Source organism: Glandiceps talaboti, chromosome 12 (assembly GCF_964340395.1).
Source record: "Glandiceps talaboti chromosome 12, keGlaTala1.1, whole genome shotgun sequence".
Classification (NCBI taxonomy): domain Eukaryota; kingdom Metazoa; phylum Hemichordata; class Enteropneusta; family Spengelidae; genus Glandiceps; species Glandiceps talaboti.
In genome coordinates, this window is record NC_135560.1 from 12,390,014 (window position 1) to 12,534,192 (window position 144,179).

The window sequence follows — 144,179 nt, forward strand, 5'->3', positions numbered from 1 at the left end:
CCATTAACAGCACCAAATACATCAATCACTTAGTTCAACTTTTATGGTCTCTTAAAAATGACATTTCATAAATAACTTTTACCATATACTGACAGCATACTCCATTTCTAATAGTATCACTTTTTGGACATGTTGGAAGGCTTGCACCTATTGCGAAGTAACTTTGCCAAATCTGCATATTTTCTTCAAACATAGAATTGCAAACATTTGGAAAATATATTCAATATTTTGACTACAGATTTCAGCATGCATTGGATACGCCAAAACAATAGTTGCTGACATATATTTTCATGTCGCGTCAAAACAGTGACAATATGTCACTAGTAGTACAGTCAAATGAAAAAGAAAACAGGAGACCTGAATGATTTTTCTTTTGTAAGCTTAAAAAAAGTACATATGATCTTTACACAAAAATAATGGTTGCTACATTGTAGCTAATATCTACTATCATCACAGGTTCTGAGACAATGAAAATCTGCATAGGCTAGGATAAAAAACAAAAGTTTTATATTATTGACAATGGGGGCGCTGTTCACAACTATACTCGGTCTGCCATGACAGTCAGATTGACAGCCTCACTATTAAATATAAATTCGTTTGTCCGTTTCCATAGCAATGGTCCATATATCCAGTCATTAAATTTATTCTTAATCTTTTTTACCCCTTGACTATTGTGGGGTCTGTAAATAAGTTAGGTTCTTTTTTTTTTTACACATTTTAATGTGTTTGGTAATGCAATTTCTGCTGAGATATCAAACCATGAAAATACATATTTCAAGTCCATAACATTATTATCACATTTGCAATATTAAGATTCCCCCCATGGAAAATCAAATCTTGGACACCCACTAATTTATGTTTACAATGTTCATTTCGTATTCAGTTCTAACCTGATATGTTTTTTTTTTTTAATTTTGTGTGCCAGTTTCAGGAACTGCACACCCACTGAAGTGCCACAAAACCCCCCCAAAAATCTCAGCCTGTCTGACTTATTTATTATGGTGCATGTGTGTAAATACATAATTGTAATTCAAAAATATTAACATGTGAAAACCACATAACTCAATGGCAACTTTTACAAAATAACCAAAAAAAAAAAAAAAAAAAAAAAAATTGAAAGAAAAATTATTTTTTGGCAAGTACTTTAGTTTCTTGGTCAAAGTAACTTCCTAACAAGCAGCCATGACAACAAACAACATGTCTTTTTACTGGGATTTGTCAACAATACATCCAATTTGAACTAAAATGGGGGAAAAAAATAGTGAAATTTTGACATATTTTTCCTAAAAGATAACGCCAACTTAATATGCAGTTATAATACTGAAACGAATCATTCTATTCACAGTGTACCCGAAATGTTTTTGGTTTTTTTGTATGTGAGCTAAAATCTTTTCTGCTGATTTCTTTGCTACAAGTAGAGGGGATTAATTATCTCAATTGTTTAGGTATCCCAAAGTGTGTGAAAACATCTTACTTCACCCTGTTTTAAATGAGATTAAACAAAATACAAGACAAACGAATGTCTGGTTGTTAAGTTTGCCCTCTAAATTTGTAACCAATGATCGTAATTGTGAAAAAATATTACAGTGCTTTTTGGCATAAATTGTGCAGCAAAATTACCTGATAGAATTAATATTAACTTGAAAAACTGTTGGCTGTTGAAATATCATGTGACAGTCATGTGACATGACATGATATTAAAGGGGCAAGTCAGAAGTCGTGGGATAAAGTTTATTTTAAGGAGTCATGGATATTAGACGGAATTAAAAGCATGTTGACTGAATAGCTCTGCCAGCCAAGTATTTATTGCAACTCAAAATAGTCCCTTGTCTGACTTGCCCCTTGAACTGGAAAAGTATTGGCTGTTGCACTATTGCTTGACAGTCACATGTTGACCATGTGACTTGTACAGCAGTGGACATTGACTTAAAACACACAACTGAAAACTGTCGTATTACCACGAGTCACATGTTGGTCATGTGATATGACTTGTACAGCAGTGACAGAGATTTAAATACACAGCTGAAAACTGTTGGCTGTTGCGTTGTCATGTGTCATGTGACTTGTACAGCAGTGACACTGACTTAAATACACAGCTGAAAACTGTTGGCTGTTGCGTTGTCATGTGACAGTGTGACTGTGTCAGCCATGTAGAACATAGTCAAACAAAATCAAGGTAAACCTCTCTTGTGAAACTTATGATTTCATATTTTGCAAGAAAAACTTATCTGTTTGTAAAATTTACAGCATATGGAGTATAGACATCAAAAAAAAGATCCTACATGTATAATGGTATTGATTTGAAAGGGCTAAGGGAAATCTACAACAAAATTATCCCTAAGCCCTTGGCACATGCGTGTACAATTCTTGAAAACAGCCCCCTCTGGAGTCCAAAAATGAAACTGTGTTCAAGTCAATGATTACTTTCGTAATGAAATATTGGACATTTTGCTGTACGATTTGTAAAAATGTAAGTCAAATCATTTCAAGACTTCCTGCTGCAAACAAGCTTACTTTCAGGTAAATATATCATTCACAATTCTAAATTGTCAGATTTTTCATGTATTGAAATGATAAGAATAGAAGAAAATGGAGGCAAGAGTTTTTTCCCCTTATTTTTGAGACTGTCAAAGCATTTTCTGAGGTCAAAGTTCAAATATTGATGACAAGAAAAACAGCCACACAACACAGTTGATTTCAAAGTGTCACTTACATGGAGATTGGAAGACTTGCTAATAACAATATCTCTTAAGAATAGATTACTATTTACAAAAAAAAAAGTTGCTGTTCATAAACCGCAACGACTAATTTTTTTTTTATAGATAAACCATACATTTCAAGAAATTTAATGAGCAGAGTAAATACATAATTTTTTTTTTACATTTTAAGTATTTAAGATGTTTGACACTGAGATGAAAAAAAATTGGTAGCAAATCTGCACAGTATGATACAATTGCAGATAATTTAAATACATATTAGCCTGGATGAACAGAAGATAACTAATTTGTAGTCTACAGTTGATGTTGCCATCATATCATAATATACAAATATTACTATGTCCCTGTAATGGACATGGTATCACCAAATAACCCCATTTCCAGCGCATCAACACTCCTAAGTACTGTTGAATCAGTGGCAGCCATATTGGATTTCTACTTGTACCTGTAAACAAGATGGCGGCATTCACCCATGTCTTACTATATATGGTAGTGTACACAAAACACAACACTTCCCCCCCCCCCCCCCCATAAATTTGGACTTACTGTTATCAGAGATGGTGGGTGAACTATACTAAATATAGTTGATATGGTTGCCACTGAGTAGAGGTAGGAGTGTCTAGTGTAGGATGCCTATGTCCCAACAGAGCTAGTGTTCCTGGACAATATACACTCCAAGGTAGACATTTCATTAGTCTAGTTTCTACACCTGTGGGAAGCCTACTCACTTTAAAAGCAGCCATGGGTCAAGGGCTTGCTGGAGCTACACATAAGAGGACAGTACTGATCTTCCTTTAGTTTTTGTTTGGTAATCTTCCATGCGCAGAATTGAGGTTTTATTACGAGACTAACATTACAGTTACAGGATTTCAAAACGTTTCTGGTATACAAAACTACCAGGCAACGTCAACTGTAGACAACAAACCAGACGCTACTGCTGACTGATATTGCATGATTAAAAAAAAAAGAACAAAAACAAAATATTTGCACCACAAAAATGGGGAGCTGACATGCATAAATCTTTTTTCGTAATACTTTGAATTTGATCCAGGATATCTAATTGCACTTGTATGTGATAACAACCAATACCAACTATGAGGTGTCCATAAGTTGTCTCTGGTCGTATTCCATGATCAGTTTCTTGATATGGGCTAGTTTGGCATGTAGGGTCTGACAACGTTTCTTCTCTTCTTGAAAGTCAGGGTGTTTCTGTGGGAATAAAAAACAGTGAAAAATCAATGACTGTAAACAGAATATACATTTTTTGTATAAAAACGATGTGAAGTGTTAGAATGAATAAAATGTACTTTTATATTTTATGTCAGATGCATAATGGTAGTGTTCTTTCAACATCTACAGGAGGATCGAGGTGAATGATTTTTTTCTAAGGGCAGGATCATCCTGTTTGAGTTCTATCATTAAAGTGGCCATATGGATGAGAATTTGGTATTTATTTTGGATTTTTATTTGATAAAACAGCTTCACTATGTTTTTCTACTTGAAAAAATAATGCAAAATAACATATACCAAGTCCATGTTCACATCTCAAAAAACGGCAAAACATTAAACGATGTGTAAAATGTTTGTTATTGTACGTACAATAACAAACTTTTTACACTTTGTGCATCTTTTTGCAATGTTTTGAGTTATGAACATGGACTTAGTATATGTTCTTTCGCATTATTTTTTCATGTAGAAAAACATAGTGAAGCTGTTTTATCAAATAAAAATCCAAAATAAATACCAAATTCTCATCCATATGGCCACTTTAACCTCGATTGACAGTCTATATGTTCCTATAGCAAATGAAGATTTCATTCTTTGTCTGTAAAAGCTACACATCATACAAAGTGTTCTCCATAACAAATTTGTAAGGGTGCTAAGCCCTTGTCATTTCCAACACCTTCTTGATAAAGTGAAATTTTTTGCTGCGTTTTCACATTAAACCAATACATACGATGAAAGACACGCCTGTTTGAAAAAAGGTACTGAACTGCTTACCTTTTGAATAATTTGATATTCTTCAATGACTTTAGTCTTAATATTTTCATAGTTGTCACTGCCTTCAGGCGTTTCTTCCAGCATGTTCTGTAACGCTATAAACTTCTTTGTTATTGTGTCAACTTTGTTGTGTAGTTCCCGGTATTCGTTGTATTCTGCGTTGAAGTCGTCCTTGTATCTTTGTCGCGCATCTCTTGACATTATTTGACTGTATTTTCTGAAATAGATGTACAAGAAATGTAGATTTCAAAGAAATGGAATTAAGAAATGTACATGTGCCTCAACTCTGTCACTGTATTTCCTGAAATTGATGTAAAAGAAATGTATATTTCTATGATATGAAATTAATGAATGTACATATGCCACAACTGTGTGATTTAATTGTATGTGTTTGTATGTACATTTTAAAGTATATTAGTGGCACTAATAATGAACTGATAAACATACATGTGCCTCAACTTCCATACTCATAAAAATCACTATTTGTATTTCTTATAATGTATTCACTTCTCTTGCAACATGTTGCGATCATTCTAGAAAAATCTCTCATGCTGTGAAAGAATTCCTGCTGGTTAGGTTTACTTGCCATTCTGGTTGTCTTGGTCTATTTTGAGATAATTAAACTTACTTTTTATGACAGTGTAGGATGAATGGTGAACCATATGTTAAAATGTAGCATATTCAGTCAGTTTTTATTAGTGTTGTTTATCAGCAGGCAGCAATGAAATGTGCGCTATACCGTCAGCACATTTTAGAGGTAAAATTTTACTGTTCAAAAGTCGGTAGCAATGAAATAGGAGTGAAACTGACAACTTCAAGTGGCTATGTTTGTATTGTTAAATATTCTGTATCTATGGTTCATCAAAACACGGCTGAATGATAGCCAAGTGTCTATTTATGCTATAGTACATCAAAATTTGGGATGGAACCCTGATGAAAAGACTGATACAGATTGTGTGTGGTGGGTAATGAATCGGTGGACAAATCAAAATATTAGCTAGCACTACTTCAAGCTAAATGAAAACACTTTGAATACACAAAAGTTGCTGATACACCTGTAAATGCTGGAGGGGAACTGGGATGCAAGTTTTACCAATCAAAAACAAAGCATACATTTTTATGAAGATACTTAAAATTTGAGAAGATTGTGTAATTTCAGGAAAAATATATATAACAATACTGTGTTCCTGCAATATCATGTCCATGAACTATGTTCAGCTTGTCTGTGACTCGACATACAACTTGTGTTTTATTACATATTTCATTCTTGGTAAACAGCGCCATCAAGTGGCTAAATTTACAAATGTACTTCACAGAAAATTATTACATGCTCTCATAGACCCTATAGGCTGGAGGGTCTATGATGTTCTCCAAGACACAGCTGTCATGGTAACATCAATTTTAATGATCAACTTTGCTTTGACTGGCAATGCAACACATTTCTGAGGTGATACATCTTTTGTTGGACAATGTTAGGAGCTTATCCTTTGTTCTCACAGCTAGCCTAAGTGTTCTGTGGCCAATGTTCAAGAGGTGTATCGCTCTTAACATTGTTAATTTCCCATAATACCTCACTCTCAATTTACTCTTCTGAGTCCCCTAAGCGTAAGGAAATGCAGCTAAGATCAAATCGATGACCCAGAACAAGACAGCCTTATATAACTCCTATCCCTGAACACAGGATTTACTGTAAACCTGGACATTTTCGCTCACAACTTATTTTCACTTATTTCACGAGACAACAAAAACGCAAAAATAAGTAGTGACTAAAATGCCTTCCTGTACCTTTAACACAATGTACAAGCCAGGTAAATTGGTTAAAATTTAGTCATTGAGAACTCAAGCTAAAGACTGTGAAAATGCAAAATTTTCTGGTAGCAAAAATATCTAGGTTTAGAGTATGTGGTTGGTTTTAGTTCTGGGTTATTCTCATTTTAATCCTAATATGACAGTGGTCTTAAATAGTGACATAGGTGTAATTGTATACTTACATCATATACTCTGGAATGGTGGAAGTCGAGGAAGCCACTTGACTCGTTCCATTGTGTAACCTATTCTCTTGACTTCTAACTATATCAGGGCTAGTTTTCCTATGTACGCTATCTAGACTAACTTTGCTACTTTTAGTCCTAGGGGGACTACTTTTCCTTTTGTCTTTGTTCTTGTCTTTATCTACCATATGTTTTTTCTTCTCTTGATTTTTGTGCTTGTGGTCAGAATTGGAAGTGGACACTTTGTCCAAGGTGGGTGATAACCGCGTTGACGTGACAGCATCTGTTTTGATATTGAGCAAAGTACTATTGACAGCAGTGCCGTTTGAGATGTTATTGTTGTTATTGTTATATGTTGGTGGTGGTGGTCTCGCCGAGTGTGCAATACGTGGTTTCTTATACTTTGGGTCAATGATGTCAGGTTCAGCTGGTCTTTTCTGAAACAAAGTGAAAGGAAAGTACATCAAGAGAGTGGATTAAAATTGCCCCTAGAGTATACTGCAAAACTTGGTGACAGCTGTGATAAGTATCAATTTCATTTTGGACATATCAATATGTAGGGTGTACAAGTAAATATGAATTTTGACAAATGGGAACAAAATGGTCTGTAATAGCTGAAACTCAGGCATGTTTAGGGGCACTTTTGTAACATACCGTGAGTTTATCTAAATATTAAACCTCATTAAGTTATACATGTAACGAACAAGCTATAAAAAATCTTGTGCAGTAGCTGTTTCGGCAAAATTAACAAATATTGTGTGATTCCGATTTCCAATTTTAGAATAGGTGGCGTAGGTAGATTTTTTATTTTATTTGAGGTTACTGGAATAACTGAACATAAAGCTATCACACTTTCAAATTTGTACATACTGTATCTATTTAATGGACATTATACAGAATTATGATCCAGCTCAGTGTGGGATTGTATCTGAAGAGAGGATTCTTACATGCTGTTTGGCCAGAGATGAGGATTAGGCAATGTATTTATAGCCTGTAATATTATGCTAGCTGTCCCTCTATCAATAGCTTGTTGCGTCTGTGCTGGTATCAGGTGTGTATCATTTTTAAAAAAACACTGCTGAAACCAGTCAGCAAAATTTACCAAGCACAAGAAATGGAAGGGTTAATAGCCAGTTTTGTGTCACCTTCGAGTATGTCAGGTGCCATTTTTAAATAAGTTTACACCAGATTGTAAACATACTGTGAAATTGCCGTGTTCCCCATTCTCACATGATCTCTTCCAAGAACGCAGATTTATATTTTTGTTGTCTTCCATAGTGAGCCGACACATTGAAGAGTTTCACAATTCTCATTCAATTTAATATATATTTTTTTGTGAGCCTCCACAAACACTTAGATTTTGGTCACACAAAGGCTGTGCAAGTTGCAAATTGTGGAATATTCAAGCCAACGAAAGTAGTTCACACTCTGGAAAAAGTGTAATCAGCATCTGAGCATTACCAAAATCATTTCTACAGTTATGGTATGGTAGTGGGACTACCTGTTAAAACGCACCAGAGCTGGGAAATGAACCAAGTCAGATTGCGAAAACTGTGTGTGTGTTTGTTTTATGATAAAACCAACTTACCTGAGGACTGCTTGGGTTACTACCAGTTGATGAAGGACTTAAACTATGAGTACTATTCTGTGGAGGTGATGGCTCACTGCCACCACTTCTAAATTGAGCTAGTTTCCTGCAAGATAGTGTGAAAATAGGACATGATAAGTACCTCATCTCAGGCCAAATTATCTAACATGCAACTCTATACCTGGACTTATAAAAGATTCATCGTTTTTCCACCTCCATACTTCTATCACCGACAGCGATGAATCATTTAGTCTATGTCATACCTGCCTTCATGTTCTATAAAAAGTATTGACACAATGTGATTTATTTGCTGGGTTTTTCATTTCACTTTAATAACCTGTTGAATTGAAATCCTGTCGATAGACTGAAGTTAGCAGATATCATTTTTCAATATATGAATTTAGAACCATGTGTTGGTGAAAGTGACAAGGCCCCTCAAGTCATTGATATTTCCCTTGTCTCAGTGGGATGTCTCAGTGACAAGACCCCTCAAGTCAATTACAACCCATAACACCGAAGTAAAGCAGTTTCTGTATGTTCCACAATCGTTTATAGCATTCATATGAAGTGTAAAAGTATATTATTTCAGTTGCTAAGTGACCACATTAGAAAGGCCACATGCTAGGCTTGTAAATAAACCAATTGAAACATATGATATGAATGCTATAAATGAGTGTAGCACATAGAGAAAGTGCTTCACTTCAGTGTTACTTGTTGTATACAAATGTCTTGAATAAGCAGGAAGGGGCGTTGATATAAACTTGATGATGTTATCACGTCATGTCACCTACTTTCAAACTAGAGGTTGAATTTGTAGTAAACTGAGCAAAATAACTAATTACAACCACCTGTCAGTGTGTGTGTGTGAGAGATAAGATTACTACTAACATTTGGTGTTCACACTTTCCCCAGCAGGAGATTTTAACTAGATTTTCAATGGGGGAATTTGTCCATTTGACTAGACATGGAGAGAGAGAGAGATCATAGAGAACGACTACATGTGTAGTAACTAGACTAGCACAGAGTAGACATTCCTAAGTTCTAAACTTATATGTTGTACTAATGATAACTAGAAGTAAGACAAAAAATCTGCACAAAGTGATTTTTACATTCCTATCATAAAACTGACTATTCGTGTAAAATCCAGCAAAGTTTACATCATGCTAAGTATGTCATATATTCCACTGGTCAAACAAAAGTAATCCTTCAACCTGCTGCAGAGTGTTAATATTGAAATCCAGTCTTACAAATTTACAGCGGAAAATAAAAACAATACAGCATATTAACACGGTACATCAACTTACATCAAATGTGTATAATCTTGTTTTGATTAATTGAAGCAAACATATGGAGATCCATGCTGTGATATTATTTGCACACGAGTTGTTATATATATAAACTGACACCACCATCTGACGATATTCATCATGCACATATTGAACATTTGCAATTTCATAGCAGACTCCTTTATTCCTTTATTCTCAACTATGTCCAATATAATTCCACACCTGAGGAAAGCTGTCAGTTTGTTTGTCTAAATCTACAGCTGTGTGAAATCACTACTTTGAATACATCAATTCATTGAGGATCTAATGTTAAATTTATCTAGTCCTCCAGTTATCAAATAATGGATCTATTTGTTAAAAATAAACACGTCACCATGTAACAAACAGCATTCTCACAAAGGCAGGTTATTTTTTCTGCTTTTTCACGAGTCAAGGCATTTTTTTTCATGCTTGCATATTAAAAGGTCTCAGCATGAGTATTTTTTCTGCTCTTGCCAAAAGTGTGAGCTGGAGTATTTTTTTTCCAAATTTTTTCTTCTACTAGTACTTAAAATTTGAGCTAGAAAATGTGCTTTTGGCATAAAAAAAAACTGACCCAGGGTATTTGTTCTGTCCTTGTGTTAAAAACCTTTAAGCAACATAATCTTTTTCACGCTCACAAAAAAAAGTTGGGAGGACACATTCTATCAATGACACAAGAAGTCTAGCATGTTTAACAAACAAACAAACAAACAAACAAACAAACATTACAATCTTCATCTACTATTTCATACACTTTGCTGGCAAAATGTAAAATTATGATGGACTAATATATTTACCTTCATTAGTCAATCTATTCTCACAACGACTTGTGTTAACTAACTAACTATGACAAAGCCTCCGATACCCAGGTCATTTCTTGGCTGGACCCCCCAAAAAATGTAGGGGAAAAGTAACAAACTATCTGGGTATTGAGCAGATTAATTGCACTCTTAGTATAGTGTATATTATGTACATACCTTCTGATGAGTTGTTTATCGTCTTCACTATACAATGGCCAGTCCTCCTTCACCTCATTATATAAATGTTTATTTAGAGTAAATGCATTGTCTTTCATTGTTGCTACCTGAAAATCAGACCAAAAATCAAAATCAGATCAGAATTATATTGTCTTCAGTTCGGTACTCTTTTCTTGTTGTCTATGATGTTGGTATTTTTTGCTACCATGGCAGGGAGGAATGCCAACATCTGGGATCTGTAATGGTTCTTTTGAGAGGGATGTGTGTGTGTGTGTGTGTGTGTGTGTGTGTGTGTGTGTGTGTGTGTGTGTGTGTGTGTGTGTGTGTGTGTATATATGCATGTATATGTCTGTATGTATGTATGTATGTATGTATGTATGTGTGTGTATGCGTGTGTGTGTATGTATGTATGTATGTGTGTGTGTATGTATGTATGTATGTATGTATGTATGTATGTATGTATGTATGTATGTATGTATGTATGTATGTATGTATGTGTGTATGTATGTTTTATGTGTGTACGTACGTACGTACATACGTACGTACGTATGATACGTACGTACGTACGTACGTACGTACGTATGTATGTATGTATGTATGTGTGTATGTATGTATGTATGTATGTATGTGTGTGTGTACATACGTACGTATGTATGTATGTATGTGTGCGTGTGTGTGTGTGTGTGTAAAACTGAAACTCAAGGTTTCTATACATTTTGCCTAGATATCAGAGAGTATCATCACTTCAGCCTCAAAAGTGAGATCTGCTAACATACGTTTTTTTTTTCCACATACCAACAGGTCAATCATGGAAGCTTATTTTACATTCTCTACACTCTATTCATAGCTACTTTCAATTTTAAGTACTTTCATACTATTAAAAGCCTTGTACAATTGTGACCATGGAGAAAGCCATATGGCAAATACACAAATGTATATCACATTGTCTATGCTTTATTTTATCTATCTTATGATGACACATTTCTGACATGAAAACTTAAAAACAGGCAAATACAGGTGAAAATAGCATTTTATTTTCTCAAAACAGTTGGGAAAAAAATCTCAATATATGTGACATTATTTCAAAGACATTCTGTGGGAGAGGATTGCACTATTTAGAAAGGCGGCTGACATCCTCAGACCATTAAAATCCTAAGTTCATATTCTATATATATTTTACTCTAACATATTCATCAAGCCTATATAGTTGATACTACCAGATGTTAGCCTTCAGCAGAAAAAATCCTTTATCATTATACTTCTCACTGTAAACCATCTTTTTAAAGGGCACTAAATGAATTATTAGCCTGCCTCTGTCTACTTTTAATGTGGAATAATTCCTGAGGCACATGGTGCACAGCTGACGAAGGTACTCCTAATTACTGAGAATGGAAATAAACTGGTTTTGTGATACGGTCTAACTGAAATTTCAGCGATTTGTTAAGCCAAGATTTTTTATGTCCTCGCTGTTGTTAGTCTGGGGGGGAAAAAAAACAGGTTCCCTGACAAGACCTGCGTCAATTTCCTGGAATTCTGAGTTTACTGAACTACTTTGTGTATATGCTGTCTAAGATGTGACGAGTCTAGGAAGGAGGAAGCCATGCTGGTCTCTCTGCACAACAACAATACAATGTTGACAGCACTGATTCTAGACTATGTGACAATAATGTGTGCATACTAAGGGATGATCGCACAGTGTCACACAAATTCGAAAAGCAAACTTTGTTTGTTTCGGACACCCCCCCCCCCCTGAACATTTACAAGTGCAACAACGACACATTTATATATGATGTAAACCATGATGAAACTTGTGGCATTTACACCACTACGTTCAATGTAATGGAAAAACATGATCATGTAAAATACTAACGGAAACTCAGCACTGTATGTCATATTAGAAGTAAATTTTAATCAACTTATGAACATCTCCGTAGTAAATACAGAACCTGTTATCATTGGAAGAATGAAAGTTTTTGAAATTTGGTTAGAAGTGCGAAAATGAAGTTCAGCAATGATATTGATGCCAGACCCCCTCCCCCCTTAACCAACGAAGTTCGTTTATTGAGTTTGTGTGACATTGTGCGATAGTCCCTAAATTACTAGTTAAGGAGTCTATACACAATTATTTTACAGCTAACCTACTAGTCTCCACATCGACACATCAAGAAACTCATTCAGAAACACCTTGAAAAACACATCATTCCTGAAGTATGAACACTCTATTTGTTGTATCTCTTTACCTATTGCTACCCTAAAATTGCATAATTTTCATATCATGCATTATGTATTGTAAATGTCCAAGAAAACAGACTTGATTAACTTAAAAAGGATTATTCTGGCTCTTTTGACCCCCTGCCTTGCAATATTGTTGTTGTATATATAGCATATTGTAAATTGGATTCAATTTATTTGGGTAATAAAGAACTATTACTTGGAAAAATTATTACTATTATTTGGGTAATAAAGCACTCAGCTCCTTGTAGCGGTGTCTTAAATATTATCTGAATGTATACATGATTTACAATTCTAACTTAAACCTTACTTTTTCTAGAATACACAGCCACTTCTCAAACAACCAAATCCACGTTTTCATTTAATGACCATGACCACATTTCAAGTGACCGTGACGGTAGTATCGTGACAGCAATCGTACGTTTCAATTTTGCACATATTGCATTTTTGTCAGAAATATAGTTCACAATAGAAACAACTCCACTTGAATGAATGGTGTGATAGAACCTACAATGAAATACTAATAAAAGTTTCTCCTTCAAAAAAGGAACTTAATAACTTCCATAACCATGGTTACAAAATTCTTCAGTTTCTCAACAACATAAATGATATGAAATTGGCTCTGTATTTCAAATTGAGACATCTGAAAATATGACTTAATGATTTAATATCCTGTTACATGTATTAAATTTTTGTTATTTAAGTGTAATACACGACTGCAAATGCATCTAACATTTCTTCATTTGTGTATTATGTAAATCTTAAAAATTGTGATCAGCACATCATACAGGACTATGCCATGCTGCTGTTCAGTTGTTGTATTAATAGCACACAGTATAAAGTGGTTGAGGTAAAGGTAATGAAACATGTTCAAAAGTAGATATAATATATTTGACTTTCATGTTTAAGTTTATGACAATCCTCATTACGAATTCATTAAAGTGTGTCCTCAAAGCCAATCTGACAAGCTACTGATGTGAAGTTCTGACATGCAAAAATTTGGGTGTTCTCCTATCCCTTTCTATGCGTTGACTCGCAAGAAAACACATTCTTATAATTCCAAGTCACAAAATAATATTTTTCTTCATTCGACAGCACACTGATTCATACAGTCCTGTTCTACATGATACTACAATGGCTTATAATACAGCCCAGGGTACATGTACATTGCAGTCAGCAGGTGGACCATTCTAACCAAGTCAAGGACAAGGTACAAATTTTGTTCATAGTAGAGAATCTAGCCTTATCTCAACTCTAACCTTGATGTATGCTTGGTTCACCAAACTACAGCTTTGTACACATATTGTGGTTTACAGTACTACAAACATCCATCAAGAAAGGAAGTACTTCATCAGAGTGTATGTCCACAAAAACATGATTTAAGTGCACAAAGTCAGCTATTATTACACTAACTGACCCGATGTAAGAGAAACAACCTTACTACAATCCTATGACCCCCAAAAGTACAGGGAATAATTACATTTTAACTTTTATGCTTCACAATTTGGCCAAATAAAAAAAATTAGTGTTTTTACGGTAACCTGACTGACCCTAGTGTTTAAGCCGCCGACCATAAACATTTGTTTACATGGTAAAATAGTGAGACTTTACTGCTATTTCTGTGTAAATTTCATTGCCAAAGTATATTTGGTCATTTTTTTTTTTTAAATCCCATTTTTTTAAATTCCAGTCTCTCAAAACTTAAGTTGAATTTATTAAGTACAGGCTGCATTATTGTGTTTGTCTACTTCACTCATAACTGTCTTCATTTACTTCTTTTACACCTCATCAAAATATCACACAAGTATTGTGAAAAATGAGTATCTTGTCTATGAGTCGAATCAATTTCCCAACAATTTTTTTTTTTTAAATTTAAAAGAAACCTCCAACCTACCTACCTAATTCACTTTTTTAAAGTCATTTTGTCAGAAGCAATTTTTAAAAAATATTTTTGCCTGATCTCAATTTTGTTCCTTTTGGTTAGCAATTAGACACAGTAACCTTGTAACATAAACATCAAAATATTACTTGTTGTGCAAATACACCAAACACTCCAAAACTAATATAAAACATTTTACATGCTTTTATTTGTACTAAATATTTACTTCACAGGTGTGTTTATTTAAAGGAGAGTTTTTCAGACTCTCTAGGAAAGTAGATCAAATATCCAGTATAGCAATTATCTACAGCAAACAGACATGACCTGTGCCTATACATGTAAAATTTATTTGTGTATACAGAACCAATCTCTCTAAACTGTCTGCAAAACTGATATATATTAGACTAAAAACTGAAATATTTGTAAAATTCGCCTGTGACTGTCTGTCTATTACGTTGAGCAAATTTGAACAAGTTTCTACTTTTTGCTGTATTAACTTACTTTATCCATTGTGTATTCTGGACATATATATCTCCCAACTGTCTGGAATTCTGACTTATGGACTAAAAGTTTGAAAAATTTTGAAATTCGTATTTCTCTATTTTGTAGAGGAAATATACAAAATTTGAACTAGTTTCTACTTTTTGCTGTATAATTTACTTTATACACATGTACTAGACATGTATCTCCCAACTGTCTGGAATTCTGACTATGGAGTAAAACTATAATTTATTTTGTCTCTAGTTATTTTACAGCAAATATACAACTTGTTGAATAAAAATGTATTTTTAGAGTATCATCTATCGTTTGGAAAATGACTACCTGTAAATACTAATTTTTGAATGGCCTGTGTCTGTGTATTATCTGGAACAAATGGACATGACTGATTTCTATCCTCTAGTAGCATTGTACTTATAAAATCTACTTTACAGCTGTGTATTGAAAATGTGGATGGTCTGGAAAACTGATGAACAGATTAATAGTGTGACGATTTTGTGAATTTATTTCTTGCATGTATACCTAAAACATAAATACTAGTACACTGTGTCCGAGAGATAGACAGGTAGTTAGACAGACAGAGAGAGACAGAGGCATACAGAGAGAGAGAGAGAGAGAGAGAGAGAGAGAGAGAGAGAGAGAGAGAGACACACACACACAGACAGACAGAGAGACAAAGAGAGAGAGAGCGAGCGAGAGAGAGAGAGAGAGAGAGAGGGAGAGAGAGAGAGAGAGAGAGAGAGACACACACACACAGAGACAGAGAGAAGACAAAGAGAGAGAGAGAGAGAGAGAGAGAGAGAGAGAGAGAGAGAGGGAGAGAGAGACAGAGAGAGAGACAGAGAGAGAGAGAGAGACAGAGAGAGACAGAGAGAGAGAGAGAGACAGAGAGAGAGAGAGACAGACAGACAGAGAGACAGAGAGAGACAGAGAGACAGACACAATCACATAAACATTACTTCACCTTACAGGAAGGAAGGGGATGGCTGTAAAAAAACAGAGGGTACCACTGATGGAAAGTACACTGACCAAAGACATACTTTCTTCAGAGCATGGTAGAGACTTTGAGTGTTAGAAATTGAAATGAACTTTGGTTCCATAATCAAAGGATATACTTTATTTACTCACCTGTTGCAGAATAGAACCGAGCTGTGTCTTGTCCTTCTGGTTAACATGGTCTCTCTGTAACCTCAGTACAAGTTCAGGTTTCTTGTAAGGTTTCAAAGCAAGTAAATGAATTATTCTGTCCCTGTACATCAAAGAATAACATCAAATTACTACCTATGTACTATTGATTACTTGTACTGGTGTGCCTGCACACTCATGCTTACAGTGTTTTCTGCTGCACTTTCCACACACAACTCCGCAAGCACTTACGAGCAAATACGACCAAACCAAACTGGCACGCACATGTCATGAGGGGTCTGTCATATTTAGAGAAATTACACAGAGCTTCTGAGAATGAGACAAAAGCAACATCATGCATCATCAAAACTTATAGGTGTAAGATATTAAAATCTCGTCAGTGAGCCATTTTTGATAAAAAAACCAGCAAGTTTCTCAAGTTGTCCTTCTAATAGTGGTAATGAAATGACTACCTACCTATAGGATAGTTTATGTAATTTCGAATTGGCCTGCATCATTCCAGGTTTACTGGCTGGGTGCTTGACTGGTCTAATTCCGTTACTCCTACTTATACCATGGTTTTGACTTTTCTTTACCTTGACTTTATTACCAATGTATTTACCAGTAGCCTTGTCAATATAGTTAGTCCTGTAAGATTCACAACATGTCACACAGATCAGTATACAAGTGTGTTCTGAATCACACTGTATTAAGCCACTCGGTCCTCATACGATAAAACACAGCAGTACATACACCGTATATACAGTAACACTGCAGCATACACGGCGAGACAAAATCTGCAAGAAATTGTGTTGGTGCAGTTACTCAATCTGTATTCATACTGGACACTTCTTCAGTGCTTGTTTCTCAGGAAGTCAAACTAAATGAGGGGCCATCCCTCATGGGTTCAGTCAGTGTTAGTGCATGAGGGAACTGGAGTCACCAGGGAAAATCTACATTGTTCAATAGCGTCAAACTGAACTACAGTCTTCTTAAATAAATTTAATCAAACCCAGACTTGGGTTCGCATCAAGTGGTTCAAACTACTCAGCCAACGACAACACAGTAGATGATGCGCCTCAGCCACGGACAACACAGTACATGATACGCCTCACCACCGACAACACAGTACATGATACGACTCAACCACTGCACTGACAACACAGTACATGTTGAGCAAGTACACGTACTGCATTAGGATTGTGAAAAGTGAACACTTATCAATACTGTTTACTTTCAAACAAAGAAATATGTTTCAGTTTATAACAAATCAAAGTTGATCTTGTTTTATCCTTCTGTGTATCTGTCATGTTAAAGAGTTGTCACATGGACGAGGATTTGGTATTTATTTTGGATTTGTACTTTATAAAACACTTTTATCATGACTTTCTTCATGATAACTCAATGTGAAACAACATACACCAAGTCTGAGTTTGTAACTCAATAAATCATCTTAATAATTGGATTTAATATCAATTGATAAACACTTCTAATTTGATGTGGTCTGATGTTTGTCTATTTCAAACTACTTCCATGTATGAGCTGACTTCATTTCTTCGACTAAATGGTTGGCTGCCTCACGGACATTGTAATTCTGCCAATCTTTTCCAAGATGCTATCTCTCTGCCTTTATCTACTATATTTGTATGTACTAGCTCACTGAATTCAAGGATTGATTCTTTGTCTCGGAGTAATTACCAACTTATCAGTCTGTCTATATCTATCATTATCTATGATTCAATCAGTCTATCTGTCTGTGATTAAATTCATAATTCACTCAGTCTCCTTAGATCAATTTCTATTAATTGGCTGAGTTTGTCTGCATGTTCTTTACCATAACTTTCCCTTATTGTGGCTATCTAGTGAAATATAGGTTGCAGTCTGGTCTGTCTAAGTATCCATCTGTCTGTTTGCCTCTCTGTCTGTCTGTCTGTCTGTCTGTCTTCATCTGTACATCTGTCTGTCTGTCTTCATCTTTTCTTTCATCTGTCTATCTGTATCCATGTTTCTTTTCATTTGTTTGTTTGTTTGTTGCAGTCTGGTCTCTCTTCATCTATCTTTATGTTCATGTGTCCTTTCTCAATCAAACAATCAATCAATCAATCAATCTGTCTGTGTCTGTCTGTCTGTCTGTATGTCTGCCTATCTCTCTGTCTTCATCATCTTTCCTTCCATCTCTTTGTTTGTTTGTTTGTTTGTCTGTCTGTCTATCTGTGCCTGCCTGCCTGTCAGTATGTCTGTCTGCATATAATGGGTTTGTTTGTCCTTTCTGCAGCTATATAGGTTGCAGTCTGGTTGCTCTTCATTGATCTGTATGTTCATCTGTCCCTCGTTCTGTCTGTTTGTCTGTCTGTCTATCTGTCCATCTGTCTGTCTGCTTGACTGTCAGTCTATCTGTCTGTCTGTCTGCACTGTTAGGTTTGTTTGTCCTTGCTATGTCTATATCAGTACATGTATCTCTGTAGAGTGATGACTTCAGTATGATAAAGTCAATTTGAAATCCACTTTAATATCAAAGCAATCAGACTCTTGTCACCATATTTCCTTTCCATCAATTCCTAGACCTGCACACAAAAAATTGATAAAGATTCAATGTCCATATAAGGTAAATGACTAATCCTTTAGGGTCAACGACTTACTGGCCAATACATCTCAGTCTATTCAAGGTAAAATCAAAATCAGCAGAGTATCAAAATATTTGTCTTCATTTACATATATTTCAATGTGAAACTATGGTAACATGCATTCATTTGCATAAATTATTGGTAACCGAGTCCAAAGTTGAGAAAATCTGACATTCTCTTCAGGTTAGTAAATTTCCTAGTTACAACAACAGGTGAAAAGTATGAAGTGTATACATCATTTTTGAAATTGTGAATGAAATAGTGAATTAAAAAGCAACTAAATAGCACTTTATTGATATATTTTTTTAATTGTTAGTGGAATACGACATTACAGTGATTTCTGCATTTGAACTTGAAGGCATCTATTATAAAGTTTAATCCCAATGGTTGATCAATTTTAATAACAGGTAATGAAATCCTTCTTCTCACAGCCAAAGACTACTTTCACTCAGCAATGCAACGATTCAATTCCCTTTCTCAGAACAGCAAAGCCTCTCATCTCATATTCAATGAACATCCACATGACCGGAATGCTTGCTTATGTTTAAAACTTCTCATCGCAGTGAATTGCATGTTGTATTCAAAATCATTACATGATGGTAATAAAGTTAGAAACATTGTTAGCATTGAAAACATAATTTGATATTTTTAGACTACACTAAACAGGATTCCATAGATGGTAAAGTACTAGATGATGTAACCTAAAGTGTCTTTGAATCATCTTGACGTAATTCAGCTGTGACTAGTTGTTTAAGTAGATGTAACAAATGGGTATAATATAACTAACCATTGCAGGATAAACCAAGGACACAGTAAAACTAAGATATAAACTACGATTGATGATGTCTGTGAGGCAAAGGCCTTCACTTGTTAACATCTATCGATGTAACACTCTGACTGCAGTGTTTCTTTTCAGGAGATTAACTGTACTAGGCAACTTGGATGAGACTCCCAGAGAGCCGCTATACAACATTGTTGGGATAGTCAATGATGAGAGCCACTATGCAACATTGTTGGGATAGTCAATGTGGAACAATACTAAGAGGAACTGATACATGACCATGCGGAGGATAGCTGAGAAGTGATAACATGATCATGTAAAGTCCAACTATGTGGATGACAGCGCTATCCTACAATGAAGGGATGGTTAATGCGAGACGTTAAGCGTTAAGGATAAGAGATACATGACCATATGGAGGATAGCTGATAAGTGATAACATGGATGACAGCCACTATCCTACAATGAAGGGATGGTTACTACGGGACGTTATGGATAACTAAAAACATAACCATGTGGAGGATGGCCGATAAAAAAACAATGTTGAGGTCGCTGATATGTGACAATGTGAAGGAAACATGTAGCTGATAAATGACATGGGAGATAGCTGCTATGTGAAAATGTTGGGAAGTTGATATGAGAATCAGATAATGTAGGGATAGCTGTGTTATGCAACATGGGAGATAGCTGATAAGTGGCAATGTGGGGAAGTTGATACACGATAATGTAGGAGTAGTTGATATGAGATGTGGGTGAAAGCTGATAAGTGGCAATGTTAGGCTTTGGTTTGAAAAAAGGTCTTCTTTGTCGAACTTCATAAAATGTTATATGACAACACTTTGGGTTTACAGGCTTGCATTGTGCCTCCCTGTATGATGATTACCCATTGAATTTAGACTCATATTTCAAGTACCACAAAACCAATGACGAAGATGCCTGTTGTCATGGGATAGAAAACCCCAGGCTATAAATCCTGTATTTTCTGATCAAATATGTACACCTTGGCTTGTGCATGACATAATTCTCTTTTTCGAGAGCATCCCCAGGACAACTACAGCTGATAGCAACATTACCATATGGATATAAATCCTATATTTTCTGATCAAATATGTACACCTTGGCTTGTGCATGATATAATTCTCTTTTATATATATCTAGAGCATCCCCAGGGCAACTACAGCTGATAGCAACATCACCATATGGATATAAATCCTATATTTTCTGATCAAATATGTACACCTTGGCTTGTGCATGACATAATTCTCTTTTATATATATCGAGAGCATCCCCAGGACAACTACAGCTGATAGCAACATTACCATATGGATATAAATCCTGTATTTTCTGATCAAATATGTACAACTTGGCTTGTGCATGATATAATTCTCTTTTATATATAATATCTAGAGCATCCCCAGGGCAACTACAGCTGATAGTAACATTACCATATGGATTTTAATCCTGTATTTTCTGATCAAATATGTACAACTTGGCTTGTGCATGACATAATTCTCTTTTATATATAATATCTAGAGCATCCCCAGGGCAACTACAGCTGATAGTAACATTACCATATGGATTTTAATCCTGTATTTTCTGATCAAATATGTACAACTTGGCTTGTGCATGATATCATTCTTTTTTATATATAATATCTAGAGCATCCCCCGGGCAACTACAGCTAATAGCAACATCACCATATGGATAACAACTATGATGATATTAATCATCGTAATGGTCCTCCATCATTAATAAATTGTACTTACAAACTTATATGATAAACATTTGGAACATGATACCTACTCGTACCAGCTTGTATAAATCTAATAATCTGATGCACTGACAAAAAATGTTTCAAAATAAAGATATATACTTTGATTCTGCTCCCATATATACTACTACTAACAATGGAGGTAGTTTGTCACCATTTCTAGACTATCTTGCTACTGTTAGTTTTATCATGTCATTCTCATTGCTGAATTCTTATCTTAACTATTTTCATCTTGTACAAGTTATTTTTATCCCATTTGTTTGTGCAAAAATTTCACATTCATTATTCGTAAAATGCATCTGCTCTATTCATGAGATCATTCTACTGGCTATAAGCATTGGGCAAAAATGTACAGGTAATACCTGGATGTCCATGTATGTTTATGAAGGCCACCTACGTATTGCAATATATGTATTATGCATACAACTTAATTCTCTGTCTGCCTCTCTCATAGTCCTTGATGTGTGTGTGTGTGTGTGTGTGTGTGTGTGTGTGTGTGTGTGTGTGTGTGTGTGTGTGTATGTATCTATGTATGTGTATACATGTACATATGTACATGTGTGTGTATGTATGTATGTATGTATGTATGTATGTATGTATGTATGTATGTATGTATGTATGTATGTATGTATGTATGTATGTATGTATGTATGTATGTATGTATGTATGTATGTATGTATGTATGTATGTATGTATGTATGTATGTATGTGGGTGTGTGTGTGTATGTGTGTACATACATGTAGGTACGGTATATGTACATATGTATGACAGTGTGTATGTGTGAGTGTGTAATGATGTGGAAATCACTATCAGCTCAGAATTAAAAGAATGCATCCTTAGTTCACAGGTAAAGGTGACACGTCACCTGATTCATGGCAATTAAGTTACATGCATTACCAGCTTACAATCCAAAGCATGTTTAGTGGTATTTTCATTTGAGTGTCTGTGGTCTGTGGCATAGCATGGTATAGTCATATCCACTGTACTTAACTTAAAGTACAGTAAGCATTGTGCCATGGCAATCAATAAAGTCATACATCAACACATTCAAATACCAGTACTGTTCTACTTGACCTTTCGCTTTCACTGGTTTAACCTGACATGATTTGAAAAGAATAGAACCACAGCAAAATGGCCAATAGAGCCAAAATCAACATTATACTGGACTGGGTTGATTAATTTTTCAAGAGCTGTAAACGAAGGCTGTCACTCAGTTTAACTCAACTGAACAATACCCCAGTTATCCAGACACTCACGTTCTGGCCAGCAGATTACCTACCTCCTTTAGTTTACTGTTGAGTGTCTGAAATGATCATTTGGTGTGAATAACAAACACATAAAATACATTTTTAAAGCTTCAATAGCAGTAATATTTTGCTATTTTCTCATTACTTTTAACGCTGTTGAAAATTATTCAAACCTTTACTGAAAATGATTCAATCTTTCTAATCAGCTGAAGTTATTAGTCTACTACCAGTACTAGTTCTTGCAGTTACTGTTTACACAGATTTGCTGTCCATGTGTAAATAGACCTTTCGATTGTTTGTTAACAAATTTGTTGTTTCTGGTAGTATTTGATTACTACCGGGTAGGCAAACATACATACTTATAAGCAATTACAAGACTATAGATACTAATAAGAAGCAGAAAGTGAGATAAAATATGATGAAAAATACAGTTACAGTTACAGAAGGCTTTACATTTCAGCTATGACACTTACGTTGACTTCTTCATTTCTTCCTGCGCCAGCGCCATCTTATCCTTAGTATCCTGGTAGACTTCATCCGTAGCCAAAATCTTTAACTTGGTCTGGATAGTTCCCTGCACCTCCATGTGAGTTTTATAATTCCTACGAAAGAAATAGTCTCATTTTATACAGACTGATTCAACATTATTGTATGAATAGTCAATCCTGAGAGAAAATTTCATCCCCAATGTATCTGAATATGATAAAGATGATTTTAGAGTAAATTTTCACATGATAAGCCTGCTGAGGTATATGGAACTAGTCGAAGATTCAAGCCATATTCAAGCCATGATTGCGTATAAGTTAATGTGGCATTTGAAGTGCAACTAATGATATGATTTTTATTCACACAAATCAGGCCAGTGACTTGTTTTTTAACCTATTATGCCCAAATCACTCACACCAACAATATAAATTTTTGTTTCAGTTTTCAAAGTAGAGTATTTTTGTTGGGAGAAAGGTACACTATGGTGGAGAGAAATGACTACTAGCAGGGTAACACTATCCATCCTGACTAATCTGGTCAATCACTTTACTCTTTTCATATCCGGAGTACAAATATAACTCTTACAAGTCTGACACGGACATATTACTCTAAATACGTCACACAAAAGTTAAACTGGTGATACAATAATACTCAGTAAAACCAAACATTTTTCTATTTATAGAATTCAATATTTGGTATTAACAAATACAGATTTCGACAAAGTAGTCTGAAACCGATACTGACAATGAATCTTTTCATTTCTTTATTAACAGTAAGTCAAAATATAAAAAAAAAATGTGTGTTTCCGATAACCCGACTTTAAGCTGCCCAAACCCTAAACATTTTTTAAACATTTCAATAAAAAGATTAGAAATTCTTTGTCTTCTTGACCTTCATGCATGTCTGTTTTCTTTCCCCAGCGATGTCTGTACATATTTCTTCAAACTATCACCGAAGGGGCATTCTGACCAACATTTCATTTGTGTTTGGGTCGAAGCAATATTTTTCAAAAATAAAAACAATTAAAAAGATAAAATAAAATACAATCCCAACCTATCTACCTATTCTCTGAGGCCATGTTATCGGAAACACAGTTATTTTTTGTCGCTTAACACAGTAAAATCCATGGGAGACATTTATTTCACTTTCATTTCAACATCGATACTATTTATGGAATGCTTAAAATAACTGATATTACTATGAATGGATTGGATTACTCTTCCATGCTTATATACAGAAACATTCTAACATATATATATCAAAGGGACATCATTAGATATGAATGATTTCCTGTGCTATTTTTGTTTCATACGAAGACTACATTCTACAAATTAATTATCTAATCATCACCAGTAAACTATGAATCATTCATAACTCTCATCTACAACTAAATATATTATGACACATTAAATGTACAATAAACTGTGTTTTAATCTATCAAACCTGAATTCATCACTTTTCCCATAAAAAGTTTCAGAATATACGTCTTTGCTGACAGTAAAACAATCAAGTCGTAAAAATTTGATAGTAAACCTTCATCTTTTCCCCTAATACAAATTGTATATAATTGGTCATTGCAATTTAAACAGCTCCCTCTAGGGATAGACTGGCAAAATGTTAATTATTCATATTAAAGACATTAGATTTGTTTACAAAGGTTTGTCACTGAAATGTTACCATAACAAACACTGAATATGGTGAATCATTTCACATCAGGTTCAAAATCATTGCAGTGGCGTTTTTTCATGTTCAATAAAATTGGCATGGTGGTTTTTCGAGTCTAAAAACATGGCAGTGGTGGTTTTGCCTGGGGTTGAAACTTGGTAATATACATCCAAGTCAAGATTTTTTTCTCTCAAATTTACTGTATAACTCAAAGGAAGCTATTGTAGTAAGCAATTTCATCATCAACCTAGGTTCTAAATCTTCGTAAAAACAGACATGAGTAATTTCTAAGAATGTTTTTTAATTGTTGTTGAGTGGAAGGACTATGAAAGAGACCAAGTGACAACAACAAAGTTTACAGCCTCTTTAGTTATCTATCGTACCCACCCAAAGTTCATGGCTATGAACATGGACATGCATGTATACACACGTATATTAAAAGGCATTGTCAACACACACCACATGAGCTCATCTCTCCAAACAAACTCATTTCAAATCTTCCTTAGTTCACTAAATCACACTATTTGTTGATAATATTCTCATCAATCATGAAATACAAAATCATGTCTAGTCATCCATGCATGTACCAGAGATGATGAAAATCAAACATGAATTAATCATATTTGGCATATAAGTGACTTTAAATTGTCAGTTTCTTACCTATTTCTACATTGATGCACACATTCTAGGCTTCCCGGCGCATCGTACGATGCCATATTGAAATTGAACGTATTTCTTCTCATTTTGCCATCCGAAGACGTTCGTCCTGGCAAAGATATGACCTAAAACGAAAGGAAAAAAAAAAAATCAATATTATTTTTATTATTATTCACTTTCCTTCAGGAGCAGTTTTGATTCTTCTTCACTGCTTATTTATCTTTTCGATCTCAACCAGAGGCTGCAAACATTCCATTAACAATGAAGCATACTGACTAGTTTATTCTACAATCATAAAAAAACCTTCTGTACAGCATAATTTTCATATTGTATATCACAGACCAAATATGGGAATTTTGCATTGTAATTCACCTGAGATGGACCGATAACCTTGTGATTGAAAACACCAGACATTCTGGCATGCCAGAGTATAATTTTTCAACTGACGCTATGAAGATAAGTACCACCGCAAAGAGGCTCATGTTTTTTTTTTACGATGATATCAGGATATAATATTTTATCACATCTCAAGAGAATATTTTTATGATTGAAAATGAAAATTGATTTTAGTTATATAATTTTTTTTCATCAAGTTAAATTTCCAAAATATAAGAGTATAAAAATGGACAATCTGGTGAGTTCAGTACATGTACTACTTTCGTTGGACTTTACTTGCCAAGATGTTCCATCTGGAATGATGACATGGTAGTCTGTGTATACTGTGACATGTTATATTGATATAATTAGATATTATTCCCCTATATTTTTCTTCGTTCAGACAAGGAAAACATGAGTGACCTAAGTCTCTAGACCCTTTAGGTCACAAGTATTTTCCGGCTGAATGAGAAAAAATATTGGGGAATAATATAATGATATCATCGCCAGTAATATAAAGTAATGGCACTTTTAAGCATTTTGACTCATAATGTCGAACACAGCTGAACGAATGATGTAGAACAACCTGAGTAAATATTCAATATTTTGTGTTGAACCTGGCTCATGCATGGTATCTCATACTTTACTGTAATCATATTGGGAAGCTTGGTTTAGTTTGGAGAGTTGACACCATGCTGACACAACATGACGCAATGGCTGAAGAGGTGTAACAAATATGACAGCAAGTAGACTCTCTCACAGTCCTTGGAGTATCGCATTGCTAAATGGGGCTGTTTTGTATGCACTGATGATATCCACTGCATAATTGTACTGTGGACCCTCATCGACCACATACATGTAAGGTTAATCATTTGTTGACATGTTACTGCAATGCTCGGGCATCACAATAACACAGAGTTGCAGTAACATGTCAACAAATGATCAGTCCTATGTAGTCGATGAGGGATATTCTAGTACAATTATTCGGTAGATATTGGTACATACAAAACAGCTAATAGCGATGCTCCCATGGACTGGTGAGAGAGTCCAGCCGGCAAGATGTGTACATCAAAGTGGTTACATATGAAACAGGTCATGCAGTTTGTCTTATTTCAACTACATAAACTACACTGAAGCTGGGTGCCCACCGTAATAGAATTTTACCTCACGCTAGAGGGTCAAAATGGGGTTAGATCAACTTATTGTCATACGTGCCTGTATGAATGCATGTGTTACAGTGTAATGAATGTCGTGGTGTCAACCAAGAAATCAAATGTTCATTATTTCAAGATGCACTTGGTAAAATAATGTATTGTGATAAAATTCTGTTTCAGGTATTAAACAAAGAACCTGTAGTATACTATAAACATATTTATTTTGCCACGTGAAAACTTTGGCGAAATAGCAATTTAGGACATGTCAGGTAGACTTCAATATGGCAGAGAATGCAAGGGGAAAGTATACACTACTTGTACTTGGAAATATCTTATCCAGTTACATGTAGTCCACAGTATTCAGTGCACCTGTTGTTGTCACTTTTCACTACAGCTAAATATAGAAATATGAGAACTCATAAAGTGTGGCAGCGGGACTTATTTCCACAGAAAAAAGCTTTTTCGCCTATTCAGCTAAAATATATCCCTGTGCCGAAAAACATATGGCTACAGTATTCTGTTCAAACATTGTACACAGTATGTTACAAATTAGTATCACTCTGAAAACATGTATGAACACAATACATGTACGTGTATTTTAAGATATGCGAAAAATGACGGCGGTTGCTTAAGTTATACATTGTAATTCAATTCTACACAATCCATTTTTGATTGAAAATGGGAAACAAAAGAATGGACACAAATACTGCAAAGTAATATTGTCATGACTACAGTATGGCAGTGTCTTTTTATACCTACACTCCACTGATTAAATTATGTAATAATCTAATGTCTTTTTTTGACATGGCATACTTACCCCCTGGTTTCCTTTGAACTGGATACTTGGTTTCACACATGTTTTAGCCTACAACATAAAAAGAAGGTCAACAATTTAGATTACCTAAATGGGATTATCAATTTAGATTACACATCAGAATTTGTTAACATGCTTGCTTGCATGCGTACCTACACATGCACCCATGAGCACACACAAAATACAGAGTTTGACTTGCACACTTACACATACATGTGTACATACAGATGTACACCACCAGTCACATACAGACAAAAAAAATTTTGTTGAAAAAATTCCAATCTTTGTAAAAAAAAAAAAAAAAAATCTAACTTTGGATTTGTGCAGGCATGTCACTCGTTAGATCAGGAGAATTACTAGTAATCTTATAGATTTGAAATGCACACGATTACATTTTTCGACCTGTCAATTGACCTCAGTCCTACTACCACAGTTAGCCAAGAGCTGTTGAGCCTACCAACCAAATAACTCAACTAAAAAAGCTATGAAAAACAACAAAAACATCTACAGGGTAATTCTGCTGACAAAAGAAACTGTTTTAATTTATAGTGTTAATTTAGAGCAGTAATTTAATCTAAGCTATACCTTCAGGACTTCAAAGAGACATGCATGTAGTAAAGCAAGCTTCACTCTTTATCAAACTTGGTGATAAATCACACCCATGGTAACACTCTCTGACATTTAAGAAAGCCGTCTGATTTAGCTTATTAGAATTATAAAGCTAGTTTTACTCTGTGGTATTACCAAAAGTCCACATCTTGTTAATGATGTTCCTGTGACGTCATTCTTATCAATTGTTCATAGTTTATTGTATAAATAAAACTCGAAACATTTGTATGAGCACAAATGTCAACATTACATCTACACATAGCTTGCTGGCATTCTCAAGCATTTGTCTTGTCTGTCTGTCTGTCTGTCTTTCTTGACTTAAGTCTTGTCTTGTCTGTCTGTCATAAGTCTTGTCTGTCTGTCATAACAGTCTTGTCTGTGTCATAATTCTTGTCTGTTCGTCTGTCATAACAGTCATCTTGTCTGTGTCTGTGTCTGTCTGTCTGTCGTAAGTCTTGTCTTGTCTGTGTCATAAATCTTGTCTGTCCGTTTGTCTGTCAGAAGTCTTGTATGTCTGTCTGCCTGCCTGTCATAACAGTCTTGTCTTGTCTGTCTGTCTGTCTGTCTGTCATAACTCTTGTCTTGTCTGTGTGCCTATCTGTCATAAGTGACAAGTCTTGTCTGTCTGTCTGTCAAAGGTCTTGTCTGTCTGTCTGTCTGTCTGTGTCTGTCTGTCATAAGTTTTGTCTGTCTGTCTGTCTGTCATAAGTCTTGTCTTGTCTGTCTAATAAGATAACTAACATACAAGACCACACAAGTGATCAATACAATAACATGTACGAACGATGGCCCTAAACTGTAAGAATATGTATACAAAGCTACATATATACAAGTATTTTTAACCATCGTTACCAATATAGTATGGTTTCTAAATTATATTAGTATGGTTTGATTTCTAAATATTCTTAGGGTTCAGAATCTCAATAATAGAACGAAATCCTGATATGATAATGACCTTCAAATCTACAGTTTCAATAACACGAAGCACCTACAGACATGTACAAAAGACCAAATATATTACTTCTGTTAATGACTTCAATAAAAATGTGGTTCACTCAAGGTAGCATAAACATTCATAGCTGGCATGACGAAAAAGAAAGAGCAAAAAAAGGAATTTTTTTATCTTGTTTTCACTTCCCCTAATGTGGTTTAACCATTCTGCTGACATTCAGGAGACACATGTGGGTGTACTTTACTACAGATAGTGTGGGTGTACAAACTATAGATGGATCATTTCCTGTCATATCCACAAAATTGGTTTTCTCAATCCAACTAACTAATAAATTGTCTTCTTTTTCAAATCCTGATATTCTGAATTATTTGGGTCAGGGTGTATCCTTCTATATTTAATATTCTGCTGACTTTTTTTCCACATTCTTTAACCTTTGTTTCAACATTGGACAGTTTCTGTCTGGCTTTTTTATAGCTTCCCAATCCATATTTTATTACATATATTACAGGGAAAGCTATTACTCTACGTTTATTATCCATAAAAATGTTTAGTTTCATTTTCTTTTTTTTTAACAGATTATTATTTTCGAGTGGTTGCATGTCTCCCAAAGCTATTACTTTCTTTATTGTTAAAGTACACTGAATACCTCAATGTCTTAGAAATAGTACATGTACATGTATGTATGTATGTATGTATGTATGTATGTATGTATGTATGTATGTATGTATGTATGTATGTATGTATGTATGTATGTATGTATGTATGTATGTATGTATGTACGTACGTACGTACGTACGTACGTACGTACATACATACATACATACGTACGTATGATATATGTATGTATGTATGTATGTATGTATGTATGTATGTATGTATGTATGTATGTATGTACATGTATGTATGTATGTATGTATGTATGTATGTATGTATGTATGTATGTATGTATGTATGTATGTATGTATGTATGACAAGAATGTATGTATGTATGACAAGAATGTATGTATGTTTTCTTTTCTACAGATATAAAATTTAGTCTATTTAAAAATTTTATGTCCTTGTTCATCTTTACATACCATTTTTGGGGGTTAAAATGAAAGGAGTTTTCTTATATTAATTTATACATGCAATTTATGTATATGACAAGAGTCTTGGATCTAAACTAAAGATGACAATGTACAGGTTGACTTTGAACTTCACAGTTTTACATACATGATCACCCACACATCATTTACACAATATACAGTGTATATCTCAATGAACACATGGTACATTTGTAAGTCTCGAGTCTGGATGTTGATGGATTTTTTTACTTGGTACACACGTAGATATAGATTTACGCAGTGCTATCAATTCTCAGTACCTGCAATAACATTTTACCTCATGCTATCTAGAGTCAAAATAGAACAAGGTTGACTTATTCTCATGCATTTCATAGTAATTATGCATGTGTAGTGCTTGGAGCAGAAAACATGGTGTCAACCAAGAAATTACATGAATATGATGTGCTAAGGTTGAAATTTCAATTTTATTTCAGATTAAGCAGATGTTAACTAGTAGGAGAAAAATGCATGTTATTAACCAAGGGATTTTACATTTTATTCTGTCTGTAAATTACTAAAATGTAGTAATCTCATACAACACTTTGATTATATTGTTAGAATTTGTATGCTACTTTGGGCTACTTTATTTTCATCTTTTATCCAGCGTACAAAAAGTCTATGAAAGGGCCATGTGTCGCTACGTTTTGCTCACAATTAGAAGTGAAAACATGAAAGGTAGGGGTGTTCCTAATCAAGATTTCTCTCTGTATTTTGCGCCACTATTCCATCTTTGGGTTGGGTTAGGGTTAGGGTTGAGTTTGTTGAAGTAACTAGAGCACCTCTGTACTGGTACATGTACCTTGTCAGCTAAAACCTGACATTGAGGCCAGCAAATTCAAAATTAGAAATAAAACGTAAAAAGAAAGACTAGAATTTCAAACAGAAAGTCAAAAGTCCTCTGAAGCTATCCTTGACAGCAGAGACACCCATGATACTTGAGGAAATATCAATTATGCAGTATTTACATATATATATTGACATACAAAAATTACCATTTTTAAAAATATTTAATATTTACATACAGCTGTACATAAAACTAAGTGCAAATCCAGCTGTGGCCAAACTTAAAACCACTCAGAGCCAGTAATACAAGTATGTACACTGTAATAAATGTTCTAATAAATCTATTGATTTTCATTTTGAAATTCCTACTCTTTGGCATTTGAAATCTCATAAAATGTGATGAAGGTTTAATGGCATAATTAGAGAGTCACCGGTAATTATAAAATAAGACGTGCTACAAAGCAGACTTTGTGTCTATTCATATCAGACACATACATTGTTGGTGGTGTACCTGACCGTACAACGTACATGACTTGTATGTAAATATCAAGGTTCACTGGGCAAATAACCCAATTATATCACCAACTGTACTTTTTGTGGTCAAGCTCAGTAAAAATGTATATATATATATAATGTATAGGTTTTGTAGGCATTTCATCTTAAATGTTGGAAGGCAACTTTTGAAAATTACAGAAATTTGAATCCTAATACCATATTTGTAACTGCAATACCTTGTAGCTGTACATGTGCAGTATTTGGGTACACGTATATATCATAACAACAGCTAAGGCCTAAAAAAAATTGTGTGGTTCCAATTACACTCAATTTTAGAATAGGTGGGTTAGGTAGTTTTTTAATTAATTTTTTTCATCTGTCAGTGTCTAGTTCAGGTAGTTATATTTTCCATTGTTTTCTATATGGTCCTCTGTGTTATTGGTTTCTTCTCATCAGATGTACATGTACAGTTATAACAGATTGGAAGAACACTTTTATATCGTCTTTTTAAGCTGATGTCAGTTTCAGTGATTTTGGATTTTGCTGAAGCCTATAAGAATGCCAAGGGATCAAATAATCAGCATCCCACAACAGATCTACAATTTGTTGACAATAAATTAAGTAATGTTTACACATGGATATCAATTCAGTATACACAGTACCATTAACATAATCTATGAGTATGACTAATACATAGACAGATACAGATACATGTAGTTCAGGTAATCAGAAGAATTGAACTGTTTCTGAAAAAAGTTTTGTGTATTTTTAACATGAAACGTTAGTTACTGTCTACATGACCAAAAATGTTCATCAGCTTAGTAGATGGTACATGGTTGTACATGTACATAGACTGAGAAAACACTTGTAACACCACCTGTTGTCTTTGTACATGTAGCAACTCAAAATACATTAAATTATACCCCTTTTCGACCAGAGTTGTGAAAATCACTTGACACATTCGAAAGGTTGATAAACTAACGGTTGAGTTGCTAACCAACAGTGTTTTTTGTAAAAGGGTGGCAAATTAGGTACACGCTAACATGGTTCCAAACCAAAATGACAGTACATTTGCATTACTACATGTATATTAATAGGAAATTATGCCAGTTTTAAGAGATTTCTCCCTTTCTATTACTCACTGGGGTTCCAAAATCTCAACAAAAACACTGGACACACAGCTTAGACTCTTTCTTCCAATGAAATTCTAATCTGGTATGGGCTAATAGTGCTAGTGGCTACTGTGCTAAAATTAATCAAGGTCTGGGAAGGCAACCGACAGAAATCATCATTTTATCCATTATACCATTGTTTCATTTATCTTAATAATCTACATGAAAAATACACACACAAAATTTGATTTATGTGTCTAAATATTGTATTAATTCTGAAATCAGATAAAATGAAAAGCCTCAGTGCATGATAAATATTCCTATTAAATTTGCACGCTTAGTAAAATTTAAAGTAATGGAGAAGAAGTAATACACAGTAAACAAAACATTATTTTTCATCCAGGAACTGTCTTGAATTGATTCATGTCCTTCCACTAATTAACATTGGTAACTCTTGTTTAAAATTAAAGTCAACGAAAAGTTTGTTTTTTTGGGTGAAAGATAGTATGCAAGTCAGGAGGCAAGTTGATAATAATATTCCTGTCTCCACTTTACAAATCAAAATAAGCCATAAATTAAGGTTCAGTAAACCTGGAAAACATCAACAAGACCCTTTGAGCTCGAGCGCATATTGTAAATGAACAGGTTCATACATGTATATGCAGACTTTAATATGGTGTAGAGGTCAAAGGTCATGGTCAAAGGTTACACTGCTTGACTGTAGTTTAGATCAAATTGTAAATAAAACATTCCCATGCAGCAGTCATTAATTACAGAAAACAAATACAAGATGCTACTTATCTGTGCAATTCACCTTCAAAGTGGTTTGTGTTTTTGTCATACAATCTGATTTTTCCCCCATAGATTTACTGCTGATTAAACCCCCCCCCCCCCCCCCCCCACCCTTTCCCTGTTTTGGCCACCTACATGATTTTCACTAACGATAAAATCTGAAGTAAAATGCTTTATATTTTGATGTATTTCTATTCAGATTTCAGGAGAAAGCATTTAAAGCAATACAATATAACCAACCACTGATTTCTCGGAAAACATGAAAAGAACACATGTAGTGTATTCCACAAACTTACAATCGTGACTAAAGTATGTGATTTGTTGTTTTTACACTTGTACATACAATGTATCAAAACACATTCCAATATCACTGCAAAACAACTGATGTTTGTGTTTCTTCCTACCAACGCTGTGTTGCCAAGGAAACATACAATAATATTCCATTTCAATGAAATATTGATGTCATGATACACTTTATGAGAGAGAAACCACAACAAGAAACAATAATAGGGAAACGAGATGAGATATTGCTTTTTGCTCAATACATATATTAGGGTTCTTTCAATACCATACTATACATGATTAAATTTTAATAAATCATAAATGCATTTGAGCAAATAATTTGGGGCATATTAATAGTACCCATAATTTCAATATCTATTAGGCATGGCCTTGACCTACACTTGGTAAGACAATAACTTATTAACAAATTGATAAATATAGAATTTCATGTGTATATTAGAGTATATGTTATTTGCCAAATATCGTTCCATATCTTGCTGCGAGAGGTCATTTTTCCGGTAATAATGACAAGCTGAAAAATTACCTCGAGTAGCAAAATCTGGAACAGTATTTAGCAAATAGCATATACTTATATGCCACCTGCGACTAGGAATTCAATTTTTGAATGTCTTATAAAAATGCTGTTTCATTTTTTTTTAAATCACTTCCATGTTATTATCATGCACCCTCTGATGACTGCAATGTGGTTGTTTATATCTCAGCCTTAACTTTTATCATCTAATCAGAGTGCGCGTTTGCTCTGTAGTATGACGTAATGTTCACCATTTGCATATCACTCAGTGACATATTCAAACTAATAACCTTCTGCTGAAAATGAGTGCGTCCTTGTTTTGCATACTGTATTCTATTAAATGTACAGGAATGTTTGTGATATGCTTTGTTGTTCTAGTTAAGCAAAAAACTGCACTCTCTGTAGCGGTAATTTTGATATCGTTTATACATTTAGGAATTCATGTTTACGATCGTGTGACAATCATGCGTTTGCTGTCACTGGAGTTTCGCCATTCTGTGTGGAATTTTTGACGATTTCCGTGTGACACAAAATGTATAGTTCAAAGACTTGTTACAAAATATACAATGATGATATTTTGTATGGATGACAATAAATTTGGCATTTGGAAATGTTGGCTATAGCTGAATTTCTAGTTGTCTGTTACATGCAGGTTTGTGTACAAGGGGGACATGCAATGACCACTTGATACAACAAGCAAAAGTACAGCTGTTGATGAAAAATACAGCTGCATATCTGTAGGGGTCTCGACCAATCAGAATGCGAGATTGGTGACAGGTGACATATAATTAAGATTCTATTATTATTAAAGTACAGTTCAAGAACCCCTTTCTTACTGGGTTACTAATATCAGGCTAAGACTACATCTTACCAACAGGTGTTAGCAACAGGAAGCGTTACAATACATTATATAGACCTGACACTAGTGTTGAGGCTATCCATTGGGTTTGCATCTGAAAATCTCTTTACCAAACACCTTAGCATTTAGACTAATCTGATACCTTGCACCTGCCCTATGGTAACTTGAGGCTACCCCACTGCAAACAGTGGGCTGGTATTATTACATGCACATTTGTAACTGGCCAAATGGCACTAGCACAATGTCAACATATTGCCAGCTCACTAAACATACGATATTAAACCTTGGCCTGCACTAATAATCTCACCAATGTATTTCAGGAATTGGAAGAGTTAAATGCATATCCCAACCATATGCTGTGTTACTGGACTAGTAGTAGACCCTTATATACCTCTGAGACCCTCAAAACTACCACTCTTTTTTGTTTATATCCAAAATTACCCCCCCCCCCCCCTACACACACACACACACACACACACCAGACTTTACGTGCGGCAAACATATTTTGAATGCATACATTATCACAAACAGAACCATGATAAATACAGTATGAACTTTCTATGAACTGCGGAGAAATGATTGTATATACGGAACATCCAGGGTATCTTTTGTCTTTGCCAACTCATCATACTGTACACGGTCGTCGTACACAACAAAAGTCAGTGGTGTGTAAAAATGTAACCATCATGATAATCACATGTTTTTTAGAGCATATCTTAGAAAGTGATAACATTGGATGACTGACTACTCCTAGTTCCCAATCCCTTATGAAATTAATCTTTATGTTGGAACACGTCCAATGGAAGTAAGTGTACCGTGGAAAATAACAAAGAAATTGTGTATCTGCTTCAATAAACTTTGAATGAAAAGGGTGCCACGATCGAATTAAAACTTGTTAAGTTCACACATCACCCCTGGAACTTCTAGTACCTTGTATCAATACAGGAACAACACACGTTGGGAAAACCACCCAAAGTATTGTAAAGAACTACAAAGATAACGACTTCTTGAAAAAGTCCTGCGCAGGTGCAAAACTAGTTCAATATTCAAGCCATTTTTGTATTGAATCACTACTTATACAAAAGACAGCGATAAATATATATGATCAACATTGTACACACATTCCTGAATGTACTTTGTATTGAAGTCTATACTATAGTAATATATTAACTTTTCCATCACCATTCACTATTGTATTTCGTTATCAAAACAGAAGTGACAATGTGAGGAGAAGATCATCAAAAAAAAATTCAATTGTGAAATACTGGTTTACTGGACAAACAACAGCACTTCAGACTGTCTTTTTTAATTTCATTTACTGAATTGGAAACCCTTCTATCAACTTCCCCATCATGTCAGTTAACAATGAAGTTCCCAGAAGATATAACACTTAGATTAAGGAGACATACATGTAAATGTTCTGCTTTGTTTCCTGTTTTTCACACAACACTTGAAATGTTTTTTTTGTCTGCCTTTTCAACAACAGGACATATACTACTATGGAAAGCAAGCTATCTGCAAACTGATATTGACACAAACTATTGTTGATTACATGCGATAACTTTATACACAAATGTAGCTGTGCATGCCATGGTTAGTGGATATAATCACCATGTAATAAACACTAAATGAAGATGATCAGCCTACCCTACTGCAACTGTACCATTTGTAATATTCATTATAATATTCAAATTAATTGAAATGAAATTTGCATTGTATTTATATTGTTATAAGTACATTCTATAACATTCCATTTTACATAATTCATATATAATGATGAATGAATGTTCATCTTTTTTTTTTGAAGATTTAATATTAAATCATTAAAAATACCGCCAATGGCGTTGTAGCACAACTGTAGTTTTTAAAAATGTTTATCCATATGCTAGTCTATGTTGCTATGGGCGTGGTCTTGTTGCTAGGAAAATTTACATACATTTTTTGAATGTTTATTCAATTGTCTATTAAACCCTGTTATCTTTGTGAAATACACCACCGTTTGGCTGTTGCTATGGGCGTGGTCATGGTTGCTAGGGTATTTGCATACATTTTTTGAATGTTTACTCACTTGCTTACCAGATGATGTTGTTATTTGACCAAAATATACTGCCATTTGGTTGTTGCTAAAGGGTGTGGTCATGGTTGCTAGGGCCAATTTTGTCAAAATGTTTTTAAGAAAATCTGCAGAATAACAGTTTCAGAAACATCTTGCCAAGTTTCAGACTAATTGACCAAGTACTTTTTGAGATATAAGTTTTTGACCAAAAATGAACATTTTTACACCTAATTTGCATATCACTCATGGAATCATGGTATGCTTAATATTTCTTCGTCCATACATCCCTAGATACATTCCCATTAAATTTCAGCCCAATCTGCTCAGTAGTTTTAGAATTAAAGATTTTTAACCAAAAAGACACATTTTTAGCCCTAATTTGCATATCACTGATGGAATCATCCCGTCATGAACAAATCTTACTTTACACCCCCTTAAGAATGTTCCCACCAAATTTCGCACCAATCTGCCCAGTAGTTTCTGAGTTTAAGTTTTTTGACCAAAAATCACATTTTTTGACCCAAATCACACACCTGTGATGCGATCATTTTGATTTGAACAATTTCCCAACTAGACACCCAAAGTAATGGACCCACCAAATATCGTGGCAATCGGTTCAGCGGTTTTTGACTTTAAGTTGTTTACACACACACACACACACACACACACATCCACACACACAGACAGACAGACGCCGGGCGATCCCTATAGCACTACTGAACAAGTTCAGTTGTGCTAAAAAATCTACTTATAATTATATATAAATGAATCTAAAATATTTGTAATGACAATCAATATTTCATATTTCAAAAGTGGGAAATAATAATTTCTATATGGCCGCTTCATCCAAATAATTGACGCCACATCACGTATACCAAATATTGATAGTTATTAAGTACATACAATGGGAGAGAAGCAAAGAATGACAGGAGTGATTACATTTGATGTGTTGTTTCATCTGTTGCTCCATCTGTTGCATACACATATAATATATGATAAAATTGCCAGGCCTGAATGTTATTAACAGTATTGAAGCATCGATATGCTAAAAATACACAAAACTTTTTTTGGATTTCTGGCAACACAGGCTAGTTGCACCCCCATGGCTTGATTATCCAGAGACTTGATTAGCTGACTTGACAAAATTGTTGTTGTCCGAATAAAGCCAGTTGTCAAGCCAGCTAGCCAAGTCTCTGGGCTAACATACATGTATTGATTGATGCATAGCTCCGGCAATCACTGTTACCCATATTGTAGTACCCATGGTATCACGTGATGAGATCTGTTGTCTATGTATCCCAGTCCTTAGTATGTGCTAATTTACACAATATTTTTTCAGTTATTGGGTACAATCTAGATATTACATTCCTTTATCATGTCATCTCAAGTCACACAAACATACATGTACATATACAACCACATCATGATCAGAACCCCCACCCCACTTTTTATACCAGTGTTATACCTTTGCAAAATCATCCTATATTGTATATATTCATAATTTTTAAGTACATGTGTATCATATTGCTTCTGTTCATATCACCACAATAGGACCCACTAGTACCAGCTCAACTAAGAAAATAGTTTGGCTGACAAGCAGGATCTGTTTATAGTCCATTTTACTTGCAAGGGGTGAAAAGGTGATATCTAAATGACAACACGTTTTGTAGCATACTTACTTTTATACATCTGTGTATTATACTTTTTAACAGTTTTCTGCCAAATAACAATTGAGGCATGTTTTATATACATGTATGACAATCAAGTCATTAAAGATGTACATTAATTTATGCAAAAGGCATACATGTACATAAAGGAGCTATTTCACACACAGTAACCTGCTCGTGCATAAAACATAGCCGCATCAGGTGAGAATTTCTGGCAATACTAAACACATCTAGTTTATCTGGATTATTTTGTTAAGGAACACCATGAGGTGAACCAAACATGTATTTACATGAATATTTGACTGTGGTGATAGGGTAAAGGGGAAATATATTACACTTAGATGCAAACCTAGCAATTATCATTGCATAGTTTGATAATTACCTGTAATATTTCATTAATGCATGTACTTGTTGATACTCTGTCTAGACAACACTGTTATTGTATGAACACATTTTTTTTAACAGCTCGCAGAATGTTTACTCTGGTCTAATAACCCATATGCAGAGTTACATGTATTATGCATTGTGGAGAGGCAGAATAGTTACCCTTCTTCATTTCATTAATAACCTACTTGCAGAATTAATTATGCATTGTGGAGAGGCAGAATAGTTACCCTTCTTCATTTATCTAATAGCCCACATCGAACAACAATAGTTTTACTTTATGCATATCATGGTATTAAAACCGAGACCTCAATAACCAGAGGTATATCAAGACTAATGGGGAGAAGTATTATATAAATTCCATTGTACTTGAAAACACACATAAATTATGTCCCTATCCTGGTATCACGACTGATGAAGGGAAATATTTTATCAATTCTATTAATACTTAGAAACACCACATGTCCAAATAATACAATACAAACTGTAGTCTGGATGTAAATGTAGTTTCTACCATGTCTGGTCAAAGTCCCTCAATCAGCACAAAAAGTTGTTCATCCAATCAGTGAACCCCCAACTGTTATAGTGATGTAGCATCCTGAGCTGACAAATATACCATATTTGGACATTACATAACTGCCCCAATAAACACTAACTTTATGAGGGACTGTGTTATTGGTTAGAATTGTGTGATTGGTTAACAAAGACATGATGTGTGGGTGGCTGTGGAAAAATTTGAAATTGCACCTCATGCAACTCAGGACTTCCAGAGTAACGACTTTGACTATACTGTGAGTGGAGGTGTAAATGTTAACAATACTGTATAAGAACTAGACTTAGTGTCTAATTATAGAAACTGTTCACCATTATCCTCTTCAAACTTTCATTTATAGCCATATCTACCCCCCATCAACCCCCAATGTCACTTTTTTTCATTTATTTCATTACTGACATACTACATTTTGTATTTCATTGAGATATGTTGACCAATTATAGCAAATTATTGTCCAAGACAGTCATTCAGTCAGACAATCCACTACGATACCACAAGACTAATTCATTTTTTACAAGCTTTTTGCTATTAATTTGAGTACCTGATAAAATCAAATGTCCAATTTTATACTAAATGGGTCATGCTAATGTAATACCACAGTTGGCACTCACTTTTATTATACTGTATTACTAAATCTAACCTTGCTGGACAGGTATTAAAAAAAGAATCTAAAGTATTTAAGTGATGTTTCTTAATTCACTTTCAGTTATTCTACTTTCTTCATTCATTCCTTCTATAATCATGTGAATGTATTTAGTGACGAAGGTACCCAGAGACTTGGCAATATGGTTTTACAATTATAATGTACATGTAGTTCGCGAAAACAGTCTCTGCCGAGCAACTACATGTACAGTATGTCAAGTAATGTCGCTATGCTATTTGGAGACCAACTCTGATAAATAAACATTTCCATTCACCCTTGAGATGAATTATCAATTTCTATTATCACTTTGGTATGGTGATTTGTATTATGAATAAAATATCAACAACACAAAAATCACTTACACTAAGTTACAGTATGTGCTAGCTTTTTTCGAAATAATGATAATAAAAATGTTGGTTTTTATATAATGTTTCCCTACTAAGCGCTTTACAATTATTAATATTATCCCTGGCAGGGCTCTGTAGCGGCAGTGGCCCTTTACTTCCTCAACTCCCTGGGGTGCATACAATCCATTGCAGCCTTTATAAGCACATGGGATTAAAGCATTCACATTGCAACCTCTATCCTACCAGGTCCCCAATTATACATGTACTGCTGGGTTGACAGGCACAATCATGGTTCATATCTTGCGCAAGGATTTTAACCATTCAGAAACAAATGGCAGCGCTGGGACTCGAACCTGCAACCTGCAGATTCCAAGTCAGCCACTCAATCCATTTGCCCATCATGACCCCAAATACAATCCATCATTTATTCAATACAAATGAAAGAGTTCAATCACAGCTGAGTTTCAAACCTCACTAATGAATGAATTCTAAAGTCTGATCCATATGGTAATGCATGTACATGTAATTTCTTATCTCGAAAGTGACCTTTCAACTCTGACCTCATATGGTAATATACAGTATTGTCTAATCTCATGAGTAACCTTCGACCCCCATATAGTTCCATCCACCATGTCTTGATTATAAGTTGATATGTCTTGATCAGGCTTCCTATACTTGACCACGTTGTGATCAATCACTACATCAATATACATTTACATCCTTCGCATTTTCACCGGTAATTCATTTCTGGGGGTGTTGATGAAAGGATCTAAGATGAGTCATTAGAGCAATTATTGAAATTGTTTTTAAATTGACATGCAATTTTCCCATTTGTCAAATTGGGCATGTAATGTTGTATGGTTTAACACACTTTATGCCATTATGTAATGAATATGACAACATCAATGAGTTAATAATGTGTCTATGAGCACTAATAAAACTATTGGAAAATGATATTGAAAAATTCATCAGTGTTTTTGACATTGTTTCAGTAGGACAGGGAGAACCTAGTAAGTTGTACATAAAATGAAGAGTGAATTACATTTTGCATGTTTCAGGATGACGTGTACATTTTACAGAAGCTTATCGACATTTGCTGGTTCATTTGAAATCAACCTGCCAAGGTTCAGTACAGTACAGTACAGCCATGTTCAATGTACAATACATGTAGTTCAGCTGAACTGTACTGGTGATTTGTACACTGAATGATACATCAGGGTTCGTACACTTAAAGCAAAACAAAATTCCAGGACTTTCCAGGGTTTTTTCGTCAGTTTTCCAGGGGTATTCATATTGATTTTGGCCATTTTCCAGGGGTGTTGACACTAAAGTATATGTTTTGAATGACATCTAATTGTCTGATGTGGACGAGAAAAATCAACAACAGTTCCCATATGTCACAAAACATTTTAAAGACAATCGACACTATGCAAGATATTGGTTTCAAAACCACGTTTACACGCTAAGATTAACGGAGAAACCTCTGTCCTAACCCCCTAAGTAGCCGCTTCGTCAAGCTGGTGCATTGATCGTGTAAGATTGAGTCGCAGCATTCGTCAGTCTAATTCAGACATATCCAGAAAAATAAATCAAAAACTAAAGTTTGTCCTCGTTATTGTATGGTTTGATGTTACTAGATTTATAGGCCACCTAAAATATTTTTTTCTTCAAAATTTTGAATAAAAATGTCATTTACGTAACGAAATTTCGAGCTATGAATAACTGAATACATTCATCGCTTGCGTCGCGATGTTTATGTACGGATGCCATGAGTTGCGGAACATCGCGATTTCAACTCAACTTGGCCATTGACGAACGTTACTGTACCGACAACATAAAACAGTAGTTTATTCTTTTAGAACATGTAACACAAATACCCATTTATCGACGAAATAAAAGTCACACACGTACTTCCACAACCCGGAAATTCAACTGCACTTCCCTAGGCCCTAGCCCTAGCTTGTACTAGTCGACGCTCGTGCGCCGAACTTGTAACAATTTCTAATCGAGGTTGATACTCGCTACAGTGTTACGATCGCGATAATCTTGTTAACAGACCTACTGTACATGTTACCCCGGCCGGGACTGTTACAATATCATGTCCCTGAAATGACGACTGGGAGATGTATGGAGTACAACTTGATATATGCAAGATCGAAAGAAACACTGCGGCACCCATTCAACTAATAGGCACGGTCTGTGGGGCAAAGTGTCTCGTGGAACGATCGCTTGACTGTCTGGGTTCAATCGGCGTGAATTTTGATTCATCACCCAGCGTGGCGAAAGACATTGAAAATATTTTCGCGATTTCACATTTACGAGATTCAGAATCATATGAATGAGTGGCTCGAGCACAGACATGACGATCGTCAATATTAATCGATCGATTGAACATGATCATTTTCCAGGGTTTTCCAGGGGTAGGGCGCATTTTTCCAGGGTTTTCCAGGGCTTTCCAGGGAGGGTTTGAAATTCCAGGGTTTTCCAGGGTTTTCCAGGACCGTGCGAACCCTGTACATGTACACTGTATATGTTCATGTAAATTTCCTACAGTACTGTACAGCCATATACATGTACAATACACAGCCATGTACATGTATATGTAGTTCAGCTGTATGATACTGTTCAGTGTTACTGTACTGGTGACTTGTAGTTGTACAGTGATGTGTTCCTTGTATATGTATATTTCATGCAGTACAGTACAGTACAGTACATCACAGTGCAATGCAGTGCAGTACAGTACAGTACAGTACAGTACAGTACAGTACAGTACAGTACAGTACAGTACAGTACGATATACATGTACAATGTACAAATGTAGGTACAATGAATGGTATATTTCATACAAAGATGTGCACTGTTGTTTAGTGAATTGTACATTGAGTGATGTATTTTTTGTTCATGTAGTATTTCATACAATGATGTAGTTCAGCTGTACATGTACATGTATTACTACTGGTGATTTGTAAATATAACGACATACATTTCTCGTTTCATGTCTGTGTAGTTCAGCTGTACCTTCCTGGTGATTGTACATTGAGTGATACATTTCTTGTTCAGCTACATTGAATGATGTACATTTCTTGTACATATATGTGACAGGAACTTGCTATTCAATAAAATGGTAATTCCCACTTCCTGTTGTTTGTAGTCACCCTAATTCATCACACATAAGTATATATGACATACTGTTACTTCCATGTCAACATGTGGTTTTCCAAATAAAATAAAGTCTGCTAAGTACATGTATAGTTCTTGGAAAGCAGACAAACCACCACACAGTAGTTGTTGTAGGAAATGGGTCACACACAAAAAAATGAACAAACTGCTGAACATGATAAAAAGAGAATTTCATCTACATTAATAGTTCTCACCAAAAAACAAATACTATTAAGATTTACTTGTACTGTGTGAAATGACACAATCTTTACTGCAAGAATTTACAACACGCCCACCCCCTCCCCTCACCCCCCTAAGACCTGATCGATAGATACATGTAGTTAAATCACCAATTAGGAATTACTTAGATTTCTTGTATTGTGCCAACAGAAACATTTCTACACCTTTGTACTGTCTTTCTCTCCCACCCATTATCTGGTAAAATAGCCCATTTATAGTTTGATTTCTTGCATTTTGAGCACAGACATTCTCATTTTAGTTGAGGTGTACCATGTCCTTCCTCCCCTTGTTATCTAACCACCTAATTGGTTGAGAACTTACACAAGTGCCCCCCCCCCCCCACCTAATGAAATAGCCAATTATTGTTACATCTTCTTGCATTGCGTGGCCATGCAGACATCATTATTTTGGTTGACATCGACTGTCCCCACCCCAATTATCTTGGAAACAAAACAAAATAATTCATATCAATAGTCTGACACTTGTAACTTCCTTCATTCTAATTCCATTCAAACTATCTAAAGACTATATCATGTCATGCTAACAACGTAGGTGAAAACAATGACAAGCAGCTTGAATAATCTACTTCTTGTGCAAAAAAAAACATGAAGAAAGCTCACGAAGATCTCTACTTCAAATTTCATTTTTTTTTATAAGGATATGGGTTCAATGACATAAACCAATACGTGTATAAAATACATGTCTATTACTTTCCAATATATTTCTCCACACAGCCAGAAAATACTTCTCACCTTTTAGCATTTTGTCATTACCTTTGTACATGTACTCATCTTTGACTAGAAGTGGCAAGGCCCCCTTATCTTACTTGTAATTTACTCTCAGTTGAGCCATACATATAGACACTACACGTAGGGTCTATGGTTGTGTGAAGTAAAATATTGGAGGACAATATCTATTCTAAGTACGTCAGACACAAAACCGCAGCATGTTCACATGCTCATTCCAAATACTTTTGCACATATGCTACACTGAATATATATCTTTCCACAACCATCTCAATTTTTCTGTTAAAATCTGACAAAAACAGGCTCTTTAAATTCGTTATATGATAACTTAGTGTTAACATCAACAAAACGAAAACATTCCCTGAAAACTTGAAAGAAAAGGTAAACTTCGCCATGTATCCTAAAAACTTGGAAAGCAGATTTCCTGTTGACCTCAATATACTAAAGGATATTTATGCTAGGATATCTTTCAATTTTAGAAACAGTTCCCTATGGTATGTAATGTAGTTACACACAAGTTGACGTAATTTGTTCAACTGACAAACTCTTTCTACTGACTCAAATTGATGCATAAATAAAACATGTTTGATAAAGTTTCACATCAAAAATTTCATGTCTGTATTAAACCGCACTTCTTATTACAGAGGAAATGGAATTCACAGGAACATTCTTGGTTGTCATATGTCACTGCCCCATCATATTTCAATTCGATAAATAAACATGTAGGTTGTTAGGAATGGGTAGGTAAGTTGGTAATGTTGTTTTTAGATATAATTAGTTAATATATATAATATAGTTTTACTATAATAAACAGTTATTATAAATGTTTACATAATGCAATGTACTGTAATTACTAATATCTTTATGCATATCATTAATACTAATATGATTATCAGTATATACATGTGATGTATGTGTATATTTAATTTACACACACACACACACACACACACGACAAGATGGGTTATTGAATACTGGAATACTGGTATGGTCTAGAGTTTAGGAATTTCATTATCAAAAATAAACACTTTTTTTTTGTTGCACCCAGATACAACAAATGTCTAAGAAGAACTGTTTTATTAAGGAAAAAGAAAATGAAAGAATGTCGGCGAAAATTAAAGTTTTCCACTATATACATAAATCAAGGCTTCTAACGTGTACATTATACTGCATTAGTTTTCATCAGGTAAACCACTACAGTGAAGTATTTCATCAACACTAGTCTCTTGATTTTTAAAATTTGAAGTACCTTGCATACTTGATTCACATTTCTCACAAATCTAGAAAAATCACTTCAACAAAATATTGAAAGGTATATTCTTTACATCACTTCATTATTGAAATGTCATGTATACTTTATATTGTATTATTACCATTCATGATGATAATCTCTCTGAAAGGTCTGAAAATCATAATTTTTCATGACGCAAGTTCATCCAGGTGGCAATTGACTACGCCAATTTAACTATATAAAATTCGACAATTATAAGGTCTTTCATTTCCTGAAAATTATTAGACGTCTGAGGTGACTACAGTTCAACCTAATGCAATACGTCATTTCCAGACTGCAAACAGGAAATTGAGAATACAGCGCCCTGGCTAAAATTGGGGGTATCATCACCTCGAAGTACCGTTTCTTAAGAGCTTTTATTTGTCCCTCTGTATTCTGTAGAAGTGTAAATGAGGGATGTTTTTTGTATTTTTGTATCAAGGAAATGTTCTATGATTAACTGAGTAATCTATATCATGTATACCCCCAAGGTATACACAGGCAGGAAATAGAGTGCCACCATGGCAAATTTTGGAAAGGCTTGTTTATTTATTGTAATACTGTGTGGTTTTATAACCATACTGTACTGATGTCAATATACAGAGAGATAAGACATGCAGTACTAGTAGTACTTAGTGGGTTATCCATATTTTTTCTTGTTTTTGCATACATGTATGTACCGGGTAGAATGTATGAATTGCCAAGTATAAATCAAACTCTATCAGCATGCTGAAAATTTCTACCTTGTTGACAAATGATTGTCTATTTGTATTGTTTACACATTAACATCAAGCCACAATACACAGTATACATGTACATTTTGTACACTGTAAGTGTACTACATGTATCAACGGCTAGTAAACAGGTAATTCACATACATGTAAGTAGGATGATTGAACTGCTGCCATAAAGATTCTGCTTTTTTTGGCAGTAGGCAAAACTAAATGAAAAATGATGACAAATTACAGGTACTATAAATGGAAATATCATTAAGTTTTTTCCTAATGTTGGCAGATAGATATTTCATAGTAGTTACCATGGTACATGTAACTGACTTAAACTCTAGATCAAGTTTTGGATGTATATCCTTGTGTGTGTGTTGAATTTAAAGCTCAAAGCCACCTTTATTTGCACCGTACATATGTTATTATGCACATACATTGTATGGAAATACATGTAGTTAACACAAATCTGTTGTAACATTACATACAGGTACAATGTACCTACTCCTATACATATAGCAACAAATCATCCCATCAGATCTCATAAATACTATCTTACAAATACTTCAACATGGAACTTGTAATTCAAACTGGGCATGCTCAGAGCCAAAGGTCCAAGGGATTAGCAGCAATAATCGTAATACCTAATATGGGGCAATCAACAGAATAGCCTTCCCCCCAAGGGTCAGGCTAACCTTGATTAGATTATTTGTGGTTATAGAGAATGTGACAAGATTCTTCATAACAATGGTTGATTTATGTTTATCATCAAATTTCCCATAATGCACCATCAGGATATTCAAGATGGCAGGTTTGCATGTTTCCCATTGGCTTATGGGAATTTTGAATATGAGAAGTTTCCTCCTGTTTACCAGACTACGAGAATACAATTAATTGTTACTAATAAATTACTTGTAATAAACTTGCTATCAGAGATACTACCCAACTGTGAGTGTAATTACAAGATGTCTATTGACAGCTTACATATCAACATGTTGCAATACATGTACTGCATGTAGTTGTAGTTTACAGTGTCTGTCTTAGTTTGCCTATAGCTTGATTTCTATAATAGTACAACTATAACCTACATCAACTCCACACACACTAGACAGATTAGAACACTTTTACTACACTGTAAAGAGGAAGTGTGCCCTCTAATGATAGCCAAATTTTGTTGTTGTGAGTCAAAATGAGAAAAACTAGCATTTCTTGTGAGTCACCACATAGTAAGAGATAGGGGAACACCAAATTTTGGTGTGTCACTAGAAATTGTGTGCATCACATCAGTGGCACCTCAAATTGGCTTTATATGGCACACTGGTAAAGACTGCTTTTGTCATCGCTTCATCACCATAGGTGTGATGCATCTAATTACAACAGGATACTACATGTACTTACATGTAAGTGCTAACATTCATTTTTAGGTGTGAAATCAACTGTTATATAAAGAACTATAGACCCTCCATCCCCGAGATTTCACTTTATCAGATATTTTGCCTAGACCTAATTTTAACTGATTCAAGAATCATGGCAGTGTTTTATTTAAGGGCGGTAAGTAGGTAAAATCTACCGGGGTTCCCACATCATTTTACCGGGGTTCCCCACCTAAATTATTATATATTGCATGGGAAGCACTACCAGTTTTACCTCTTTCCCCCTTTCTGTTACCGGGGTTCCCAAACCTTAGCAAAAACACTGCATGGGTAAATAATTAGTAATACAATCAATGTATGCACTTCAATGGGATTCAAAAAAGAAAGAAAACAGTGTTTTGCCTAGATGTAATTTTTAGTAATAGTGAGGCAAATATATTTTCAATTAGATATCATATTTTTTTTGGGGGGGGGGTGGGGGGGGTGGAAGACACACTTTAAAGCAAAAATAGTGAAATTATAAAGAAAATGAGAATTTAGTATATTATTAATGTAGTTCACTTCAGGAAATACATAGCACATGCACATGTAGCATGACAGCGAACTGAAACGGAAGTCCATTCACACTAACATCTGTAAGGGATGATCCCACAATGTCACACAAGCTTCATACACGAACTGCCTTCTTTTAAGGGGAAGGGGTTCTGGCGTCAATGTGATTGCTGAACTTCATTTTCGCACTTCAAGCCAAATTTGAAAACTTTCATACCTTCAATGATAACAAGTTCTGTATATACTTCTGTCTGTGAGATACAATACTGGGTTTCCAATAGTTACCATCATCTTTTTACATTGCATTACTCGTAGTAGTGTGACCACTACAATTTTCATCATGGTTAAATACATCGTATATAAACATGTCAATGTCACATTTGTGACTGTTCGTTTACGAGGAGGTTTTTTTTGTTCTAGATGAACAAAATTCGCTTATCGAACTTGTGCGACATTGTGCGATCGTCCCTAATGCCCTCAGGATAACTAATCATTACAGTAGACTTGCCAAGTCCCCTATGGCTACCCTGCGAATACTATGCATACCGAATGTAAATATTCCACTGTATATAATTGATAGGACATGAAGAAGGGTCATGGCTCAAAGGTGACATACATGGTGAAAACGACAACATTTTTGTTTTACTTTTAGTCAGCCACATGCAGGTAGACAAGCTACTATATTTATTAAAATGAGTACATTATCTGTACACATGGTACACATTATTATAATCATTATTAACTGTTTTTAAAAATAGATATTTTGAATTGTCTGAACAAGCCCTGAATGTGTAATTTAACATCCGATGAGAATAGTAACGTTTCCCTGTGGATGCTTTTAACAAAACATGGAAATATTTCATCTGATGTTATCAATGTAGAGGACATGTACCTTGTGGCCTTCATCTTTATATGCTTGTTTGAAATACATGTGTTGCTTGGGTCTATCAATACGTTAAATAACTATTCTTGTACATGAGACACCCATCTTGCAATGTCTAATTGTTGCAGGGTTTGTGATAGATAGTCTATTATAATTCACCCAAAATATGTGAAAGTTTATGAAGTTCTAATATGCAAGCACATGATCTGGCAGATATAATAGGATGTATGTTTGATGAAAAGTCATGAACTGAGTAAAAAAATGTATGCTGTTCTTAGCGATCTCTTTTGGTTACTTATTTTTGTTGTTCTACATATTGTACAAATTACAATGTTGCAACAACTGTGTACACCAAGGAACTAGTATCATGTGAATTCCTGATGACTACTGACAATGAGGACTGTTCATCATCCACATGGATTAAGACACCCCCCCACCCCCACCCCCACCCCCACCCCAAGTTACATATACAACAAGTTGTACGTTTCTAGCCATACTTGTGACTTTGAAATTCTATATGGTATGATCTGATATAAACATAACACAGTCCATTATAACGCAAGAACCCCTTTCTGATTTGCTAGCCCAATGTCAGCCTGACGTTAACACTAGGCTAGGCTGTAAGGGCTGGTGCAGGCATTATATAACCCTTCAAATTGCTAACATAACAGATGCTGGTCAGGTGTTAGCACTGCAGTTGCCTGATCATGTGATGGTACATTGCAGTTTAATGCATGATGTAGGTGGAAAGCAAGTAGCAGAACTGCATTGGCAGTGTTTATTAAAAATATCATCTCATTACTTTTTTGGTATAATTACAGGCTGTGTTTCTATTGTTACACGAAATTACCACATAAATCAAGACTGTAAGTCTATCAGATGGCATGAAACAATAGACCTCTGATTACTACTATGGTAATTGTTCTGGGTAATTAATATCATGGGATAATCTCATTCAAATTTGATTCAATTTTTAACAATACCACCAGTTGCCAACGTACAATCTTCCATGGCATCCTCATAAATTATGCACAATAACTTTATTCAAAATTTGAGAACTAAACTCTGGACATTATGTTCCTCTCAATTAATTTCACACATAACTCAATTAACTTTCAACTAACTGCATGATCCAATCACTGATTTCAGATATCATAAAATTTGCACTCCTATGCAAATGTCCTCTTAGAAATCTTACATACAACCTGTTTGACTACTAGTATTCTCCTATAACAATACTTCACATATCATATCCTACAAATTTCTTTTCGGAAATTGTTCAAAACATTGGAAAGATCTTGAAATATACATTTTGTATGATTCCTAGGCTAGTACTGTCACTTCAGAAATTCTAAAGGCCATTCCCATCTGGAATTGTTGAAGATCAACTTCAGATAAGGAAGGAAATTTAGGTGTGAAAAACCGTACACATGTAGGGTGTATGGAAAAACATGACAATAGTCTGATACTACAGTAGTAAGGATACAGTACAGTAACTGTAGTCTAGATGTTATCCGTGGCTTCAAGTGAAAAGTGATTCAAATCCACAGATAGCCTCTAGACTCGGGCTACAGATAAAGTTGGTCTAGAACAAAACAATAACTTACATGCATATACATGTATCTAATCCTTATACTTATAGGCAGTGTGCCCTCTAATGATAGCCAAATTTTGTTGATGTGAGTCGAAATGAGAAAAACTGGCATTTCTTGTAAGTCACAGTAAGAGATAGGGGAACACCAAATTTTGGTGCGTCATGTAGAAATTGTGTGCGCCAGTGGCACGTCAAATTGGCTTAGAGGGCAGAGCTTATAGCTCAACTGATAAGATAGCACTAATGCAACGGGTCAAATTATGGGTCTTTAAGAGTTTTTGTGTGATTTTAGTTACTGCGAGGTCAATTCCAGATACATGACTTGGTAACTTGGCTATCTGACTCTATATAAGTGGCTCAATGGCATGACACAGTCAAACCAGATTGCCAAGTGTCTGGGATAATGTACTATGTATGAATGACATCAACATCTGTTATCAGTGTTAGATAAGTTGTGATACTACCTAGTGTCAAGAGTTACGAATGAGATTTTGAATTTACTGCCTTAATGTTAGACTATCATCTACAGATAAATTTCCTTAAAAATTGTAAAAATTGTATATTCCAAGGTGTGTTAACATGTCTGGTAACAGTACATGCAAATGTATGTAGGTGTGGATATGCCGAGTAACTACCAGTACATATGACCAGTTCATTCCAATACCAAATGTTCTAGATGGCATTCATAACCGTATAATAGAGTGACTTGAATATTTTCTCTACCATTGTGTTGTGCAGTTATGAATGCTGACACCATGTGGCACAGCTTATTGGTACACCATTGCAATATGGTACCGAATTCAATGCAACAATATTAGTCAATAACACTTCAGTTTTGTCTTTGTTTCAAAACAAAGTACTTTTAAAGTAATATAATATTATAGCGTAACATAATCCATACACATATTGTGAACTGCTATCATTCTAAAAAAAAGTTCATTTAGAGAAATTTGTGTCAAATGTGTTTTTATAATGATGAATGCTGTTGACAATTCGCACAACAAACATACAATGTACTACCTGTCATACACACCTGGACAAATCAATAAAATGCCATTTTCCAAAATTTCTACACTGCTATTGAGTGAAAATAAGATCATGTGTACAGAGTTAATAACTTAGAGATGCGTTCATGCTAATCTACAAAAGTTGAACTGTTTAGTGACATTCCAATTTTCGGAAGTACCATTGGACAATAACATGGCGGGTTGCAATAACACGTCAAGGAATGGTTGGTCGTATATAGTCAATGAGGGCCCTAGGTGTACAGTATATAGTCTAGTTCCTGACAGGCCGTATTTCGTACTACGTTATCTTCATACTATTATGTCTAGTCAATCCCGTTACTCAAGGCATTAATTGTAGTTGAAGCCCATGGTGGACGAAGCGCAAATGGCACATGTCAATAGTAATCCATCACAAATTGACAGGCTGTCATCATCACTCATTAATATTCATTTGGTACAGCTGTTTCGGTTTTTACTATGATATGCAAATGTCCAACCAGGACTCCACCTCAAGGGGACGCGATGACGTGATCATGTTTATATGAACACTGTAGGGGGGAGCACAGAATTCTGTGCAAGAGTAACGGGATTGACTAGACAGAATAGTATGAAGATAACGTAGTATGGAATACAGTCCGTCAGGAAAAAGACTACACAGTACAAGAATATTAGATAGAGTCCAAGAATTTGATAGATATCAGTACATATATTATACAAAATAGCCGTGTAATGTGTGTTTTAACCAATCAGCTCCTACATTGTACATATACTTAGATGTCCTTTGAATATTTCATTTCAATGAAGCATCAACAAGAAAATGGGCAAAAATTCTTATTGGAGCTTAAATCTACATGCTGTGTCAGATAACATCAGTGGTGTCTCCGAATGACCTGAAGTACATGTAATGATGAGTCCACATCAGTAGACTGGATCAGCTGGTGATGACTGAGCTACATACATGTATGATGTAGTAAATATTTCATGATGGACTTAGAGTAGATGTATCTAAGTGGTATAATCTAAAATCATATTCTAATTTTAGATTTGAATACAGACGTATTGGGCAAATGGCTAGGCATGCGTTGAAATGACATACATGTACATGTCTATATATCATGTAATTCTAATCAACAAGCAAAGGTGAGAAGCTAAGTTAATGCTGCCAAGTACTCTTGTAAGACCCTGATCTGTGCTTGAAAGGTTACCAAACAAACATCGAGGATGACAGTACATGTACAGTATATGTACCTCTGGTGCGCAGCGCAAGTCCTTGACAGCGCCTTTGGTGCTATGGGACCTCTGGTAGCTTTTAAAGTTAGCACAAAATGCCCAAGGTTCTAGAAAGCTAACCTAATGCCAACTCTAACACATGCCTACACTAGCTACAGTCTATCACAGATAGTCATATTTATTCTTGTCATTGTTTCTCCTCATTTATTCTGCACTGTCATCCTATATAAGTACTTAATCTTCATTAAAAAAAGTGTGAAAATGAGTGGCTTTTCAAGTACAGGTACACCTGTATGTATTTTCTTTCCTGATAATCTACCTGCTTACAAGCAGCTATCTGGAATTCATACTGCTGTGTTTTGAAATACTTGAATGGACAGTGGCTTCCACACCATTTAATTTGAAAATAACACCAGTGAACTTTTGTATTCTTTTCATTAGGTTGATTTCGACTATGTCTGTTTAGTACAAATACAAAAGACAAATGACTTAGAACCTTCGCCAGGTTGATATTGACTATGTCTGTTTAGTACATACTACAATACAGAAGACAAATGACTTAGAACCTTCGCCAGGTTGATTTTGACTATGTCTGTTTAGTACAATACACAAGACAAATGACTTAGAACTTTTGCTGAGATTATTTTGCCTCTGTCCGTTTAGCATAAAACAGATAATACAGATGACTGAAGACAAATGACTTAGAAATTCACTGGGTTGATTTGACTACATGTATGCCCATTTAGTATAACACAGAAGACAAATGACCAATAGTAATAGAACCTTTGCTGGGTTGATTTTGACTATGTTGCAGCACATATCAACAGTGTGCCGAGATGACATCCATCCATGTAGTCAAGATCAATCCTGCTCAAGTTCTACGCTAAAAAAGCAAATGGAGAACACCTTTTCTCTTTCAATCGTGGTATGACGTAACAAAGTTTTGTATCTCTATCATGGTTATCATATTACATAATACAATCTTTAAAAACATACTAACTCCCACCAGCAACAATGCCCTTTCTTTCACCACAATGAATGAAAGATGAAATATTAACATGGCCATGTGTAAACCACATGCCTGGATCAGCCAACTGAACCATATGGGTACTTCACTGCTAAATGACATTTAAACTAATACATTGTCAACAAATTAATGAGGTGTTTACTTTTAAATCAATGTTATTTCTCAATAGTATATTAGCATACATGATATATTTGTACACAGTATTTCAAGTGTCAATATCACGCACTCTTAGACACACCGGGTATAGACAACCTCAACCTAGACCTAGGGATATAGACCTGTAAACAATTGATTTGCAAGGCTTCAACATTCTGAAAACATGCCAAAGATTGTCATACATTTCTGAAGTACCTCAAGACAAGTCAAAAGTTAAAGGACCGATGAGCAATTATTTTTAGTTCAACATCTTCATTTAGTGATTCCCATGGATTACACAGTGACCACAGTATGTCATATTTACATAGAATGGCATTCACATGATAAGGCTACTTTCGTGAAATACTTTCATGATTACAAGATCGGCACAGTGCCAAGGAAGCATTTGATTACCACAATTATCTGATTTGTGATTTTTTAGGCAAGTAGTTGCATGTCACATGTGTATAGCCCAGACACTTGCTGTCTAAACCATGTTGGTTTGGATACCGTAAACAAAGCTTAGGGCCTACCTCATACACGTATGTTACAATATCATATGGATAGTCTAGTTACTATACATGTAGTCGTTTTCATTTTCTACAATTTCTCTCTCTCCCCACGTATAGTCAAATGGACAAATTTTACCAAAACCCTAGCTATAATTATCACCTGCTGTGGAAAGTTTGGACATCACACGTCAGTAGTAATCCATCACACACTGACAGCTGGTTTTTCACAATTCTAAAATAATCTCTGTTGAACAAAATACAATACGATTGTCTGCAAATTTCTATTGTATTGACTCATCCCAGGGAAGGTAAATAATTGTATTGTTTACTTTTAGGCACATCATCCTGCAGTGGGCTGAATGAATGGTGGCACGCTATTGTTTATTTTGAATATATACAGAACTGTGTTCAGTCCCTGCACAAAGTGTGAGGAACAAGTAATTTAATCAAACATAGACAAGTCAGGACAGGTTGATTGTAAGTCAGTAACATCAACCAGCATTTTACTAAGGCTACCTCTATAATTACTATCTGTACTACTACATGTATAGAATAAATTTTACAATAAACGGTACAATTTGAGATGTCATCTGGAAACAAATACCTGAATGTGACCGTAAGTTGGTTAATATTACACATGTAGTGTTACAGGAAGTGTAATGGAGTTCTTTTTTTTGCAACGTCTTTTTTACATTATGCATAATACGTGTAATTATGTGTACAAGGTTGACGTTTTGATGCAAGAGCCAAGGTACAGGCACACTCAGTATTTAAATTTCCTCCATCAGACAATGAATCCTTAATGACGTACCTGTAATATTACAGGCTTATTCTATTACCATTTATATGCCATTTGTAATAAATGAACACTTCTTTCAGGAGTATACCAATTACTTTCCTGTCAGTTAATGTTCAATTTCCTTCACTATTGTCTGAGAAGGGTCACCATGTCAGTAGTGAGGGCAATGAAAGGTGAACTACATGATGAATGTGCAAACAATTTTCATTTGTCATTACCTTGGACTAATGTAAAGAGAGCATTTTGCCTTTTCGCTACAAAATATTGCACAAAGACTGAATTAAGACGTTGCTACTACACAACTAATGGGCTGGTCAAACCAGTTTGTTTGTTTGTATATACTTGCATGATAGCTAAGGACAGAGTTCAAATCAAACATACCATTACCAAAATTCCTTTTCCAAGTGCACTTCCAAAATGGTTGAAATGGCATGCCACATTCACTAAATACTGTTCCTGGCTTATAGGGCATATACCTTACAAGGTCAAATGTATGGTTAAGCTGATAAAGAACTTGACACCCCCCCCCCCCCCTCCTGCTCCTAACATTCATATTGCAATAAAGCCATTAGATCAAGTTTAGGGATGTATCTTATAAGATTAAATGTAAACATATTAAGGTAAGTTCTTTCAAGAGAGACTTGGCCTTTGGCATACTACAAACATGCAACTAACTGTTCCAAGCTTAACAATTCTACACACAACTAATCCTTGCCTGTATAAGATAGTTTGGTTTGAGATAATTGTCCTAAGGGTACAGTTTTAATTAATTAGACTTGTATAAAGTTGTATGTGTTACCTTAACATACAATGTACAAAATGTATGTACATTTATGTATATGTATGTGTGTATGTGTGCGTGCGTGCGTGTGTGTATGTGTGTGTGTGTGTGTGTGTGTGTGTGTGTGTGTGTGTATGTATGTATGTATGTATGTATGTATGTATGTATGTATGTATGTATGTATGTATGTATGTATGTATGTATGTATGTATGTATGTATGTATGTATGTATGTATGTAGGTAGGTAGGTATGTATGTATGTACAATTTGTATGTACCTGTACATACACATGTATACACATGGTATGTATGCAAGAGGTCAATTTAGAAGTCACTAAGGTCCCAGCATTCTTTATATTACAAAGTTAAAACTTTATATTACATTTTGTGTACTCACTCAATATATTTGTTCCCTTCAATAATATGATTAACGTGTTTTTTCTTAGATATGAAAAAAAATAATGTTGAGTTTTGTCATGAAAATAAAACAAATAGTTACATACTATGACCCAAGTCTGCAGGTATGCTTGTTGACCATGAATCAAAATTGGGACACAGTTTGTTTGGTATAATTTACATCTACATCTATCACGTCAACATTTCTAATTTTGAATTATACACCTCTGACAGTTTTTTTTTCTGAACTATCTTTCCTCATGTTTGATTTACACCTTGTGGCAAGAATTTATTAAATTTGATCTAAGCAATCTAAAGTAAAGTCTGTATTCTTATGTAATAGGAATATTTAGACAGTCGGTCCGAGTGATTGATATACCATACAGTGCTTCGAACAGTGTCTGCACAATCCCATATAATATGTAGGGAATTTGGAAATAATTCTAATATGTAATGATTATTTCATGTCCATGTCACATTTTATAGTCTATTTCGGGTTGGGTAAGAGAGTACACATAAATTTAGAACGACATCTGTCAAAAGCTTCATTCATCACCGAGATACGAATAGCCTCATTTCAAACACATCACCTCATGCAATACTATCCTTCTGACCAACAGTTTGCACCTAGCAGTAGTAATGTATATTTCCTATCTCTCACAGCCTGTACAATTTCCCTGTTTGAATTATTTATGTGGGGTTATTAGAACAAAAATTTTCCGGCAGCCAGTATTGATTACATTATACCTTTAGTTTGGCTGCAGTAATTTGATGGAAAATTGGTCTGAGCAGAAGCGTTTATATATCTTGAGAGGCGACTTCTCAATAATATATGGAAGGAGAGTGAGAGTGAACACCAAATATGGACAGCAGGATCAAGAATTTCACATATGTCCATATAAATGCAGATTGGAAATACATAACACATTGACAGCAATCTACGTCTGCAATGATAATTCACCCAGATAAACTTGTCCATTCCTGAAGATCAATCTGTCTAGAATGTTTGGCCGAAACACGCATGAACAACCGACCGTGTAAGTCTCCATAAAACTCACTCACAGCACAGATGTTAAATTATGTTCTTGTTCAACAAGAATTGACAGTTAAACACATGCCTCTGTTTATTTTCTTTGCAACCATACAAGCATTGCTTTTTTTTCACTTTAGATCCTGTCTCCATATGCATACAAATCTGTTACTGTCAATACCATCAGCAGTTCTTGAGATCACTATGTATTCTCAATTTATTTCTAATTAATGAAGATATCAATTAATACGAAACGACAATGTATCTGTAATACTGTATCTGAAAATATATTTTGTTCGTAAATAATAAATCCACAGTACAGTGAATTTTTCATGTACCTTTTAAGAAAGCACTATTTTTCTGTATTCAAACCCACTATTTTATTCTATTTATACCATGCAACAGAGGAAGAACACTCACGCCATGTGGTATCTTGGATACCATAGGGTGAATCTGTGGGGTCAATGTTTTCCATTGTGAATCTGTGACCATTTGTAGATCACATGTACATACATGTAAATGATGTATAATGTACAAATGCATATTGACTGCAGCAACATCACCCCAAACAGATGTTAACTTCAAACCTAGTATAAGTAGAAATTTGCATGTACATCATGTATTGCCTGATCACAACATGCAGCATGATAGAATATTTCATTTGTTTTCCTACAGGCGTACATACATTGTATTTCAGCTTAGATTGTATGCTATAACAAATCATGTACATTACATTGTAATTCAGGTCTTAGACCGAGTTTTACAAGAAACATATTGTACACATGTGATCATCCTATGTAATCCACACATCTTTCTCTGACTCAACTCCAGGCAGTCAACTGATTTAACTTGCCTACCCTATACATGTACACCATTAGTCAATCTCATGTATCACACTTAAAGCTGCTCTAGCTCCAACTGTAACTATCCTTTTTCTTAATTTTTGTTCGTTGTTTTGACTTTTGACTTTATACTATTCTATTTACTATCACTCACTAAGTCATCAAACCCTCCCTTTCAGCATCATGATCCAAAACTCTAGAATTTGTTGACAAATGATTATTCATTTAAATATTATTTACACACAGGTGTCAAGTCAGTGTACAACCAACCGGTCAACAAATAATTCTGCTAATGAGAGAAAGATTGGAATGTTTCCCAATAATGGTTTGATAGATTGTCAAGAAAAAAATTAATGAAAATTCGGGAAAAGTTTAGTAATTAAAAGAAAAGTCAACGAAAATGCATTCTTCCACATTACGTCATGAATTATTAGTACATGTACATATCATACATTTACAAAATATTCATGATTATGATATATAATATGATATATGATATGACACGACATAACAAGACATGATATGACATGATGAGATATGACATGATATATGATATGACAAGACATGATATGACATGACATGATGTGATGTGATATGACATGACATGATCTGATATATGACATGACATGACATGATATGATATATGATATGATATGATATATGATATGATATATGATATGATATATGACATGACATGACATGACATGACATTATATGATATGACATGATATGTGATATGATAAAAATATACTGATAAAGCACCAAAGTACAAAATGTATATCAACGTATAATTTGATGAAATCTACATGTAGTCTTGTTTGCGGACAGAGCACAGAGCGAATCTAGACTTGACATGGTCAGAATGAAATCTCAACTCGTACGTTTGTAAACAGGACTAGATGAAATCATCAAACATGATATGTGATATGATAAAAATATACTGATAAAGCACCAAAGCACAAAATGTATATCAACGTATAATTTGATGAAATCTACATGTAGTCTTGTTTGTGGACAGAGCACAGAGCGAATCTAGACTTGACATGGTCAGAATGAAATCTCAACTAGTACGTTTGTAAACAGGACTAGATGAAATCATCAAAAGCTCATTAGATCTGGCAGGATACATCCATGCAATGTATCATTTCTGTCAGATGATAAAGTTTAACATATTTCTCTGGGGTTTCCTTTCATCCTTTCACCTAACACTGAACTATAGAAATGTATTTGTTAGAAGAATAAACAGTTTCGAATGAAAAGGCCAATGGCCTATGTCTTGAGTCAATAAACTCTGCTATGGTTGACTTCACAAGTTTGCATGCCACCACAAAATGTGCATGAATAACATTTCCTGTAATGGTACATGTACATAATTCCTGGAATTGTTGGCCAGATCTAATTTTAACTATAGTTTACATTGCCATCTTAGTGTCTGCTCAGGTGTCAGAACAAGGTACATGTGGACATGTCAATCACTAACATTGCTAATGTCCACTGGGACAAAATAATTTTCTTTTATTCAAAAAATAATTTGAAACTGGACAAACGCCAACTCTTGCATTCCGCTGTTGGTGTGTAAGGCTGTATGGAACAGAAGATTGCTAGACAAAAGAAGTGTAAATTCTCAGTATTTGTTCTTGTGGAACACTTCACTTCAATAGTAGACCTCCATTCTCTCCCCAACCCCTGGAAATGCAAGATAACAATAGCTAATTTACATAGCATTTCAATCAACTGTTATGCAAATACTCTATTGTTTTGGTGACATCAGTATGTACACAATATTGTTTCTTTGTATGCTGCATATACATGATATATACATGTATGCTGTCCTAGATAAAACAAGATTTGGATATCTACAGAAAAGAAGTCTGAAATAACTACAGGTATATGATAAGTTCAGATCTTGCTTCTGATGGGATACATTGTTTTTTTATTTACATTTTTTTAGAAACAAAAAAGAACAAATTTTTTGCTTTAAAAAAAAAGAAAAAAAAAGAAAGGTAGATCAGTTGGGTGAAAAAAACACACTTTATGCATACAGTAGTCTATGGTGTCAACTTACATGTACATGATTGAAGCCATGGCACAATGAAACACAAAACTCACTTTTCACCTTTTCAAAAAAATATTTTATGCATGTTACAATTGATCTAATTGACTGTATCATGTTGAAATAACTCTTGATTGTCAACTGATTGTGGATGGTATGCCACTTGTAAAATCTATCCTTGAGTTGAGTAGGAATTCCTGTTTCTCAGTCTAGTCATAAATATGACATACATGTAAGTCACACATGCAGCATTATGCTCTTGGGTCAATTTAGGGTCATGTTTCAACAGTTGTCAAAAGCTTGTTGGTATTTCATTAATATCAAATGCAAATGGAATATTCTGCTTCTTATGTAAGCCTAAATTGGTTAAAATTCTATGAAATGCAGTGAAGTTTCTGCTTCTTGCCTATAAATTATAATGGTATAATTATAACACCACATGCAAAAACTCTACATGTTGTATATTACAATTTCCGAACTATGAAATGCAGTGAGGAATTTCTGTTTCCTGCCTAACACTTTACATGTATGTTAGAATTTCGGAACAATGAAATGCAGTGAGGAGTTTCTGCTTCTTGCCTCACACCACATGTTAGAATATTGGAACTACATATACAAATAATGCAGTGCAGGAGTTCCAACATGTATATGTCAAAGATGAGATGTTGTAATGGCTTATGTTTGATTTATCAGTAGTTCCTTACAGTATATATTTCTATCTTGTTTCAATAGTTTACATTTGTAATCATGAGTTAAGTGCCATCCTTTATCATCTAATTTCCTGTACCAAGATTTATACTCTAAATCGATTGAATAACAGGCACTGAGCTGAGAGAGTATGGGATAAAGTCAATTTCTGTGAACGTACATGTATCCATATATAATGCATGTGGTGAGACAAGAAATAAAATTTAATGAAAAAGAAATTATTTCCCAATAAAATAATAATAATTAAATTGTTGATCATTGTTAGCTGACTATTACTACACATTTCAAATAATGAATACTTGTTTTTGTACACCTTTTTAACATGTGTTCACACAGATTTGAATGAGATTTTACTTTTAATTCATGCAAGATCACATGAATTGTGCACATGTAAATGTCTTTTCCAAATTGTATTACTTGATTATATATTATCATTGCTATCAACACTACTGTGTCAGTCATTTACACTTATAAATAAAAGTTTTGTTTTGTGTATACATGTACCTGATAACAAAACATGATGTCAGATCGCTGCCAAGTACCCGCACCCACTTTCTATTCTTTACATGTACATACATAGTGTACATGTTTGTATCAGTGTTCTTGTAAAAGGCAGTAAGCACATAAAATCTACCTGAATACATGTACCTCAGTCAGTTTGCCAAGATTCCAACCAAAATTATAGTACAATATATTGGAAACTATGCTACATGTAGTTGTACTATATTCCCCTTTCTGTTACTGAGCTTCCCAACATTTATAGCAAAAATATTGTGTACATTGTGTGCTGTTACTTCATAAACAGGTAATGACAATTAATAGAATCAGGTACAATGTAGCAATTACATGGATTTTCATCATTTACAATGTAGTTGAGGAACCTTGTGGGAACCTGGGGAAGTCAGGTTGATCTTACCATGGATGTCCCATGATCTTACCTACTTCACCATGTATCACTCTAATAAAAACACTGCTAGGTACATTTGCATGCATATATTTGTATGCCTGAAAATGATTTTGTAAAGACATGCTGGCTAATCATATTTGGAACTGCTGACAATAATTTTTCCTGAGTAAATACCGTGTGTTCAGCATCTCTACAATTGGTGGTAGGTAAATTAACAGTGTCACAGCTTGCATCGAATTATTTGATGTATTTTCACAGATTAGAAAATAAACGCAGTATACATTTCATTCAATCCGATTTATGCATCTCACAACTTATTGTAATTTTAGAAGCTGAGCTGACAAATCTTGTCTCAGGATAAGAAATAGTCCAAGCATATCAACCAGACAAATTTGTGAAAGTCTACAACAGACCAAAATCTTATTATCACTGTGTCTCATAACATTGATTAGTTTCATGAATTTTATAGCGAAGTCTATGACAGTATTTGTCACACTTCAGGAAAATCATTATAATTTATTTCCATGGGTCATTTCCATGCCTTTGGCCTTCACCTTTCATGTTTAAATATTCAGCAGTGATACATGTATTTATCATCGGCATAGAAACCAGTATGAAATAAATCAATATTATTGAGATTGTATTTGAATAGTTCTGACCTTCATAGTATCAAGTGAAGTTAGTATTTTTTCTGAATCTACTTCGAATTCTTTTAAAATTTCTTTGAGTATTACTGTCGGTACTATACATGTAAGGTGTTCTTTATAAACATTTTTTCTCTATTCTGACTACAGAAATTGAACAGTGTCAGAACACATGCATATACAGTTCATATCAAAGTCTTGCTGGTCCACGTCAGAATGAAATTCATAATCCTACACACGAGGTATTACATGTATACATAAATTAGGTAAAATACACCTGTCTGAACTCCCCTGGTGTAGACGAGAAGAACCAATTATGTAACTACTCCACGAGTGGTTAAATAAGCAGAAGCAAGCCAATTCTTTCAGTCTTCCTGCCCTGGTACATGTATTATGTAGTGGGGTCCCACAAAATGAAATACGTTATAAAACATGGCAAGAAAATATATGCAGATTTTACCGGATTTCCATCTTCTGTTACTGGGGTTTTCCACACCTTAACGAAAACACTGATACTTGTACATATATAAATACTAATAAATTATAATAATAATAGTAATGCAAATCTATAATGCACCTTTCTTCCCGAGAGCTCTGGGCGCTCACAATTATAGTGACTTTCAGACTGAATGAATACAAAATATTGTGATAAATGTTCACCTTATAAATACAAACTTATATCACAATATTGATGCCTGTAAATTTTGGCACCTTACTGCAATGTACATGCCTCAAGTTCATAAGAATTGACGATATGACTTAATACCTGTTGTAACAACTTAGAAGGCCATACACGTCTGTACAGATAAATAAATCCCTCCAGTTCAAGTATTACTACTTGGTTTTGTACATGATGTGATGTAAATGGTCAGGATTCAAATAAACCATTCTCAATGCAAAACGAGTGAAAACATACATATTAACTCAAATACTGTACCAGGGTCAAAACTAATCTGACTTTCTATGATGAAGTGATCACCTTTCTTTCATCCTTGAAATCAACACGTGCTATCAATCAGAGATGACTTACTAGTTATGATTAAGTAAAAGTGATGATCCAAAGCTGAGCTGATCTGAAACATTCAACCTGCATTTTATTTTTTTTATTTTTAGGGCTACCTAGGCAACGAGGGAGACATGACTAGTATTACCAAGGCAACACGGGAGACTCATCAAGAGGTAGATATTTCTTAGCGTGCGAAATGCGAGTGACAAGAATAAATTCTAACATGCATGTATATTTGTGTATACCTTTCAAGGCAATTACTACCACATCACCATTCCACGAAAGGAAGAAACTCAAACTAAATTACAACAGAGATGTATTTTCTGCCTTGTTCAAGCTGATCTTGTCCTGCTGTTATAAAAAATATGCCCTAGATACTATATAGGACTGTGTAGCTGTGATTATCTAATTAGAGATCTACCATGAATACATCCCTGTTGGCCAATTTAGTTGAAAATAACATGACAGTAACTGTTTTTAATGTTCTTCCTGTGTCATCAAAATTGAACTCATTCTTTCATTCATGTAATTTCCCATGACAATTTTTTCCTGAATCCCAATACAAATTTATATTTCAAAAGTATACTATTTGAAAAATCATGACATCAACAAATGAAGTAAGTTATTGAAATAATTGGTCGAAATTGGTTATTTACCTCATTGACTTGTAATGTTATTGACCTTGTGAGCAACATAACAGATATTCTACTAGAATGTGGGCATACAAACTATTTTGAATGCATGTTTCCAATAATTCTCTGAGGGTCTTTCTCCTTAGGGGCTTTTTGATTGTGTGAGACTTTACATGTCCATAATGAAGCAAAATCTGTATTCTTATAAACCACGATTCAACAGCGCCAAGTAGCTGTAACTGTTTTGCTATTTTATTAGTTTTTTTTACTCTTCAAAAAATACATAAAGCCTTTCCTGGAAACTGGTCAAGTCTTGTCTGTTTTATCGCTGTCAATCATGATACTGTGTAAATTGACTTGATGTCCATGTGTAAACAATCACGAAAATGTATGAACCATGCGAATAAAAAATTTAACAAAGACACACAACATAATCTGATGAGCTGTTAGCTTTCAACCATTTTTTTCTCATTTTTCAACAAAATTGTAACAGTAAAGTCGGATTAAACATTAATGACTACCACCATGGGGAAGAAATCAACTTTAATTAATGATGATGAAAGTCGATGTTGTTAGATCACTTGGTGATCGTATCTGCTTCTTAAAAAAACAACATACATACATGTACATTGTACATCTAGACGCTATCCATGGCTTCGAATCTCTTCTCACATGATGCGATCTTTGAAACTATGGTGAACGTCTAGATACATGTACAATGTTCATGTGAAGATGAGAAAAAAGTGCAAAAAGGAATAGTTTCAGCTACATGTATGAACGCTCCAAGATGGCTCTGTTTTAAATCCAAAATGGTTTTTATGTTTTATGTAAGATACAGTATTGTAAACCTTAAATCACTAACTCTAGGTGATTACAAATTGATAACGAGACAGCACAGCCTTACTGGCTTGACCATGTCAGCTGCAAGTTAACTTAATCTATGCATACAGAAAGTAAAACATGTACTAGCCTATTGGATATGTATACGTGTCTGACGACTTTAAATCGTATATTTCACATTAGTTGAATCTGGTCACGAGACTTTAACTGGATTAATGGTAAACTTAAAGCTGACAAACTTCATCGTAAAACTGGCTTAACGGTATAATCAGTGACACCAGTAGATTTTGGGATGATGTAAGATACCCTATCAATCAGAGATCAGTGTATTACAATAGTGGATATGCAGACATCAGACGACGGCAGGAATCAGCTGATGCAGTGATAGCGTTACATCCTGTGTTACATACATGTACAGACTTTTAGGGTCAGATGGCAATGATGACCTTCTTCTCATCAACACCATGTAATCTGTCCTTGGACAGGTACATGAATTAATGTATTTATCTGACATTTCACCAGCTTGTTTTTAAAAAAAGGGTACTCCTTACAAAGGTTATGTAGCTATGTGACGTGACCGAGTCTGTCATTTTGTGTTTCAATGACGTAAATAATGGGTTACAGTTACCATACCATGGACACAGCAGACCGAGTTCATTGACTTTTGATCAAACTCCTTCCATGTTTGTTATTTTTAAAATAAACATTATCATAACAATTGAGACTAAAACTTATAACTCATAACTTCTGCCAGCAGAATGCTTGCCAGTGATTGATTTTGAGATCAGCTTAACTACATGTATAACACAATGTACATTGTATGCGTACATTTATATCTTATACACTGTGATTTCTAGTAACATACAACAGAGAAATTACATTTGCATACACAAGTATTCAAAAGGAATAAAACTGCGCACATGTATTAAGTGGCTGAAATACTATATGCATGTATTTCTAAAAGTATCAGGTGTAACAATACGGGTACAATTTTCATTCTCATTACAATGACAACAAGGTCCGCCTGTCGACAAAAATCACCATATACATTGTACAGTAAGCACATTTTTATCATTCTATAACAACTTTGATTTGATGAATTTTGATCAAGCATGCACAAAGAAATGAAATGATGGACTGAGGGGTAAAAATCATAAAATAAATAGTCCTGGTTGTACAATGTAAGCAGTGACTTTCCAATACCTGGCATAATAGGAGAGAAGGTCAGTACCATTGTTCAGTGAATCCCAAAAACAAACACTGACTTGAAGTCTGTTATCAAAATAAAGCCTTGTCAAGGCTAATAGGTAAGAGGGCTAATATTTTTTTTTTATCTTTTTTTTTTGTTTAAATTCTAAAACTTTCAGTGTTACTATATAAATACAAGTAATTCACATCTGTCATGGCTATATAGTTTCAATGATGGAGTTAAAAGTCTTTAGTTCAGAAATGCAAAATAGGGAACATGACTTTTGTATAACATGACAATTGTTGTTGACATTATCTTAGTTAACAATGTTTTATTTAACATAACTTGAATTTTGAGTACAATGTATTGATCGGCATATATATTTTGTACATGTTGTGTCTACCCAGATTCGGTTTTTTTTTTTACCGAAATCAATCAATGCCATCAAATTTTTTAGATTTTGTATTTCAGGTTTCTTTTCTTACATGTAGTTATATATATTTGCCAAAGATAATAAAAATAGGTACACAGGTTCATGTTCTGAAATCTTGAAAGTGGGAAAGGAATAATAAAATTATGATTCAAATGTCAGTGTCTTTGCTAAGGGCATGTAAAATGTATTGGGGTTCCCATGTCATTTTACCTGCGTTCCCGAACCATATGGGGATGGGGAAACCCTGCCATTTTCATCCCTTTCTCCTTTTCTGTTACCAGGGTTTCCCAACCTTAGCAAAAACTGTAAATGTGAATGTGTGAATGCTTGAAGGACACAACATTCTCTTAACATGCTTAGCTAGTGTTGGATGACACTGAGCAAGGTTATACACAAATTGAACAGGAAATAGAGCCAATTGAAAGAAGTTAAAGCTTTTTTACGCACATGGGGGTTTCTCATTCAAATGCAAATAATCAGACATCTTCCTGGTATGAAACATGAACTGCATGACTTACAGAACAAAACAACAGCAACTCTATAAAATCATTACAAAGCTGTTCCCTAGATTTTGCAATACATAACCTAATTCCACAAGTTGTATCAGTGTGAATCTTTCCTGCCTGCTGGGTGATCGTAATTTTTTTTCCTCTGAAAAATCAACTGTCTGTACAACTGCAAAACACAAAGAATTTAGCTTGTGCTGCAGTCACGTACACTTTTTGAGATACTGTAATAATTTGGAAAAATTCACATTATTTTGATTTTTTTTTCACATGCCAGATGTGAGAGACATATGCCCTCTGGGAATAATGGTACACTGCATGCATACAAAAGTCTCCATGCAGACAAATGTATTTACCACCATAAAACAATAATTCAACAATACTTTTTTCAAAATCCAGATAATAAACAATATTGCTAAGAACTTTTACAGCCACAAAATTTGACCATGAAAGTAGTAGGCACAGACAAGACTTCACATACATACCTACATGTATGATTCCAGTAAAATAAATTTCCAGTTTTAATTACACAGAATTGAAAATGTTGTATTCAAGTCGACAGTACTTTTCCTAAATTAAAGATGACAGAATATTTTTTCCTGTTCCGTTGATCAATATCCTGGAATTTCCTCTACTAATGCAGACATTTATAGCGATAATTATAATAACAATTGCTATTGTTATTGGGCTGTGTACATTTATGGCTTTCAAAGTTACCCTATTGTATTCCTCCAAAATACCAGCTTCACAAGCTTTGTGATAACACCAGACATGCATACATGCCTGACATAGTATGAAAGTTCATGTGGTGGTCTGGGAGATTTGTCATCATCAAACAACAGTTTCTATTCCCCCCCATCTGTCATTGTAAAATGTTTGCTTGATTCATGCCCAACTACAGTGTTGTTATACATTAAAATGCATAGCTCAGCAAAGTTCTGAATTTTTATAATGCTTTCGGTGCAATACAAATGTAATTGTCGGTGTAATCACGCGTGATGGTTTTTAGGTCACATTTAACACTTGCCTCGATGGAACTGACTTCCAAATAGAGCATGACCATGGGGTGAAATTTTACCACCAATCCTTGCCGGAATTTCACAAATTTTAAAAGCAAATGGTTTAGCTTGAGAGAACTTTTTATAAGTCTGACAAGTCAGTGCTTAAAAAGTGGCATTGAATTTACCCTTGTCAATCAACCTTAAAAGAGCGATCATTTACGAGAAGTTTTCTACAGTACGCCAACATTATATCATGGCATGGTCTGGCATGGATGGTTCAAACCCCATTAATTACAAAAGTACATGCACCACTTATTATTATCTTACATAAAAAACAATTTCGACACCATTACGTTAATTGGAAATATTTCAATTAATTAACCCCTGGGAAAGGAGTGCAACTTACAAGAACAACATTATTTCATTATATATGACAAAATTTCCACATAGAAATGAGATCAAATATGTCATTATTTTCATCTACTTTATTTGTACTCTTCCATTCAATACCTGTATAATCCCCTTTAAACTCTTCACCTCGATTGAAGATTTTCGTTTTTATTTCATTTCTAAATTTAGAAATTTATCTCCTTCAGCAGCTTTTTACTGATCATGACAGAATTAAAAGCAAGCATTATCATATAGTTAAATCACGTATGACTAATATTACTGAACTGAATTTCTTTATCTAAGAAAAAAGATAAAACTCACTTCTTAGAACAAATTGTTTGCCTTTCTTTCAGAAAGAATATTTTGATAATACAGTGTAGTTAACTTTGTGTTGAACTGAGTCAGGTGGGAAGCTAGCTCTTTGAGAAAATCAATGGCTGACTTTTTAACAGCTGTATGCATATATTAATGTTTTTTTTGTTCTATTTTTATGCTCTCGGAACAGTGAAGTCTCGTAAATTGAAATCTGTTGGTATATTTCATAAGATGAGTACTGTAGGGGTTACAAGTTATGTAAAGCATCTGATTAGACTGTGTAGACAGGTTCATGCATGTATATAACTTTATCAGATATGTCAATGAGAGTCTTATTATTACCATATTTGAACATGAATAGCAACTGTACAACAAGTTTTCTGAAGCCCTCTTCTTCCTGAAGCCCTCTTGTTGTACAAAAACTAGACTTTTTGATAATCTTTGTCCGTATTTTGAACTTATGTTGTACTCACTATGGTATTTTGAAAGCCTAGAGCAATCAAGCCTATCGACCATCCAAAAATTTACCTTTGTTGACAAACATCAACTGACCTGATTTGAGACTGTTTTAATGGTTACAAGTACACAACAGACATCACACGTGTACACAAACAGTACCATCAATGATTAGTATAAAGAGGTAAGAAATTCAGTTTACAAACGTGTACAACGGATTGAATCATTTTAAGAAACCTTTGGTGTATTTTCCGACACGCTAAGACTACATTGTAACAATATCACTAACAGTTACAGCTAGTGAGGCTTACACAATTTGTCAACTCAAATATTAATCAACTTATTTAACTTTGCGGTACTCTTTCTGTATGCGAGTCATGTGAATGAACACAATCCAATTCTTGTAAATCCTCCACTGATAAAAACCGACATGTATATGTTGATCCTGCAGCCATGTAAAAGAACACCATGGGAATATTTATCTTAGACAGAGATATGGTTTTTGAAGTTGCCTACATCCCAGTCTTAGAAGTGACTGAACGTTCATAAATGCATAAAACAGTCCTATGTGGCACTGGCAGCAAGGAGGAGGGCAATTTATTTTTTATGTCGCCCTAACTCTCTTTATTTATGCAAAGTTGGTTACTATGCTTGGCTGCCTAAGACCTGTGTTAAACTCTGTGAATTGATCACCAATTATCAATTCTCAGCCATCTTGTTTTGTGAGATTCTGAAATGTGCAGCTGCCTGGCTACTTCACATTTGCATTGAAATCTCAAGTAGCCAGTCATAACGGAATTATACTTTCAAAATAAAATTAATCTTTTTTTTTTGTTAGATGGATAGGTGTTTGTTCATCTGTATATTTTCTGTTGAGCCAAAAAAAGTTTCAGTGTAGCTCAATATGTTAAAATGTGATGGAAAAACACTGATAAATGATGCTCATTTGTTTGTAATCTCTAAAAAGCCTTATTGCCTTCCATGAAGCGAGGTCATACAATTACTGTGAGTTCAACAGATCAAATTTTCTGTGTTCGCCGAAACAATATCCCATCTGTGCACCCACTCCTGCCAACAAATACTTAAAAGTTCATAAGTTTATTACCAATACATGTAATAATACCTACTACCAGCAAATGGGTATGCATGCAATTAATTAAATTATACATTCAGTACAAAATATTTGAATACAGGGAATTATGTTAGAACTGTATATTCTTTTCCAATTTTGGTATTACATACTCCGAAAGGGTGTCAATAACAAACTGCATTGTGAAAATTTTTCAGTTCTGATAAGTGACTAAAATGGATCAATTGTTGTTGCTATTCAGTGTTTTCGCTGTGTATTGTTACTTCTCATAGCTGGTCTATTCTATATCTGCCAAAGATGGCCTATTAAAAAAAAATAACTTTTTTCTACATCTCTCGTTGGCATTTGGAATTTAATATTCTCATTTCATGAATTTTCATTTTCATAAAAGGTAGAATCTAAACCATCCGATATTCTTACGTGATTAAAATCTTATCGCGGTGTTTTTTTTTTATCTTTTTCAGTCTATTATAAATTTTATCTTCCATATTGACGAATAGCTGAAGTAAGCAGTTTTTATTGTCATCCGTTACTCGTTGACAGTTTCATAGGACTACGTGCAAACTAAGCTGAAAATCCACATTGATTTTTCCGACACCACACACATATGGTATATCACGTTTTTTGTCAAACTATTCCAAGTAGATAGCCAAACACTGAGTTTAACACCTAGTTGAACTTGTTATGAAGTACTGTACAAATGTCTTCACATAATTTTGACGACGAGTTGAAACACGAGAAAAATCAATCCACATAAAATTATCCATTAAGTTACTCAATATGTTACGAAATGTGTTTGTCTAACTGGTATTTAGTTTAAATGTCACGGACTTAGAATACTAGAATTACACATGTTATACACAAAACTGAAGTAAAACCTTCGTCTTTCATTTCACATCGACTGAATACGTGATAAGAACCCATTTTCACACGACTTGAGATTTTGGACAAATGTTAACCATGACTATGTCGATCGCGTTCGAAGTATTCTGATACACTCGTGAATCAATACCATAATCCGAGTCTCAACCCTAAAGAAAACATATACTGAAGTTGTTTGATTGCTTGATGACACACCAAAAGAAGAGAAAATACCCACTATTTAGAGTGGGTCTACGTACGTGACCGGTTGGCTTTGTCGACACTGGGGGTAAGATTCGGTCACCTCACAGCAAGTAACGCAAAAAAGCGCTCGAAACTTGTGTGCTCGGCCGAATTTCACAAACCTACCTTCAGTTTTCGAAATTCCTCTATTGCTCTGAGTGATGAGTCGGTTAACTTCAATAGTAACACTGTCTTGCCGTGACCAGCGAGGCTGTTACAGGACAAACCATATTGTTCGCCTTCAGCCAGCGCCGCCATTTTGGAGGCTACATGATGATACTACCCGTGACCTGAGGTTCACAGAAAACTCCCATGATTCTTTAGTAACAGCTATCGGTATACATATCACGTAAAATGTAAACATTATGTAAGCTATCAGGGAATAAGGTAAAAAGTAAATGCGTACTTCCTTACGTCTTATCACGCACATAGTGCGTAGGCATCGAGTTATATTTCCGCGCTCAATTTAATAGGTCCGCTCAATTGCATACGAAATTAATAAAGCTATAGAACTGATTTTGCCTACGTTTTTGATGACGTACTTTGGCCAAAATAGTTGCCTGAAATTATAAACCTCTCAAAAGTTACAATAGTCTGCTGTCGGTACTTTTTCGCTGCTATTATAATATACTTTTTTTTCTATTTGTTTGTAGTCTATCCTGACATCATGGTAAAGTGATGTCGAGATTGTTTATTACACAGTTCTGAGAAAACCGACCGGTATTCCCCCAACCACAACTGGACTTCATCATTTGTCGATTTAATGTTACATGTTGTAAATACATGTGAACAGATGTGTCATTATCGTAATTGGAAAAATAAACAATACAATTATCGACTTGTTGTGACGTCATGATGGATGGGATTTCTTTATCTACTGTCTTGGTTTCGTTGACATTTTTTTTAACTTTTATACAACCATTACACATACTACTTTATGCCAAGCGTTTTCGCAAGTCTGGATAATTCTTATTCTTCTCTCAAGAATTCATCTTTTAATAACGTTCCAATCTGAGTTATTTACATTTACACGCTTGACCAGATAATCAAAATAAACAAGAACGGAAGAGTGCACCAGTAAGCTTAAAGTAAAAACGCATGGGGAATTAAAAGTGTATTTTGTTTCTTGGCACGATTTTAATGCAGTTGATTTTTAATAGCGGCAAAGAAGTAGATTTACGTAAACAGTGACGACTGCAGTTCGATATTGGTAGTACTAGACAGTAGATCGATTATTAGATATGTGACTCGAATTATCAACATGTTATTTGATCGAAGATAACGCACGAAAGAACTGCGTTGGTGGCGTTACGTAGGAATTATACAACATTTAATACATCGTTTACCGATTGAATTGAATTTTGTTGCTTTTTAATTCTGTGCATTGTACATCTAAATAATGACGGTAAAGAGGCTCCGGGCGAAGGCTGTGGTCAACCCCGGGGCGTGGGTCAACCACAGTCTGTTACCGTTCTTCGTATAGCGTACAAGCATATCATGATATTAGGGGTAGGTGAGCGTTCACTCGTCTATAAGCTTACAGATCTATACACTATAGTTTCATGTCACAATTTTGTTAATTATATTCTGCTTTTCCACCTCTTTTTCGATTTTGCTAGAACTTCGACAATCTTCATGTGCAATTTATTTATAAATTTTGAATTAGAAGAGTCATATTTATAAATATGAATTTATGCTCAAGAAGTTTCGGCACAACATTAAGTCACAGAACCATGTGTATAAGATGGTGTATTATGTTGTTGTTTTTTCTATTTTTTTCTTAGTATTTGTATATTCGGAGATCACGTTATTTCCAAAGTTAATATCGGAACCAAAACATTAACGACCCAGTTCCCGGGCAACGTGGTTCTTGGAAAGAAGGAAGTTGAGGGGAAATCCCTATGCACTTTTAACGCCCCCGGAGAAACCCTACACCATATGCGAGCTGCTATGGGAAACGGTTTTGTAAATATTGTCGTGTGCCTGTAAAGGTTATTCCATAATCTGATATCTTAAAGTGACTAGGTTGTCTCTCCAACCAAGGTTGGTATAAAAAAAAAAAAGTTTTGTTCGTAAGTGGCGCCCTTCATCTCGCTCGACACAGAAAACTCGCTCTCCCTTTTACACTCTAATACCAGACAAGGAGTTCAAAATTGCTAAAAAAAAAAAAAAAGGCGAACAATACAGACCACTGTGCTACATTATGTACATATATACATCATATCTGACCCAAAAGCTTGTGGAAATATTCTCGATTCTCGTACCACACTGCTACTGACATCATACGAAATATTCAAGTTGAAGTCAAGCGACAAAGCAACTTGAAGTTGAAGGCGGAGATGACCTGCAGTGGACCGAAAAGTATCTGGAAAGTGTTCACGTATATATCCACATGAACAATATATATACATATATATATATGTAGTTCGTTTATTCACAGATAAGTGACATAAGTTACTCATCTGTGGTTTATTTCAAGTGTTAAGGCCTCAGCCAGTGAGTGAATGACACACAAAAGAAGTACAATTTACTCAAGAGAGAAAAATAAAGTATTTTGCAAGACACAGGAAAAGAAAAGCTTGACCATGTTTAGTTGCCGTTTTCCTTGACAAAATCATCACGGTATTTAAACGATTTAAATACAAACACTGAAAACTTATAAATTACATATTTAGATATTATTCACAAATATCTTTCTTCGTTCAGCGAGTAGTGACAAAACCTTTATGTCAAGAGTAATTACCGGTTGAATAAAGAACGATATAGGGGAATAATACACCAATGTAAGTAAAATAATATCAAAGAAATATCGGGGAAAGTAATGGCAATTAAAAATTGAACTTTTTGACTCATATTTCGCGAACACAGCAGAACAAATGACACACGTTGTCGTGGCATAGATACGTGTTGTTGTGACGTAGGACGACCAGGGTATAAATCTCAGATTATTTTTGTTCAACTTGGCTTGTGCATTCTATAATAATAATAATAATTATTAACAAGGAATTGCTATATGAATGCATTCATGATTGTGCTCTTCAGTATAGTGTTTGTAAAAAAAAGTGTTTTGTATGGAAAGCGCATATCATGGGACTATTATGATCTTTCGTATGATGATGATGATGATGATGATGATGATGATGATGATGATGATGATGACGACGACGAATATGTGCCGTAACACATACCATAGGACTTTGCTTATAAACACACATCTGTTTTTATAGTATACCAGCAGTGCAGCATGCTTGCAGTGACCACATTTGAGAATTAAAGAGAAATAGTGGCCAGACCTCCAAATATACCATAATTGGCAGAGCACAAGCTTCGTACTAGTGATATAGGTTTTGTTGCGTTTGCTTGTCTCCCGTACCACGGTGAATTGGAGTAAATCGCGGCTTTATCTGTCAAGTAGACACTCTAGATCTATGTTAAATAGGTGGGTGATCTATGCACTACGAGATGTCTTCTTGTACGTCATACGATATTTCCGATACTTTGTATGGCATTGCACTCAAATCTCGTTTTCGCTTCAAGGATAAACATCCGTCGACGTCACAGTCGAACATGTATTCATATATTCCCAGAAGTGTGGGGAATTAGCCTCTGAATGAACCCCGAAAAGTCAATTAGTTTCCAACATTTTTTTTGGACCGAGGGCATTTTATCCCAAATGATGTAACGGCTAACTGCGGCATACGGTCCGTCGCATTAATGTAGAAATCGTAGTTTGTTTACGCCATAAATATAAAAACAATCCACTTGCACAATAACAATTATTCATATAGTCAGTAAACATCGTAATGTTCGAATTGGTTTATACACATTAAGGTGCTTTATCTGTAGCGAATCTATTAAAACTCCATACGCGGTCAATAAACGAATGAATCTTGAATATTTGTCACTGGGGACGCTCTTCCACATGTTAGCGCAGCATTGATCTGGAGAAAGTGAATACGGAATATCTGGTGCTGGAATATCAGTGTTTCTTGTATTCACTAGCCACAAGATATATTTATATCTATCTACAATATGATCTAGCGCCATAATACTTAGCACGTCCACCATCTAGTCTTCGATGGAGGCTAAATATGATCATAGAATATGTACTAAGTACACATGCACGTATATGCTGTAACTACTCACTGTATCAGCCCTCTGGCTTTGCGGGGCTCTGTTACAGTGAGTAGTCAGTCTTTCATTGAGTACATCATAAAAGTATATTACAGTCAGTGTGACATTTTCTGGACTAATATAGCTATACAGTAAAAAAAGAACAGTTTGGCAAGGCAAGAGCATTGTGGACTAAGAGTAAGTCGATTAGTGGTGACAAGTTGAACATGTGGATGGAAAGTTTAACTCGTGTCAAATGGACAGTTAACTAATTCTGAATGTTTCAAGTGCCAAGTTATTGCCCATATAATGGGTTTGAACCATTTGTGAATTTCTCCCAGTAGCAAGTAATTAGAATAGATTTGAGCCCCCATCCCCACCCCAGCCATCCATATGCATTTTGTACATGAGCAATCTCGTATCACACTTTCCGTTACCATAATGTTTTCATTACATTCCATGCTTATGTGCGAGTTGAAAAAAGTAAACCTTCTCTACATCTTGTAATGGGGGGGGGGGGGGAAAGTAATAATGAGGGTTTGTGCAAGTAATGTGCCCCTATCCCTAATAAGAGTGTTAGGGTGGCCTCATCCCTATAAGGCCAATGAGGTCAAGTTGACAACAAACAAGGAAAAGTGCCTCTGTAGACTGACACAGTGTATCTTATAGTGTACTCTATATCATTAATGAATTGACGAACTGCACTTCAGTTAATCAGAAGAAATGAACTATTTCCAGTAAATAATTTGTGTACAGATTTCAACCGGCAAAAATTTATGCAAAACAGTGAAAGTTACAGCTTATCTTAATCAGTTGCTAACCCAAGCAGCTCCAGCCACGCTTTACGCAGTAACTCACAGAATGAAATTTACTTACACCAACCACTCAGCCATACTGCTTATTATGGCGACAGAGCATTCTCAATTTGTGCCCCACACTTGTGGATATATGCTCTGCCATCGTATCTGCAGAGTGTCACTACATTCCAGGCATTTAAATCAGGTGTTAAGACCTATTTCTTCAATAAGACTTTCGCTTGGTTCTGTTTTTGTACTTGTGTTTCTGTGCTTTGTAAAGCGCATTGAGATAGTTTTATGGAATGCACTATATAAAAAAATTAGAATTGATCAGATTACCTACTGGGCTTACAGCCGGAAAGGTGCAATTGTTATTTCTGCCTATATAATACACTCAATAGTGAGTGGTTACATATGTGGACCAATGGCTGGACTTTCAGAGTACTGGGCTTAAAATTAACATACAATAAGCCATTTTTCGTCTCGCGGCAGATCTCACGTGAGCCAATGCATCCGTAGCAACCACTTGAGGGTGGTCAAACTGAAAGTGTCAAAACCTTAGCAACACTATTGTTCTCAACATCATCACACATAGCCATGGCGAAAGCTTGAATGCGATCACGTTTGACAACCTTTGTTGCTAGGCATATTTGCATATCTCGTGAGATCTGCAACGAGATGTAAAATCCCTTATTTGAACTGATTGATGGCAACAATAACTAGTCTGGTGTTTTTTTTTCAGTCATTGAACATTTTATTCCTGTATGTCCTGCTGAAATACATCACACGATGTACATAGATGGTAAATACAAATAATAGAGCTTTATGTTCTTGGGCCTCGGAAGCTTACACCAGTGGTAATGGGCTGTGTTACCTGAAGATTTGGAATATTACCAAAGTCCTGAAATCAAACAAATTACATAGAATATTAATACTACTGGCAAAAGCAGTGCTACATTGATAATGAATATGCAAATTTGTGAAGATAATTTGAAGAATCTACCACATCTCATGATTATAAATATTTATTTTGGGTGACTTTTTCCCAAAGATTCAGACAATGACTTGCACAATGTCCAGTCAGTAGTGTACCCTCTACGATAATTTGATGCGCCACTGATGCACAAAATTTCTGGTGACATACCAAAATTTGGTGTTCTTCCTATCTCTTAGTATGTGGTGACTTGCAAGAAATCCCAGTTTTTTTATCATTTGGACTCACAACAACAAAATTTGGCTATCATTAGAGGGCACACACTGCCAGTCAGGGTATTTCATTTTCACAAAGATGACCTAACAAAGCAAACCTCTTTATTTGGGTCACGTCATGCACCAAAGGTGCAGTTTGACAGTTCTATACTTAGCGTATCATATATAGAGTGGATTTAACACAAGAACAGCAATATCTTTACAAACTAAATTGCTTCATAAGCTCAACCAGACTTGTTGGTATGCTGTGAGGAGATACTGTAAACTGAAATACTTGCACCACTAGAAAATGTTGCCGTTTTACGGTCTTCAACTAGTTCCCAAAGATTAAGTTATGATACAAAGCCTCTTGCATTGTATTTAGGTAAAAAAACACACTCTAGTCACAACATATATTTGTATTCAAGTGAAATATGCACAAATTTGTCTTTTGTGAAAATGCCTAAATTTATCAATATACAGTACAACTGTGTGTATTTGATATACATACCAAAACCTTCAACATTTCCTTGGTATCAGAATCGACCTCAATGATGTCCTGTTCAAGGGCGGAAACATCAGGGACGTAGTTATCCCTCCTTTCTCTTTCTTCCTCCTGAAGTTTGATTGAGATACCTCTGACTGGGCCACGCTGGATACGCTTCATCAGATGTGTCACAAACCTGTAGTTACAAACAAAAAAGGTTGGCGTGAAACATGTCAAAACTATGCACAGTAACATTGAAAATGTTGAAATGATGTTTTCAAGGTGGTAACTTCCCTGGGTATTCTATCATGGCTTCCCATCAAAATTAAGGTACATAGTACAGAAAGCTATCCTTACTCTACCCGAATTTTGTACTGTGTTGCAGATCCTAAACCTTATCAATATAACCTGACAGACAGATATCAAACAAGTTTACGTAATTGCTTGCGTTTACTTCATTCAGATGTACATATGTGGGTTGACAAAGCAACACAACAACTCACATGTTCAACATTGCAAACCAATATCAATGTACATCTACATGTGCCACTTAATGGTTGACATCGTAGATAGTATTACAAGATGGAAATGTTGGTGTGAAGTTGGCCAGGGAAGATTACTGTATCTTGCCTGGAACTGCAGCATCATGACAAGTTCACACTAGTCATTTTAACACCTGTGTTCTATTCGCACAGCTGTTAAAATCTTTGTACAAATATTTAATGAAAATATCATGTAGAGTAATGGGTATCAAATAGGACACCTGAGTTTGGGGAAGTTGCTAGAACCATGAGATGAACATAACCATGTACAGAAATGGATATGAACTGTCAAAATTATATAATACACTGTTTCAACGAAACTCTGACATTTTTTCCAGGGGTCACCTACCTGAATCCCCCCCCCCCCCCATTTTAGGAATTCCCCATTCCTAATTTTCTACAAGAAATAGTGTAAATTTTACCCGATTTACACCTCTCTGTTGCTCAACTAACAGGATATTGACAAAATCGACTTACCCTGCAATCTTGTTTCTTAGCTTCTTGCTTGGGATGATAGCAATTTCTTCACATACTCTTTTGTTTGTGTGGAAATCTAGAGTAAGGCGAGTGTAATATTTTTCAATAATGACTCGCGCCGCCTTCTTGACGGTTTTTGTCCTTACACGACCCTATAAATAGAAAAGTAACAGTTATTACTACCTGGAGCCATTAGCGATGATAACAATGTAATGTTTGATGAAGACAAAATTCCAATAGTCTAGTAACTATATGTATGGTTATTTTCTATCTCTAGACCATATAGTCAAATGGACAAATTCAACTGAAAATCTAGCTATTCTTTTCTAAAACATAATGGTATATATACTCATCTCAAATGTAGGTTACTTCACTCTGTGCATGTATGATCATAACACACTTCATTGATATCAAAACGAACCTACACTACAGAATCTGGCTAAGCTGAACTAACAAAATCGCAGCAACAAGGTCTCAACTTATAATAAAGATTACCAATATTTTGGAGGGTTTATAAAATATGTTTCTGTACACAAAATGTAAATATGTGAACACTGAACAGCCACGGTGCTGAAATTTGGTCAAATCATCACTGGCCAAGTGGTGAATACATGACGAGATGATATCATGTGCAGGAAAACTGACAGTAGTGCAGTGGATGTGTATACAGGTGAAGTAACACCCGGCACACACACAGTTTGTATACATTACTGGACAGTAAAAAGTTAAGGAGAAACATCACTTTTGTGAATGTGGGATTTCATATGCTCCCAGGATGTACTGTCAACGTAAAGACTAGAAAACATTTGTCGCAGAATATTACTGTAGTTCAGGTGATCATCGACAACCGGTTAAACGGAGCATACATCATGAATGGGTAGTTTTTGCCAAATGTTGTATTTTGTTTGCCGTTGGTAAAATATACACGCACACTTTTAATGACAGTGGCTGTACACTTTCCTAACAAATACGCAAATATACTGTGAACGAGTAATAACCACAGTGAGCAGTCACTTTCTGCATCGAGCCATTGGGAAGCCATGTTTTTGATGGACCGAGCGGAATCAAAACATGATCAACATCGGCCCATTCTGTGAAAACATTATCATAATTATTAGCTAAAACGTTACATAATTGTCTGAAAATTGACTGGGTGGTATATTTTTGCCAAAATAAAATGCAGTATGTACAAGATTGTTTGGATTTTTGGTTGTATTCGTAAGGTACCCACCATTTTGAAAATGTCTGTGAACGAAGAGACCGAAGGGCAGTCTGGGTATGCGTCTCTTCCAATAAACGTAGATGGCGCGCTCACTGAAAAACATCTGAACAAAAAAACTCTACCTTGGTGGTTCTTTATAGGAACTGCAGAAACAAAGTTTACATCGACAGGAAACATATACTTGAATAAACGTTTTGTATCGTTGATAGAGACTGTTACTATTAGAGAGGCAACTAAATATCGATTTTCAAAGCAACAAATGTCATAACTGAATCGTCAGCTTTGAAAGGAGATATTTAAATTTATGTGATTTGGCATTACCGGATCGAATGAATGACCATTTATTAAAAAAAAAATCCCCGTTTGTCGTCAGTATGTTTATATCTGTTCATGAAGTGATACTTCTACTTCTATGTTTACACTAATCTCACTATATAAATTGTCCTCAGACCAATGTGGTCTGAGATTTGTCATACCGTGTTCAGCACTCCCCAACGTCTCAGATATAACTAGTGGAGGAGATCGTGTCTTCGGGGTGCCAGTTGACAATACATCGTCTCTCTTCTATTGACTGACTAAGAGTAAGAGTCTTGGGCATTGTCGGTGGTTCAGTGGCTATTTACCTCTTACCTTTGCAGTCTGGATTCGAATCCACCAGCGCTAGGGCCATGTGTTTGAGCTACTTATTCTGTAGTTTAGAAGGGTATAGTTCAGTTTGACCCTGCTAAACAACACATGTTTTCTCCGAGTACTCTGGTTTTTCCCCCGTTTAGATTTTGGGGTGGGGGAGTAGGTTACGACCAAAATTGTTTCCTACCGACAAAAAAATATTCATGGATATTAAGATTTACTTGTTTGTGTTCAGTTTAGATAAACGAAAGGAAATTGGAAATCATTGTAAAGTTACTGACAGCTTGAACTTTTCAATGAAAATGTGAAAAAGAACCACAGTGACTGCATCTCTACTGTCTTTAGTTATGATCAGCAGTATTCGTATTACAACGCAATATTGAAGATGAATTATTGTGAATGGAGTTCGAAAAATAATCGTTTTAGCCATTAATTTGAAAGGAAATTGGATTGTCTGAGGCAAAACGGAGGAGTTTATTTTTATACCTCTTCGATCTTACCTGCAATCTGGAAATGCAGGGGCAATGAATGGGCAATGTAAGTAAGAAAGCGCCACCAGCGACAACTTTTCGTCTATCTTATTTGTGTCACTGTGAAATGCACTTCATGGCAGAGAGGAGAGGTTTAAAGTTCAGCTACTGGTAAAAAACGGAGCGATATTTTCAAATATATAAAATATATTTATTACATTTATTTACAATAATTATTGAAAAGCACATCAGGTACAAATAATACAAACACAACTAAAAGTTTCGTGATTACATGTAATTCCATGGCAACAGTCTGAATACAAACCTGCGCTTTTTAAAACCTCTATCAACTCCTCCTAACTGGCAACATATTGTATAATGATGTATATTTTTAATTATTAGAAAGACAGAAATTTTTGCAAGAACGAACAATCAGTAATGTATCACATGCAAGGCTGGTTTGGCTACCTCTGTCAAGGGTAGGCCACATTATCACGGGGTCACACCCGGGGGTCGCACCGGTCGCACCTAAGGTCACAGTGGTCGAATTTCTCGCTACCCACTCTCGAAAAGGTGAGCATTATATGGTATTTTGAGAAAGGTTTGATAAATGCACCAGTCTCCAGACTCAGAGTTGTCTGTTGCAGTATATTTTATGACAGCTGCAAGATAGAGGAAAATAAAATTGATTTCGACAATACAAAGGATAAGTACACTACATTTGTAGTAGCTGGATTCGTCTGATATTTTCCTTCGGAAAATAACAATCCAATCAATAGTGCGTGTCTCTGTGAATAAAAGCTCATCCTCTCCAACCACAATACAATTATTGCTTACACTACCCACTCACGTCGTCTGCACTTTTCTAAGAAAAGTTCGACTTCTCGTATAACTGTTCATTATTTCGTTCGATATAACGACTTAATTTATCACGCTGCTCTAATCTATCAAACCAAAGTTGTAGTTTCACAATGATGGAGGTTTCCGTATCAAACCATATAAGTTGGAGAGAGAGTCAAACCACAAGCAATACATATTGTTCTCAGAGTATATTGTAGATACGGATCGCAAATTCAAATTTATTACCAAGATGCGCGCTGTTTTTGTCGTTTTCAACCCTTCAATGTAAGTGGGACTGGTGGTATATTCACGTTGTTATGATGACCTTCTACCAAAATTGAAGTGGTTTTTTTTTGGAAATTTGTATAGCTAACCACAAGCACACATAGCGAAAGCTAGCTACTACGGCAGCTTTGACAAGCCGCTGATCCCATAGTGGTCCATGGTTTGCCCCCAAAGTTCAGAACCATCCTGGTTGAGTTACAATTAATCTCGACTCGAAATAAAAATTGAGTAGAACATTAAACAGACCAGTAAAGAATATCCGCTGAATTTCCTTGAATTATATTAAAAATTTACACAAATAACGCAGAGTTCACTGATCCGATGCACCAGGCAGTTTTAAATAACATGAGCTGTAACTTCATAGACATAATCACGTGGTCATTTTAATACCCCCCCCCCCCCCATTTGTTCTCTTTGGCAGTAAATTGCCCATCTATAAATAACATACAAACGTTGGCACAAACACAAACCGGCCGCGGCATTACTGACTGATACCAGGTGATTATACAAAGTGAAATGTAACGAGACGTTTTCAAACAAATAAAATATTGATATATTCTGTTGTACAGTAATTATACAATCTGTTCTCGTTCATGCCACTTCATTTTGACAAGGGAGTAATTAAGTATTTTGAGTTGCAAGATATTAATTTTTTTTTATTTAATTCTTTTTAAACTTCGGGTTCATTACGAGACGCAACATCACCATCACCCCTTTTAATTTCCTCTGCGATGCTTTCGTTGTCTTCAACCATTTCTGTGTCACTTTTCTGTTCATTCTGCTCATCAGATGTCTTGATTGATTGCTTGCTTTGGTTTATATCGGAAACGGATCGGGTATCTTCGGAAACTTTTCTTTGCCCTCGTTCTGACGTTGTCAAAGAGGTTGACGACGCCGACTGTTTGACACTTTTAATTGACCGCGTTTCTTCCTTGTCGTCGTCTGCTTTTGTGTCATCGTCATTCGATTCTTGTTTGTCATCCGAGTCGTCGTCATTCTTCTCTGCCGTCGGTGAGACGTCTCTTTCATCTTCTCTAGGTTCGTCCCGCTTTTGATCATCGCCGTTCACGTTGCTCTCCTTGTCTGTGTCATCCTGCTGACTCTTTTCCAACTGTGACCAATCACCACCTCCTGTGTCAGTTTCATCTTTTTGGTCATCCTTTTCTTCTCTAGATTTTGTGACGTCTTCGGGTTCTTCCTTCTCTCTGTTTTTGTTTTTGGTGTCGCGATCTTTGTCATCATCACTCTCGTCAAATTGAACAGTTTCCTTTTTCTTTTGGGTCTTTTTCTGGTCCTTTTTGGTGTTCTTTTCCGCTGTTTTCCGTTGCTCCTTTTGTTTTCGTTCCTTTGTTGCGTCTTTTCTTCGTTTCTCTCGCTTCTCTTCCTCCCCCTCTTCATCCATCAACTTTTCAATAAATGGTTTCTTTTTAGTTGTTCCTTTGTTTGAGTCTCTAGGAGAGCGCGTTGATGATTGGCTTTTACTCTCACGTGACTGTTCTCTTGATGGCTGTCTGCGAGTGTCGTCTCTCGGGGTAACGCTTTCTGTCAATTCCATTATGTCCAATGCGTCCCTCTGTTCAGTAAAATCTACCAGATAATCATATCTCTCGTCTTCTGCTGGTACCAAATCAGGTTGTTCTCTCGTTGCATGCACAATGCTGTAAAGAGAAACAAGAACAAAGAAAACGTGTATTAATATGAAAATAAAGACTCCAGTCGTTCCTCATTTTACAAATGTAACAGTGGAGAGGACGTTATGCATAAACTTATGTCAAAATATAATCAACGCTTACAAAATTTGTGACAAAGTGTTGGAATTTTTATTCAAAAAGACGTGCGCTGATTGATTTATAGAATAACATTCATCTGTCTAGTCTCGGTTACCCAGACTGTCACCACTGGGGGCTCTTCTACGAGTCTTGCTTAGGACGGGCTAGTAGGCAGAGCCCCCAGCGGCGAGAGTCTGGGTAACCGAGACTTACATTCATCTTGTGAAAAAGTTTTGACTGTTTGATCAACGAATTCTGCCATGACAGAATCATTCACCCAATAGTTATCGTCTTTTGATGATTTTAGTATATTTCAGTAAGAAGAAAGGTGGGCTTATGAAATTGAAATAAAACAAGGAAACATTTGAAGTCGGCCATGTTTCTTTAATGATTACTCATTACTTACTCGTCAATAAGGTTTTCAGATTTCTGCTCGATGAAGATGAACAAAAAAAACCAACAGACGGAGGATGAAAAGAGAAAAAAAGAAACAAAGTCAACGTGTTAAAATGATAAAGTGTTATAAATATTCTGGTGATAATCTTTGACAACAGACACTTTTTAAAACAGAACCATTTTCTCACAGAAAAAAAATCACCCCCCCAAAAAACACCAAAAGTTTCAAGTGATGGTATCATCAGTAAAACAGCGCCCTCATCCAGGCTGACGAGTATGTTGATATTGTTGTGAATACACTACTCAAGAACTTACTTTTCTGTTGACCAAGTGCTTTACAACAGTTTTGTTTATGCCTACAAATAAAATCTGAGCCCTATCGATGACGAGTTCGTATACACATGGTGACCTAACAAAACGGATGAAGCGTATAAAACATTCAGTAATCTATCTGGAACTGTAATAGAATCCAGAACATAGGTTTTATGCCCACACGTCTACACTGGTTTCGAAATCTTGTATAGCCACGTCTCCTGTGAATATAAGTTCTGGGCTAATGCATAAATTATAATAATTTAATGCAGACATATATACAAGAAACGTAAAGCATATGAATACGAAAGATTCATCTAACCTTTAAAAACGCAGGCATTGATAGGTGCTGTAGATCCCTATTGGTCCTGACGATGACTGAGTGACCAGTGCTGAATAATCGTCGACAATCAGTCAATTGGTTTTCTATTCTCCGGACTTTGACGGCTTGAGCCCGGTCTACTGTACTGACCATCGCCCTCTTTCTCTTCTCAATTACTTTTACTAAATTATCACACTCGGTTGCAATCGCATGTTTTAGAAGAGCCCCATTATGCTGCAAAATACATACAAAATTGTGTTTGTTAAATACGATCATACGAACAGCCCTCAACGAGACACGGTGCTATTTCTTTTGTTTACTGTGAACCGTAGTTGTTGGTGTCCATCTACAGGAGAACACGACCATGGTGCCACCATACACATGGGTAATAATTTGCATTCGATCATTCTGCTAGTGTTTTCACATCAATTCCTTTAGCATTTCCTATTCATTATCAGCGTGTGATATTGAATGATAGTAGATATGCCTATGTAACCAACCAATAAGGACGATGGTAAACGATTCTATCTCTATCGTCCACTGTACCCTCTATCCTATCTCTACACTATCTATATCCTGATTCTATCCCAGACCACAGTTGAAAATAAGTGTGATTAGTTTCTTCTATTGAACGCCTAAAGGTAAACATGTACCTTAGCATATGAATATCAAATTGAACTATACGCAAAATTCCCGCCCAAAAGTCGGTGGCCATACACTGGTATGCTAGAGTATTCAAATCCAAAGTTATCCAAAATTATTAAACGCATACCTTTATTTTTTCGTTCAAAACCCCAAGTCTCTTCATGAAGTCATCTAGTCGAACATTATCGACTTCCAGGAATTCGAGATTCTTGATAACGTCAGCCTGAAAAAGAAATGAATAATTTAAAACAGGAATACAAAATGCCGTGAAAAGAAGACTGTTCAAAATGTATAGATGAATAGTATGGTTTATACCACATATTCCACAAATTTACTGGTTTGCATTTTGAAATTTTTATATTTTTAATTTACAGTGCCCCGTATAAATGTTCTTCCCGACTAGGAGAGATTTTCATTATGAAACGATGGCATGGCGTCTGACGACCTCCATCGGCTCACCCCTCCCTGTTGTTGCGATGGTGTGACCCAACTTGTCATACTCAACTCGCCATTAATGTGTACACAACCTACGATATTTGCTTATTACTATGGAGTTACCTGGTAATTATGAGAGACACAATGCAATGTTATTGATTTTTTGATAATAATAATATATTTCACACGTTGTGAATTAATTGTTGTTTACATCGCAATCATTTAATAATATACGATTTTATTAACGCCAAGTAAAGTAGCCAACACAGCATCATTGATGACGTAATTAACTACACTCCAAAACATCAATGAATGCCGACAGTTCAGACTAACAACGCACACACACAGTCATCTGATGTCACATTCTCATTACAGAGCTACATGCACCAATTTGAATTAATAATGCATGCTTTGGCAAATGTTGGTTTTATTTTTTAAAGCATAAATGAATGTTTCTGGATATTACAACTTCACCAATACTGCACGGGGTGTACCCTCGTGAATGCAACTTGGATGAGCAGTCAAACGAGTGTAATATCGGATAAAATCACAACCATTTCGTCAACCTTGATAAATTATAATATCTGACCTGTCCCTCTAATATTCCCAGCCCTAATAATACTGAAATCATCTTAATTTTGCCCGAGTTAAAAAAAAATAAAGACTGCATGGAAAACACACATACACACACACACACACACACACACACACACACAGATATATATATATATATATATATATATATATATATATATATATATATATATATATATATATATACATACATATGTGTGTGTGTTTTCCATATACATGTGTACATATATATATATATATATATATATATATATATATATATATATATATATATATATATATATATATATATATACGAATGTAAGTGTCTCGCTGGAGAGAACGGTGCTCGATGAAAATATTAGTAGTAGAGCATTATAGACTATATATATATATAATTATATACATTCATATATATATATATATATATATATATATATATATATATATATATATATATATATATATATATATATATATATATATATATATATTGGCCCTTGACAATAGTCTCTGATTGGACATTCAGAGTTTGTTGTTAGTTTGAATTTTATAAGCATTCAGGACAAAATGCAATTAAATTTAATGACATAGGCGTTCGATTTACTAGTCAAGCGTGGAGAAATTTGATATGAATTATAGCATAAACATGATTGAAATAGTTCATAATTGTCAGATGAGAAATAATTACTAGTCGTGTATGCCAACAGAAAAACAACCACCGAACGGGCCTTGCAGGCAAATATTGTAGAAAAAAATAACAATCCGTAGTTGAATATTTCAAATAGTAGTCGGTGGTGGGGGCATAAATAAACGATGTTTGTGATATTCCTAAGCGACGACTGTTTTGGCCGTGTTTTGATATTCATTAGATTTCTGAGTAGATAGCGCTCCTAATATGATACCCATCCTTCTATTTTACATAATTGGCTCTTATGGCTTATAATGAATAAATTATCAAAAAAATTAATAACAAATCCACAGAGGATGTCACGTGACAAATATTGTCGTGGTGATTGTTATATCACATTATCTTATCTCATCATGTTAGAGGGCGTTTGTCCCAGAAGTGACTTTCAAAATAAAAATGAGGGATACTTTTTGTGGAATCATCTACACAACGCGTGTATTTATCTTTAGTAATCAATACCACAGGTCGTTGTAGGTTGTCATTTTATATCGAACAACACAACACAACACCTTTCAAGTATTCAATAGTCCATTGTTTGCATTGAAATGTTACCTTGCTGACCTGTTTATAACATAAAATGGCGGTGACTGGAGACTCTCGGTTTATTTATACAGATATCACAAAAACTAATGAAAATTTTCGCGACGTGACGGTGTACAACCTATGTAAATCTCACTGGCCGTGTTGGTATTGCCAGCTTATAATGACCACGACAAATTGTGTTAACCCCTGTCATTAGCGACTACAAGATATAGGCGTGGACACGAGAAGAGATCAATATTTGAAATTACTCTCAGACCGACACAATACTGCATTGAAGTCTTGAAAAACTAGTCTGTTACGTTAAAACGTTTAACAACATTCTCGACTTATCGTTCGATATAAAATTGAACTGAAAGGCAGCTTGAGTTACATCTTTCCTCTTTCGGATTTTTAATTAGTTTATAATCTCTCCTTTTTCAATCTACAGCATATTCGATAATTCAGGAATGCGTTTAAAATTACTTTAAAAAACAACAAGCGTCGAAGCCTGTAAATTTTTGCATCCAAAACGCAATGGTTATCCACCATTTCAAGTTTGAATGGGTATTAGCTTACAGACAAGTAACAGAATTAGTGCTCCTGGCCGATCAACTTTATCATGGCGACTCTACAATGCCAATGGACCGTATACACTGTACACAGACGCAAAATAATCTACTCTGTGTATAGTACTCAGTGTACAACAATAAATATTTTACGGAGTGTCGTGAAATAGTTTCTGTTGCGGTTTCAATGGACGAGAGGTGAAAAGAATCGTTCAGCATACAAAAGGAGTCATTAATACTTCAGTCTAAAAACAGGAAATTTCGTATGCGAGACAACGTCTGACTTTTACTGTGTTCAAATTGGAATGTTTTCTATAGAACTTGAATGCTATCGAGCGCAATAGTCAAATTCGTTCATTCATTTGTATAAATTGGAAAGTGGAGACGTGTAATTTACGACAACCTGTAAAGAGGAGAACAACAGGGTATTGTTGTATGGGTATCTAATTAAGAGATGTTTCTACAAAGCACGGAGACACTCTGACAGTAGAAAGGGTCCCTTTTAATCTCCACGGAGTAGTTACATTTATATTGAACGTAACAGCCATGTTTTGATTTTGTAATAGGTAAAATCTGATTGACCAGAATCAAACGTCTTTTTTTTTATTAGCCCTGGACGAGGTTTACGAATACAAATTATTTACGATGCTATATATGTCAGCTGGGGACATGTAAGCCTCTGTTGTTAGTAACGTGTGGGGTTCAACACTTTGACTACGGAAGCAATTGCTTAAAACGTAATGGCGCTTAGCAACCTCAACATATAATCAAAACAATGCCCTATACAGTTCCCGTACCACTTAGGGTCAATATTTATTTTTTTTATCTCAGAGGTCAAAAACCAGGAGCCCAACACGCATGTGAGAACTAATTTCAACCATAACTCTTTCCATAGGCAAAAATCCACCTGCATGTGCGATGAATTTTTAAGAGCGGTAAAGTAGGTCCGTTATTTGTGATCAATATTCTTGGCCTTTAAAGGACCACACACTGACGTACTTGTGTGTTACCTGTCCAATTTTAGCCATTACAAACGTAAGTACTTTAAACCATAATTGCCGACAATAATATCTATCGACTTAACCTGTAGAAATAACGATCGGTGCTATTTACGAGTACTGGACATTTAATATAGATGTTTTAAAGTCCGGTTCGTAGTGTGTGTCTACCCCGCTGTAGTATTGTGAGGGCACAACCGATGATATATTAGAGTTGACACTAAACCTACCACTTGCTATAGATCAGTACGTCGCCAGATACACAGCTACGCCGTCTCAGTGTAATGGGTGTTTGAGGAGATCATTATTTAGGCGTGAGCCTACCTGATTTACTATATGCGTCTTACATAAATAATTCACGGCCCGTCTACCTACACCGTGGGTTCCAAAGTTTACACAGGTTAGAACACAATACAATCAAGTTGGTATAGGATCTACGCAAGGTCATAGTGTTGAAGCTATACAATGAAATGCAATTATAGACATGCAAAACATTCTTTGACTCTGGCTTATTTCACTGAACACTCACCTTTCTTTCACGATACGGTTTGGTGCTGATATAAGTAAACGCACTGTGTGCCCCGTCTCTGTTCATAGATTGATTTTTCTGCGTCTCTCCTCTATCACCGCGACTCCTCGCATGGGCACTTCTAGATCCCTTCATGTTTAAAAAAAAATCACCGTTGAAATAAGCAATACGTTTGTACACGACTCGTCTGTGTACAATATGTCTTGGCCCAGGTATCGCACTCGTGTGACGTTTCCAACTAAAGGAATCTGATTGGTCGACGGTTGGTTAGTCAATAAAGAACCGTATAGTATACCTTTACAATGAATGCAGACAGTGGCTTTTATTTGCAATTGGTCACTTTCCGATGTCACGACCTTACAGTCTGTACCCTCAAGGTTTTTTTGTCCAAAATATACTTTCGGAATTATAGAACAAGAATACTAGTGTTTGCTATGTTCGAGTTGAATATGTCAGTTTCTGTGACTATGACTTCTGACTTCAGTGATACAGTGATAGGAACTGTGCGAACATCAGGGCGAGAGAACTTAAAAGCTTTATGTTGTAAGTGTCCCTACGTGTTCAAACACATGAATAGAAGAAGTCCACAAATAGTTTTTTTATCGGTGTATTTATTATCTACCCGGATGTGATGTATATATAGAGAAACAAGCTTCAAGGGCTTCTTATGAAACGTATAATTGACAAGTGGGATACGGATAGTGCAACGTTCAAACATTGAAAACATGTGAGAGAGAGAGAGAGAGAGAGAGAGAGAGAGAGAGAGAGAGAGAGAGAGAGAGAGAGAGAGAGAGAGAGAGCGAGAGCGAGAGAGAGAGAGAGAGAGAGAGAGAGAGAGAGAGAGAGAGAGAGAGAGAGAGAGAGAGAGAGAGAGAGAGAGAGAGAGAGAGAGAGAGAGAGAGAGAGAGAGAGAGAGAGAGAGAGCATACGCATAGTTGGAAGGAATAAAGCTGTGTTAGACATTGTATATATTACTGTTACCAGTTGCTTAGTAAGAATTTGGACACTGTCATGTCAAGTAGCTTGTCACGGGTAAATGATTTAAAAAAACAAAGCGGGGTCGAATGACGTCATCAAAGATCATTGAACAACCTTTACAAGCACACGGAGGCTTGTTTTATTGTGTATTACTCTCTTCATAGGCGTCACAGTTATGTTATATCAGTTCCATCTCTGAGTCAATACATATGAAATATTGGTAAAAACTTTGTTCAGATTTCACCACATTTTCAATAAATGTTTGTTTTGATGAAAACTTTAATGTGTTCACATTTATGACCAATACTTGTTATAGGTTATTCTTTTCAAACGCACACACTGGGCCCATATTTTCATGATTTTTCATATCTCTAATATTCCGCGTTTTGATATTATGTACAACATATTATATACGGCAACACATAGCGTTATTACTCACAGCACAGACAATGAACGCACTGTAATTAAATCAGCCGCTATATCATGTATATCGTTGTACACCCAATACTGCATAAGCCACCTGGGGTCAAAGGTCATTTAGTATGATTATAAACCACCTTTTTATCTATATATTTCCATCATGATAAATGCAATAGCTGTCACGGTGATTTATCTGTGCTCTTCAAAAATATATATGAGAATAATATCCGATGTTTTAAAATGTTAGATTGGAATCGGTGAGTAATGTAACACTATATAACTCCCATTGCGAGAAGAAGAAAAAAAATGCGTGGAAGGTGCTGTAGCGTTTTCTTTTTTCTTCAAAATTGAGATAAAATTTTGGTGCGAAAAAAATAGAGGCGCAGACTACAGCAAGTTGTTTCTCTACATTACACGGCTTTTTTGCGCAGCCTTCAATGCGTTGTAAGCTGCATTGAAAAGCTAGGTTGAAAGCCGTGAAAACAGGCTCTGTGTTTACTTGGTCCCTAGGCGTTGCTATGGTAGCGAGTCAAAACACTCATCATTTCCTCTTCTTTGATGATTAACCTGATTTGGGGTTTGACCTTTGAACCTCAAACTCAAAGACAGAATGAATTGAATGCCTGGGTATTTAGAAATCGAATATCGATTTGTAGACTTACATAGTGACGAAATTTAATCTGCAAACCCATTACAATTTGAAAAAGGAAGCTAAAAATATAAATTGATCTAGGACGATGTATTGATGTCGTAATATAAGGAGTGTCTGGGATCCCGATCGGATCAAACTTACATTTCATATTGTAATATTTAATAAAAACTCGATTTTTTCCCCGGCTCCTCCCTGGCCTGGCAGCTCACTACACGCAGTGCTTTCCTCTTTGCCGCCGTTATCGATATGTCTGTCTGAATCTGCAATTGGGTTTCTTCGTCTGACTGAACATTTCCTTCTCAATTATTTTTTCTCCCTCTCTCTTGTCAGCTACAGAAACCAATGAATACATATGCCACGACTCTCATGCATGCACACAGACGACCATTTCACTCTATATATGGCATCAACAAAACGGATACGACATAAAAGGCATAAAGGTTGATATTCGCTCTCTGTGTTATATACAACATATTATTATGCACCACTCTAAAGAACAGCATGGCTTGCTGAAAGACTAGCCGCCATGATGTGTATCCATGGTAACCGAGCATCCGCTCGAGACACTGTCTCACTAAACGAACCATAATATTGACTGTGTAGTTCAACAGCACTTACGGCCTTTGTGTACCTTTTATTACTTAATAACCAGCTCACGCCATCTGACGGAAATCATAGTTGAAAGGAAGTCATATTTTATGTCTTTGTTGATAAAAATCACACCGTATGCTTGATGTATTTGCACATGAAGAGAATAGAATTTTATAGCGCTTGACTCGATTTATAATTAATGTCTGGGAAAAAAGTAATTAGTTTCCAGTTGTGTGTAAATACAGTATATATTTACATTAAAAGTCGTAGACCCTAAATACTGTAAAAAATTAATACTTTCGATTATTGAGCATTTTATTTCATTCTTTGCTGTGAGAAAATGGATGAGACAGACAGTAAGTGGACCTATATTGAGTATTACGAATGTATTTCAAAATATCAAAATATTTTTAATGTAGCTGTGTTTGGGCGTTGAGGGCAGTATACTTCAACTACGTCATTTGTATGTATGTATGTATGTATGTTTGTATGTATGTATGTATGTATGTATGTATGTATGTATGTATGTATGTATGTATGTATACACATGCGTGTGTGTATGTATGTATGTGTGTGTATGTGTGTGTGTGTGTGTGTGGGGGGGGGTACAACATGGACATTTCTGTTGCAAGCACTCATTACTACTGAGAGATTTATGGTATAGCTTTCATCTGTACATTTCGTGAGTAATTCACTAACAAATGACTTCACTGACTCTTTTGTGTTTAGGTAATTGTAATCATAATATGATTTCATGTGCAATTCGTGTCAGGGCTCTTAATGGAATGATCACAGCTATATATATAGGTAGTGATAAAAGATCGGACAGTGCAACACCTGATCTACTTCTACCACTGCAAACATAATGTCGCGATTAAAGTAATTGTTATTTACTCTACCCCAGATATAGAAGCTTAAATAAATATAACGTTTAAAAAGTAACGGGATTATGTTTGACCACACAGACATGTCTACGTGACAAATCAACCTTTGAGTCAATTTTACAGTTCAGCAGTTTCATAAAACACTTCGATTAAATTTGTCACAGCGACCGCCACATTACAGGATCGCCGTAATGTCGTCACACGTATTACCTAGCAGTGACCTGTCTGTGACCTCTGTACAACGTCTGGTTTAGGAAATCAGTACAATCGCATAATTGAAACAAAAAAAATGAATTTCGTTGTTGGACAAAAAGACAGAATTCTTGAATTCTGTGTATTTACTACAGTGATGTACTTTATGTATACCAACCAACTTATCTGAAAAAAAGTATATAATGTATATACATTAACCATCTCTTTATTTTCTCAAAAAGTCTCAAAAAGTCAAATTTACAAGGTGAACAAACTCTCAAATAACACAAAGAGATCATGCTTCAAATAGAAAAATAGTGGTCGATTTTACGAAAATACAAAATGAACTGCCCTCAACGATGACGAATGGTCATTGACACTCCCCCTCCCTTTCCCCGACAGAAGCGTCGTTTATAGAAAATTGCATCTTACCAGCCATGATTCAAACGAAGAAATTTTATTTATCATGAGTGATTTTACAAAAAAAAACAGAGTCACGTAATTTTATACAACGAAAATACCATCATCTGGAACGGAGTGTCGTCGGCACCGACAATTACATTCTCGCAAAAAAACACAAAAAAAAACCAACCCTAAAACAGAACGTTACTGTTATTTCTTCCACGACACTGTGTTTTTGGACGGTGACTTAAAAGTGGCGACAATTACAGAAATTTCGCCATTGTTCAACAATAAATCTTACTCCTTGCTACACTTCCATTACCATTGACATGAGATACAATTATCTTAGCATATTGCTAGACTGTAAATTAATATTAAGAAACAATATTTCACATAAGATTTTTTGTCGTTGCAGACACTAATGTTAGTATAGTATTGTCAAGCTAGGCAACGTTATGGTTTTCATTGCAATCTGAAGAACTGTTAGATTAATTTTCATAGTTGGGTCATTTTCCAATTGTAAATGTTAATCAGGTTAATTGCGGGATAAACTCCGAATCGTTTAAATTCTAGATTTCTAGGAACACATAAACAACTAGATAGAATATGACAATAAAAACCCATACATTTTCCAATTTATGACGATCAAGTATAATTCTATAGACTGAGACCGAAGCCTCGGAGTGGTCGTTGGTGGCGTTGTTGTTACTACTCATGCGCTAAACAGATTTGTAATTAAAAAGGAGTACACTCAGCGATGCACCATTTAGTCTAACAACAAATATACAACGCAGAAATGTATTAACAGATGTAATGTTCCGTCTCGAGCTCGTCGCGCAATTTGTGGAAAAAAATATTTGGACATATTACATTTACAGACAAATTTGTAAAAACCGTTTTTTTATGAATTGACAAATCACACATGATTGTAAGAGTTATCTTGCATCCTGACTAATGTTCAAATTTGCATAAAATAAGTACAGATGTGTGTTCGTACATTCATAAAACTTGATTTGTCCACAAAACTTATCAGCAGGTTGTTTATACTGCGCGCGTAAAAATGATATGCAATCATCAGTTCAGCTGTAGTACGAGTCAATATCTATCTCGTAAATGCTGTAACATCTTTGGTACATTATACACTATATATATGAATCAGTGAAACATGAAAACATCGAAAATTTAAAATAAATATGCAAATTGAGTGTTTAATTATATGCAATGAATTCAAGTAATGATCTATTTCTTTCCCCCACTCCGTCCAGTTGTCATCGCCTTTCGTTTTTTGTTTGTAGTTTTCGCCGCCCTCCCTTTCTTGTTTACTTTTGCTCCTTTCTTTAATTTACTCCCATCATCATCTTTCTCTTTCTCCCCCTCCTCCACCTCCTGTTTTTCTTCTACTTTGTCTTCTTTCTCTTCATGTACATTCCCCTCTTTCTCTTTATTCCCCTCCACGACACCTGTCGTCCTCTCGTCACTCCCGTTTGCTCCTTCTTCTCTTTCTTCTCCTCCGTCTGCTTCCCCCGTTTCTCCTTCTCCATCTTCAAGCTTATTTTTCTCTCCGTCCTCATTCACACCCTCCTCTTTATTTTCCTCTTTCTCCTTATTCTCGCCTTCCCCTTTATTTTCTTCCTCCTTTTTGTCTCCATCTTCCTCTTCCTCTCCCTCCTCCTCTTCGTCCTCCACCTCTTCAAGGTCAAGTTGTTCACATTGTTCTTTGGCACTGGCTGTATCTAATTTGTATCGGATCTTTTCATCCTCGCATGGTGTCAGTTCAGGGTGCGATTCTCGCGCATCGTCGATACTGCAATGAGATAAAGATAAACGTAGGTGAAAATTCAAAACAATAATAACTTCATATTCCATTAAATCGAAGTGTTTCTTTTAATTGAATTGGGGATTGGAGATAATTGTTTTCCCAACACGTTTAGTACACCCATAATGTTTATGAATATCATATTAAGACAGACAGACAGACAGACAGGCAGACAGACAGACAGACAGACAGACAGACAGACAGACAGACAGACAGACAGACAGACAGATAAATAGATTGATATATATAGATAGATAGATAGATAGATAGATAGATAGATAGATAGATAGATAGATAGATAGATAGATAGATAGATAGATAGATAGATAGATAGATAGATAGATAGATAGATAGATAGATAGATAGATAGATAGATAGATAGATAGATAGATAGATAGATAGATAGATAGAAATATTTGTGGAGAGATAAGTAAGGGCTCTGACAAATATTATACTAAACTCACATGAGACGAAACAGTAACAGTGTCACTCACCTTTTATTGATTATTTCCACTCTCTGTAGACAGAATAAATAATATAAATATTTATTGTTGATTTTTCCGATATTGAACTTTACACTGCCAGGTGACAGGGGACATATGTATCAATATATACAAATTACGCTGTTTCATGCCATACTAAAATCAACAAATTATTCGATTCCCTTTAATATATTTTCACACCTAAAACACTACAATTTGTAAAGTATACGTGTTTCGCTGCACAAGTTAAATAATTGTGTGTATTTATACATAATAAATGGCCGCCAATTGAAATGATTTCGAACGGGCGACACCCACATGGTTAATGAAATGTAGCAACTCAATTAATCCACTTTATAATGACAAATTAATCCGAGGTAGATTAATATACGGGTGCCAAAGTCGCAGTCTCATCGTCCGGCCGTATGAGGGCGTTATACGTAATGAAAGTAGTAGAACCAACGAAACAAGGAGACATAGCCGCTGTTGTTTCTATTTTTTAATGAATAAATGCGATATGGTGTAAGATAATGGTACAATATAGTATACAACAAATCGGATGATTAGTTATTGAATGTTAGTCTTTCCATTGGTCTGTAAATATACGACATTCGTTCCACGCTATCATCTATCACTCATAGTACAGTCTTTTAATTCTTTTTCTAATTTCTATTACTCCTACGACAGTTGACTTACCGAATTCAGAGTGATTTGAGGCAATCTCTCCAGATCTCTATTAGTGCGCACAATAACTGCCCTATCCTTGGATGAAGACTTTTGACAAGTACGCATCTGAGTTTGTAAGGCACGGAGTTTGTCTTGTTGAGCTTTGTCCACCTTACCCATCATCACTTTCTTTCTTCTCTCGACGATTAAAATCAATGCATCGCAATCTTTGATTATCGTGTTTTTCATCTGTACAGCATTCACCTACATTAAAAGTGACAATGTACTTTAGTGGTTCCTTGACTGTGGCAAAGTGGCAAGTTGCACTCATTCGTCAATTATTCGAGTAGAACTGAGCGGAACGTATAATGAACACCAGGCGTCAAATACTGTATAGACTCCGAGGCAGGGAAATCGGTGTAAAGTTAAAGGCAAACATACCATTTGTACGTGTACAAGATCAACTTAACGTCACTTGATATCGAGGTTAAGACAACGACTTGTTGCCGGTTTTCTCACAAATATAGGCTTAACTTTGCACGTATATTGTAGATATTGCTTGATTGTAGTGATATGTGATAATTATAAAATACTTCCCAGCCCATCGGACTTGTATGTCACCTCCACCAAAAACTCGATAGAGTGCATATTCAATGATACTAAATTCTTATCGAAATTATATGATTACCTTAGTTTTCTCTCCAATCACATTCAGTTTCCTCAGTAACTCATCCATCTGCTCGTTTTCATGTTCTAGGTCTTCCAGGTTTTTGTAGATTTCAGCCTAAGAATTTATGAAAACATCCATTTGGCAATAATAACGAGTCGATTGTATCTATTTACTGTTTTTTTTTTGTCAATATGGCTATGTACATATACCACACACGTGTATGAAAAGTTAAACAGTTGAAAAACACATCAAGTATTTCGGTTCTTATATGTTTTTTATATTTTAATTTTTTAATAACATTTTTTATAACATGATTGCCATGATTTGTTCATTTTTTCTTGACGCTACGATCCCAGTATTGCCCTTTGCTAAGCTGCCCGTGCCTTTTGCTAGCTGTCCTATGACATGCCCTTTGCTAATAATATAAGATATCTCATGTATTGTGCTAAGATATCCCATGCACTGTGCTAAGATATCCCATGCACTGTGCTAAGATATCCCATGTTGTACTTGTTCCTGTCAGCCAACAGACTGTCAGCCAATAACCGTAAAGAAAATAATTTATTCAGAAAGCCATTTAGAAGCAACTATTAAAAACTATTAAAGCGGTACACCTTACAATTAACGTGATGACGTCACAATAATGAGTACGCTTATTCAAATATATCCCTATTCTTTCAATGTTTCTTACCAAAATAACACCCCAACCCCTTCCGTCTTAAATATCATTTCTGGAATATGCACCAATAAAAACATATTGCCCATCTTCATCATCATATTGTACATTTCACAAAGGCAATGACAACGTGTATCACAATATGGCTTCGTCACACTTCAAGAATTTACAACCGAATGGTTAATTATATTAAAATAGTTCAAATCATTAAAATGTTTAGCAAAGAATAAGAGATGACAACCGAACTGATCAATACATATCTATGGAGGTTACAAGTATCTACTTAACTATAATCAATATTAAAACATGGTCAGAGTACAATTTAATAATTAAACTGACAACTAGTAAATTAAGGTCATTCTGTTATATGCGTGACCTTATCTGACCTCATTTGATAATAACACGCTGACAATTATGAAACGATTTTTTTCCTTTTCCAGTTACTATGACAACGAATTAATACTTCATAAATATTTGCATAATCAATACTTTTGAGTTGTATTATATTGGGGAGCACAGGAGCCAGATGTCGCGTATCTGTCGTATTGGGGTCAAGGGTCAAGGAGAGCTTATATTTCGCACTAATTAGCTAGTATCGTTAATGTTGGAGACATCGCATGTGTAACACAACCCTCACAACAATGAAATGGCCGTCGTTAAGAATAACTTCCAATGCGTAAACAGTTTTTATGGTATTAGGCCTAAATATATATTTCATAAATGTAAAATTTCAGGAAAAAAATATCCGAAGCAACAATTTATTATAATTTTTATCATTTTAGTTACTTACTTTATTTTCCTTATATTTTGTTTGTTCTTCGTCATCCTGCCCCGAGTCATTCTTTCGCTTGTTTTTGTTTTTCCCTTGATGAATGACACCTGTGTTGCATGTAGGACAGTGAAATTCCTCCGAGTTTGCTTTCTTGTTCCTCTTCTTGATATCCTCCGCACAGTCGTAGCACAACGGATGTTCACATGTCATTTCTACGGGACTATTGAACGAATCCCCGCAGTGAACGCACGAACACCCGTCGCCTGTCGAGTTGGACATATTCGATATTTACAAGACAGATATTAATACAGGCTTTAGTATCTCCCACTGGTGATAATAACAGTTTAAATTTGTTGCAATATCAACAAGGTAAGAGAAAAAGCTGTTCGATATCGCCAAGTTTTTCCCAGTTATGTTGCTGGGGGAAAAACGCGACCCAGTTACTATGCCAATTCCGGGGACCACACGATGGAACACGCCACTAATAACATATACATATGTGATATAATAATTAATATGATATTGATATAATATACACGAAAGTGTACCTTTTCCAACAATACAATATATGTGTATTGATAAACAGGTTGTCAAGGGAACAATCGAAGGGGAATTTAATTTTGTTATATTTTTCAGGGACGCATGTGTTCATGTAAATTATGTCCCAAGATAGAATTAGTTGTGCACCCCCGTGTAGAGCCTCCGAATACAATGACATTATTAGCGTGATGTTGAATTCAAAACGAAAGAAATTGTAAGCTAGACTCATGTCGGTGTTCTTGGTGAATACAATGTACCAAAATACGATTGGGCACATCAACCTGGGAGGTTATGTGTTTTGGTGAACATCTCATAAATTTACACCAAATATTACATATCATCTTATTTATCTTTGAAATCGAGCTTAGTCGACGATTTTAATTGAGTAGTAGGAATTTGTTGCGTTTCCTGACTTTGTTAATTAATTCATTTCTGGCAGGGCAATCCTGTAATAAACATGTGATTGTAAATTTATGTGTGTAAATTAAAATAATGTCATACTTATCAAGAACACTGCTTCATCTGGTGACTAGTTCTATCAAGCGTAACAACAACAACAACAACAACAACAACAACAACAACAACAACATCATCATCATCATCATCATCGTCATCATCATCATCACCATCATCATCATCATCATCATCATCATCATCATCATCATCATCATCATCATCATCATCATCATCATCATCATCACCACCATCATCATCATCATCATCATCATCATCATCATCATCATCATCATCATCATCATCATCATCATCATCATCATGACATAACTTCTGGTTACAAGGCTTACACGTAAATTATTTTAGCCATGATATACACAGACGTTATTTGCATTTATGGTACATAAACATAAACATCGCAACAAGTATAAATTCAAATATAATATAATATAATTATTAAAAAAAATTAAACCCTACAGTGAATAGTGTTTCGCATATAGCATAGATTGGTTTGACATACATATCGGCTATTTTTAATTATGTGGTTGGAAAAATACAGCATCTTAATATATATTGGAAGGACAAAACTTAATCGAACAACAAATGAGGACAGAATGAGCTAGAGAGTAGCAAAAAACATCCTTGGCGATTACACATACGAACGTCATAGACTCCCCTCCCCCCACGGTGCCGTAAAAGAGTCTGTAGTTAAAGGTTTTGCGACGATGGTTATAGACCCAACCATCGCTAAGCTATTCTATGCTGTCATCAGAATATCCCTCCTCGTCTTCTCTTTGTAGTTCTTCCGCCCCTTCAGTTCTTTCATCCCCTCTTCCGTCTCCACTTTCAACGCCGTCAACTCGTTCTCTCTCCTCCTTCTCCCCCTTCTCCTTCTCCTTCTCTTCCTCCTCCTCCCCCTCCTCCTCCTCCTCCTTAACGACCTGTCTTCCACTTTCTTCCCCGCGCTTCTTCTCTTCAACATGTGTAAGGTCGAGCTTATAAACCTGTTTTCTGACATTGGTTGTATCCAGTTTGAACCGGAATTTAGCGTCGTCGACCGGTTCTAATTTAGTGTGTGATTTCTGTGCGTCAACGATTCTGCAAATTCAATGACCCAAGAGTTGATAAATAAACACTGGCATTTGTTGAAATACCTTTCAAAAGTTACATATTAAATGCATCCAACAACGTATTTGTAGATTTGCCATTATACATGCGAAATGTTGTTTTCCTAGCTTCATGCGATCCAATAACTGTATCGCTAACTATCTTATATCCAATCAGATCGAACGTATAGTCTCAGGCTTTCGATATATTTGATATCATGCAAACATCAAATTGAACTACCCATGGACGATAATTCTAGCTGATAAGTAAGTGAACCACCCAAGTGGACACAAATTGTATCTTATTATTGAGTGAACCCCATAAGTGGACGATATTCCTCATCACTATTTTCTGCCGCAATGTTGCATCCGGGGTCTAAAAGTATCACAAGTATACGCATTGCACTGGGGATAACTATGGGATATATGATAATATATCAATTATCTATGGGATAATTGATGAGAAGTACTCACCTTTGTCGCATGGAGTCCACTTTCTGTGGAGAGAAGAAATAACAAACTATGAGAAATCAGTGTATTATTTATTATACATCATTTATAAAACCTTATGACCCAAAATGTTGTCTCGGTTCACGTCGTCTATAGTTGCCGGTCCACTAGCTAAAAGTAAAAGTAATTTCCTGGAAATCAGACTGCATTTCTCTTTAAGTTTTGCTATTTTATTTCCAAATTATCCCGAACTATTTTGTGACATCCATTATCTGCATTAGCAACACACAACATCGCGCACCAATTCACAAAATGGCCATTATCATTATACTCAGACTCGGAATGGTGCAGAAAACAACGAACCGTGTTGCACATTTGCCTCTTACAGATGCAAACAATTCAATTCACATTACTTCAAATGACCTAATTATCAAACATAGAAATATTTGTTTCCTAGAATTATCATATCAGTTACAACCTTTTCAGATCTTTCATCGTCGTGCCTTTACCTAATCCTCGTAACCATGGTAACTTACCGAGTTCAAGTTGACCTGGGTCAAATTCTGCATTTCTCTATTGGTACTAACTATGATTTCATGATCTTTGCTAATACGTGTTTGACACATGCGTATTTGAGTTTGCATAGCACGAAGCTTCTCCTGTTTGGTTTTGTCCACTTTGTGTAACATCAAAGTCTTTCTTCTTTCGATGGTTGTGATTAGAGCGTCACACTCTTTATTGATTTTGTTTTTCAACTTTGCAGAGTGTACCTGGATGAAGGAGAAAATCACGTGATATCTAAATGATTTTGTCATGAGTTTTCAGGGACCGAATTTATTGGGCGGGGGGGGGGTGACTGGAATAGTAATAAGAGGATTCGATAGGCTTCGTATGATGCATACTATACGTTGTACTTTGGATATACATATTAGTTCATGGCAGAAGTTGAAAACTTTGAACCCAAGACATTGTGTTATGAAAGGAACCCCTAGTAATCATATAATACACTGTATAAAGGAATAGCCACTTTGGTATTGAACACGTCCCTTGATTTCAACTCAAATATTGGTTGACATGGTAACAATTAAGACATCATTTTTCAAAGTGAAATCTATGCAAATTTCGATAATTAAATCAAATATCCAACTAAATGATCTTGTTTTTGTGTTTCCTGTTGATGTATTCGTCTGATAGGGATAAGTATGTTTTATAAAATAAATTTCTAGAGTTTGAAATAAAAAAAAACAAGAATTGTTACCTTTGTATTCTCTATATTGACGTTTAAAGTTCTTACTAACGCCTCCACGTCCTTTTGTTGGTATTCTAAGTCTTCCAGATTTTCTTTGATTTCCTTCTAAAGGATAAAGAAAGACATAATAAAAGCCTTAGGTGTCTGAGAACGTCGTTGTTATGTATAACACTCGTTTTCGGTGACAAATGTCATGGATGTTTGAGTATCTGTGCATGGGGTTCTCACTTAGCCAGTAAAGTCGACTCTAACATGAAAAAAACCCCAAATATGAACAGTTAATGTCAACTCTGCGTCTGGTTAAATTTAGGTCAGATACAATGGGGTGTTTAGAGTCGAATTATCTTTCGTGTCTGACCCAAAATTCCATTTGATTACATAAGTGTATTTAGTTTCCGAGATAAAGAGAGTTCCAGGGTTAAAGTTCGGGGTTTCTGTTAAATGATTCGAACACATGAAGGCTATGCTAATGTTGGATGACTTTGGTATGTGACTGTCAGGTACAATAATTCAGTGTGAATGGGTCCCACATCTAGCTTTAAATTTATTAGTTTTACTTCTTTGTGTCGCCTCAGAGTGAAATTCACACTGAACATGGTGTGTCTTATGGGAACCAAACATTATTATTGTACGTACAAAGAAGGATCTCACAGGACTTGAACTTACCACTAGATGTAATAATTTAGAAGTTGGAAGTTTTGAACCTGTGTTCACTTAGAATTTGACGTTGGAGAGCACCCCAACGTCAGTGCTTTGACATTCTGTCCTTGTCGTCTACTCGTTTTTCTGGGTTATTTTGTGCAACGTATAGATAAAATGGTGCAAACTGTCATATTCGGGGAAAAAAGACACACTATAATTTGATTTCGTCTTGAATTATCACATTCTCACAAGTCAGAGCACATAATTGCTGTTGAAGCAACGAAGCACCTCTCGGCGGTGAGTATTGGACGGTGCCGTAAAAGAGGCTGTGGTTTATGACGATGGAATTTTATATCGGGGCTTTTGATATCATTTGAATTCAATACAGCTGTCGTGCCTTTACATATTACCGCGCCAATGTGTAAAGACACGACACAACTTTAAAATACCCTTGATTAAGTTGTACGCCTGTCAATGTGTTATGGTATTCCAACCTTAGTTTACAGCAGTCAAAAACTAATATATAAGATCTGTAAAATAGTTGTATTTGCACAACCGTTTGAAATACACCAATAGATCATATACACTTTGATCCCTAACCACTTTAGCATTTCTTGGTTTGATATATGGTGTATATATTTGTTTGGTCCAGCAATGGGACTATTCTTACAGACGTGGATTAGTTGACTCGGTTGCACCTGATAAGGAATGAGGCCAGATTGAAATTTAAGAAAGTTGCCTGTTTAGAATAATGCCACTAAACTGTATCTAAACTCGTAGACAGTTGATGTTTTCGGTATCTAAGTCAAACCTCCACTAAGGCTTGGACACGTTTTGTAGAACCATAGTTGATATAGGATCAACCCAACACTATGGTTTGGTACCTACCTTGTTATACCTGTATTCATCTTGAGAGCTTTTGCCCTCATCATCATTTGGCTTATGTCTATTCCTTCGTTGATGAATAACACCAATGTTGCATTTAGGACAGCGGAATTCGTCTGAACCGTAACTCTCATTATTCTTTTTAACTTCCTCTTCGCACGTTAAACATAGCGGGTGATCACACGTCAATTCAACGGGTGCCAAGAACGAATTGACGCAGTGAACGCACTGACTGCTGCCTCTTGTCAACTTAGACATCTTCGGTCTTACAAGGATTAAAAAAAACTTCAGAAACCTTCAGAGTGTGAAGATAATTTTTGAGAAGTGAGCTAAAATAGCGTGAGTAGAAAGTTTTAGTATAACTTCCAACGGCAAAAGTTGCAGTGGTACGACGTGCGAGATTGTTGATCTTTCAAAGTCCACGCGATCTGGTTACTATCATCAATTCCGGGGGACTACATCATTACTCTTCATGTTGGGGGAAATAATGATAGTATATTTTATGAATCGATTACTAATGTTCATATGTCTACAAGTCGTCGTCAAGACATTGGATTATGATTTCCCCAAAATATGTAAACTAGTGAGAAAGTCATTATATACAGTAATTATAGTTGATTGACTGTGGGAATGACCCCCGGGTAACTTACCTAACTACATGCTAATACAACGTGATTGACGTTCCAAGACTGGTTGAGTTATGCCAATGTAAACAGGCTAAATCTCCTTATTATATTTTGCACTCCGTTCTGTATTTGCCTTTTTTCGATACATTTTGAAGGAGACACAGTCCTAAATGAGCTTGTCGGGGAGGGAACGTGGTATTTGGAAGTTTAAATCCTCATCAAATTTCAATAGCGAAATCAAAAGTGAGTTGCAATAGTTAAAGGAACCACCTCTTCACAACTCATTGCAGGATTTTGGAACATTACTCATTATTGTCTACAGCAAATTAATTTGAATTGAGTTTTATGTAAGTATTTAATACTTAGAGAAAAATGTCTCGTGTTGGTCTTCTCTGTCTCCCTTTCTGCATATCTCTCTCTCTAGCTTTCTCTCTCCCTCCCTCCCTCCCTCCCTCCTCTCTCTCTATCACCTCTCTCTCTCTCTCTCTCTCTCTCTCTCTCTCTCTCTCTCTCTCTCTCTCTCTCTCTCTCTCTCTCTCTCTCTCTAACCCTCTCTCTGAGCAGTTCATACACACACACTTTTATCTACCTAAATTATATGAAATGTATTATTATTATCATGTATTATTATTTTTATTTGCATTTATTTATTTATTTGCATTATATTTACATTACATTTCGTATCTATCGTCATTTCGTGTTATCTTATCAGTAGTATTACATATAATATATAATAAAATGCAATGACAAACATTTAGAATCAACAACTTTTATTTACATTGCCACAAGTATTCTCAGAATATTAAATTTACAATTCACCAAAGTAAAGGAGACAGAGGAATATACAAGTATTTGATGACGTCATGAATCAAACATGACGTCATATCTACTAAACAGTGTATTTGCACCCCATTCTTCTACACGATATGTTGTATTCAGTGTACGTGTGTTGTACAATAATTAACTTATCATCAGGGGCTAGTATCATAAACGTATCATAAACTTGCATAGACCCTCGAGTAGTTATTGTCAGATCCAAAGTCTGTGTATAAACATAATCTTGGAAGAACGGTCAACTTGTATTAACAATTTTGATGCGTGAAAATTGCGTCTTTTTTTTAGAATGACAGTCGTAAGCTGCGCCAGTGCAGTAACTTATATTGTTTGACACATTTATAGCTAATCATAAATACAACCCATAACACCGAAGTAAAGCGTTTTCTGTATGTACCACAATCGTTTATAGCATCTATATCAAGTGTAAAAGTACACTCTGTTTCATTCGCTAATTGACCACAGTTGAAAGGTCGCATGCTAGGCTTGTAAATAAACCAATTGAAACAGTGTACTTTTACGTTTGATATGAATGCTATAAATGAGTGTAGCACATAGAGAAAGTGTTTTACTTCAGTGTTGCTAGTTGTAATATGACTGCTATAAACAAGTGTAGCACATACAGAAAGTGTTTTTCTTCAGTGTTACTCGTTGTACATTTCATGATGAAAGTGAAGTAAGTTAACACGATGCATTACAGTGGAAAGCTAAGTATCCCTTTCATAATCGTTGACTAAAAGAATGAAATGAACTAGCTTTTTAAACATCACAAGACAGTAATCAGTCATGTACATTTCCAAGACAAAACAAATAATAATTATTGGAGTAGAGAAACAGTCTAAAAACAAGCATACATTTTATGACAACTGATGTGAGAAGTGAGTCATGTGTAACCAAACAAACAATTTAATTCTAAGACAAACTATTAGTAACACACGTAATATGTTAATTAGATGATTTTTTTGTTGTAAATGTAAATCAGGTTGATTGCCATCAAAATCAGGGTTTGATTTTTAGAGGCTCTTCAAAATGGTGATTTAGTTTTTTTGTAGGTGTCTTGGAAAGTCACTTTGGCTACTAGTCATGCATGTAGTGTGAAATCTACACATGAAATTGACTAATTATTTTTTTAAAATCATGTCTACTTTAAGAAACAAAACAGATATAAATGAATTACTTCTAAAGCATGTCGACTTCGTGATTAAGCAAAAACAATCGTGTATGGGAGTGTGTCGAATTCTTATAATACAACGAATGCTGTTTCACATGATAACTGACAAAGAGTTTTGGAAAATTTACAGAATGCCAGAAATACGTCAAAATAAACTCGATGAAAGATAGGAATATTTCAAAATTTAAAATAGAGTTGTAAAATTTGATCTCAGTTTTTCATAATATAGTTACTGAGAGTATTTTATATGTTTGGAGATTTCGATGGATTGACTAATATTTTTGTAGTGAAAGACATATAATATATGATGCAATCTCTAGACATGTTAGGCCTATATCGGTATCAAACTAATTAAAACGTCACTTCTTCTGATTTGAACTATCAAGTTCACTGTCAGTGAAAATCCCTGCGATGTATACTATATGCACAGAGACACACACGTAGACATACATCACATAGGCATGTTTCTGTGTGTATGTATATGTATATGTGAATGTGTTCAGATGTCAATTCGAACGTTACAACCCTGAACCCTCAAACGAAAAGGAAGAAACTGAATTACTGGTCACGGTGACAAAATTGAAAGCATATAATTTAGGAGTTTTCTTCGGCTACCTCAGTCCAGGCGCCCCCACCTTCTTTTTCCTCTTCATTTTCCTCGCCCTCCTTCTTCTCGCCTTCCTCTTTATTTTCTTCCTCCTTCTCTTTGTCTCCGTCTTCTTTACCGCCCCCCTCTCCCTCCTCCTCATCGTCCTCCACCTCTTCAAGGTCAAGTTGTTCACATTGTTCTTTGGCACTGGCTGTATCTAGTTTGTATCGGATCTTTTCGTCCTCGCACGGTGTCAGTTCAGGATGTGATTCTTTGGCATCGTTGATGCTACAATGAGATTGTAAACACCAAAAAAATGGTTTAATAAATATAGTGATTGATCAAACATTATCTGAGAATAAAATATAACCTAACCTAATGTTTGTGAACAATGATATGTTTATATATGCTTTGTATGCTAATATAAACCGTCTTATACAGTGATAAATTGATCAATATCAGAGTGGAGATCGAGAAATAAACAAAATAATACATTGTTTTGAACGCTCGTGGCGCTATTTTCAGTGAACTCGAGCACAGCGAGGTCATCACAAATCATGTCGGTTGTGTCTTTGTCCATTCGCATCTAGGGTTTTAAAAGGTGTAAACTTCGTGATGATTTTAGAAGAAAGTTCTCAGTAAATGGAATCTTTAGACAAATTTTAGGAGAACGAAGAGCTTTAGTCAAAGAGGGCAATCACGGTTTTTCTCACGTAATTGAGGGTGAGCATTTTTTTTCTTCGAACACGCCATGCAGATGTGTTAAAAGCTAAACTGAGCTTATCTATAACTATCGGCAATTTTTATGATCTGTGTAAGATTATAGACTGTGCTATATATTGCCGAATGGCTGATTTCAATCCGATATGATTTCTAAGTCAGGACCTGAAGGGCAAGTTTTTAAAACGACAAAAAATATTGAATACGAAATGGGCCATTGATAGAGGTAGGTAATATTGTGACTCAATCATAAGTGTACTAGAATTTTGGTAAGATTTGTCACTTGTCGACGACATCTTGCTTGTCTAGTCACTAATGGGGAAAGCTTGTAGCTACAGTTACTGAGATTTGAAGAAGTTCAAAAACTCATACAGACACTGAACTATGTCTCACTTGCGATAAAGTGTTTTAACACGAAATCTGATTGCTCATTGCAAGTTGTTCAATCTATTGTTTTGATAAGCCCTGTTAAATGCCTTTAAGTCTAAAGACTGAATATTGACTGTTCTCACCTTCCGTTGATCGAATCTGCTTTCTGCGGAAAAAAAAACAATACGATGTTACAACACAGTATTATTGTAGTACTTGTAATTCATAACTTTTTTTCATTTCATGAGTCAATGGTAAATTTTCCGATGATTCTAATGATGATGTTAATCGTAAGCTTAAAAGGCAAGGCGTCTCGGCCTCTTCGTCAGTTATTTCTTACACAGCCTGTCAGTTTATAGTCTTAACCATGAATTACCATGAGCTGACATGTAATTGTCCACAGAATGATAACTGGTTAACTGCCTCTACTTTGAGAAGCAAAATTTTCGTCAATTTTGTAAATAACGCAGCTACATGTATGTACTACAGATAAGGTTACGGCAGTTGAATCCACTTTGTTTATAATTTTCAAATTAATTATTTCAAAACTGACAAGTAAAATTGATTTACCCCCTAAATGACTGCACATATCATTGTATTATATTTAGAACCTGAAACCTTGCAACTACAACATTCTAACCAAGTCACACCTTCACCAAAAAAGATTCGAAGTAAGTTTTAAACAAAATGGCCGCCGAAATGGCAAATTCTCACTTTATGTTCTGAGATAATTCTACCCCCCATGTCATTTTGAAAAAGAATTACAACATATTGTAAATATCTGCCTAAATTTACGAAGTTCACGTTTACTCATCAGATATGTGTATTTTCTTCAAATAATCCCCGACTTACTGAGTTCAGAGTTATCTGCGGCATCCTCTCCAGATCTCTATTGGTGCGCACAATTATGGCATGACCTTTGCTGATAGACTTTTGACAAGTACGCATCTGAGTTTGTATGGCACGGAGTTTATCTTGTTGCGCTTTGTCCACCTTAGCCAACATCACTTTCTTTCTTCTCTCGATGATTAAAACCAGGGCTTCACATTCTTTGATGATTGTATTTTTCATCTGTGCAGCATTACCCTATATGCGAAAAATAGGAAAGACATTCAGCTTCAAACATCGATATAAAAATTTCACATCCGCAAGTCTAAGCAAAATCTGCATTATTAGAATATTATTTATAAAAAGAATATTACCCAAAAATATTCCAATAATTAGTGTATTGTAAAGGGGAAAGGATAGAGAGTGTAATTTGGTGACGGACGTGAATAATTTTGGAGGTCAAAAACAGAAGGTTTTCTTGCAATCGTCTCTCATGAAGACTGTTACAGACCTCTCACTGCATAACCCACAATTGAATGAACGTACAAGCTACTAGCGGGACTTCTTGGAATCAATTGTAAAAAATCGTTTTATGTGTTGGAGCTGTAAAAAATGATTTTACATCTAGCAAATCCGCTTGAATTATACTACATACTGTCATGAATTTGTAATTACTGTGTTTGGGTTCAGGCATGACGCTGTTTATACATGTCGCCAAACACCGAGTTAGAGAAATGAACATCTTGTACATTTCCAATATAATCAGAATTACACATGTACCAATATAATCTTAAATGAATCACGGCCCGCGGCCTTGAGTTAATCCCAACACCTTGTACGATTATTCGACAATATATCAATGGTTCTTGCATTTCGTTAACAGAACTTCCATTAAAAAAAAACTAAAATGGAAAGTATGGTCAAAATGTTATTTATGATTGTGTTCATTTAATGATTAAATTGCCATAATAACTTTACCTTCGTCTTCTCTCCGATCACATTTAATTTTCTCATGAACTCATCCACCTTTAGATTCTCACGTTCTAATTCTTCTAGGTTTTTGATGATTTCGGTCTGAAAGTTGACCAAAAAAATGAAAAAAATGATAAGCTTATGACTCATGATTTCGGCCTGAAACTTGACAAAATTAAAAATGTGACATGACTCAATTGATGGCAGTATTATTAACATTTGTTTTGACAATTTTGTTTTGTTTTCCCAAACCGAGAAGGTTTCAATGATGTCATACATGTCAAAGGTCAAACAGAAATCTGAACTCAAACTGCAAGTCGCAATTTTAAGCTATAACCCATATGTGTATAATGATCTGCGTACACTGTTTTCAGTGTAAACGGTATACGATGTATTTGTTACTTTTATCATGCTTACTGTACGTTGCTTCTACAGAACATTTGGCACATTTACATAAATGCTGCACTCTGATATTTCCCAATAATGACGGGCAACGCCCCTTCATGCTATTAAGTTCTATTAAAAAACTAAACAGCCCAAAATATTTGAGGAAAATGCGACAAATTAATACAGTCACGCACAGATTTTAAACACAGATTGGCGTACTATCCGATAACATACACATTCACATTTATTAGGGCATGAAACGCTGTGTATAAAATCCATCTCCAAAAACCTTGTACTCCTCCTAATGGAATAGTCGACCCGTAAAATACATTTGCCCCGAACTTTACTGAATACGTGTCAACCTTCACAGATATAACCGGCGATTATTATGGTTAAGTCTTATTGCGGATGAACTATTCAGAAACTTAAGGTCATTTTTGTTTCTATCGTGACGGTATCTATACCAACTCAATGACGCGTTGTTTAGCTTAGTTACCCTCGAATATAATTATAAATTAACCGGTTTTTTTACAGTAGAAATATCATACACGTTCGAGAACGTAGAGATGCAATAATGTATCTGCCTAGACCGTCTCTCTTATGATAATCCCCGTACTGAATGAAAAACATCGTTCGTATACTAAACAATGTTCCGTCGTCGTTCTAATCTGTCAATTCTGTTATAATTTATTGAAATTTTGCTCGTTAGGGCGACCAAATTCCACCGCGGTGGATCCAAAATACGGCAAATGTCCATAAAGAAGTCTTAAAGTTAATCCCTCTGCAAACTAAAGTTGACAGAGCAACCAATGAAAATGGCTGGTATGTAGATACAAGTGGCTACTAACACATAGTAAACAGTAACGAGTGATCAGAGGCCACCTGAATCCATTAATATAAGGGGCATTGAGTTAGTGCGATCTGTACGTGACCTGAAATGACCCCATTTGTTTGATTGGCTTTGTGAAATCGTAAATTGTGTCGCGGAAAGAAAGTCATTGAGAATTCACAGAAAAGACTACATGTCACAAAAATATTGATAGTTTAAATTTTAAACTCTGATTTTCCGGGTTGACATATACCTGAAGCTTGTTCATTACATCGGGGTCACTCACGCCCATTAGTAACACTGCGTGCACAGAAGGTTCTGTCCTGTGAGAGGCGTTGATTTGTTGGAAAGCAGACGCGGAAAAAGAGAGACGACAGACCAGAATAAATACAACCCGTCGTGTAGCTACGTTAGTACACGCATGGACAAACGTTCATGTATTCAAGAAGTATATATATGTAAGGAATATTTTGACAGCCATGCATGACCTGCTCGCCTGAAGTGCTGCTATTGTGATTCCCTAGTGGTTCCACAATAGAGAACACTCTTTTTGTACAAATAACATAGGACATTATCCCTGCTTGCCAACAACAAAAATGGCCGACACCTTAATTTAATTCTCACCTGACAACATATTCAATTTCCGATAGCTTTACAATTCTAGTCAAATACATACATTGGTTGTAAATTTTAAATCAGTGTTTGTATTAGATATGTTCTTACCCTGTTTTTCCTGTACAGTTCTCGTCGTTCGACCATTTCGTCCTGGCCGGAGTCTTTCTTAGCCCCACCTTTCTTTTTCCCTTGGTGTACTACACCTTTGTTGCATTCAGGACAGTGGAACTCCTCCGCATGTGCATCCTCGTTCTTTTTCTTAATATCGTCTTCGCAGTTTAAACACAGTGGATGTTCACATGTCATTTCCACGGGGCTCTTGAACGACTTCCCGCAATGTACGCATCCATCGCCGTCTGACATTTTTCCTGGTTTATGGAGGACACTGAGTGTCGGTAGAAAATATGCTAAAGGATATTTGGTTCTTCTATTGCACTTAAATTAGTGCAGAATAACACAAATAATATGTAAAAATTATAAGCAACGCACAACCACAGAAAAGTTGGGTGCTCTATCAGTGTCAGTTGCTTATGTTGTAATCTGGTTACTATGTCGCCGATTTCGGGGGGACTCACGCCATAAAGTTATTTTATAATATCAAAATTAAGAAGATGGAGAATTTTTACTGATTCAAATGCAGAGGGTCTAAAATGTCTTCACAATAAAGTGAACATTCAGAAAGACAATCACGTTGTCTCCTGAAAATTAAACTCTGATACATCTGAAGATAACGATATTGTAAAAAATTAACATGAACTTAGCGCCCCCGGTTAGCACACTTAACTACGAAAGAAGTGGTGAATAGCAATTAAATGAAAGAAGCATATATATTGGACATATTGAATCTGGGTTCCAATATAATACATGTATTAAGTTCATCATGAAAAGATGGAAGAAAATGCGTTTATATATTCTCTATATTTTTCGCCGAATAACGTTTAATAACCAGGTCGGTCACTTTAAAACGCACCCAGCACACTTTGACATATTTATAGCTTGTGTTTAAATACTCGGATCAATATTATGAGGTCCTTGCTTGAATCATTAAAAAGTTTGATGTAAATTAAAAATGACCTCTGTTTCGTTCATTATCGACTTGCGTTTTGTCCGTATGCAGATCCTCAACTGCTCGAGTATATAGTAGTTTCAAATCGATCGAAAACACACAAAGTCACTGCACATACGTACTCAGCTTAACATTACATTTCCATTCTAGTGATAAAAATGCAGAAGTTAAGGGGTTTGGTTTGACAACAAATGTGTCACTAGGCAACGGGGGTTCATGCATATATGAATGAAAGATAGGCAATTCCTTGAACCATTGTGATGGTACACAAGAGAGGACGTCCGTATAGTGAATGGCTTGTATTGAATTGTATATTCACTCACTGTGTCGGGTACGGGTTTTAGTATCCACCTTTCATTCAGACTACCTCGTGTAACTTCGGCTTGATATGTACGTACCTTGGGCGTGCAGCGGTGATATATTTACGCAACACACGTCGCATTTCTAGCCATTATTTAGGAATATGTCTATTTCATCTGGTCGATATCAACTTGGCTTGCCGCGTTACAACAGGAACTGTTTGATAAAAGCAGTTTTCTCGAACTCCAGGTGGCGATAGTTTTGGCTGTTTTTTTTTGTTTGTTTTTTTAAAAACCAATTCAACTATTAATGTTTTTTTTTCTAAATTGTAAAGTTCATTTCATATGATCACTGCTTTTGAATGTAACCCTTGTTCATGTCTGTTTCACGTGGTCAGTCATAGTGCAGTGCAGTGTGTGTGTATGTATGTGTGTGTGTGTGTGTGTGTGTGTGTGTGTGTGTGTTTGTGTGTGTGTGTGTGTGTGTCTCAAGTGTTTGCTACCAGAAGGGTTGAATACGAGTATTTCTCTGGCTACATGCTGTACTAGGTACTTGAGATTCAGATTTTTTGTCCCGTTAACCTCCAAGTCACGAGTATAGTTGTGACTCTACCTACATAAATGTACATTTCACAAGAGTCTGTTTACGAGTTATTGCTATAAATGTTAATTTGTTCCCGAATCTTTATTTCGTCCATGTCCATTTCACATGGCTAGTAGTATGGTAAATATTAATTCGACCCATGTTTACTTCAATAGTCAGTGACTGTACGAATAATAGCCATATGGTAAGTGTTATATGTAAATTTGGGTATACCCACAGGTGCTCCAGTTGCTAAATCGATCTACGCGTGTGTGGCTGTCGGGCATGTTACTTCGACTCGCGATCGGATGTGTATCCGACGTTCGGCCTGGCGACCTCACACGTGTAGATATATACATGTACATGCGAATAGCTACATGAACCTTATATAATATCATTGGTATGTAGTACATGTATTGAAATGAGTGTTACATACTCTGAGCATTGCTAGGTTTATACATACTGTCTCGATGGATATAGTTAATTTAGGGTTAGGGAAGATGTATATGTTAAAAACTTAATTCTTTAAAGTTAGGAGTAGGGGGAACCATTTTAGTTCTCATCCTACAAAAAAAACCCCGATTTTACGAGTCTGTTTTGTACCCCTAAATACATATCATTCTAAAAAAATATTGTGAAATCGAGAAATGGGAGAATAGAATTTTCGCTATTATGCATGAGATTATGATGTCGTCCATACATACACTTTGTGAGACCGTCCATTATGCTAATCTTAGCTAAATATTCACACGGTGTTCAAATACTTGCTGATACAGTTGTTGTTATTGTTATTGTTATTATTGTTGTTATTAGCCTTTTTTACAACGACCAACAAAGTGTCAATAAAAGAGGGTATTATCACTACATACTGGATTTGTATTCACAGTACTACCTGCTACTACATAATGATTAGAAATTGATTGTATTGTCTGACAACACGTAACGATTTTGGCCAATTAAGTTGGTGGGGGGGGGGGGTTCTGAAGCCTAACTAAACGAATTTAGTTTATTTATTTATTCATTTATCTATTTATCTTTGACATTAGTCAGGCAGTTCACACAAGAGACGAACACGTGGACCCTAAACCAACATACGTAGTAATAAAAGACAACCGACAAATACTACAGTTACAATACAAGATCAATGGAACACCTAAAATTACATTAAAGGAGTGAACTATTGATCTCATCTTTTATACATGTACATTTCTCTACCATCATGATGTCAATTCCAGTTTAGGGGTACATCCAAAACTTACGCCATTAGCACACCATTTATTTGATTTGCCCCCACTGCTATGCTACAGACGTCACGGTTATTAGTGATAATCAAATCTATTTCAGTTAGTAAAAATGACACATATCATATTATATGTCATTTTTCAGATGAAATACAATAATACAGAAAAAAAAACGTCCTTTATTAATCTCGAGAGAATGTCGCCACACTCCGATGAACGAAAGTCACGAGCACAGTCAAAATTAAGTATTTATGAAAACAGATAGACGCTATCGATTCATTCGATCTCCATATTCTATGAAAATCTATAAATAATACCCTCGAGGGTTGGGGATTACTTGTTACAAATTACCGGGATAGTCATTGAATAATTAAAGTGTGTCACATCCAGTCCACGAAGCACGGCAAAAGAGCTGGTCTTGTGAGTCTATAATAATAACGACATGGGCGAATCAGTCAAGCCCTGGGGAGATATGTATAGGTGAACGGTTTATGTTACTGCACTGTGTCTCCAGCACGATGCTCTTTGTTTAAACGCACCACGAGTTCGATGGTCGGATAGATCTTTGCTCAATGTTAGAAACATTTTGCTTACATTGTCCTCAGACCACCTTGTTTTGCAGTTGTCTGAACTCACTCTGTTGTTGCCGTGCCGGTGACACGCAAAGATACTAGAAACTAAATCGTGTATGGCACACAATCGTATTTTGTATTTTAAAGTATCTTGTCAAATTGTTCGTCAACAGGCGTCTGTAGACATGAATTTCAATAGGGTCGAGATAGATATATAATGTCACTCAAAGTGGAGAGTTTTTTTTGTTCATAGAAATCTTCATAGACTCCAGTGAACTCACTGTCACCCCAGGGTCCATGTTTTATCATAGGCTCCTATATAGTTTTGTTTGCACACACACACACACACACACACACACACACACACACACACACACACACACACACACACACACACACACACACACACACACACACGCACGCACACACATACACACACATACACACATGTATGTATGTATGTATGTATGTATGTATGTATGTATGTATGTATGTATGTATGTATGTATGTATGTATGTATGTATGTATGTATGTATGTATTACTAACATTTTAATGGGTTATTGTGAACACAAGTCATGTAAAGATCACACTAGGCAATTAAGAGTTGTTACTAGAATGTAAATGCACAATCGATTGACACACAATACAAGTCTCTTTAGACTTTATTACTTACAAAGTTAATAAATAAAGAGATAAATCATCCTAGCAATAAAACATGTCATACATGGTCATTGACCACAGACAAGGACGAAACATAGTACAACAGTAGAGATCCATGTTGTATATGGCCATACCTAAGTTTACCTGTCTTTCCAGTCATTAACGAGCTATAACAATACATGGCTTACACTGAAATATTATATTACGAAGTATGCATCAACCATGAGATCCCCGTCTGCATAAAAGTATAGTCACAAATAAATGATCTTCATTGTCATACCATATACGTTCGTAATATATATATATATATATATATATATATATATATATATATATATATATATATATATATATATATATATATATATATATATATAATTGATTATATATATATATATGATACAGTATCAAGTAAGAAACACATGAGCCTCCTGTGTATCTTACTTGATACGCTCTACATACATATGTATTGAGCACAGTTTACTCAAGCATAGACAATTTAAATATACTGAGTATATATATATATATATATAAATTGTAAATTCGTCATAGCGTTACTACGTACCTATACCCATGCACACTACAAACAAGAGTGTCGCTCGAATACACCATGGAGGTATATACCTCCCTGAATATATGTTTAGTACATGTAGCAAATTTCTATAATTACGCAATACTACGAGATGTTTTGACGTGACGTTATTAACAGGTGTGGCAGTTTATCCAACTAACGTCTTAGTTTATGATTTACATTGTAGGTCTGTTCTATATATGAAATGACTTAGAAGGACTGTACATTGAATAATAAAAGATTCATTGTTTCTAGAATCGAACTGTAGTAACCAATTTCAAAAATCAGGAATGTTTTTTTTTTATCTTGCTACAAAATAAAAAAAAACTATCCCGCTGGCAAATAGGTTCATGTCATGTCTTCGTTTCCATTGTCAGCTGTAAATGGGTCGATACGAGCATTCATAGAGTGATAAAAAGGGTCTTCCGGTAATGTTTGAGGTCGGGAGATCGTCTGAAAACCACCTTGTTAATGTATATTCCGCTCTAGAGGGCGTGGTGAAAACTAGGGCCCCGCCACGACATTCTCTTGGGGGAGGGGTACATAAAGAGTATAGGATCAGGTATCCTTTGTAAAACATGCTTTGTAAATCTTCGTTAGATTTGAGGATGGAGAAAACCGTCTGTTTTCCACTGTTCAACTGTTACAAGGGCGTGAAATGACAGGGGGTCAGAATTCAGTGGCTAGGAAAATATAGACGATGAAACTGTTACATATTCATAAGGGCCTGGTCATATTTAGTGGGGGAGTGGGTTCCGACGAAACTGTACTTTGCTTTCTCAAAAGCAATTCAAAATAGAAGTGACACCAACAGTTTCTCACATTACCAACATCACAAATTACACATTTAAGGAGCCATTGATAGATATCTGAATATCAATCTACAGATTGTATTGTTGTCCGTAACACCTTCTGATCTATTTTGGGTCTTTATTTTCTTAGCATATGTGATAAATTTTACATCATAATCTTCAAGTTTTGGTTATCTTTTTTTAAAATTTACATTTTACGAGTGAAAAATACTACAAAACAATAATTGTTATCCAAGGTTTTTGAAATGTTGATCAAAAAAGTGTACGAAAATAAAACCCCAAAATAAATTGGGTGTTCCTGGTACATAAAACCACTTGTACAAATGTCATCCAATGTGACCACACTTCTATGGTATACACTTTGTATAAACTGGGGAAGAAACTAAGCTGTACCCTGTTGACATATGTGCAAAGAATTACAAGATAATTTCTGGAAGTTCATCAAATTGTACTGTTACATTCATACATGCTTTATTTTTTTCACATACACACAAAGAAACTCTTGGCAACAACATCAATATGCAATAATTGTGATTTATTTTCATATTTCAGTGGTCAGTCTGGGACTATCCATCTTTATTTATTCAAGGCAGTCTATTTTTTTTTTATCATACGTAAGTCTGAAATCATAAATTCAATTTGTCCATAATTCCAGTGCTCATTTAACTTTCACTTTGTGTAATTACAAGTTCATTGATCACAAATATGTCTTTCTGTCTAACCTTCTAATCTCTGTAAGCTCAAAACTAGTGTACTGTAACTCCTATTGAAATACACTGTACTTGTAGTCTTTCTAGTCTCTTCTACAACCTGCTTCATGTTAGTGTTCACTGTCTGCGTTTGATACAACCATGCAGTAACCAATAACAAACTGCACATTCTACCCTTTCAAGTGGCCAAATGGATGACAAATGGTATTATTTGGATTTTTACTTCAGAAAACAACAAAATACTGTGACACAACATATACTAATCTATGTTTGTAGCTCAATAAATTGCAAAACATTAAAAAATGTGAAAAATATTTGGTATTGTATTTACAATAACAAACTTTTATATACAGTTAGCTTTTCATAATTTTATTGAGTTACAAATACAGACTTGGTCAATGCTATTTCACATTGTTTTTCAAGTAGGAAAACATAGCAGAGTTATTTTCTGAATTAAAAATCCAAAATAAATATCCATTTGTCCATACGGCCACTTTAAGGTAGCAAGATTGCATTTTCTTGCAATATCTTTTCTAAATCAAATAACCATTTAAATGTACCACAACTAGACACAGACATGTGGGCAACAATGTTTTGATGTCTTCGTCTGCATGGTGACACTTTAGTTTATTTCATTTTAAGACAAAACGCTGTAAGAAACTATTTATTCAATCTTGCTCTCTTAAAGTGTAGCATGTGTAGTTTCTTATTGGCTTCGGTATGGTTGTATTAAACAGAGCCAGAGAACACTAACATGAAATGGGCAGTATTTAGAACCAGTGAACGCTAACATGAAAGAGGCAGTATTTAGAACCAGTGAACGCTAACATGAAAGCGGCAGTATTTAGAACCAGTGAACACAAACATGAAAGAGGCAGTATTTCGCAAAAGTACACAGCATTGCAGCTGTAAAAATAGTCGTTTTCACTAGTAATACTTCCCATCTATAGATGACACTCACTAGTTGATACAAATTCGTACCATTGCTCTCCATTATGTTCCTATGATGGACACATTTGCATATACAATTGCTATAAAAAAGTCACATACAATCTCGTTGTTTTCTCTGTACAGATATTTAAACGTTAAAGTGGCACAGGCTGTATCTGAGACCAAACTGTCGACCAAACTCAGTCAACAATATCTGGAAACATAAATACACCATTTCATTAGGGAGTAAATCGGCACCAACCCAGCGCATTAGATATGGTGGAGTATATCATTAATATAGCCCAGAGACTTGGATATCCGGTTTGCAAATGGGGTGTTTGTCATATCACTGAGGTCATTATGTTGAGTCAGATAGCTGTGTCTCTGGGCTAACATTAATAAGCTTGGAAACTGAGACTTTTTTTTTGTTGAATTTTTAGGTGCTTGAAAAATAATGACATTACATCTGAACACATGATGTGGTGTAGAGCTCTAACATATTGCTGGATATATAATTCAACATCTTTCTGTAACTGGAATATCACAAAGATGATTCCAAAATATGAAACAAAAATAAACATCAAGGACTATAAAAAAACCACAGACTATGTCCCTTTACTAGAAAAACAGTATAACCATATTCATGATACTATTTGCAGACTGACGTGTTGTCATACTAATAATGATCTTTCATCAGTAAATATTCTTGTCATATCGTCCACTAAGTTGAAAGAGTACCACGAGATGAGTTGTACGATTGCCGACATCACACCATGGACTGAACGGGAACCTGTTACAAACAGGGAATTTCAAAGTAAACAACTGAATTGGATTAATAACACTTGGCACAGCATGTTGGAAATACAGAGACTTATATTACATTCCATCATTTGCTAAGACAAGTTTTATGGCCTCGTTACACAATAGTGCCATTCACAAACAAATTAGAAGTCCCCACTGGCATTTCATGCACACATAGAGAAGCCATAAAACTGTTATCAAACCATAAAAACTGTAATACAAGCCTCTGCTCTTCCACTCTGCTGTATCAAGCATTATTAATCCAAATTACTTGTTTACTTTCCTTGTTTGTAACAACTTCCGTTTTTCCACGGTCTTATGTCGGCAGTTGTAATAGACTTGCCTTCAATGAAATACATCTATAATATCAACTAAAGATTACAGGTAGTTATAATTCACCTATTAGCAGCAAAGCAGAGCGCTACATAAATCTATCATTACTCCTATTGAAAGCTTATAATGGCACTATGGCATAACCATAAAATCATAAAGTCTGGAATAGCACCTTGGTTTTACAATTTCTTGTTATTTTTTATTCTTCAATACACGGAATTCTCAATTTTATCGTCTCCTAAAGTTACATCACAGTTAGTTATTTGAACATGAATTAACATATATGACAACATTCCAACAGTGAAATTTTTGTTTAATTCTCTAAGTAAATTTGTCTCTAACTTGATTGAATTGGATGGAGTTAATAATTAAGCCTGCTTTGTAATTTTATGTCAACATTTATTAATGTAACTGTACCCAGTATTAAGTTATTTGTCCTATCATCAGAATAATTTGTTAGCCTGTGTCTTTTTTGTCAACATATTTGTGGGAAATCGCATGAAAAAGATGTGCAATAGGCCTTTCCAAAATTTGCCATGGTGGCGCTTTACTTCCTGTCTGCGTGTACCTTTGGGGTATACATAGTACAGGTTACTTGGTTAATCATAGAACACTGCTGCCTTCCTCGATGTCTGAGCAATGTGAAAAACATCCCTAATTTTAATACACTTCCACAGAATACAAGGAACAAAGCTCTTAAGAAACAGTACTATGAGGTGATGATGCCCCCAATTTGAGTGAGGGCGCTGTATTCTCAATTTCCTGTTTGCAGTCTGCAATGGCCAATTTTTCTACATGTCCCCTCGACTTCTCTGACTGCTCTTGACAATAACATACAAACAAAATAAAGATTCATCAAATTAAACTCTTGTTCCAAACACAAATTTGAAAATATTGATATTTTTGTGTAATGTAATATTTGAAGGACTGTCAAAACAATCTTAGCACCCGACATTTTCAATTTGGGATTTCATTATCTTGATTGATAAAAGTATGTGTTGACAATGGAACTCGTGGAGTTGTACGAAATGGCTACCCCTACATAATATGTTAAAAATAAATTCATCAATATATAAATTACTCAAATATATGCTAAAGTTTCAAAATTACAGAATCTAAGAGTACTGCAGTATCAAATCTTTTGACCATCTGGCAGTTATTCGTCATCATCACTATTGTTTGCAAAATTGAAGGTACTGCATGTAAAACGATCTTTTCACAATTTTCCAATGATACCCAAATTAACTGAAGTACATGCAAATGCAGATTACAAATTTGAATGAAAAGTGAAAGGATCACTTTTTCAAATTTTCGACCATCACCACCACCACCACCACCACCACCACCCCCATCCCCACCCCATCCCCATAAAGTTGACCCCTTTCATAACATATTTACATCACCACACGGAAATGATTTATACCTGTGAGTAGGTTTTGTCATAGCGATGCCAACTCTCTAAGATGAATAAATAAAGAGCTTTGACATTTACAGGGGATCTACTTCAAAGTCTGTTTTCAGGCAATCCGACTAAAATACAAGCTTTCCAGGGTAGTGTTACTTGAAGATTAGAATAATAGACATGATATCCTGATAATATTCGTATCAATGTACGTATTAATTTCACTTTTTAAGACGTTCTTATTGAGCATTATCTTTCCTTTGCCATTCCAGCTCTACTGGAGTGTCCTTTTGGTGACAGCATGTGAACACATCTGTGATAAATGAGGCTGAAATAACTAAACTAGATCTGACAGAAAAAAACAACTTTATAATGAATTCTAAACTAAGTGACTCATACAAGTCAATTTTTGAGTAGAACATAATACAGTCATTGAGGAGCTCCAAAATTTTTTTGATAATTTTGGTCATTTTTTGATTTACACTGATCGAAAATTGACTTGGTCAAATGGTTTTGATATTATATTCTATACATAGTGTTAAACACGAGACACTAAACAACACAAAATGATATTTTCACTATCATTTTTTTGATGTTTTTGTAAAGTTTTTTTTTAAACCTAATAAAAGACTGACTAATACTTAGTCAAAGTGACATGGCTGTAACTACTGCTTGAATATTTACTGTGGCAGGGAACATTGTTCAAGACTTTAAGTTTACGATTTCAAGCAAATTTGACCTATGTTGCTGCCCTTCTCCGTCATCAAAGACAGAGGAACAGCTGGTCAACATTGCACAGCCAACTTTTGCTTGAACCATACATCAAAAACAGAACCGAAAGATGTCCTTGATACATGTGACCCATCTACTACCCTTCACAAAAAATATGAACATTTTAATCTTCCTTGATAACATATTTTCTTATCACATTGACAAGTTAAGCCAATATTAACAGAAAATTTGAAACTAAGCAAATAGAGAAGATTATAGTGACTGAGTAGAGCTTATTGCTTTCTCCATTAAAAAGTAAGTTACAAAAGAATCCTATTGGTAGTTGTTTCTGTAAGTTTTATAACATGTTAATACCCGGTGTACTTTGATGATACAGGGTTGCATATCAACCTTCGTAAAGGCTTCAACATTATGGCAAGCATTTTCAATTCCATAATTATGACACATTCACTTATGAAGTTCTTACATTGTAACAACCATAAACCCTAGATGGATTTATTTATGAACATATGCTCTATAGAGATCAGGTAGAAATCAGCTATTGTTGTTTCCTGGCTACCCTGTTTTTAAATAAATTTTACTATCGGTAATTAAATACATAGCTACAAGAAATTACCGGAATACAATCTGTGTGCATCCATGATCTGTGAACATCCTCTGTAATGTACAATACAGGGAGATATATTTTGGTAAGTCAGTTTGATTTTAAACCAATTACGACTGAAAATAATTAACCATCATGAGTTATCACCAAGCTGTTAAAATAGATTAACATGGACAGTTATGTTGAAAACTGGTAGTTTTTGTTTTGCTTCTCCATGAAAGTGATACTTCTCATAAAGGGAAAGCTCTGATTTCAATAGTTGCCTTGGTTACCTTGCATATTTTAACTGCAGGTCTGTTTCAACATGAACAGTTTTGTGTAAACATCAGATCTGTCATTACGAATAATATATAAATGATTCAATAGACATAATTTTACAGAGCAAAAGAAAATATGTTTGATAAACATATGTAACTTACTATGTACTATTAACACCCTGATAAACGTCTAAATAACAGCTACTGCAGATGATCAGATAGTCTAGGTCCGGATAGGGAACATATTTCGTACTACAATGTACTCCATTCTACTGCCAGTCTAGTAAAGGTCCCCAATGATTGCACATAATTCTCTGCTCCCTCCCACAGGGTTCATATAAACATGACATCCTCATGTCCCCATGTGATCTTACTTTAAACAAACTGGAGGAGGAGTTGGACATTTGCATATCATTATTACGTGCTCAATTCCCGCGATAGTCAAAACATGGTCAAAACAGCTGTATCAAATGTATTACTACTGACATGCGGTTTTCGTTCTTCGCTCACCATGACGTTCAAATACACTTGACACCTTTTGTTGGGACCTTGACTAGACTGGGAGTAGAATGGAGTACATTGTAATCACTGACATGCATGAAGTAAAAAACGTCTGATGAGTGTTTGAAAGTAACAATTGAAAAAAAAGTAATCTGCATGATGTCATTTCCACACGATTTGTTTAACATCCATATATCTTTGGCCATTGCAGTCATTTCTACTTCTTCTCGACTTTTTTCTTGGTTGGTTGAGTCTTGGTTTGTTGCTTACGGGAAACAGTTTTATTGGAACTGGCATATTTCTGCTTGTCATTCCTGATGTGAACAAAAAAATGAAAGAAACCAGTCAAACTTTTTGTTCAGGATTTGAATATTTCTACAAATTATACAATTATATTAAATAATATATTGTATGATATGCATTTTTTTCAAAAACCATTATGGTCACTATTACCCAGCAGTGAGAGAGTGGTGTGTTGGGTCTACAAAGACAGTCTGAAGCAAAGACTGCAAGAAATATTTGGGGAATTCTAACTGTCTGAACAGATGGAAATTAAGGCCATTTTGTACTCGTATACTGCAGATATTTCTCTCCAGTGTCTAAGCTACAGATACATGTAAAACATTTAAGCCAGACAAACCTTCTCTGATGTAATCAGCCAAGCTCAGTTAAAGGTTGGGTAAAATTTTTGGATGATGAACTTTTTCTGATACTGGATGAAATGGGCCAACAATGAGACTTGGCGAATTTTTGAGCCACAAACTGATTAGTATTGATGTAGTATGAACCTCAGAAATACAACATTTTAACTTTTGATATCACTTCATTTAGAAAAATCTGACCTATTCTCAGTTAAAATCAAGAAATGAAAACTTGGGGGTCATCAGAGGTCAAAATAACATCAATCCATTTTAGAATCCACTATAGTCACTGAATACTGTGTTAACTTACTTACATTAAAGATTACTGGTTTCATTAAAAACAGGAAGGTGACCACAAAGTCTGTTTTATTATTTCAAAAAATACCAGGAATATAGCTTTCATATATAATAGCAAAGTTTTCAGAGATTTGAATAACATTAATTTTCTGGCAAATTCGTTTCACAGTAATATTCTATCTTACATGGTTCTACAAAAATGGCCGACCAAACATTGGTGTAACGGTCCTGTGCCAGTCTCACCTAGAATCCAGGTGAATTGGGATTTTGTATTCCCCCCCCCCCCTCCCCATCTCAATAGCAAAATTCAAAATCCTGAATCACCTACATTCTAGACTGTAGTGCCAGTCTGTCAAAACAAACAACTCTGATTTGACACAAAATGGCTGCCATATCAATATGCTAATCTCTTCATTGGATTTATGCACTTGACAGCAAATATTTGCATTTACATTACCAATTTGTCTTATAAAATCCAAATAACAGATACAAGGATAATCACTGCAAATTTTTTCTATAATAATACTGCCTACGACTAGATTTCAAGACAAATTAAAAGTGTGAATTATTGAAAATGGATTGAAGTCAAATAAACCTTCATTCCTAGCAATCATATTTATATAAAAAAATCATATTTGTGTATCCATTTAATTGCAAGGTATTTGTAGGAACTTTCAATTTTTTTTTTTTTACATTTGATCGTCGGTAATATACGATAATCTCATGAAGTAATTTGCTCAGACTAGATTGAATCATGACACATTGAATAATAATGAGACATTTTCAATGTTTTATGATTTATAATATTTTTTGTGTGAATAACCTTTGAAGATATGAAATGCCACGGAAAAATTTTTACTACTTGACTAGATACTCCTAGGATGTCCTTTGTAGGTAATTTATCATGGCCTGAAGGCATTTCAATAATTGCTTGCCAGTATTTGAAGTATTTCCCCGTGTTTTGCAATAACTTGAGGGCAATTGTAATATTTTGTAAGGCAATCTTCATACAAACTCTTAAGATATATGATATTTCAATCCTGTTTTTTTCCCCTTAAGATTCATTCATTTGATTATTGAAACTGACTTGGTAGGCAGAAGAAGATATCAAAGTGGATATTGTAATTCAAGGGTGCTGTTGCTAAGGTTAGAGGACCCATGTTACAGAGAAGAGAGTACGGTAAAAATCCCACATGGTAAAATGCCAGGGGGCTATGTTATATTTTATCGTGGAGGTGGGACAGGGTTTGCCCCTATCTCTGTTCTTTACCTATTTATATCTCTTGATAAATTGAGTTGACAAGCACACAACTGAGGGGTATAACCCATGTTCTCGACAAGACTTACATGTAAAGCATTCTTTTCATATTGTCTTGGGGTATGAACATTCTGCGACATCAATTTGCAAAGTTTAATTCCTAGAACTATAATGCCATATTCAAAATGACCCTGATAATTTTTCAAAATCAAACTAGAATTAGCAGACCGTGTGCCTAATCTGAAAAAAGTGATAATATGAGTAAATTCTGGTCAGTTTGTGTGGGCATTAAGGTGAGGTCACGACCTTTACAGTACATAAATTTATAACGAAAAGCAGAGATTTATTACGTTAAAGGTCTCGCTTTGCAATACATCAATAAATTAGACTCGATTTAAATCAAAATTTTGGATTCAAATTCATCAATCAAGACATTTTGACAAAAAAAACAATCAACTTCACTCATTGGTTATCAAGGCCACACTATGACATAACCCCCGGCACCCCCTCTTCCCCTTCTGAAAAATGTTTCTCAAAACCTACCTGCTCATCACCGTTTTATTACGACATCCCATTCCACCTTCCCAATGGGCTGACCTGATTCTTGTCATGGAAGAATTACACGTTACACAAGGTTTCTCTGCTGCATATTGCTGTAGGTAAAAATCAAAATATAACAATCACTCTAAGCAATTCTCTAGTTTTTTTTTAACCCAAATAGTGTATTTCATCTCATATTTGCCTGACCTGATAACTGTTGAAATATATAACACCCTTCTATAAAATTGGGCTTGCATACCTAAACACATTCTGGTCAATAACCTCTCATGAACTTCACTACATTCATTACAGCATTACTATGATCAGCTGTGAACTTTCATGTTTTATATTTTGTACAAAATAAAGTTCTTTGAACGATCAAAGTTTCAGTATCCGATTTTTGAGATGAATACTACACGTACCTGTTCTCTACAACAAAATCCACAAATCATTCTATTGGCAAGGGTCATTTCATGGTCCTCCACGTCATCATGACATACATCACATGGATACGTTTTACCACAACAAGGAAACCTACAAGACAAAGTTTAAAACAAAGTCAGTGAAAATGTATTATGAAATCCTCTTTTTTTCATCAAATTTTGTGCTGGGAATTCTTGCCGGCGATTTCCTGTTTATACAGACATACACACACACACACACACACACAAACACAATCACACATTTCTACAGAAATCTATTCAAGTTTGGGACTGCGTGACAGGGCTATGTTGCACGCTACATATCATGCCACTATCACTGAGAAACCACACTGTCCTTTGTTTTTTCATTAATCAGCTCATGGAATAAAATCATTGATAAGGTGTACATGATGTACGAGTCCTCCAACAACCCAGACAAGATAACAGCATTGCCTGTAACTATGACAATCTAAAGAACTTATCCCCGGATACATGTAGATATCACATTCCTACAAATTATTAGTTTGTCTAAATATCCCCACTTCATGATGGTCTAATTTTTTCTCATTTGTAAATTTTTACCTTCGGTTAACTTGAAATTGTGTCATAATGGAATGACCTTTTATAGTGAAAATGAGGCTTGTGACCTCATTGTCCATGTCTTGTGAACACTTCTATTTATTATCAAAAATTCAAGTTATTGTCATGATATTATATTATACAGTAATCAACTTCAATCAGAAATGTGCTGTGGAAAAAATGTCCATTTTAAAGAGAATTGTTTTATGAAAGTCTTGAATACCAACGGTAGCAACATTTTCACAGGACTGACTCCAAAAGACTCTAAGAAGTCAAATGCCATGATTTACACCACAAAATGTCATGTCTTTGATAGCTGTGGGGAAAAGAAATGAGCTCTATTCCTCACCTTAACCATCTGTAACTCTTTTTGTAATGTTTACAAGTTCCATTGTCTGGGAGAGCCTTGCCTTCCTGTATAGCTGGATCTTTCTGTACTTTCTTAGATTTCTTCATTTCAACCACGTGAACTTTTCCAGACACTGCAACAATGAAAAGATGATGAATATGACAATTTTTTACAGCGCAAAACATTTATTTGTAAACTGATCATTTTATTCATGTCTGTGTAGGTTACGCCCGTCCTGAAAAAGCCCAAGGAACAGTAATTGTACATTTTAATTGTTCCCCATTTTAAGATTTACCAAACATTTATTGAAAACAGTTTTTTAAGGTTAAGAAAGTGACTATAGATTTGTGTATCGCTGTCATCATTTCTTTCTATGTCAGGCAACATTTTGTAATGTTCTGTTCCTTTTGGAAAGTTATTAACAGTAATTTTTAAATGTACAACTGCCGACATTAGACAGTGGACAAACAGAACCTGTTACAAACAGGGAAACTAAACAAATGAATTGGATTAATAGCTCGCGTAGTGGCTCAATGACTAGTATGCATACACGCTCTACATACTATCCACATTCTCCACGCAGAGGGTGTTATCTACAAAGTCATCGTGGCGGCTGGCAGCCGGTCACAAATGAATCTACCCTGCGCGAGCTTTTGGGCTTTACTTAGTTATGATATTAACACTTGGCACAGCATGTTGGAAGTAAAGAGACTTGTATTACATTCCATCATTTGCTAAGAATAGTTTTATAGCAACTTTACATAGTAGTTCATGTTTCCAATTCCTCTGACATTTCATGTACACATAAAGAGACCATAAAACTGTTCTTATCAAACCATGCTGTGCCAAGTGTTATTAATCCAATTCACTTGTTTACTTTCCACGTTTGTAACAGGTTCCGTTCATCCACCATCTGATTTCAGCAGTTGTAGTATGTGTTATCTGTTTGGAATTTCACAACCACCAGTGTTACTGATAGTGTAAAACAACAGGAGTATTCATAAATTGTCACTATGCTTGATGTTTGAATTACTTACCTTCTGCTTCTGATGGTTCCAGTTTTATGAATCGCACGGCTTCAACGATGATTCTTAATTTCTTGTGGCAGTGCCGACACCACATGTCCTTAGCTTGGCCAAAATGCACTCCCTGTCAGAGAACAGAAGTGAAAGGAAGCCATGTATGAATGTTGTAACTCAGCTAATAATGAATAACAGACTATGTATAGTTGGAAACACTTTTTACCTACAAACTTTGGTGGAAAAATTATTTGAAATAGGGATTACTTGGTTTCCTTTCAAAAAAATGCATATGGAAAACAATAGCAAAATTGTATTACAGAAACCATAGCAACAGTATATATGGAAACCATAGCAAAAGTGAATATGGAAACCATAGCAACAATGTATATGGAAACCATAGATATTTCTTTTGCTTAAATGCAAAAGTTTAGCAAATGAAATTTTCATCCACAATAAAACTTTTGCACCTCCTTTTAACATTACATACTAAGTTCTGAGTGTGATTGAGGTTTCAATGATATTTGTTTGGCAGATTTACCTTAAAGTTCATTTCTTTAGAGCAATTCATACAGCCAGCCTTGAGTTCACATTCTATAGATATCAAATCAAACGGTATACAGCCATCAATGTCCAAATATCCCAAAGTCGATGAATACTGATGCGTTATGCTGGGTCTGTAGGTGAGTAACTGTTGATTTTGACAACGCTCGCATGTGATAGAGTTTACTCGTCTTGGTGGTGTCGTCACGTCAGATTTGCCCTTACAGCGTAAACACTGAATACTAAGAGATATCTTGGTACAAGTTAAAGTAGCGGTATTTTCAGTCAGTTCTAGTCCACGTAATCTAATCTCAGTTCCTCGGTGCTCGTTCCTTTCACTTTTCTTTTCTTTTCTGTCACTTTGTGGTACACGATCCTCTTGGTTGATTGCCAAATCTGCTATCATCATTCCACCATCGATGACTCTGTTTGGTTGTAAACCTACGTCAGTTAAATTTCTCTGGTTTTCTTCCTCGTCTATGTCGTCATTTTCATCCTGGGATGAAGTCTGTTGTCCTTGCAGTTGTTCAAATGGTATAAACTCAAACCCTGCTGCCTCTGCTACGATTTCCATCTTGTACTGTGACGAGATACAAACATAGCAAACAATATTAGTAAGCTTGTTAACAAACAACTTGAATTTCCAACAGGTTTTGCAAACTAACAAGTTTTTTTTCCAAGAAAACTGTAGGTCATACACAAACACACATATCATCCAAATCTGTAAAACTCTATGGGGTATATAAATATAGAAATCAGTTCCACTTGTTTACAACTTTCTTATGCAAACACTTGAAACAGTCAGCCAAATGGGGTCTCCTGAAAGCCTAGTTGTAACTGGAACATTTTTTTCTCACAATTTGTTGTCTTCCTTCCTTCCTTCCTTCCTTCATCCATCCATCCATCCATCCATCCAACAATCCATCCATCTGTCCTTCCATCCATTCACCCATTCATTCATCCATCGACACACACACACACACACACACACACACACACACACATACCTTACGTGCACCTGCTGTGAATAGGTCTTCAAGCTTTCTGTCAAACCATCTCAAAAATGGACGAAACATGAGATCAGCTCTGTCCTGTTGAATACTGGTAGAATGTTTGTCTTCTACCCATTCTGTGATATTCTTGTTGATATGTCTACAAATTAAAAATGAAATAAAATGAAAGGATATTTAGATATCATTCCTCAATATTTTTCTTCATTTTCTTCACAAATCACTAGACATTTAGTGACAACCCTTAGGTCATGAGTATTTACTGGCTGAATGAAGAAAAATATTGGAAAATAACATAATTAAACCAGCACCAGTAATATCAAAGAAAAATCGGTGAAAGTAGTAGCAATTTTGAACGTTTTGAATCATATTTCGAACACAGCAGAACCAGTGACGTAGACATGAGTTGCTGTGACATAGACACGAGTTGTCATGATGTAGAACAAACAGAGTATATATTCCATATTTTTTGTTGAACCTGGCTTGTGCATGGTAAAATGATTGTTACAGTTAGTAGTGAAAATATCAGTTGAAATTTTCCTGGGTCATAACATTGAGTTATTTAATGACTATTAATTTATAAAACAATTTTTTGAAAAATCAATGTGAAACAACATATGCCAAGTCCTTGTTTATAACTCAATAAATTGCAGATGATTAATAAATGTGTAAAATGTTTGTTATTGAACAACTTTTTACACATTTCTTTAGCTTTTTGCAATTTAATGACTTACAAACACAAAAAAAACTCAGTATATGTTGTCTCACATTGATTTTTCAAGTAGGAAGCCATGAAAAAACTGTTTTATAAATTAAAAATAAATACCCAATTCTCATCCATATGGCCACTTTAACCCTAATTTTCATAACATTCAATAGAGTTCTATATGAAACATACCATTTTGTTTTGAATATTTTGTAAACCGTGGCAAAGTTACAAATTGCCCATAAAGAATCATTTACATAAACATATTTGTGACAGTGATGTTTGAAAATACAATTTTTAGATGTGAATGTTTTCTCAACTTGTTTAGCAGAAACACAAAAGGTGTCACTCATGTGATCGTTCTATTGTAACCATACAGTACAGTTCTGACTACTTTCCATACCTAAGTGGGTTCAAGTTTTACAAGAAAAGTGTAAATTCTAGCTGAACAAAGCGACACATGCTATCATTTGAATGTGTTTGACTCTATGTGTGTGTCCATTGCCCAATATAACACTTCTTTCCTTTACTTGAAGTACCACTTCAGATTTTCTTGTCTCTTGGTCACAATTATATAACTAGTATGTAAAAATAATGACATCAGCATTAAACAAATAACACTTACTGTTAACACTTGTACACTATATTTTTGGGGGCAAATCTTTGTATTTCACTTATGAAATACAAGTCAGGTTACTAAAATATTGGATAAATTTTATTTTCAAAAAACTGGAATATCTTTTTTCTGTCTTGCAAAAAAATTATGTCAATGGGTGATTTTGGCATCTTATTCAACAAATTCTTGCCAAGGAGTGACATTTAACACTGAATTAGTGAGGCTATGAACCCGGAACCCTGGTTATGACCTTAAGACACAGCGTTCAGATGCCATTATTCTAGGGCAGACCTTATGCACACTATAATATCTACACAGGAAATCATATCAGAGGGATCCAGGGATATTAGCTTGGACAATTAGGTATTACTGTACCTCTTTTTTTTAACTCAGTAATACACTGAGAGTTAATTTTATGTAATTGGTAGACAGTAAAATATAGATAATTTGTAACGGTGAATTGGAAATGAATGTGATATTTCGATCTGTCTCCTATGGACCTTGATTATGCGATTATTTAATTATTCAGCGATAATGTCTTTCTCCGAAACTTGTGGAATAATATGTCCATGAATTCTCGGTACCTGAAATAGAATATTGCCTAGGCACATAATAACAACCATGCATTCAATTTCTTGGTCGATTCCATAACTTCCGCTCCATGCACTTCACATTACTAAAGGCATGGGAACAAGTCAAACTTATTCTATTTTGACCCTCTAGCATGAGGTAAAAAGCTATTTGCAAGTACCGAGAATTGATGGTACATGGGTAGTTGGTGAAATAATTAAATCATTATCGAAGTCGTACTAGATGTATTGAAATGTCATATCCATGTCCAATTTGTGGTTCCAAAGTAAGTACATTTTACTGTCCTAATGATTTTTGGAAACATAGACAATATATTTTCCATTGTGTTAATGTTCGTGTATGAAAAGGATAAAATCATAAGGGGCAATTTATTGTTATGGCCCTGAGGAGAACATTGACAATGTATGAAACTCCATATGGTAACAAGGTATTAAATTCCATGCAGTGACATATTGTCAATTTAAAAACCATACAAACATATTGTAAATCAAATTCATTACCCTAGGCTGGATATTATAATTTCAATGTCCTATTAATATGCTACTACTGTCAAGGTCGGAGACTTACATTTTTAAAGACTTTGTCGGCAATGGCGATTTATTTGTGAAAGTTTAATTCTCTTCTCTTCTGAGAAATTCAAATAGCCCCTGAAGATGACCTCAACTGGATTGAATAGAGAGTAGGACGCAAAGTATAATCATGGCTTTCATATATGAAACAGGTGCAATAATCCTACTTAGATTCATTCTTTGTAATTTTGCCGGTAAAAGAACTTCACCACCGTGTCAGCCACTTATATGACACCCAATGAGTAGTTGGGTTTGACACACGATTAATGATACCAAATGTATATTTCACATTTTTCATACATGATTTCTTAGGAATACAGTTATCTTATTTATTTTTTGATGGGCCTATTGAGATCGTTTTCTCTTTGACTCCGTTCAATCTCCGCATACACAAGTGATTTTGCTTTCGAGAAGCGAGTTCACTCGGGATTATTTGCAACGTATGTAGTTATCAGGAACGGACTCTAGGGTCTCTCCAAGTCCCATTAACAATAAGCACATATCTGTTAAGGATGAGATTGATATCTGTTTTTAATTTTACAATTGTAATGGAAACGTTGATTACACATCAACTTCTGAAATATGACAGGCTGATACATTACTCCTTTGGGATGGTGTTTTCTGATTGCTGTTGCATAAGAATCAGAGATATTGTCGGCTTCGCTATCTATTTCATGTGGTTGATCTGAGGAACAAATTGTTCATATTTTCTGTCAGTTTTCTCTCATAAGTCTAAAGAATCTTTGCAGCGATAGATGAAGGAAATTGACCAATAGTAGTAATACTCCTGTACTTTCTAAAAATTGTGTTTGTAAACACAACACAACAATTTTGAGAACTTGTTATTTTTACTTACATGAAAATTCAATCATGAAATTGAGTCACATTCAAGTGCTTAAAAAATGACAGATTTTGATGAAATTACCATTTTTCAGCTACAGTAAGAAAGGTCACCCTAGCATAGTCTCAAATTTATGACTGTAACCTTGTTATATTTACTGGTTTACATTGTGTGAGTGAGTGTCTGTCTGTGTGTGTGTGTGTGTGTGTGTGTGTGTGTGTGTATGTATGTATGTATGTATGTATGTATGTATGTATGTATGTATGTATGTATGTGTGTGTGTGTGTGTGTGTGTGTGTCTGCCTGCCTGTCTGTCTGTCTGTCTGTCTGTATGTATGTCTGTATGTCTGGCAATCTGTTTGATGACAGGATGTCTGAAAATTATGAACAGATCTAGATGTAATACTGTGGAAAGATTGCCTATGAGATAAAAGTCCTTAGGTGGAAATTGATTAGATCTTGATTTGAGTGAAGATTTGCGTGAAGCCATATCACAGTATAAGCATCAGCCATAAAGTGTTAACCCTTGAGGATGCCTATCTTTTGGTTTTGGTTTTGACAGCCATGTTTATTTTCCTTTTTTTCTAAGGAAGAGGGTCCTACAATGCTACATTAGTCAGGCTCTTCAAAAAATACGAAAAATAAAGTCCTCTGACGTTCAAAATGACGGTATAGAAATTCTTACCTTAATACAATGTCTGGTAGTTCCTGGTCCAGTGGCAGTGCAATTTCACATTTTTCTTTGGGATAGTCTTCAGGGAAGCTTACTTCTAATTCAAAGTGGTTCACATCAAAAGGCTGCCAAGGTGAAGAACAGACAAACCCTCCATTAATCCTCTATTTGTTTGTAAATAAATAACCACAACTACAATTATATTTGATTCAGTTGCAAAAGACTGCGACGTGCATATGTCTCACATAGTACCTTTGTGCCAGGTTTGGTTGAAATCAGATGGAGCATGCCAGAGATATGAGGGTGAACACATGCACACATGCACACATGGATGGACAGAGACCCTAATGTATAAGTCCCCTCCAGGCAGTGACTAATAACCTAGAAAACATTTCAAAATACTGTGGAATTCCTGTATTGAGCATACTGATTAAATCACAGAATACTGTGGAATTCCTAGCAAGACTTACTGACTAATCATACACAAGGTTATTTGGAAAATTTGGGATAAACACAGTGATCAGTCTCGTCCATTTTTTGGAAGACAGCAGACAAAACCTAGAAACTTAAGAACTATATAATCATATCATATTTTCAGACTTAGGACTTTATCAATTATATTAATCACGACAGTTCTTCATGTTTGTCATTCCAGCCTGTCTCCTGGCCACACCTGTGACCAATGTGCCCTCTCTAATGATAGTCCAATTTTGTTGTTGCGAGTCAAAATGAGAGAGAAACTGGGATTTCTTGTGAGCCACCACATAGTAAGAGATAGGGGAACATGAAATTTTGGTGCGTCACTAGAAATTGTGTGTGTCAATGGGTGTCAAATTGACATAGAAGTTAGAGGGCACACTGCCTGTGATGTCATTACAATACAACGTCTACATTCAGTCACTATTCCCTACCATAGTTACTGAGTGTAGCAGAGTCACAGTACAGATTTAGCCAGAAAATAGGAGTCACTAAATGCACTAAAGTCACCACTCTACAGACAGTCAGTATCTTAAAACTATACTGTCTGAACTGACACTGGTTGGGAAAAGCCTTGCCTAGTATAACATTGTATGTATTGTAAGTATCACCTCAGTTTAAAACCGACTTCCTTAAATGTTCTCTTTAGTTTGTCAATAGTTTGACACAAATATTAGTGCATATCACATTTTCCTTGTTTTTTGATATTTTCAATAGTTTTCTCTTTATATCAAATTTGTCGTCATTTTTTCCCAGAGTCTGTCAAATAATATGGGAACAGAAATACTATTTGTACATGTTGGACATTCATCTTCAGGAAACTATTATTAATTTTCAAGCATCAATACATACATTTCCTTGCTGCCTCTTATTCCATAGGAGTAAATCTGTCAACTAATAAATGTAAAATGGTACTAGATAGAGCAGGTCCCAATTTACACAGACAACATGGTGGTTCAAACTTGCAAAAGGAATGTAACCGTCCAAGAAATGAATGGTAGCAAAGAGGGAAAAGCCCATTAAAGTCCAATACCATATTAGCTTGGCCATCAACGACTGCATATATTATCAATATGAATCAACCTTAGCAAAAATACTGTTACTATGAAAATTGATAGAGCTGCAAAAAGTAATGGACTGAAAAATAGCTTTGGGGATAATCTAGTCAAACAGAACTTTGTATCAAAACATTCTGAGTCTGAATCTGTGTTATATCACAGTGGAAATTATGACCACATGTTATAAAACAACATGTGTGGTTTTGATCATTGATTTGGACTCTCACACTGTAGGAATGTACTCATCAACCATGTCTATCTCTAAAAAACACTGATATCAATAGGGAACTTGCAACCCCCCCCCCTCCCCCCACGTTCAATGTTGCATCATGGGAAATGTGATAATAAATATTCATCAATTAGCATTATAAACAATGTTGATACATTGTTTGTAACCACAAATAATCAATTCATAGTTACCCTGATCATTGTGCATGTTGTGGGAGGTTTATTTTATAGGTAGCTCCACATTAGGTATTACGATAACCTCAGATAACCCCATAGTCTTTTGCATCTGAGCATGCTCAGTTTGGATTGCAAGTTCCCTATTGCCATCCCTTTTTTGCTGCTTGGATGATTTTCATTGTATACATGTATTATGGTTGTTTAGTAGTACAGAAAACAGCTTTGGTTTAGAATCATACAAAAGTCAAAGTGACAAAAGCTGAGTTTATAAGCTTTTGACTCAAGTGAAAATACTAATTTACATAAAACTTTAATTATATCGTTCTAGTTTAAATTAATGTTAATGTCGATGCATGTCTTCTATGACATTACAATTGTATTCCGTGGCATTATTTAATAGAATAGTTGATTTCATAGTAGGGGGTCTCCTGAACATATTTTGATATGAATGATAAATTGTGTCATCGGATCGTTTATGAGTTATACCTTAATTTACCTAGTTTGAGTTTAGTCTGACTGTCAATTGCAAGTGGTGGTTCAGCGTGCTTCAGTAGGCAAAATAATGTGAGTACCTTGTAAATATGTGGTAAAAACTATCCCTATACCGGTATAAACTCAGTTTGTGCCCCCTAAGATCATAATGAAATGCTACATACCCATTCTGGATCAGTTGGAGAGAAGACAACCCTATAAATTGTCCTTGTACCATCTTCCTGTATATCTCGCCGATCTTTTGAGAATTTCTTCAGCAGTTGTCCGATTTCTGTCTTCCTCAGTTCTTGGATTTGTTCACCTGACAACTCACTGAGTTTCTTTATTTTTTTTGATACAGTTGGCCGGAATGTTCTGCTTCTTGGATAGACATTTTTTCTTTGAGCTGCATTGTGGACATGTTCATCATTTTGCACCTTGTCAAGTTCTGAATCTTTGCTACCATTTGTGGAAAGGTCCAGAAAATCTGGAGGATGAAAGAATCTGCATTTTTCTGCCATGGTGCAACTACCTGCCTTGAAGAATCGGCAAAGTCTTCTTCTTTTGGTTTTTGACTCAGTTTTATTTTGTATTTTTGCAGCAATGGGTTGTGAAGCTTGATTCTCTATTAGCTGAGGGTTATCTGGATTCACTGGTTCAATACTTTCTGTGTTCTCAGTATTCTGTCGTTGTACATGCCAGAATCTACACTTATCGCCTGCCCTGCATCTACCATTTGCTGAAAAATATCTGCATTTTTTAGTCTTCATTTCTGACGTTCCTGAGGACCTTTCATTTGGACGACTTTGGTCTGATTGTTGGGTAATGCTGTCCTCTTGGTGAGACGACTCTGGTTGTAAGGGTGCTCTGTCGTCAGAGGAGCTGGCAAGTTCACTGTGAGATCCATCTTCGGTTTTTGCTGGAAGCTCATGTAGGAATCTACATCTAGCACTAAACCGACAGCGACCATGTTTTTTGAAGGAGAAGCACATTTTTTTCTCGACTTGTTTACCATCCCCATTCTCATCGATGGTGGGCGTGTCTTCAGTCGATTTTGTAGGGCTTCTTTTAGATTTATTTGGAAACCCTACTGAACCCCCTTCCTCTTGTTTCACTGGCGAGTCGGAATTTATTGAAGGTGCATCATGAGACCATTTACATTTGTCTCCAAATCTGCAACGTTTTCCTGCGGCAAAGAATCTGCACAACTTTTGCGTACTTTGGTGAAGTTCATCTTGGGTTGCCGAAGTTGCAGTGGAGGTGCTGTCAAGTGATGGGCCGTCGAACATAGTAACTGTAAGCTTAGATAGTAAAGTTGGACCTACCCGTTGAAACAGCTTTAACCAATTCTTCACAACAGTCGTTTGGTGTTTGTAACGGATGCTTGGTGCTAGCTACAGCTAATTTGAACTATGCACTATTCACTACACTAGCTTGGAAATTGTTCGTCGTCTGCGAGATCGGAAGTCGTGCGTGAGTCGAGGGACTTCAAGGCAGTGAGCCACAATAGGAGTCGCTTAATATTTATATAGAACTTGAATTAGATTACGAAATTTCTAAAAATAGTGCAACGTAAGCTATAATGCGTACCTGTGGAGCACTTCCCGAGCTGAGGACGATTTTCACCTTTGCTCTCTGAGTGATTATTGCCACAGGTTGTGAAATACGGAAGTGCCCAGCAACAACCTTGAAAACAGTAATAACAATCCACAATGTCAAAGGTCAAATCCCAATATATAAAGTAGTACGATGCAATACACACGATTTTCTTTATATTATCCTTTTACGATAATTATTATATAGTAAATATGTAATGAGGTCAATAAAAAATTCTTTTGATTATTCAGCTTTGATCGTGCGAGCAACTTCTGAAGTGACCATTCGCGGATGAATATATTTAGGCATAGGCTATGTGATATGTCAACGTACTAGATATTTGTTTGTACACCTCGTGTGTGTATGACATGACCAATGCTGACGTCAAAATAGGCATACCCAGGATTTAAAAATTGCACAATATTATTCTTCTCTTTTGACGTTTTTGCGTTCTGTCTAGTAGGGACAGAGTTGCGAAATACCTCTGAAATAGTAAATACCGTGTTCAAGTGTCACTTGTGAGCTATTAAATATTGTATTCAAGGATGGTCATATACAAAATAATAGTAAAATACGAATATTTCAAAAAGAATATCGTCACCGGTGTTTGAACTTACAAACGTTAAAGTTTTGGAACTGAGGGCGGTTTAACTCCATGACATGTCGATTTCAACGCTCCATCTTAATTCCAAAATCAGCTAATATAACCAAAAATAACTATCCATGGCACTGAATTTTAAACATTTTGACAACTACCCAAACGGGTTATCGTTTATAACTTTTGCAAACACCGGTGACGGGTATTTTTTGAACATTCATATTTAAAATGCCTAATAACGCCATTTATCATGACCATCTTTGAATAGAATATTAGCTTACAAGAGAATGTGATTGTAGCTTATGTATAATAATTATATATTTGTCTTCAATTTGTATACTTCAGGAGTGTACACTTTTAACTTCAGGGGAGCGATGGCATCACATTTTCCCAACGACAAATGGGTGTGGGGGGGGGGGCATCCAAAATATTCATGTTTGGAGGGGTATTTGAAAAGTTTCCTCTTTTTTAAACATAATACTGGAAATGAAGTGAGTCGCAACTCTGTCACCTCTTTATTTAATAACAAACCCTTAATATCATTATCACTGTCAGTAGCAATTATTCCCATGGGATTTAGAAGTGTTGTGATTGTACAAGTCAACCTGTGATAATACTGGTTTTTTAAAAAACTTTTTTACTATTCAATCATTGTTATACAGACTTTCGGTTTTTATTCAATCTGTCAGTAAACGTTTGTTGAAATTTTCAATTTATTTATTGTAATGTTTACCGTTTCATTAATATCGTACAATTACAAGACTGGTCACAATGTGTCCTGGGATAACACCAAGATTTTAGCCATTTATGACAATTATCTTGGCTAGTGACATTACGTTTACTTTAACTCATACTATGGTAGTATCAACACAGGGAGTAGGGCATCGTCGTAAACCACAGCCTCTTTTACGACACCGCCCATCGTCGTAAACCACGTACTCTTTTTACGGCACCGTCCAAGAGGTTATTTTGCAGTGACGCGGAAGAAATAACAGCTCTGTTATGCGAGAATGGGAATAGGGTTGACGTGGGGTCATCGAATAGGGAATTACTATGTCTATATACTTGATTGACTGTGGTGATGCCGGATGATTATTCGTTAATACCTTATTCCACTGTTGTTTACAGCTGTATTATGCATTTCATGTGGAGGGGCATTAAAAACTGTTGAGAGCTAGATATTTCACACATTTTTGTAGCAGGAGGGATCACCGAAGAAATTACATCAATTTGATGGAAAATCTTCCTCCGCCCCCAAAGTTAAAAAAATGTACACTCCCTTACCATTCTAAAGGCATGTTGTTAGGCAATAAATATTGGTTATAAATAACTCAACACGTAGACCCAGAAACGGGTCGGGTCTATATGCTTAACTGTAGATTTCTACATATCGCATTGGGCTCCAAACCATACAAAAAATAACAAAACGACAATCGAAGAAAATGGAACAGTTTTAATCCGTGTTCTTCACGGTGTCGTACATAGGAACACGTAATTGCTCCGTAGTTTGTTGTTTTTCTTGTCTACAGGCTCTAAATATAATACCGCTCAAACTTTATATTTCCCCTATACTTATCTGGAAAAAAAGTGTATTGATACAGTAGAAGTAGCCGGATATTCCCGGCTTCGGAAAACCACAGTCTAAGCAACAGTATGTGTCGCTTATGATCACGGATATCGTACGTTCGCATATTTTTATATGAATGACGAGAATTTACCGTTTTGTTTCGCTGAAATATGATTAGGCCCTGACGAATATATCCATATCACATCCCATTATCAGGCCTACGTCGACACAATATGATTTTGTGCAGTGTTGATAAATCTCACAAATCTATTCCCCCTCCTCTTTCTAGTCTAGAGGCTATCCGTGATTTTGATTTTGCCACGGATAGCCTCTAGACTATCACCTTCGAATTATATACTCCCGGGTATGAACCCCGGGGTATGAACGCCCTTCCGAGATCTTCCAACACTGGCCTTTCAGTGATGATCTTCGATGGTTTCTGAAAGTCAAATGAAAGATGATACAACATTGGTACTCACGCGGATTCAAGTTGTAGATAGGCCTTCCCTCTAAGCCTTGCTTCAGAAACCCTGAGTCGCAAAACCAAGTTGATATAGTTTAAAACAGATGTGTTAGCGTTTAACATAAAAGACCCCCACAACAACTATGATTGGCGTATGTCTGTCAGTCAGTCAGTCAGTCAGTCAGTCAGTCAGTCTGTCTGTCTGTCTGTCTGTCTGTCTGTCTGTCTGTCTGTCTGTCTGTCTGTCTGTCTGTCTGTCTGTCTGTCTGTCTGTCTGTCTGTCTGTCTGTCTGTCTGTCTGTCTGTCTGTCTGTCTGTCTGTCTGTCTGTCTGTCTGTCTGTCTGTCTAACGTTAAGGAGTACATTATCAAAAGTTGGGAGTACATAATGTTGCAATGAGGTGACTCTTCTACGAAAAGGAACTTGCTTTAGGGTCTAAAACATGTAAAAATAAAGATATACCCGGAATTCCTTAAAGTAGATCATTTCCTTGAAACAAAATCTGAACTTTTTCTGTGAACGGCGTGTTATATTGCAGATTTGATACGCAATTTTGTCGTCAGCATTTCAAAATTCTTTACATTATAATACGGGATTTACAAAAAAAATGATCTTGCCTGAAGCAAGAGTATGGGTTTTTTTTTTATCATTGCATTGAAACCATTTTCTATACACTGATGTTTGAAGGGGGTTATATTACGCTCAGATTGAAACACACCTCGGAGGGGGTGTCCGTGATAGGTTTTGTTCAAAATAATTGTCCAAGATCGAGTATTATGTAGCATGATGGAATATCATTTATGGTTTTACATTCGTTTCAGAGTCGGGGAGAACGGGGGAAATCACATTTGACCCGAGTTAATGTCTGCTGCTGTACATTTAATGCATTTCTTTCTATTACAGAGTTCTTCG

General features: G+C 35.4%; 4 protein-coding genes across 4 annotated transcripts; all 4 read right to left on the reverse strand.

Annotated features, from left to right (window-relative positions):
- Nucleotides 1-3,259: 3,259 nt before the first annotated feature.
- On the reverse strand, nucleotides 3,260-72,932 carry LOC144443839 (RNA polymerase II elongation factor ELL-like). The gene is made up of 11 exons (XM_078133403.1): nucleotides 72,754-72,932; nucleotides 27,891-27,938; nucleotides 25,548-25,669; nucleotides 23,210-23,338; nucleotides 16,793-16,963; nucleotides 16,319-16,439; nucleotides 10,582-10,688; nucleotides 8,298-8,403; nucleotides 6,710-7,146; nucleotides 4,719-4,935; nucleotides 3,260-3,926 (listed from the first exon to the last, which is right to left on the reverse strand). Exons 1-11 carry the CDS (start codon nucleotides 72,883-72,885, stop codon nucleotides 3,810-3,812), a joined length of 1,707 nt encoding a protein of 568 aa, XP_077989529.1. The 5' UTR covers nucleotides 72,886-72,932; the 3' UTR covers nucleotides 3,260-3,809.
- Nucleotides 72,933-78,269: 5,337 nt separating this feature from the next.
- On the reverse strand, nucleotides 78,270-81,495 carry LOC144443435 (small ribosomal subunit protein eS17). The gene is made up of 4 exons (XM_078132911.1): nucleotides 81,463-81,495; nucleotides 80,232-80,383; nucleotides 79,237-79,408; nucleotides 78,270-78,438 (listed from the first exon to the last, which is right to left on the reverse strand). The coding sequence occupies exons 1-4, from the start codon at nucleotides 81,463-81,465 to the stop codon at nucleotides 78,361-78,363; spliced, it is 405 nt and encodes a 134-aa protein (XP_077989037.1). The 5' UTR covers nucleotides 81,466-81,495; the 3' UTR covers nucleotides 78,270-78,360.
- Nucleotides 81,496-107,361: 25,866 nt separating this feature from the next.
- LOC144443423 (uncharacterized) lies at nucleotides 107,362-114,425 on the reverse strand. Its single transcript, XM_078132891.1, has 5 exons — nucleotides 114,011-114,425; nucleotides 112,078-112,173; nucleotides 111,124-111,357; nucleotides 110,415-110,437; nucleotides 107,362-109,470 (listed from the first exon to the last, which is right to left on the reverse strand). The coding sequence occupies exons 1-5, from the start codon at nucleotides 114,263-114,265 to the stop codon at nucleotides 109,188-109,190; spliced, it is 891 nt and encodes a 296-aa protein (XP_077989017.1). The 5' UTR covers nucleotides 114,266-114,425; the 3' UTR covers nucleotides 107,362-109,187.
- Nucleotides 114,426-123,862: 9,437 nt separating this feature from the next.
- LOC144443367 (uncharacterized) lies at nucleotides 123,863-140,683 on the reverse strand. The gene is made up of 9 exons (XM_078132833.1): nucleotides 139,229-140,683; nucleotides 136,645-136,757; nucleotides 132,634-132,778; nucleotides 131,625-132,206; nucleotides 131,102-131,213; nucleotides 130,065-130,197; nucleotides 129,137-129,248; nucleotides 128,718-128,827; nucleotides 123,863-126,292 (listed from the first exon to the last, which is right to left on the reverse strand). The coding sequence occupies exons 1-9, from the start codon at nucleotides 140,330-140,332 to the stop codon at nucleotides 126,196-126,198; spliced, it is 2,508 nt and encodes an 835-aa protein (XP_077988959.1). The 5' UTR covers nucleotides 140,333-140,683; the 3' UTR covers nucleotides 123,863-126,195.
- Between the last annotated feature and the right edge of the window lie 3,496 nt (nucleotides 140,684-144,179).

What these genes read in the sequence shown, in the direction of transcription:
- LOC144443435 (XM_078132911.1), bottom strand. An exon ending in CTAAGAAACAAGATTGCAGG is followed by an intron (nt 79,409 to 80,231) that starts GTAAGTCGATTT and finishes TTGTAACTACAG; the next exon opens with GTTTGTGACACATCTGATGA. An exon ending in AGGAAATGTTGAAGGTTTTG is followed by an intron (nt 78,439 to 79,236) that starts GTATGTATATCA and finishes GTTTGATTTCAG; the next exon opens with GACTTTGGTAATATTCCAAA.
- LOC144443839 (XM_078133403.1), bottom strand. Translation starts at nt 72,885, where the DNA reads ATGGCGGCGCTGGCTGAAGGCGAACAATATGGTTTGTCCTGTAACAGC. An exon ending in TCGGTTCTATTCTGCAACAG is followed by an intron (nt 10,689 to 16,318) that starts GTGAGTAAATAA and finishes TCTGATTTTCAG; the next exon opens with GTAGCAACAATGAAAGACAA. An exon ending in AATATCAAATTATTCAAAAG is followed by an intron (nt 3,927 to 4,718) that starts GTAAGCAGTTCA and finishes TTATTCCCACAG; the next exon opens with AAACACCCTGACTTTCAAGA.
- LOC144443367 (XM_078132833.1), bottom strand. Translation starts at nt 140,332, where the DNA reads ATGTTCGACGGCCCATCACTTGACAGCACCTCCACTGCAACTTCGGCA. An exon ending in CTACCAGACATTGTATTAAG is followed by an intron (nt 132,779 to 136,644) that starts GTAAGAATTTCT and finishes TTTAATTTGTAG; the next exon opens with ACATATCAACAAGAATATCA. An exon ending in GATTTTGTTGTAGAGAACAG is followed by an intron (nt 128,828 to 129,136) that starts GTACGTGTAGTA and finishes TTTTACCTACAG; the next exon opens with CAATATGCAGCAGAGAAACC.
- LOC144443423 (XM_078132891.1), bottom strand. Translation starts at nt 114,265, where the DNA reads ATGTCAGACGGCGATGGATGCGTACATTGCGGGAAGTCGTTCAAGAGC. An exon ending in TGATCGGAGAGAAGACGAAG is followed by an intron (nt 111,358 to 112,077) that starts GTAAAGTTATTA and finishes TTTCGCATATAG; the next exon opens with GGTAATGCTGCACAGATGAA. An exon ending in GCAGATTCGATCAACGGAAG is followed by an intron (nt 109,471 to 110,414) that starts GTGAGAACAGTC and finishes ATCTCATTGTAG; the next exon opens with CATCAACGATGCCAAAGAAT.